The sequence below is a fragment of the Ornithodoros turicata genome, unplaced genomic scaffold (assembly GCF_037126465.1).
Source record: "Ornithodoros turicata isolate Travis unplaced genomic scaffold, ASM3712646v1 ctg00000857.1, whole genome shotgun sequence".
In the NCBI taxonomy this organism is placed as follows: Eukaryota; Metazoa; Arthropoda; class Arachnida; order Ixodida; family Argasidae; genus Ornithodoros; species Ornithodoros turicata.
The window spans coordinates 796,643-940,821 of NW_026999406.1; the positions used below are offsets into that span (position 1 = coordinate 796,643).

The 144,179-nt window shown below is 45.5% G+C and overlaps 2 protein-coding genes across 5 annotated transcripts; one reads left to right on the plus strand and one right to left on the minus strand.

Moving 5' to 3' along the window:
- The first annotated feature begins 435 nt into the window (after positions 1–435).
- LOC135375339 (uncharacterized) lies at positions 436–114,123 on the plus strand. 4 transcript variants are annotated; one of them, XM_064608067.1, is made up of 10 exons: positions 436–517; positions 59,284–59,405; positions 76,908–76,976; positions 79,440–79,576; positions 81,065–81,114; positions 81,234–81,345; positions 87,249–87,356; positions 111,042–111,213; positions 111,486–111,634; positions 113,941–114,123. In XM_064608067.1, the coding sequence occupies exons 3-10, from the start codon at positions 76,929–76,931 to the stop codon at positions 114,110–114,112; spliced, it is 948 nt and encodes a 315-aa protein (XP_064464137.1). In that variant the 5' UTR covers positions 436–517; positions 59,284–59,405; positions 76,908–76,928; the 3' UTR covers positions 114,113–114,123. The 4 variants fall into 4 exon arrangements, with proteins under 4 accessions (XP_064464137.1, XP_064464139.1, XP_064464140.1 ...); XM_064608069.1 differs by having other exon boundaries at positions 111,486–111,671; positions 113,941–114,099; XM_064608068.1 differs by lacking the exon at positions 436–517 and adding an exon at positions 3,905–3,973.
- On the minus strand, positions 46,482–47,654 carry LOC135375334 (uncharacterized). Its single transcript, XM_064608064.1, has one exon. The coding sequence runs from the start codon at positions 47,652–47,654 to the stop codon at positions 46,482–46,484; it is 1,173 nt and encodes a 390-aa protein (XP_064464134.1).
- Positions 114,124–144,179: the final 30,056 nt, after the last annotated feature.

Genomic DNA, 144,179 nt, shown 5'->3' on the forward strand with positions numbered 1-144,179 from the left:
CGATTTCGAGGTATACACAATGCGGGGCAGTGCATGGGCCCAACGACATCCTAAACGAAACGATCGCGAATGTAGCTTCGATTTTTCCCTAGACTTTTCGATTTTTCAACCACCATGAGCAGAATTTTCTGTCATTCATATTGTAAATTCCAGTGCATGCAGAGCTTGCCTGTTACCGGATTGACATATGAGGGCGGCAATAGTATAAGCAGTAAAGAATGCTTGGAAAAGTACCAGCCCTTCAAACAGGTGGCTGCTCGCTGAGAATCCAATCTCAGAGAATGTTGCTTGGAAGAGAGGTGCAATTATTTGTAGTGATAATGCCACGGGTAACACAAGTGATATGATACTGCAGTACATTGAAATGCATATGGCGATATTTAAAGGGAATTGGTCGGTATCGCATACGTGCCACTGACACAACAAGTCAGTGTGCAGAGGTTGAACGTGCATCGAGTTTTCAACACGAAGATGTCGACGTCATAGCTCTTGGCTGCGGTTTTGCTGGCCTTCGTCGGTAAAGTACTTTGATGAACTGCTCAGAATAAGCTAATCGAACACGTAACTGGTTTGTAAACTGACTAAAGTATCTCTACATATTTTTAGAACCCCCGGATCTCCTTGCTCTCCGACTCTTTGGAAACAAAACGTGCCCATTGCGATGTGCAGATTGCGCTGATAACAATGGCTGCATCATTGCACTACTAGAATGCGCATACATTTCGTAGTTTCACTTAGGCAAGACTTGAAGAATAGTATTTCATCTGCCGGAACTACAAAATGTGTCGTACTGGGATGAGAATAATATTGACATATTTTGAAAAGCTAGGCTGTTAATTATACCATTACTTAGCACACCGCGATCTTTCATAAGGTTTTCAGCAAATACCGCGGCGGTTATTCTCCAATTGTGTTGTTGCGCTTACTGTACAGTCGCCTTTCACTCGAACATACTAACTATGCGTATTTGTCAGTAATATATGTACGTAGTTGCGTGCATAATCCGGTTCTCTGAGACACGGTTGTCTGAAATTTCCAGCCAGTGTCGGAGCGCGTCCCTATTGGCGGTGTCGCGCACGGAAAAACTACAGGGTTCGCAAAGATAAACTTCGGGGTTTGTAACGAAGATACAACAAATAAGAACAGTGTCGGAAAGCTAAAGTAGATGTTAGAGGTCGAATTATGCCCCAAAATTTTATGTCGATAATACCGCTTGGTCTGTTTCTCTGCCGATAAATCGTGCAATAAATCGTGCAATCGTGTGTTTATCGGAGAGATCGAGAGACATTGGAGGCATAACCCCACGATACTCGGGGTCGTCTGCTAGTGAGGGCAGTTGAGCGCGGCCTCCCACAAGAGAAGATATAGGTATAGTTCCTTCGTGTACGACATCGCCGGTAGGGGATGCTCCGCTACAGGCTGGAGATTTTGGACAATCGAATCCCACGCAGTACATCATCCATTCTTCCCAAGGTTGCGGGATTGAACCCAACCGTGGACAACTTGGGTATGAGACATGCCATCTTCCGCGAGGAGCGTCAAATACGGCGTGCTGAGATTTTGGTGCACTTTAACAGACACCCCACGTGGACAAAATGAATAGCCAACCGATCACCAAGAACATTTCATATAGCTAAAGACCTAAGCGCGTTCCAATACATAGAGAGGCGACATAAGACACAGCACAGAGCTAATAATTACACAACTCTGGCTGACTATATTGCCTTGCAGTTAAGAGTTGTGCATTGTGTTGTCTTTTTATGTGTTGCCATTCACTAGCGTTCTAACGACTTTAATGCAGAATGAGGGCAATTTTAGCGCCCGAATTTTAACATAATTCAACAAGAATACGTGTGACTTACTCGGAAATATAAGCGCCCATGGGTTCGCGCTGCGTATGGAGTTTAAAATGTGGCACCTTCAGGACAGTCGCATTGAGACATAAAAGTTGGAAAACTACGTGGTTTGTAACGCGCTCGAGCTACAGTTCTTCGGGACTGCTTTGAGAGCTCCTTGCAGCACAAGCATTCGACCTCCTTGGGCATTATGGCGCGTGAGCCGCACCAGCACTTTAAAAATGTGCGCGATTAAATATGAGTACAAGAAATTTACAAATAACTTTTACATGTTCGATCACAATGTGCCCTGCTAAGGTGCGACTGATGGTGTTTTCTTCATCCGTCACCGATGTTCGTGGAGTTCGACTTCGGCTTGCATTCGCGGCATCGGCGACGTTTCGAAAGCAAAGTTCTCGAATTGTTCAGACGCAACAGAATTTCGTTCTCAATCACAGAAATGTCGGAGAAAAGGTCCGGCCTCGGAGGCTCCTCATGACTTGCTTCGACGTCCATTTTGAAGATCACTCTCATACGAACTCACTAACAACAAAACTTCCGATCCGGGCTTCGAATGAACATGAGCCTCATATCACGTCAAACAAGCGGAAATCCTTCATAAAAAGGCTAGATTTCGGCACCCATTGCGCGAATTCTTCCTCCCCTCTGCGTCACGAGCTAATGACGGATTATAACGTTTTTTTGCGACTTTCGGGCTCTCTCCCTGCACATGAGAATCGGTCGAGCGATAGCAAAATGAGGGGCCACCGATGGTGACTGCTGTGACTGTGAAATCTGTTATGTTTTCGTTTGAACGATGACGTTAGTTAGGTGAAGAATTCACGAGAGATGCTCATTGTGAGCTTTCTGCGAGGGGATCATTATTTAATTCCCCAGAATGGGGTAGAGTATCGCCCCTATATAAGTCTTTGTTGAGGGGGAAGATCCAACTCGGTTTTCAGTTCCCCGTTCGGCAAACTTCGTTGCCACGTACAGCGAAACTATTTCGAGGGTGGCCTGAGGACATATTATACTTTCGTAATAGATACAAAAGAAATATTTGTCCAACTTCTCGCCAGAGTCCATTTCAACCCAAAACCGGAGGAAAAGCTACTTGCATATGCTGCTGCGCTCAGAATACTACAAAAATCATTGGAAGTTAATTTGGCCTCTTATTCGAACACTAGATTACACTTCTTGTCCAACAAAATAATTTCATTCGTCTAGCTGGCAAAAACAACGATCCTAAGATTCGAGGCGCAGGTAAGCAACAAATTCTACTTCTGTTTAATGACGACGGTTGGGGAGTTTAATCGCAGGAGCCGATACTCTAGCTCAGTGACGCCACTGATGTGGTGAGATGGACTAATCAGTAGCCTCACAATGAGTATCTAAGTCATACAGTATACACAAACCTTAGCAGTGATTTTAGGGCAGAGCATTGGTTGGCTGAGTTTAGCCATGGATCAAGAAATTTTGACATAGTTAGAGGGCGAGTGTCGTGCTGATTTTGAGACACTGAAAGTGAAGATCTGAAGGGTTGGTAGTGCGGGCAATAAAGCAGGATGTGCTCTAGCTCTTCCAGATCACTAGACTGACAGCATATAGGAGAGCCAACTTGTCGCAAGCGGTAAAAATACTGATATGTGAACGCCACACTGAGTTGCACACGAAAAGTCAATAAAGGGTCTTGACGAGAGGTGCTTCGCGGCATTCGGAAAGCGAAAACGGTTGCGCAATGTCCCTTAGAGCAAACGTTGTTGAAATAGTCGTTAGGCTGGAAGAAAGCTGCACACATAAACTCGATAGCCTAATAATTTGAAATCCGCTATTATAAACGCTACACGTGTTTAAGGGCTGTCGTGGAAGCATCAAAACAGACATAGTCGTGTCAATTCTAAGCATTGTCCATTGTCTGAAACAAATTCAAACATGCTCACTCGTGGCGCATCCGGTATCTGCTGAAATCTGCTGTGTTCTATTATTACTGAAAGGCTATGTCACGCCTGGGTATGCCACGTCTGGGTATTTAATGGGAAGCTTTTGATCGCAGACTAACTAGTCCGTCCAGAAAATGAAGTTGTGCCTTGTTATACTTTGCGTGCTTTTGGGTGCTGCTGTGGGAAATTAGAGCTCGGGTATGTCTGTAGCTTTTGTTTTGGTAACTCCAGCAAGCGGAAGTGCTGAAGATGATTTTGTTTAGTTACACAGAACGGGATAATAACCTTCCGCGGTGGAGGCTGTTTTTGGCCTTCTATTCTATTCTATCAAGTGGTATGCCTCCGTGTGGGTCAGCAGGTACCTCCGGGGGATTGTGCGCCGTGTGCGGTCTTCATTGGCAACTATATCCTTGTTTTCGCTATAGAGTACGAGAAAGATCCACAGTAAACTCACACAGCCGATTCCAACACTGGCTTGCTTCCGGTGAAGGCACCAATCAATGCACTAGGCCATGGGAGTTAGAGGTGGATACATGGCCAGAGTCCTAAAGTGGTATAAGGTGAAACAGTGCCAACTAAAGTAGCCCTATAAGGTCTCGCTAAAGTTCCCCGAAGATGAATGACACTCATCAAATATTCTTTGGGCAAAAGTACATTTATATTTTTTTTCTTACAGGAAGTTGTAACACGTTAGGTGCAACACCTCCGTAATGAGTGATTGCAAAATTATTGCGAACGCGAAATAAATCAGTTGAAGTCATGGTCTGTGTCACGGGGCTCAGGGATCGTGCGTGATATCCCCCAGCTCCGAGATCGTTGAAGGTATTCGAATTCAGCGGGTAGGGTGGAGATTGGCCAGTCGATGAACAAGAGGACGAGGACACATTGCTTTCGTATCAAGCAACAACAATTTACTCTTCCACAAAAGACATATCAATCAAAGTAGCACACGACAGGAAACGCTCAAGTATCAATCACGACACATAAATGAGACATATATTGCACCACACTGATGCTATGCGGCCTAACGCGAAATACGCACCGATTGCCCAACTACTAACTGGTGTGAGGAACTCAGCGGGAAGGCGCAAGGGGCAGCCGTAGACGAGCTGAGCGGAGCTGCAGCTGAGGTCCGGTTTGTAGGCGGCACGGATGCCCAGAAGCACCAGTGGCAAAATGGCTGTCCAGTGAGAGCGGTGATCATGGGCCATCAAGGCGGCTTTCAGATGACGGTGGAGCCTTTCGACCAGGCCATTCGATGCAGGATGATATGATGTTGTTCTGATGCGAGATGCGCCAAGCAGGTTAGTGAAAGCCGTGAATAGCCTGCTTTCGAACTGCGGGCCCCTGTCAGTAGATATACGAGACGGCACTCCAAAACGGGAAATCCAGGTGGAAAGGAAAGTGGAGGCAATGGTCTCAGCTGTGGTGTCCCTGATAGGTGTTGCCTCAGGCCATCGGGTATACCGATCGACGATGGTTAGCAGGTACCGGAAACCGTCGGATGGAGGCAGGGGGCCGACAATGTCCATATGAAGAGAGTCGAAACGGGCGTCTGGCAGGGCAAACTTGCTGAGCGGGGTGATGGTATGCCGCTGTATTTTGCATCGCTGGCATGGAAGGCAGGCTCGGACCCATAAACGGATGTCTGCGTTCATTGAAGGCCAGACATAACGTTCCGCTATGAGCTTCTGAGACGCTCTGGCGCCAGGATGAGAGAGGTCGTGAAGGGCGGCAAAAACTGCGCGGCGGAGCTCTGATGGGACGAACGGTCTGGAACGGCCGGTAGAAGTGTCGCAGCAGAGGCTTAAACCCGTGCCTGGCAGGGGAAAATCTTCAAACTGGAGAGAGGTTGAATGGTTGGTGCGGAGCAGAGGAAGTTCTTTGTCTGCATTCTGCGCGACAGCTAGAGCTTCGGGAGAAATGGATGTTGACGGAGCAGAGAGGGGAGCGATGCGGCTGAGGGCATCTGCGGGGCAGTTCTTGCGACCGGGCACGTATTGTATATCTGTGCAGAACTCTGCCAGGAAAGACAGATGCCGAATCTCGCGGGGAGAATAACGGCTACTGGCCGACCGGAAAGCGTAGATGAGCGGTTGGTGATCCGTCAGGATAGTGAAGTTGCGGCCTTCCAGGAAGTGTCGAAAGTGCCGGACTGCAAGATAGGCGGCTAACAGCTCCCGTCCGAATGTACTGTATTTCTGCTCAGTGGGCTTGAGAGACTTGCTGAAGAAGGAGATTGGGTTCCAGACACCGCTGAGCTCCTGCTGCAGAGCTGCTCCAACCGCTTCGACAGACGCGTCTACCATAAGCGTAGTTGGAGCGCCATGTTTGGGATGGGAAAGGAGCGTCTGCGCAGAAAGGGCGGTCTTGATTTGGGAAAATGCATCCTGAGCCTCTGCGTTCCAAGGAAGAGGGTTGGCGCGGGTCTCCCGCTGGCTGAGGAGCGATTCCAGGGGACGGAGGATGGTGGCACAATGCGGAATGAATCGCCGGTAGAAATTCACCAGGCCGAGAAACCTGCGCAGCTGCCGGATGGATTGGGGCTGGGGATAACTGTTAATGGCGGCGACCTTGTTGGCTAGAGGGGCGATTCCGGTGCGAGAGACCAGGTGGCCGAGGAATTCAGTTGACTCAACGCCAAACTCGCACTTCTGAATGTTTACGACAATGCCATGGGCGTCCAGGCGAGTGAAGAGTTGACGGAGATGGTCTGCGTGCTCCTCGGGGGTCGGGCTTGCGACAAGAATGTCGTCAATATAAGCAAAGACGAGAGGAAGGCCTCTTGTGACGGAATCGATAAATCGCTGAAACGTCTGCGCCGCGTTGCGTAATCCGAAAGGCATCCTTTGGAATTCAAAAAGGCCGAATGGGGTGGTAATCGCTGTCTTTTTGACGTCTTCGGGTGCGACGGGAATTTGATGATAGGCCTTCATTAAGTCGATTTTGCTGAACAGGGTAGCGCCGTGTAGGTTGACCGTAAAATCCTGCAACCGTGGTAGAGGGTAGCGGTCGGGAACGGTGGCGATGTTAAGTGCCCGATAATCGCCGCATGGGCGCCAATCTCCGGTTTTCTTTGGCACCATGTGCAATGGAGATGACCAGTCACTCGAAGAGGGCCGTGCGACCCCGATGGCGAGCATGTGCTCAAACTCTGTGCGTGCGATTTTGAGTTTCTCGGGCGCTAGCCGTCGTGGTCGTGCGAATACGGGTGGTCCAGTAGTGCAGATATGATGGACCACATCATGAGCGACAGGCCTTGACCAATTCGGCGGCTGAGTGAGGGAAGGGAACTTCCTCAGGATGGAGGCATAAGGCGACGTCATGGCAGGAAAGGTAGAAGTGGAGGCCACGACGGGAGACGACGGGGCGCTCTTGACAAAGACTGAAAGGTTTGTTGTCGAGTCGAGAAGTCTCTTGTGTAGAACGTTGACCGTGAGACCGAAGTGTTGCAAGAAATCTGCACCCAGAATCGCTTGACCGACGCCGGCAACTAAGAACAGCCAAGAGAAGCTTCGGCGCAGTCCGAGATTGAGGCGGAGGATCTGCTGTCGGAAGACTGGAATGGTGGTGCTGTTGACTGCGGTGAGATGAAACAGGGCCGGGCGGCGCCTATCAGATGGGGAAGCAGGCAGCACACTGACCTCGGCACCGGTATCGACCAAGAAACGCATCTTGGTCACACGGTCAGTAACGTAGAACAGGCGACTGATGGGAGACGCCGGGAGACTGCTGGTCGCCGTCAGTGCTCCCCTGCCGGGTTTCCCGACCAGCCGCAAGGCCGAGTGCACTTCTCCGCACGAGCTCCGAAACGATGGTGGTACCAACACCAAGGAACTGAGGAATCTTCGGAGCGCGGAGAAGACGAGCGGCGGCGGGTGCGAGAGGTCCGTCCTCGGAAGCGGCGGCGGTGCGGGGAATATTGGCGGCGAGTTGTACGATCAGCAGAAAGAGCGTCGATGCACTCGCGGAGGTGGGAAATGTCGGCTGACAAGGAATCAAGGCGCGCGTGCACGGGGTCGTGGCGAGAACGGTCAGCATCGCAGCGGGGTGCCGAAGAGTCGAATGAGGGCTGCGAGAGTGACGCGACGCCTGGGCCGACCATGATGATGATGATTGGGAGTTTAATGGCGCATTGACAACAAAGATCATAATGCGCCATAAACTGAGGTATGATTGAGACAGTGGTGATGTTATGGTTATTTAAGAGTAAACACGATGACTAATAAAAGATGAGTGTATACGTGTAAGACTACAGAAGGCTAATAACGCCAACGTCTCTCAGGAAATCAAAGACGCTTCTAAAAGGGACGAGAGCCTCGTCACCAAGCAATAGGGCTGGGTGAAGAGGTAAGAAGTATTTATAAAATTCTTTGAAGTGATATTTGCGATGGATTTCATGATGTGTGCATGTGATGAGTATGTGTACAACAGACAGGAGCTGACCACAGTGCTCACATTTAGGTAGCTCCTCTCCCCGAAGTAAGAACCCGTGTGTAAGGTAAGTGTGACCTATACGCAACCTCGCTCGTAAAGTGCACAACAGGCGGTTTTCCAGCCGGTCTCCTGTATCCTGAATTTGAGGTTTAATTAAGTGGAGCTTGTTATTTGTTTGTGTGTCCCAAAATGCTTGCCACATTCTGTGCAGTGATTTCTTGAGTGTCAGTCTCATATCTTGCACGGACATATCAAAAGGTGTGATGTCATTTTGGAGAGCAGCTGCAGCTGCTTGATCTGCCAACTCATTTCCTTTGATGCCTACATGGCTGGGCACCCAGCATAGGATGAGAGAGTAGCCCTTTGTTCTTATCGAACTGGCTAAGGATCTTGCTCGCTGCACAAGAAAGTTTTTTGTTATGTGCTGATTACAGATTGCATTAATGGAGCTCAAGGAGTCTGTATATACAACCGAGGACTTTATGGAATCTTGAAGGATGTAGTTGAGCGCCAAGATGATGGCGTAAACCTCGGCAGTGAAAATCGATGCAGAGGTTTTTATACGATGAGACCTTGTGTGCGTGCCACAAATCATGGCACAACTCACACCTGCACTAGACTTGGACCCGTCTGTGTAAATCTCAGTATGGTTATCAAAACTGTCTTTCAGGTGTGCAAACTCTTCTTGAAGTACTGATGAAGCAGTGTCTTGTTTCTTGTATTTTGCCAAGGAAGTGTCATATCTTGGAGGTGGTTCCCAGGGTGGGATCTTCCTGCTACACTCTACAACTTGTAGGTCACAGGATGAGAAACCATGACAATCAAACTCTGATGCAATTCGTAAAGAGAATGGAGGGACAACAGAGGGCTTGTTAATAAACAGCTGTTTAAAACGTGTGTGCTTGACGCAAGTTGAGGCAGGATTTTGGGGTAGGCTACGTATTCTAAGTGCGTACGATGTACCGAGGTAAGAACGCCGTCTTTGCAAGGAGCATTCCTTTGATTCAACATACAGACTCTGTACTGGGGACGTTCGGAAGGCGCCAAGCACAAGCCTGAGCCCCTGGTGATGGACAGGGTGCAGGGCTTTCAACACCGACTCGCGAGCAGAGCCGTAGACAAATGACCCATAATCAAGTTTTGAGCGAATACATGCAGTATACACTTTGTGCAGTGTTTCCTGGTCTGCACCCCAAGATCTGTGAGAAATGATTTTTAGAATGTTTAGTGACTTGACACACTTTATCTTTAGGTTTTGGACATGAGCCTTGAAGGTCAGCTTTGAGTCAAAAGTGATGCCAAGAAATTTGGCTTCTGGTTGAACAAGGATATCTTGTTGGTTAAGCTGGAGTGTAGGTTGTGAAAACAGTCCTCTAATCCTAGAGAAATGGACACACACAGTTTTCTCAGCTGAAAATTTAAATCCATTTGATGAAGACCACTTGGCCATATTGTTGATGGCCACCTGCATCTGTCGTTCGCATATTGACAGGTTCGTGGAGCAACAAGATATTTGAATGTCATCCACGTACAAGGAGAAAGATATGGAGGGTGGGATGACATTGGTCACTGAGTTGATTTTCACAATAAATAAGACAACACTGAGAACGGATCCCTGCGGGACACCATTCTCTTGTACGAAGGGGCGGGATAGAGTGGTTCCCAGTCGCACTCTGAAGGATCTGTGCTGGAGGAAGTTTGAAATGCATTTAAGGAGTCTGCCCTTCACGTCAAAAGAGTAAAGATCCTGCAGAATACCGTGTCGCCACGCGGTGTCATACGCTTTCTCTAAATCAAAGAAAACGGATAAGCAATGTTGTCTTCTGACGAAGGCTTCACGGATAGTGGTTTCTAGCCGAACAAGGTGATCCATAGTGGAGCACCCCATTCGAAAACCACATTGAAATTCAGAAAGGCAATTATTTTCTTCCAGATGATGAACCAGCCGGTTATTGACCATTCGTTCAAACGTCTTCCCAATACAACTCGTAAGGGCGATAGGTCTGTAACTGGCTGGATTGGATGCTTCCTTTTTTGGCTTGAGAAGGGGAATGACAGTCGCAGTCTTCCATAATAATGGTAGTGTTCCCTCTGCCCAAAGGCGGTTAAAGAAAAGGAGCAACATTTTTTTAGAGTCATCAGACAGGTGGCACAGCATGGAGTAGGTTACTCTGTCTGGGCCCGGGGCAGTGGCTTTAGCAGCGAATAGAGATCGCTGAAGCTCCACCATCGTGAACGGCTGATTGTATACGTACTCATCGCCACCACTCATTGGAATTTTTCGTTTCTCAGCGTTTGTTTTTACTCTAAGAAATTCGGGACTGTAATGGGATGAATCAGAGATGCGTTCAAAATGTTGTCCGAGCGCATCCGCCTGTTCTTGTAGGCTTCCGCACACCTGCCCATTGACTTCTAAAAGAGGGATTGTATAACTGCGGTGTTCTCCTCTGATTTTGCCAAGTCTGTCCCACACCACTTTGGATGGGGTACTGTGAGATAGGGAAGACACGAAGTTGTGCCAAGATGACCGCTTTGCTTGTTTCCGCGTCCATCTGGCCTTGGCTCTCGCCTTTTTAAACAAAAGAAGATTTTGTGATGTGGGGTACCTCCGAAATGTACCCCACGCACGATTTTGAAGTTTACGAGTTTCCTTGCACTCGCTGTTCCACCATGGCTTCGGTCGTTTCGGTAGACAACCGGAAGTCTGGGGGATGGATTGTGTTGCTGCATCGAGGATGACGTTGGTAATTACATTGTTGGCCTCTTCAATCGTCATCCTCTCCACAGGGATTAACGACAGGTCACATTTTTTGGAGAAATCATTCCAGTCGGCATGTTGGAACTTCCATCTAGGGGGGCATGCTGTTAGACTATTGACTGCACACATATATTTCAGGACCACTGGAAAGTGATCACTACCAAGTGGGTTTTCTTCCACGCTCCATTCTAAATCTTGATATAGAGATGGACTGCAAAGAGATAAATCTAAGACCGAGAAAGACTGACTTGAACAGTGGACGTACGTCGGTGCTCCTGTATTTAAAAGACAGATGGAGGTTGATAACAAGACCCTTTCCAACATTTTCCCTCGGCTGTCGCTTCTTGCACTGCCCCAAAGCAGATTGTGGGCATTAAAGTCGCCTAAGAGTATAAATGGAGTTGGAAGTTGGCTGATTAAGTGTTCTATATCCCTCTGTGCAAAACTTCCTGATGGTGGCAAATAGACCGAGCAGATGGTGACAATTCTGTCCAGACACATCTGCACGGCTACGGCTTCCAAATCTGTGACCAAGTGGACCTCTTTGGACGGAACAGTTCCTCGTGTGACGATAGCCACACCGCCAGATGCGCGAGTGGCGTCTATTCGATCTCTTCGAAATAGATTGTGTCTACGAATTGGATTTGGTGTGTGTGTGTTTAAATATGTTTCTTGGAGGCAGAAACATGCTGCATTGTACTTGTCGAAGAGATCGTTAATGTCGTCTAAGTTAGAAAGTAAACCACGGCAGTTCCACTGGAGAAAGTGGTTCATAACGGTCACACTAAAAAGGAGGAAAAGAAAGCGCAGCACTTGGTGAAACCGACTAGGAAAGACTTGTACCATTTAGGGGGGTTGGACCCTTCGCGGGGGTTGTTTCTGTTGTTCATTCCCTTTGAAACCCCTTCCTCGTCCTTTTTCTCGTTTTTCCTTCCCTTGTGAAGGAATGCTGGGAAGGCTCGACGATGACTTCTGCGACATGCAGTCGTCATCGTCGACCTCCATACTTTGGGTGCCTTTTTGGGAAGGGGCTTTTACGACCCCGTCCCAAACTGACGGTGTGCCATCGACCTTAGAGGAGGCCGTGGACACCTCTTCCTGACCAGTTGGCACATTGGTCAGGGAGGAGGAACGCGACACTTGCGCATCCTCATGTTTTTTTGGGGGAGTGTGGGGTGGAGGCCCCAGAGTCTGGGTCCCCACGGATACACTGAGCGGTGCCACTCCCCTCTGCACCGACTCAGCGAAACTTTTTCCTTTTTTTCGGAAGTTCAACTGTGCTCTAGCTGCCTTGTAGCTCACATTTTGTTCTGTTTTTATTTTCAAGATTTCCTTTTCGTCCTGGAATTTTGGGCAACTTCTTGAGTAGGCCGGGTGATTGCCGTGGCAGTTAGAACAACAAAAACTGTTTTTGCAAGACTCTGGTGTGTGTTCCTTCCCGTCGCCAGCACACTTTGGGCAGACTAGGTGCCCACGACACACTTGCGAATGGTGCCCAAAACGCTGGCACTTAAAACATCTGCGTGGGTTGGGTATGTAGTGGCGCACAGGGCAGTTTACATAGCCTGCTTTCAACTCGGAGGGAAGACTGTGAAGTTCGAATGAAAGAACAAGATGTCTGGTGGGGATCTCTTTGTTGTCCCTACGAATAACAATCCGCTTTGCGCTCACGACACCCTGATCTCTCAAACCCTCTTCGATCTCCGATTCGGAGCACAAAAGTAGCTCATCACAGGAGATTACCCCCTTTACTGTATTCAAAGTGCGGTGTGCTGTCACTGAGATCGGGATCTCACCAACCAGCCTCATCGACAACAAACCCGAACTCTGCTGACTGGTCTCAACCTCGATCTGGATCTCTCCACTTCTCAACTTTTTGGCCTTGTATGTTTTTCCAATCACGTGTTCAAGAGATTTAGCAACGATGAAGGGAGATACCTTATCAAGTGACTTTGTTTCATCATCAGACTTCATTATCAGGATTTTCGGGTACCATGGTTCTTTGTTTTTCTCAAAGAGATGCATGGCTTGAACCTCGTTGCGGCCCCTCTTTCGAGGCCGATCATGTCTTAAGGGAGGGAATTGATTGGAATCCATGAAAGATGGTTGTACATTCGGTGCAGATGGTGTGCCAGCCACCATCGACCCCAACAAGGGAACATGCTACGCATGCTAGCACTTGCCACTGCACGATACCCAAGTGCAGTTTCTAGGAGATAGAAAGAACTGCCCAAGGTTGACCCTAGCCGCCAAAGAAGGTGAAGGGAAGAAATGGAGAGCGAGAAGGAGAGAAAAGGGAAGGTGATGAAAAGAGAGATGGCAACTAGCTGAATAATCCTGGCCGGGCCTTCCAGGACCACCCGACTATGGGAAGCAGGGGCCAAAGCGGTGTGTTGCTTTCCCGGAGGGGCCCCGAAGGGTCCTAAACAACCTCCGGGTCCACTCAACCGCCAGGATCCCCCTTTCCCCAGACACGGGAAAGCCACGCACAGCTATACGTGGGGGTCTCCCTCCTGCGGCGACCCAACCGTGAGTGCAGGAGGGGGCTACTGCGGCTGCTGCCGGGCGATGGGGGCGCCAAGTTCCCGACGCCGGGGCCTGGGCCGACCACTTCCATGATTTTGTCGGCTTGCTGAGCAAGATCGTGAATGGGGAGACTTGACGCTGCGGCCAGAATCATCTGGGCTTGCGGGGGAAGGCGTTGCAAAAACAGCTCCCGCAGCAAATGGGCGTCGAATGTCGGGGCACGATCGCCGAGCAAAGACTCCATGGACCGTAGCAGCTGGGACGGTCGGCGGTCACCGAGCTCCTCCGCGTTGAGCAATTGCTGGAGCCGCTTACGCTCAGTGAGAGAGGTACGATCTAGGATGGCAGTCTTCAGGTTGGTGAACGGATTCTCGTGCGGCGGGGCTTGGAGCACGTCGGCAACCTCAATAGCAATTTCTGGCGGTAGCGCTGCAACAATGTGCCGGTACTTGGTGAGCTCTGAGGAAATGCCGGAGAGCTGAAATTGCGTCTCAGCTTGGATGAACCATATGCTGGGGTTCTTGTGCCAGAAGGGAGGCAAACGGACAGCGACGTAGCTCATCGTGGTAGGGTGCTGGCCAGATGCGGTGCTGGCCCCTGCGTCACCAAGCATGTTGAGGCTGACGGCGGCAGTTCGTGGTTCGGGTTACCAGTGTGGGAAACCTAGGTGAAGTAATCCCAAAACGGTAGCGGAGAATGCTGTTTATGCTGTCAGAGCCAGACAGATTAGTCTCATGGCGGCCAAAACCGTCGAAGAATTTCAAAGCTCGCGCCTTGCGATGTGCTGCTGGTGGCGCATCAACTTCGTCTTCTGCTGCGTGTCGCTACACTTTCCTTCTTCCTGGTCACGCTCACACACCAACATTAATTCGCACAAAATCTCGCAGCTTCCTGCGATGTCTTCAAAGCTCCTTATTTCGCCACTTACGTCGCAGCTCCCTGCGTTGTCTTCCAAACTCTGGGTTGCACCACTTCTGTCGCAGCTCCCTGCGATGTCTTCAAAACTCTGCCGTCACTCAGATCTTCGCCGATCCGCTCCTTCTGCACCTCCAGTTATCTCCGACGGCATCACCGCCGCTACTTCGTTACGACTTTCACTATCCGGTGACCATGGGACGACAACCTACTTTCGGCCGGTCGCTCCTTTTTAATCTCTCGGAAGACGGGGCACCCTCAGGTGCTTCCACGAAACGAACCCATTCTTCCCCACGAAAAAGGGTCACCACGACTGCCACATTCTCGGAATCCATGCGGAAGTCCCTTTTGGTTATGTGAGAACCACGACATTCTCACGCCTGTACCGCTATTCTGGTCCTGCTGATGGACACGTGCTCTCTTTGTGGCTGACCACCAGTCTTGCATGTGATGGTCATGGAAAATTACTTGGTCGCATCTGCCTGTGCTTATGACTGAAAATTTGTCGCCCTGTGACAGTCTGATGCAAGAAACAACAACAACTTTATTTCGATATGATAGGTGGGGAGATCCATCGACAGGTGCGATACTCCACCCCATTGCTGACGGTGATGCGGAGAATGAAATAATGAGCCCCTTCACAATATGAATCGAAGTCCTACGGTATCCAGAAAGGTGAAGAGAGCTTTGAGGGCAGAGCGCGTTGGTGGGCTGGTAATGGCCAAGGACCAAGCAATTTTGTGAGTCAGGGGGGGGGGGGGGGGGCGAGAGTCCAGCACGTTAAGGGATCCGGAGAGCACACAGTATGATAGAATTTGTTTACCCCATACACTTTTCTAAAATGCGAAAGGAAAAGTTAAAACTTCGTCGTTGAAACTCCGAAAGCTGCGTGCGTATCGTCAGACCGGCAGAGTCGACGGCAGCGCTCCGATTGCAACGACGAGGCGGTGTCGAGGAAAGAAAATACTGAGACGCGGCGATATGGCGGCCCGCACCGCTGTTTCCGGATCTTGGTGTGGTACAATATTGGGCAGAGTGCCATCCGACACGTAAGCAAGTGGAGATGCTAGACACCTTCAGCGATCACGGCGCATGGCGGTGCTGGGTGTATAGCAGGAGTGCTTAACAGTTCCGGTCTATCTATGCGCGTGTGTACCAAGTTATATAGAGACACGTGGCGAAATTCTCATAGGTCCCTGCGTCTTCAGGCTGATGCCATTATAGAGACCTATACCGCCATCCATCGGTTGCGCGGAGAACTATGATTGGGAATAAATGACGTTAGGGATTACGTCAGCTTGAGGTTAGCCCGAAGTTACCTACAGATTCAGCGAGTTTGGGGCGCAGTTCTCCGTCCATATCTACACGCATTAGGACAAAGTAAACAGAATACATTCTGACCAAAGCACCGCGCTCGGCAGTACGTAGAATGCATGCTACGGATTAACCACAAAATTAATAGAAATAGAAAATCAAGGGAAAATAACAGCGAAAAAGTATCGAAATTAAATATATTTGATTACTGACTTCAGCACCCTCTCCCCCCATCTCCGGTGCCCCCCCCCCTTATGGTCGGTGGGACATCGTCGCATTTGCCTTTGTGCAAGTGTACTGCAGGGTTCGCCAAGCTCATGAGCATAATATCTTTTAAACAAACTTAGCGTGATGTTCCACTTTCACCATTAGATATTCCAACCTTACAGTTGCGCGGGCGGTGACTGCAAAAGTGAAAGTATTGTTGCTTATCCGTTGGCTTTTTGTAGAGGTCGCAGTTTTGTAATCATGTTGTAGTTTCGTGGAATCTGACTGAGCGTGCCGAGAGTTATGATGAGAACTTTATTGCGTCATATGCGGTGTTTCTACATCAACGTAATTTTGAAAATTCTTGTTTCCCGTGTTCCCAGATTAAATGTATGTCACCAATATATGGAAGGTATACGATGGGTTTTAATGTGAAGGCGCTAAGGGCGTTGTTTTCTAGGAATCCCTTGACGATATTTCAAGTAAATATAAGTGCGCAAACAAGCTGGTGAATATTCGAAATGGGAAGCATATCCTTGAGTCTGAGGAGGAAGCAGTAAACAGTGCAGGAAGTCATGGCCATGGTGGTTGTGCTTTTTATGTACCAGACTTTTGTGCTTCCTCCTCAGCCTCAAGGACATGCTTGCCATTTCGAAGATATTTTCATACGTGGGTGCAGCTGGTCTGCTCATTTGCGCACCATGTATTTAATGGTAATATTCCTTATTGAACTCGCAAAGCTTTACTATGAGGATTGTTTGTGCGACGAGGATTTGTGGGTCTTTCCTGATATTTGATTCGGAAAGGGTACAGCGGACAGCTCCGATTCAGCCGCTGTTGTGGGATGCTTGTGCGTAGGTACGTTATACAGCTAGTGTGACCAGGTGTCGTGCTACTACCAAATGTACGCGAGTAGTAAAGATAGGGTGAGAAACTACAGGAGGGCGAAACAACGCCAACCCTGCCCTGAGCACTGCGCGTATTTTTCCCCGTGCGGCGTGTGTGCGCAGGGTTGTCCGCGTGCTTATCGGCGGGGGGAGGGCTGCTTGCGCGCTTACCCTCTCACATTTTTGGACCTGGGCCGACTTCTTTCGACATTTTTTTAGCCTTGGCCGACTTCGTTCGCGTATTTTTTCCCGCGCCCGGCGGGCGGCGCTCGGGTAGAGAATATATTTATTAAACTAAATGGTGCAAGGAATTATGCTGTGACTCTGTGTGGAGTGTTGTCCGCGCGCTACCGGCGGGGGGAGGGCTGCTTGCGCGCTTATCGTAGCGTATTTTTCAGCCTGGGCCGACTTCTTTCACCATTTTCCCACTTGGGCTGACTTCCCTCAGAAATGTTTTCCGGTACAACAGTTGTGCAGTAGGCTGTTTAGATGCAAATGATAGCCATACACAAAAGTACAAGTGAAAATATATTTATTAAAGTCATTAGTGTCAGGAATTATATTATGACTCTGAGTGAATGGGAAAAACTTGGCCAAAAAATCTGAAGTAGAAGAAACACAATACACGTAACAATACTTATTACAGGTACGATACAATAGCATTGAATAGATGTCACAGATTAAACACAATATTTTTTTTATTAAAATCAATCATACACACAAGTTTTCAATGAATCAGAAGTGATAACACATTTGTGGCGGCCCGTGTGTGATGACGAAGACGTGCCTCTGCTGCCACGCGCTACGGCGCTGGCACGGCAGTTCTACCGGTACCGTCCTAGCGTGAGGCCACGACCATCTGCCCGCTGGGACATTCCATCATCGCCGGTCAGGACTCATGTAGAGGGACACCCCCTCCTCTACACATTTAATCAAAGAAGATGTTCTTAATCAATACGATTACAATCAAAATTACAAGTTTTATTATAAAAAGTCAGAGATGTGAGAACCTGATAGATATATAAGTAATTTCGAGCACAATATGGAAGCTAAGTTTAATATTCCAATAAGACACAAATTTAACTAATCAATTTCTATTGAAGTGAATAGCGCAGACATAAGGCAATAATTCGAATCAACACGATCAACACATAGCATTCATATAGAACAAATCATCCAACATGTAGGGAAATAATAGCTACACCATATCAAAACGATCAATACATTTAATCAAAGAAGATATTCTTAATCAATATGATTATAAACAAAATTATAAGCTGTGTTATAAAAAGTCTAATATTCCTATACGTGAGAACCATCAGTGCAATAGCGGGAAGTTCTGATAGTCGTATGTAATTATGATGATGATGATTAGTATTTTAATGGCGCAGCAGCAACGGAGGCTATAATGCGCCAAAACATTGTTAAAAATGTCACTAGTTAAAAATGGAATGATAAGGTTAAAACCAGTACATGATATAAATTAGCTCAAGTACTGTGTTTTCAAAAAAATATCGTTAAAATTGCAAGGCGTTTAAAAAACCAGTGTCTCTAATAAAATTATAGACTCTACTAAACGGTAAAAGAGCGTCATCACCCAGCAGTAGGGCTGGGTGGAGCGGTAGGTGATTCCTATAAAACTCCTGGAAGTGACGATGGCGAAGAGATTCATACGACGCACAAGAAATAAGGATGTGCAGAACAGAAAGGGGTTCCCCACAGTGCGTGCACTCGGGTGGCTCCTCTCTGTGAAGAAGGAAACTATGGGTGAGGTGAGTGTGGCCAAGTTTTAGCCGTGTCCGGGTTACTGCATGTGCTCTCTTTTCCAAGCTCTGTATAGGGTGTCCTATGTTATTTTTAACCAGGTGGAGTTTATTGCGTATCTGTGTGTCGCAATATTCCTGCCATCTTTTGTTTATCGTCCTCTTGAGATGGGGCTTCAAGTCCTGAAAAGGTACATCAAACGGCGTCACATCAGCAGAGAGCGCAGCAGCGGCAGCTTTGTCGGCAAGCTCGTTGCCTGCTATCCCTCTGTGGCTAGGCACCCAGCAGATGATAAGAGAAAGACCTCTGTTCACTACTCTGCTGGCTATATACTGTGCTCGCTGCACGAGGTGGTTCTTCTGTGGTTTAATGTTACATACCGATTGCAAAGCACTAAAAGAATCTGTGTATATGACAGATGATTCGATGTTATTTTCTAAAATGAAGTTCAGTGCTAAAATGATGGCATAAACCTCTGCAGTGAAGATGGACGTGATGCGCTTTAAGCAGTGCGACCTTGTACATGAACCTGATACCATGGCACAAGAAACACCTGTGCTTGTTTTGGACCCATCTGTATATATTTCAGTGTGGTTCCGAAACCACTCTTCAGGTGCTCAAATTCCTGTTGTAGCACTAACGAAGGTGTTACATGTTTCTTATACTTTGTAAGGTAGCAGTTATATTTCAGGGGTGGTTGCCATGGAGGTACCCTCGGATTGCATTCGGCGATCACATAACTGTAAGCAGTGAAGCCATACAGTTGAATATCATTTGGAATTCGCATGCTAAAGGGTGGGGTAATTGTTGGCTTGTTTAGGAAGAGTTGCTTAAAACGTGTGGTCTTAACGCAGGATAAAGAAAGGTGTTGAGGGTAGCCTCTTATCCTCAGTGCATACAAAATCCCAAGATAGAAGCGACGTTTCGCCAAGGACCACTGATTTGCTTCCACATACAGACTTTCAACAGGTGTCGTACGGAATGCCCCCAGTACAAGTCGCAGTCCCTGGTGGTGGATAGGATTCAAAGCCTTCAGCACAGATTGGCGTGCAGACCCGTATACAATGCATCCATAATCTAGTCGTGATCGGACAATACATGTGTACACGCGATATAGTGTTTCGCGATCTGCACCCCAAGATCTGTGTGACAGGACTTTAAGAATATTTGAAGATTTCAAGCATTTCCCTTTCAGGTTCTTTATGTGAGCTGCAAACGTGAGCTTTGCATCAAAAATGACACCAAGGAATGTGTGTTCCGATCGTACTGCCAATTCATGTCCATTTACGCTTAGCTTGGGATCTGGGAATACACCTCTTGCTCTAGAAAAAGGCACACAGACTGTCTCAGCTGAAAACTTAAACCCGTTCTGCGATGACCATTTGACAAGCTTATTAATTGTGAGCTGGATTTGTCTCTCACACATGGCCAAGTTCGTAGATGAATATGCTATCTGGAGATCATCTACGTACAAAGAGTACATAATTGAGGGTGGAATTACATTGGCGATAGAGTTCACTTTGATAATGAAAAGTGTAACACTGAGCACTGACCCTTGTGGGACACCATTTTCCTGTATGAACAGACGAGAGAGTGATGTACCCAGCTGTACCCTGAAAGTCCTTCCCTGGAGGAAATTAGAAATGCAGCGGAACAGACGCCCACGTATTCCAAAATCGTGCAGGTCCCGGAGGATGCCGTATCGCCATGCTGTGTCGTAAGCCTTTTCAAGGTCAAAAGAACACGGATAGGCAGTGCTGTCTCCTAAAAAAGGCTTCACGAATGGTGGTCTCTAGTCGAATGAGGTGAGGTGAGGTCCTACACGGAAGCCACACTGGTATGGAGTGAGGCGTTCATTCTCCTCCAGGTAGTGAATAAGACGGTTATTCACCATACGCTCAAAAGTTTTACCAATACAACTTGTGAGCGTGATAGGTCTGTAACTAGTGGGTATGGAGGTATCTTTCCCTGGTTTGAGGAAAGGGAGGAAAGGTGAGAAAAGGTAATGGGCCACCCTGCAAGAAACACCCTAAGAAAGCTGCACTGTATGCCACATGAAAATTGAAGAATCCCAGAGTTACTTGCGAGAAGTATTGAGACTAAGTCACATGCTGTCACTGTAAGGAATGTTGCAGAACATTTGTAGCCGAACCGATAAATTCAGAAAGGCATGAGCATTGCATTAAAATAATAACTTATTTATTTCTTCCTCAGAGCCACGGGCAAACTGTGCCAGGGGTAGGTGACACGGGCACTATTGTTTATTCAAGTCATTTAAAAAAGAACGCATCTGGAGATTAAAGCTTCCCAGTCTTCCTTGATCAGGTGTGCTGCTTGCACGTTCCTTTACAAAGTGGTTGTACGCATCTGAAATGATCACAAATATCGGGCATTGGCAACCTTGGCAGGAACAAACACTTAAAATGGCTGGCTGACCGGGCGATTCCACGCGAAATGATCCCGCGGACCTGCTCGGCCCCCACAAAACGATCCCGGATTTTAACGAAATTATTTTTAGCAGTCCCTAATACTGCAAAACGACACACCACGAAACATTTCTTCCCAAATCTCAATGTGGCGGGTGCTAGACACCAGCAAAGTTCGCAGCGCTGGCGAAAACCGTGCCTATGGCGTGAACGGCAGCTGCGGCTCATAGAAAGCACCTAGAACTGTGCTGTTTTCTTCTGCGTATAGAGGAAACCATGCTTTACACAGCGTCCAAATCCCGGTTGTCGTGCTGTAATCGGTGCAGGTATACAAAGGCCGGAAGGTTCGCAATTTTCCTCCTACTTCGCGAATTTTTTTGTGGAAGATCAAACCATTAAATTTTGATTAATACTTTTTCCTGCCAAGGCCCTAAGGAATACTTCAAGAAGAAAAATCGCCAGACACGTAACTTTTCCAGCCATTGCAGGAAAAAAAGAGGAAGTATGCGATTTTTTCAAAATTTGCTACAATCGAGCGTAAAGCACGCAATGAAGAGGTCGGAAGAGACGCCTGAGACCAATGCAGTTTTATAGAGCGAGCCTTCCTCTACAACATATTAAAAAATCTCGAGGGTGTTTTTTTCGTATACGGGAGAAAATACTTTTTTTGTAGTAGAGGGTATTACGACCACGGTGACCCACGTTGCATGTATCCAGTGGGGTGCTATATTTTTTTTCTTGGGCTCCTGTTTTAATTACTCGTATTTCTGATATTATCGCAGCCCAAACCTCTGAAAGGTTTGGGCTGCGTTTTTGAGTCCGAACGGCATCCTGAGGAACTCGTAGAGTCCAAATGGTGTAACGATTGCTGTCTTGGGGATATCATCCGGGGCCATAGGAATCTGATGGTAAGCTTTTACCAGGTCGATCTTGCTGAAACAGGTGGCCCCGGCCAGGTTGTTGGTGAAATCTTGGATATTTGGTAGGGGATACCTGTCGGGCTTCGTGATGCTGTTGAGGGCCCCATAGTCGCCACAGGGACGCCAATCCCCAGTCTTTTTGGGAACCATATGAAGCGGGGTGGCCCAATCGCTTTTGGATGGGCGGGCGATTCCGATGTCAAGCATGTGTTCGAATTCAGCCTGAGCGATCTTGAATTTCTCCGGGGCAAGCCGTCGAGGACGGAAGTGCACTGGAGGGCCTGTAGTTTGTATGTGGTGGACGACGTCATGACCGACGGGTTGGGTCCAGTCGGGAGGCTTCATGAGTGACGGAAATTCGTGCACGACGTCAGCGAAAGGCGTCTCGAGCGAGGAAATCATGTGATGGGGCGCAGCTGGTATAGGATGCTGAACACAGCGGAGCGTAGGGGTGTGTAAGCGAGTCGTAGGGTCACACAGCGTTCAGCGATGAAGATCGACGAGGAGGCCAAAATGGTGGAGGAAATCTGCTCCCAGGATGTTGTGGGTGATCCCTGCCATGCGAAAAATCCATCTGAAGGTACGACGAAGGCCTAGGGAAAGTGTGAGGGAGCGCTCGCCGTACACAGGGATTCCGGTACCGTTTGCGGCAGCAAGATGATAGAGTGGGTGGCCCTGTCTTTGTGCCCGTGTGGCAGGTAGTAGGCTGACCTCAGCACCGGTGTCGACTAGAAAACGGCGTTTGAAGCTGGGTCGGTTATGTACAGGAGGCGACTGGGCGTGGGGGAGGGAGGGGAACCGCACGTCGCCGCTAGCGATTTCCTGGGCGGTTTCCCGGCCAGGCACAGAGAGGTTGACAGTTGCGTGCGCTGGCGCCGAAAGACCAGTGGTAAAAGCAGAAATCTGAGGGGTTTTCCAGAGGTTCCCTAGTGCGTGAGCGTGGTCGCCGAACTGGACGGGGGGAACCGGGGCGCCGCCAGGACTGTGGCGCGTGTGGGGCGGAGGCGGCCGGGGAATCTTGATGCGGAAGGACGGCTGCGAGGAGCGATGACATCTGGTGAACCTCCGCCCGCAGGCTTTCGAGGCTGTCGGGAGCGTTTTGAGGCAAACCTTGGTTAGGGTTGACATGGGCCGTGTTAGTACATGGTATCGGTGGCATGGCGTTGGGCGAAGTGGCGTCGAAGGCCTTAACAGAGGCGATGGTGGGGACAGCCACTTCCATGATCTTATCGGCGTGCGCCGCCAAGTCGACTATTGGCAGATTTGTAGCAGTTGCAAGCAGCATCTGCACGGTGGGCGGGAGTCGCTGCAGGAACATTTCTTTGAGGAGGGGTTCGTCAATGGTTGAAGCCCTGGGTCCAAGGAGATTCTGCATGTGTCGAAGGAGTTGGAATGGTCTCCTGTCGCCAAGGTCTTCAGCGGACAGCAGTTGCTGCAGACGTTTACGTTCCGAAGCGGTTGTTCTTTCGATAAGCGCCTTCTTCAGAGTGTCGTAAGGGTCAGTGGACAACGGGGCACAGAGAATGTCAGAGACTTCGTTGGCCACTTCGGGAGGTAGTGCTGCGGCGACGTGAAAGTACTTGGTGGATTGGCTGGTAATACCTGCGGGTGGAACTGGCATTCCACCTGGGAAAACCAAACCGCCGGATTTGAACACCAAAATGGCGGGATCTTGACTGCTACGTGGGAGATGCTAGGTTGGACAACCTGAGGGGTGGAGATACCGGTCGCCGCGGTTGCTGGGGGCTGCGACATGGCCGCAAAACTCACTCCGTTCGGGTCACCAGTTTGTGGTCTGCAGGCCGGAAGAAAAGAGACAACCAGCGGGGTAGAAGGTTGGTCGAAGAATGATTTAATTCTCGTGCCAAGACTGGTGCGCGAGAGTAGCCGGCCATCATTGTCGTCATCTGCCGGGGGCGCCACAACGCCTTTTTTCCCTGCGGTTGTCTTGCCAATTCGATGCAGTCATTTTGCCATTGTGAGGATGTTACTAATGTAGGCCTGCCTCATTTTTGTGACGTTTTTCATCGCAGAGCTCATCAAAAAGGGCAATGTCGTGCATTACCGACTTATTGCTCCTATAGCATTAATGAAAGCGCGTATCAGGTTACATTATTACTGGGAAGTCTGTGGAGCAAACTGTGCTAATGGGATAGTTCACCTTTCCAGCCCCAATTCGGTGATTTTTGTTGCCGTGTCTTCAGATTGGCATAATAAATGATGTGACAGCTCTACTACTCTACAGCTCACTTATTTTACATTACAGCTGCAATATTTGCACTTTTAGCTCACTGATGTGAAACTTGCGCATCAGAAAAGTGCTCCCACGTGATTGTGGTGCATTCTGGGTGTGTCAGAGGTGGCTAGTGCATGTGCCCTTGCAAATACTCCAATTCTGAGCAAAAGGTGTAGAAGAGGGTTTGCCTTTGACTGAATGAGCTTTCCAAACATGTTTTTTTGGGTCATACTGTGGGACGCACTACCATTTTAAATATGTTTTGGCTGTCTTACTCCAGCTGCCTCATTCCTTTGTCCTGGATCTCCCCTATACCATATGCCAATCCACATGAAACATGACTCCATATCAGTTGTACACTTCCCCTCTTTTTATGGTCTCTGTAAGCATATCAAATGGTACTTTGTGCTTGCCTTGTTGTCAACTGTTTGTAGTATGGGCAAAGGACTCGTGTTCTGCACAGCCCACTTTCGGCTTTTAGGTGTTGATGGGTCCACCTTGCTCCGTTTACGTTTCCCAATACCCGTGCTCGTGTTTGATGTGCCAGCTGTTGGGCTAGGCATTGCTGTTTCCCGCTCTTGGTCAGACTTGCCCTGTGATAAGCAACCATAATTTTCTATACATCAAAGTTTTGGGGTTCTGTGTTTTCTCAAATTCTGGGGTTAAAACTCTGTCCAAACAGCAACGATATCACACAAATTCATGCAAAAATTCCTGCAAATTCAGAAGGAAAAATTATCATTAGGATGAATTTAGGTATGAAATCAGGCTTCACTGTATTATCTGCCTTTGTCGTACAAATCATCATGTGTTTAGGAGAAATCAACAGCGTACTGTGTGAAAGGTTAGTATACTGCTGCCAATGAAATGTCCTGGTTGGGTGCAGTTTTGAAGTAGTAATAGGGTGCAACCCAAAAAGAGACAAAACTCAATTCGGGGGCGCAAATTGGGGAGAAAATTGGGTAAGCCCCTAAAACTTCAGCACACAATTACGGCCACCAGTTTTCTGCAGCAGTAAATCATAGGTTCCACGGCAGGAATTCCTAAATTCTGCAATCTTCAAAAGGGAAAACGTGTGCTCCAAGTATTCCTTATGGTTTGGCAGTGATAGTGTCCAGCTTGCACATATCAGTTGGTCTGCACAGACAAAACATACGCCAGAAAACTAAAATATTCACTTTCTGTTATGGCAGGATGAGAGTAAATTATCGTATTTTCTCTAATGTAAGACTTTTTTTTTTCAAAATTGCACATTCCAAACTTGGGGTCGTCTTGCATTTGAATCCCGGCGGCACTGGCGGGGCACATTTGCGGCGATGGGGGGCGTTCGCCTGTACCTGGGAGAGCAGGGAGGGACCAAGCATGCGGCGCGCCTCAGAGTCATGTATGTGAGACGCACCAAATGCCGCATGTCCTCAGAAACGCTCCACGTTGCCGACTGCTTACAGAATAGCATTTGCAAAATTCTGAGAAGTAGGAACAACATTCTTCCTACTTCTCCAGACCAACCTTTTCACTGCATATTTGTCAGTTCGATATGGGCAACTTTACTAAAAGCCTTGACTTTGAATATTTTTTGTGTAATACCTGTTTGCCTTGAAGAGCTATTTTTTCTTCAAAGTACTGGCAAAGCCCTATATATAAAAAATATTCATCCAAAGTTGTCCTATGCACCACTAGCAATAAATTAATGAAACCATGAAAAAATTGTGTTTGTTGCGCCTTCGACTAGCGTTTTCCGGTTAGAGTAACGAACTCGGAATTACGTGCAGCAAATGAAATTAATATTACTCTACAAGAAAAAAAAAAGGAATTGTACCTCTCCAAGTGATTCGAAACCGCCGCGGCAGACCTTTGAGTGAAAGGCAGTTTATGTAAGACGCTCACTTCGAAGGCGCCCTGCCCTTGAATTATTTGCAATGGAGCAGAAATATTTCATGGTGCAGGATTACATGTGCCTAGGAACTGCCATGATGTTTTTCGAAATAATCTGTGATGGTCGGGCACACTTGCTGGACCTCTTCGAAAAAATGACTTACCAGAATTTAAAAAATAAATATATATATATACAGCTGGGAAATTGCCTGCAAGATACGATTCACTAGCTGCAAACACTTCTGTAAAGTGGGTTTCCCGCAACACTTTTGTGCACAGGGTGCAGCCTGCTTTAGAAATCGGACAGTTGTCAGCGCATTCGAAGAAACTGCTTGAAAAATCCGATCAGCTGTGGCAAACTCCACCCAATTCTCTTCTCAACATTTCAAAAGAATGACACAGAATTAACGTTTTTATGCGACTAGAAATGAAGCAGTGTGATGGAAATTGGTCCAGTTGTCATCAAAGTTTCCAAAAATTATGCAATTCTGCAGAATTGTGTGACAATTTCTAAATCAAGAACAACAGGCAAATTCCGGCAATTTCTGCAAAATTGTGGAAAACAAGTGGCCTTACACACAGTCATTTTCAACACTTGCTCATACCTGTCCAATCAACTCAGCTGTTTCTCGGCATGCGACAGCCTGGCCTGCATTGTAATCGCCTGCACTGTATAGCTCATCTTGCACACTTTCCACAGCTTGAGTGCTGCACTGGGTCCAGGTTGTTCCAAATGTACTATCATCAGATTCGTTCAAGGTGGCCCAAGCTGAACAGAACTTTTCTGCTGACTGAAGCAGTTCACCCTGCTGATGCTCCACCTCTGGTTGTGTAACTATAGGGATGATATCTGTAACAAAACATGCAGTTCATCTTCAGAGGGCAGGGCAATACTGCAGTAATCTGCAGTACTCACCAAACTTCTTTAACAGTGTCTCATGGGACCTCCGGCATAGTGCTCGTTCCGCAAGCAGTTCATTCTCTGCTACCTCTAACTTCTTCTGAAGATGCTCTGTTGTTGCTTGAAGTGTTTGAAGTTGATTTGCCAGTCCCTCTTTCTCTTTCGTTAACAACCGAACTTCTTCTTTTAGCTTTCGTAGTTCTTTCTCACTCCCAATCTGTGCGATCTGGTCCGACTGGGGCCTTCGCACCTCTTCCGATGGTCCTTCAGAGCTTTGATGCTTTTCCGATGACATATCCATCAGAATGCAGTTCATCTCTCTCTTGCGAGAAACCTTTTCATTGTGCCTCCGCTGCTTCTTCGAGGGACCAGGCGTCTTCGCCTAAAGAAGCATGTGCGTGAGAGCAGCTCTGACTGATTATCTCCATGTTCCTAGTTAATTCCGAATTAATCCCAGTTCATTCCTCACAAATGCCCCATGCAAAATCTAGGATATATTACTTCACTGCACCTTTGGAAGCATGTGTCCTAGCTAATAAACAAAGAAAAAACAGCACAGAGAAAATGTGGCATTACTTTATGACATGATCCCTGCGCACCTATCCATCTGCAAGCAGTAACCTGAAGTTATTTTTGGCTGCGGGCTTGTGTGAAAAAAAATTACACAGAGTTGTCTGTCAAAAACATACGTTCACGTTAAGGGAGATTTATTTCCAGGGCTTCCACTTTCTGGACTTTCACTGGCAACTGGAATTTCAATGTACAAATTCACAACATATGGTGCACAACCTGGTGCAGAAGCAGCCAGCATGATGAAAAGGATTCTAATTTTCATCAACCACCGTATAAACCAGAATATGCAGGGCACAGCACTCAAGTGTGCCGCATTTCCGTCGTGTCATATGAAAAGATGATGCAGTCCACCTTGCCTGAAATTTTGCACACCGATAGCTATTTTCCTTCAGTTTCTTTTGGCATTCTTTGTGGGGTTTGTCAGCCCACGCAAAGGGGAAATAAATATTGAATTTTGTGTCCCATGCATTTTCTGTGGCCTATTCCTGGTCATTTTGATGCAATCTCGTTCGTTCGAACAATGTTTCTGGCGTTGTTACGAGACTATTTTGAGTCAGACGTGTCTCAAAGCACACAAGGTGCATCAAAAAGCTTCACCTTGAGCTACTGTTTTGCATGTAGCGACAAGTAATCATGTTGAAAGGCAACGTCCCAGCGAGATGGCTTGTTTGTGAACGTTGTCAGCCCGCGCAAAGAGGAAATAAAAATTGTTGAAATTGTTGCCCCATGCATTTTCTATAGCCTGTACCCAGTCATTCTGACGCCATCTTGCTGGGGCGTCGCTTTTCAACATGATTACTTCGTCGCTACGTGCAAGGCAGTAGCCCAGGCTGAAGCTTCTTGATGCACCTTGTGTGCTTTGAGACACGTCTGACTCGAAATAGACTCGTAACAACACCAACAACATTGTTCAAACGAGCGAGATGGCGTCAAAATGTCCAGGAATACGCCACAGAAAATGGCGACAAACATGTCAACGTTATTTATTTCCCCTTTGCGTGGGCTGACGAAGCACACAAAGATCGCCAAAAAACTTCAGGAGAATAACTATTGGTGTGCAAAACCTCAGGCGAATAGAACCTTATCTTTTTTTTTAGAACGCAACGGAAATGTGGCACAATTGAGTGTCGCACCCTGTAAGTCGATGATTTTTTCCCGAAAATTGGGGCAGAGAAAACCAACCCCCGTCTTATATACTGATCAGTTCAGTGCAGACAGGCAATTTGTCTCACCTTTTTCGCGATCGTAGGCAACAAAAGTGATAATTATTGTCAATTTCTGATGAATTTCACAAAAAATATTTTGTGACATGAAAATAGAAGTGGGAAGATGCACTTGCATTGCGCATTAAAACACCTTTTATTTAGACCGTGTTAACTGCTGCTCTCGACTTTCTGAGCACACTACGAAGTATTTTTTTTTCTGTGACATCCCCTCAAAAACAGGAGCCGACTTATACACTGGGTCGAGCTATATTCCGGTTTATACGGTACATAGAGGGTGCACAAAGCAGTCGTACGAGACCCACGATAGTTTGTTCAATAATAGCAGGGTGTTGAATCAAACTTCAAAGACACACCTGAACCCAAACCGGAAGTGAACTGGAAAAGTAAGAAATAAACGTAACTGGTGCTATCGATAGGTGAAGGTATAGAACCAGCTCATATTACAGAGTTTTGCACTATCAATGGTGAACCTGGGTTTGCTAAACTGCATGATGCACCTTGTGGGAACGCAGATATTAGCCCATTTCTTTTCCCTTCTTCTGTTCGTCTCAGGTTATTGACTGCAGAAATCCATGGAAGTTGGGGGTGCATCACACAAGTTAGGAGAGCCAGCGAGACGGTGGGAGAGCGTGAAAATGCCCGCAGATCACGAGTTGTTGGACACGCTCATGTTAAGCACTTTTTTTTTTCCAGAACCTTCTTACTGACCCAGAGGTGTTCGCTCAGTGCTCAAGTTTGTGGGCAACAAATTTCAAAGGAGTGCACAACAGCTTTGTAATTTACACCACCCACCAATCCTCGTTAATTAGCGAAACTAATTATAAAAGTTAACTGTTAAGTTAAGGGTTTCTGCTACCTGATCATTTGAACATATTTTCCGGTTAGCCACGTGACACATGAGTAAATGGGTCAGATGGCAAATTTATAAAAAATTATCATCAGCATCTCGTGACGCACCACGCTTCCGTTACGCTGATACAAATTATTCTAGGACGGCTCTCCCTCTAAGTGAGTGATGAGAGTAGTAAGCAACAAGAACGCAAGAAGAACAGCAAAGTTATCGGGATTATTTGATTGAAATCGCTATGACCTTTTTCCTATGTGCTGTCCTGGGCTTACATGGGAAAGTTGTTTTCTTGGTGGGGGGAACGACACCCGGGCTATGTCACTGGCACAGCGCAGCTTACATCCCGTTCTTACCTCCATATCAGTGTCGGCGTCTCTGGTCAGAGCACGAGGGATCGCAGAGTTTTCCTCGAGCAACTGACTTATCAGATCGTCCTCTGAATCTGAAACATCACGAATTAAAGAGATTGATCTACTTCATTCACAACGCCAATGGCACAATTCGCGAGCAATATCCGGCATTTGTCTAAATTTATGCGAGAGCAGCATTGTACGTAGTTTCGGATTACAGACGTGTGGACATACCTCCTATCTTTTGTATTTGTGCCGGGTAGTACCCCACCAGACTGCCGTCCTCATCACACCATAACACCTGCCGGGCTCTCTTGAAGTCCTTATCCGCTGACGGATCGAAATCTTTTATCAGACTGACAGGCAGGATAGCTTCCATGCCGTCTTCAACGTAACGAACGTGCGCATGCATAGCCTCCTACAAATGCATACATCTTACTACGCTTAAAAGTAGCTTGTACTCAACGACGATATGTACTAATGTACGGTAGCATAGTACTAACACAGTAGAGTTCTTACCTGCTGAAAGTGACAACCGGCAACTGGTGCACACACTCAAAACTTTCCATTGCACAGGACGCGGAGCACCACAGAACAAGTGGTTGGAAAGTGGGTGACGCGGCCTCGCGGCTTCTTCGCAAAATGTAATCCGGGAACTGGAACTGTGAAAGATGCACAAGCACGTCTGCGATAATTAAACACAGCAAGAATAAAACAAAATAATAAAGAAAAAGAAAACGTAAATGCTTTGCGCGAAGACAATAGCTCGCGGTAAACTGAACAGCCCGTCGCAAATGCTATTCTCGTTTACCGGTGCGCGTACTCAAGGCGACTTTTCGCGCAACAGTCCGTGCATCTTGAGTGATTTGTGTCACTAACAGAAGGGCGCCGAATCTGGAAACAGTAAGCACGTTTTGCTTTCTCTGCTTACTCTTGAGGCACGCCTTATAGAAGCCTGGCGCGGATCCAGGGGCCCGGACCCCTTTACGCTTTATGTTGAACCACGCCTTACTGATCAAAGCCGGTTGCGATATCCACTGGTTCGGACCCCCCCCCCCCCAATTCGCGACCTTTAACTTGGGGTTCAACCGCCGCACGCATTTGGCATTTGCCTAGAAGGAGCCCCCCCTCAGAAAAAATCCTGGATCCGCCTCTGGCCAAAGCTGTGTTATAAATCATGCCTTCAGGCTTGCCTGCATCTATATATTCCTTCGCTACGTTGCGGCGAGCCTCTTTACCCTTTCTCCCTCATTTATTATGACATATACATTGTTCTTATCAGGGATGCCACGAGGACGAAAACGAAGAAAGCTATATCTGTACAAGGACGCTCCATTTGAGGTTCCGCGGGCAACATTCTTCAGGAGGAAGCTCACTGAGGCAAGCGGAGAAAGCCACTCTGGAGCGGCAGATTCAAGCTCGAGTGCGCCAGCGCACAGTGACGCAGGAAGCGTGCCAAGCGAGGCGTCAAGCAGTGCGGACAAACATCGGTATACTCCACAGGAACATCAACCCGGAAACCACCAGAGCGTCGTCAGAACAACAGGGCCAAGTGAAGGCACGCACGGATGTGTTGAAGAGGCTCAGGGATATGAACCACCAGTCACTTACCCTAGCACATCAGCTGGTTTTCTTCCATTACGCTCAGAAGAACTGTATGGTACTCGTCAACATGAACATGACGACAGGACAGAGGATGGCACTCCAGTTAAATGTGACAACGCCACAGGATGTGACTTTGTGGCACACACAGCAGCAGACGTATTGCATGCCCTGCCTTCAAGTGACAGTAGTGAAGACAGTACTGATGAGAGCATGGTTGATTCACCACCTGAGCACAGCCCACATGGTAACATTCACTGTGTAGAAGACAGTGATGATAGTGAATCTGGAAGTGGCGCTCTTCTAACAGGAAGTGACAACACTCCGGCATGTCACTTGGCATCAAGTACAGCAGCACAACGGCATACCTTCCTAAGCACGGACGAGGCCTCAGTTGATGCACCACAGGAGTACAGCACTCATGGAACAAACAGCCCTCACCACGACTCTTTCAGTAGTTCGACCCAAGCTCAGGAACCTGACCAACTCAGTGATATATTTCAACAGTATGGTGAAGGCACATTGCCTAATTCGAGAACCAAGAAACTGGTAGCAATTGCTATGATCATGTCCTTCACCATCGCGCACGGGTTAACATCGTCAGCCGTAGATGACCTCCTAAAGCTCATAAATGCACTGTTCGATTCCGCTGACGTCCTGCCACCGAGCAAATATATGCTCCGCAAAATATGGATGGCAAGAGCAAACAGCTTTGTGAAGCACCACTTTTATTGTAAATTCTGTAAAACTTTATTAAGCGAAGAAAGTGATAGGGAAAGCATGATTTGTTCCGTCTGCAAGGTACGGCGCAGTCAAACGGAGTTGCGGAAGCAGGGTCACTTTTTCAGCATTCTAAATATGGAACACCAGGTGAAGAATGTCGTCTTGAGGAACAGCGATGCACTCTACAGTAACCTCAAGAAGCTTCAACAGGATAGAGGAAATGAGGACATGTCTGACATCACGAGTGGGTCAGTTCAACGAGCGTTGCACACAAATGGAGACCTCAACTTCTCAGACCTGACAGTTACTTTTAATACATATGGCCTATTCAGTTCATAATCAATCAACTGCCACCTGCTGTCGTTTCCAGGAATGCATAACAGCCGGACTGTGGTTTGGGAAAACTCACCCCAATATGCTTGTGTTCATGAAGAAGTTTGTGGAGGAATTAAACTCAACAAAGGAAGTGGAATGGCATTGCAACAGTGAAGCTTTATCGTCCAGGGTGTGTGCTCTATGCTGCTGCGTAGATGCACCAGCTCGTGCTGCTGTTCAAAACCAGAACTTATACAGTGGTTACTTCTCCTGTCCACGGTGTTTTGTCAGAGGCGAGCGCATTGAAGGCAAGTTGTACTCAAGTACATTCACTTTGTTTCACTGAGGGCACTTAGAACATGTCCTCTTAATGTTGGACTATACACAGGGCCTGGCTATTTCGGGCTAAACCCAATTGTACCCAGTTATTTTATCATGAATTAGCTTTCCATTCATTCACAAGAAACTTCATTTATCCCAGAATTTCAGTATTGTGTTGGTTAGCAACATGCTCTTTCCACTTATGCTCAGAACCCAAAGAGTTTATAGGTTGTGGGATCAGTGTTGTCGGAAAAGAAATGTTCCCTTTGTTGGAATTTCTCAGGATATCATGGTACGCCTATTATTTATTGAAACTTATTTTTTTTTCGAACAGATTTTCCCTTCCTGAGGCTTTCTTTTATTTTGTGTTACCGAATTGCTGTATAGTTTCTTGACCTCTTACTGGTTTGCTTTACATGTGTATTACCAAAAGATTAACAAGAGAAGAGTGGCAGACGACCATTCGCTGAAGACCTCTGCTTTATGGGCACTAAAAGTGAACTCACAGCATGCATTCTGTATTGCATGCAGCCTGTAGGAAGTAATTTCTACCCCCTCCTTCCCACAAATGAGAAAAAGATGCTTCAGTGGATATTCGCCTCGACTAGCAACTGTTGCCGCAGCTGTAATATTCCGATGCATCAGAACTGAAATTCATCACGAAACAACGTGTTTGTAATTAACTAGATGTAACACAAAAAACATTTAGATAGCCCACATGGCTCTGGACTGGACAGAGATGGTTTATATAGTGCTCTGCACGTTTTTTGAGTGCCGTTGACTGCGTCAGTTAGCTTTTTGTCAGCTAGTGTTCTTACATCTAATCAGTGTTCACTACTTGCCTTACAGGTACAATGAGGTTCCCTGACACCACACCTGTAGGTGAAAGGACGATGCATGGCACAGCTAGGGACATGCAACTTGCATTGAAGTATGACCGTCCAGTCAACGGAATTAAAGGGCTGTCAGCGCTTGTTAACTTGGCGTGCTTTGACGTTGTCTGGGGCCAAAGTGTCGATTACATGCACTGCGTTCTCCTTGGTGTGACCAAGTATCTTACGGATATCGTCCTATGTAAGTCAGATGCTGTGAGACAAAGCAGTATCATGTCTAGCACTACTCTACACTTGCTAAACATGTTCAGATTAACGGAAGCATCATGTGGTTGTTAAAACTCTCATGATGTACAGAGTGTTTCATTTAAGATGAACCCCACTTTTAAAAACTAACTGTGCATCGCATCAGTATAAGACCTCTCACATAATGTCATGAGTAGCCTAGATTTCTTCACTGTGCTCTTTTTCACAATTAATAAATTAATTTTGTATTTTTTTACTTATAATGACTGGAGTGAACGTGTCAGTGGCGAAGTTATAGGTGGTGAAACAGGACAGCGAATGCTCTTGGTCGCAACTCTCTACCATTTATGAGTCTTCCTTCCACGCTCCAAAAAATGTGTAGTGACTTCCACAGGTAACATGCGTCTCAGTCAGTCAGTTAATTGAGAAAAAAAATAAACTGAGAGAGTCCAGGCTAATGGGGGGGGGGGGTGATATTATGCAAGTGGTCCTATTCTAATTCAATGTGCCATTATTTTTTGAACGTGAGGTTCATCTTAAATGAAACACCTTGTGTAAGTTTGGACACTCGCCTTAAAAAACTCAAGTACCAAAACAAGTGTATTTCTCCTTCACCCTTTCTTATGCCTTCCCGTGTTCTCGTGCCCTATTTTCAGTTCTTATCTCTAAGACCCATGTATCATAATGAGTTCCTTTGTGGCCTTGTGGTTTGTGAATTTACCAGTCCGATTTTGTGGCAGTGTCATCACCACCTGCATGTATGTACATCACCTTTCTTTCTTACAGCATCAGTGAGCAGCTCCCTTGAAGCAATTAATGAGAGGCTGCTTTGCATCAAGCCTCCTGACTGCTTTACAAGACTGCCAAGGCCTCTTGAAGAGCGCACATTTTGGAAAGCCAATGAATGGAGGCACTGGTTATTGTTTTATTCCCTTCCTTGTACCTTCGGCATCATCCCCCCCCCCGCTCACTGGTCACAGCTGAAGAGGCTTGCGGAAGCTGTGCACATCCTCCTGCAGACTGAAATCTCAAACGCAGAACTGCGAAGGGCTGGTAAGCATTTGTGGTTCTACATATTGCCGTATTCAAACTTTGGTCAGATGTATTTCCCAAACGTCATTGATGACTGCCATCCATTCACATATTCCGCACTCAAAAGTCAGCATGCACTGCTGCATCCAAGCTGCCCATGTTTCACAACAAACAGTGTTGAATGGTCTGGCAGTGCAACGGCAACAGTGGGCATATAAATCATGCAGAGGCTCCAGTTAGGTCATTCGATGTCAAACGTACCAGACATTGCGCTCGACCATCTCAGATTTGTTTCGTAAAAATTGCTGCTGATTATTACCTGGGAACAAATGCCTTGCTAGCTTCTTTTTCATGAGAATTTTTTTTTCGTCCTGTTGCTGCCTCCCGAAAGTTCCGACCAGCCGAGTTACCTGCCTCTTTTTAAAAAAATCAAGAAAAATAACTTTTTGTCAATTCCAACCGCACTTCTGCGTGATCACACTGGATGGGGCTTTCGTACCACGGATTGTCTGAACTTGGTCGGCTGATTTCTTCATCGGTTTATACCCACTGAAAACTGTTCAAATTAGAAAATTTCAAAAATTTTTATTTGACATTTACAATCTGTTCACAGTCGTTTGTATTGCTCAACCCTCAGATGATACTTTAATGATAGCATCCTTAGCAGCATCGCATATGGACTGTGAAGGTATCGTAAGTATCAAATAAAGAATCTTGGAAGTTTCCTTATTTGAACAGTTTTCAGTGGGTATAAACCGACAAAGAAATCAGCTGACCGAGTTCAGACGATATGTCGTAGGAAAGCCCCATTCAGTGTGATCACGCAGAAGTCCGCTTGAAATTGGCAGAACAGTTATTTTTCTGGAATTTTTTTAAATGGGGCAGGTAACTCAGCTGGTCGGAACTTTCAGGAGGCAGCAACAGGACGAAAAAAATTGTTTTGTGAAAAATAAGCAGGCAGGGTAATAATCAACCGCTATTCTTACGAAAAATATTAGAGATGGTCGAGCGCAATGTATGGGACATTTGACATGAAATGACTCAGTTGTACTTGATAAATTTGGCACTATTCGACCAATCTTTCAATAAAGCCACAAGACTTATGTTCAAGCAATTCTCATTAACTCAGTTGTACACCTTTCGTTGATGAGACCATGTTAGGCTGGCCGATGTTGGTAAGGCCGAATGGTCTGTGGCGGATAAGTACTTAGAAGAAAAACTGATTATTTAAAGTAAAATAAAAAGTAAAAATAGAAAGTACATAATCATAATTTGTATAAACTGAGAGGGCAAAATTATTTTCAAACTCTTATGCTCAAATCGGAAAATAAAACTCAGAAGCCTCAAGCTCACAGGCACATGTGTTGGTGCCCTGTAGCTGATGTGTACCTTGCGAAATGCTTGGATGCATAGCCAGTGCCTGCCGTATCACCTTAGTAATGTGTATGCAACTGCTGTACTTTTCCGGTGAAATTTTTCAGCTGGTGCCTATCTCTTGCAAGATTTGTCATGTATGTCATTGGTACAGAAGAGTTTCACTTCAAGTTTCTTTCTTGTGTCATGCAGATAGCCTCCTTCATGATTTTGTTGCAAGGCACGCTGCTACAAATGGCAATGAGAAGATGACCTTTAATATCCACCAACTCCTGCACCTCACGAAATGTGCTGAAATGCTAGGTCCTTTGTGGGCACATTCAGCATTTGTTTTCGAGGGGCCGGCGTCGGGAACTTGGCGCCCCCATCGCCCGGCAGCAGCCGCAGTAGCCCCCTCCTGCACCAACGGTTGGGTCGCCGCAGGAGGGAGACCCCCACGTATAGCTGTGCGTGGCTTCCCCGTGTCTGGGGAAAAGGGGATCCTGGCGGTTGAGTGGACCCGGAGGTTGTTTCGGACCCTTCGGGGCCCCTCCGGGAAAGCAATACACCGCTTTGGCCCCTGCTTCCCATAGTCGGGTGGTCCTGGAAGGCCCGGCCAGGATTATTCAGCTAGTCGCCATCTCCCTTTTCATTACTTTCTCTTCCTTGGTCTCCTTCCCTCTCACTCCTTTTCCTCTTTTCACCTTCTTTGGCGGCAAGGGTCAACCTTGGGCAGTCTTTCACTCTCCAGAAGCTGCACTAGGGTATAGTGCAGGGGAAGTGTTAACGTGCAGACCGTACGTTCCCCTGGTTGGGCTCGGTGGTGGGCGGCACCCCACTGCACTGAATTACATGCATATCTTTATGGATTCAGCTAGCAAAAAAAATCATGATCGACCCTTGAAAAGGGGTCGCACCGATAGAGTTAGACTAGATGTCGTAGGTTTAAACCCGGAACCCTGGTTCCCCAAAGTACTTGTGATAAAATCTGACAATGAATCCAAACCCCTTGCTAAAGTATCACCATTTCTAGTAGCAAAGGAACTAGAGAAACTTCTAGGCAAGTCTTACAATGCTAAAAAGCTAAACACTGGGGATCTTCAGGTTGAAGTCCACACACAACAACAGAGTACCGCACTCCAAGCAGTGAAACAGGTTGGTGACATCAAAGTTACGGTCACAACACACCGCACCTTAAACATAGTGAAAGGCGTGATCTCCGAGGATGAACTCCTTTCTTGTTCGGAAGCAGAGATCGAGGAAGGATTGAAGGATCAAGGGGTCGTATGTGCAAAGCGCATTGTGATGAGAAGGGATGGTAAGGAAGTCCAAACAAAGCATGTAATACTCTCCTGTCAGTTACACACACTCCCGTCAGAGATCAAGGCTGGCTACATTAACTGTCACGTACGACCATTCATTCCAAACCCCAGGCGATGCTTTAAATGCCAACGTTTCGGCCATAGCTCCCAGATGTGTCGTGGACAACAAGTTTGCCCAAAGTGTGCCGGTAACGACCACCCACCGGAGTCATGTAGCAAAGAATTTCACTGCGTAAATTGTCAAGGAGGCCATCCAACATATTCGAGGTCATGCCCACGCTGGAAAGACGAAAAAGACATACTCAGAATCAGGACCGAACAAAAACTGACATATAAGGCAGCGAAAGCACAGCTGGACTTTCAAAAGAAAGGAATGTTTTCTGAGGTGGTGCGTAGGGGCGTGGCACCACTCAGAGTATCCGTGGAGACCCAGACTCCTGGGCCTCCACTCCACACTCCCCAACCAGAACAGAGAGAGACACAAGTGTCCTCTCTGATTGCTTCGGTTGGCCTAAAAGCCAGCCCTCATGATGCAGCCACAACCTCTTCAGAGGCTGGTGGCTCCCTTTCAGTTTGGGATGGGGTTACCAAGGATTCCTCCCAGACAAGCACACTAAACATGGAGGTCGATGATGACGACCGCGCATCGCAGAAGTCGTCATCGAGTCTTCCAAGCACCTTCTCCCAAGCGAAAGAGAAACGCGAGAGGACAACCGGTAGAGGCAGGGGCGCAAAAGCAAACGAACAGCAGAAACAACAACTGCGGAGAGTTCAAGCCCCCTAAATGCAATTCTTGGTTCCCAAGCTGCACAGTAGAGGTTTTAATGACTTTATCTTTCTTTGTACTGCGCTCGCCATCTTTATTTCATTTATTATGATGGGAAATTTCATTCAATGGAACTGCCGTGGAATGCTGTCAAATCTGGATGACGTCAATGATCTTTTCGACCGATACAATGCGGCATGTTTCTGTCTGCAGGAGACTTATCTAAACACGAACACTTTGAATCCACTTCGCAGACATAACGTCTTCAGAAAAGATCGAACAGACGCAGCACGTGCATCTGGCGGCGTAGCGATTGTCACACGAGGATCCTTTCCAACTAAGCAAGTACAATTAGTGACACAGTTGGAGGCTGTGGCTGTGCAGATCTGTCTCGATAAAGTTGTGACAGTCTGCTCAGTTTACTTGCCACCAGCAGCAACTGTCACACAAACAGACATAGAAAGTTTATATAGTCAGTTGCCACAGCCTTTTCTACTTTTAGGTGATTTTAATGCCCATAATCCTCTTTGGGGTAGCATAAGGGTTGACTGCAGGGGACAGATGCTGGAAGCAGTCCTCTCATCATCTATGATCTGCCTCTTAAACACAGGATCACCAACTTATTTGCATACTCCAACTCAGACTTTCTCTGTTTTAGACCTGTCCTTCTGCAGCCCATCACTTTTCCAGGATGTAGAATGGGCAGTTGAGGAAAACCCCTTTGGAAGCGACCACTTCCCAGTGATCTTGAAATATCTTCCAGTAGCTAATACACTCACAACACGTCCTCCGAGATGGAGACTCCAGGACGCTGACTGGAGTTGTTTTAGTGAGAAGTGCGACCTCAGTCTGATCCCATTGAATCATGTAGCAATTGATAATGCTAACGACCTCATCACAAATGTTATCATACAAGCAGCAACTGAAAGTATTCCACAATCTTCTGGCCGCCTGCCCAAGCGCCCAAAGCCTTGGTGGACGGCCGAATGTGAGGAGACGCGCAAACTTCAAAACCGTGCTTGGGGGGTATTCCGAAGATATCCAACCGCAAATAACCTCTTGCTTTTTAAAAAAGCGAGGGCCAAAGCAAGATGGACACGCAAACAAGCAAAACGGTCATCTTGGCGCGGTTTCGTGTCATCTTTAGCCGGTCATACCCCATCCAAAATTGTTTGGGATAGGATCCGAAAGATCAAGGGACAGCATATCGGTTACAGCATCCCTCTTTTACGTATTAATGGCCAATCAAACAACAGCCTAGAAGAACAGGCCAATGCTCTCGGAGAACACTTTGAAAATGTCTCAAGCTCATCACATTATTCCAGGGAATTCAGAACAATAAAATCCAACGCAGAAAAACGAGTAATTCCAATGAATGGTGGTGAAGAGCTTTTGTATAACCAGCCCTTTACAATGGTGGAGCTTCTAAGATCTTTATCATTTCGAAACGTCACATCCCCAGGACCAGACAGGGTCACCTACTCAATGCTACAACACTTATCAGAACAGTCTAAAATTTCTCTACTCGAGTTCTTTAACAAAGTTTGGTCCAAGAGCACAATGCCATCTGCTTGGAAGACTGCTACCATCATCCCAATCCTGAAACCTGGAAAGGATTCCTCAACGCCAAGTAGTTACAGGCCGATCGCCCTCACGAGCTGCATTGGAAAGACATTTGAACGAATTGTTAACAACCGTCTTGTGCACTATCTGGAGGAGAATAACTGCTTGTCGCAATTTCAGTGTGGGTTTCGAATGGGATGCTCAACAACCGATCATCTCATTCGTTTGGAAACAACCATTCGGGAAGCTTTTGTCAGAAGGCGCCACTGCGCATCAGTTTTCTTTGATCTTGAAAAAGCTTATGATACCACGTGGCGGTATGGTATCCTGCAAGATCTCTATTCCCTTGGAATACGTGGGCGCCTTCTGAGATGTATCGCTAACTTTCTGCAGGATAGATCGTTTAGAGTCCGTCTTGGCGAACTTCTCTCTCGTCCATTTATGCAAGAAAATGGAGTCCCACAGGGCTCCGTTCTGAGTGTCACCCTGTTCCTTGTAAAAATCAATTCTGTCGCACAAGTTATCCCACCTTCCATAACATACTCTTTATACGTAGACGACATTCAAATGTGTTGCTCCTCGACGAATTTAACAGTGTGTGAGAGGCAGCTGCAGGTCGCTATAAACAAGCTGAGTAGATGGGCAACTCAAAATGGGTTCAGCTTCTCAACCGAGAAAACTATCTCCGTTCTTTTTTCAAGGGTTCGAGGATTATTTCCCTCACTCTCACTTAAGTTAAATGGGTGTGACCTCCAGGTAAAAGACCAGCACAAGTTCCTGGGAGTCATCTTTGACACGAAGCTTACATTTCTTGCCCACATCAAACACTTAAAAGTCAAATGCACAAAATCTATGAACCTCTTAAAAATTTTGTCCCATAGATCATGGGGTGCGGACCGTCAGACCCTTTACAGAGTTTATACCTCAACAATACGGTCCAAACTTGATTACGGGTGTGTGGTTTATGGTTCAGCCCGGCAATCCGTGCTTAAGGTCCTAGATCCAGTGAATCATTTAGGCTTGCGTCTGACACTTGGAGCTTTCCGCACATCACCAGTGGAAAGCCTTTATGTTGAGAGCAACGAATGGTCGCTAGAAAGGAGGCGGTTTTACCTGTCCGTTCAATACTTTTTTAGGGTAAAAGGATATGCCTATAACCCAGCCATTCCCTGTGTCGAAGACACATGCTATAAACAGCTGTTCCTTAATAAGCACACCGTTGTCCCTCCATTCAGCATGAGGGTCCTTCAAGGATGTGAGGGTTATAACTTCCCCCATTGTGATTCCGCGGTAGTACGGGCTACCTCGCGTATTCCACCATGGCAGTCTCCTCCGTGTTTCAATTATACCTTGACGAAGTGGAAGAAGCAGGACACCCCACCCGTCGTACTCCAGCAGGAGTTCGAGTCCCTAAAGGAAAGTCTTGGCAAACACCGTGCTTTTTATACAGATGGCTCAAAAACAGACACCGCCGTATCATGCGCAATGATAACCGACGGATGTACACTTTCAAATCGGCTACCTCACGTACTCTCCATTTTTAGTGCTGAGGTATATGGTATCATAACTGCATTGAACTACATCGTACAATATCATATCAAGTCATCAGTCATCTACACGGATTCTCTAAGTTGTCTGAAAGCAATAGGCAACATGGGGATGTCAAAAAATCTGCTTGTGCGCAGGGCACAGTGCCTTGCCAGTAGAGTAACGAAAAAGGGCCTTTCTTTAACCTTCTGCTGGGTACCCAGTCATGTTGGTATACCCGGGAACGAACTCGCTGACACTGCTGCCACAGCTGCCCTTTCGTTAGAAATCAGCCATTTTGATGTACCCTCCCAAGACCTCCGCCCAGCACTTCTCAGAAGCATAAACAGCAAGTGGCAGCAGCATTGGGATACACAACATGACAACAAACTCCATCTAGTTAAACCAGCCGTAGGGAAACCAACCCCTGTTTTGAGGAATCGCCTCCATGAAGTTGTTTCCACCAGGCTCCGGATTGGCCACACCCATTTGACGCACGGTCACCTCCTCCGTAGGGAGGATCCCCCGTTCTGCACACGGTGTGGCGTATACAGTTCCGTCCTTCACTTTCTCATCACATGTCCATTGTATGAAACCCACCGACATCGTCATTTCCACGACTTTTACATATACAATTTACCTCTCCATCCTTCCCTTTTACTAGGGGATGAAGCTTTCGTGCCATTTGAACAGGTTCTTAAATTCTTCCAAAATATTGGTCTTTTAAATGCTCTCTAGTTTTACAGCTTTCTCTTATACCATTTGATTGGTAATCCGTTAGTTTTAACCAAATCCTTATACCTTTTAGTTAATCAGTAGAACATTATCTCTTAAACTGTTAATGCTTTTTATCATGGTCTTGGCGCATTATGGTCGTAGTTACCGCTGCGCCATTAAAACACGAATCATCATCATCATCATCATCATCATGTTTTCGAGGGAGGTAATGGAAGGCTCGTGAAATATGTAACAGCTGCAAAAGGTGCACCACTGCAAGTGCTTGAAAGAGTCGCAATGATTCAGGGAATGGACCTGGTGATTTCCAGTGATCAGCTGTCTCCGGATGTGAACTGCATGTGCCAGAACAAGTTGGGCTACAGAAAACTTCTAAATGCGACATATGTGCAAGAAGCATGCTTGCTTGGGCGCCCAAAGCGTATCGCTAATTTCTCTGACGTAGAGAGGTGTGCACTTCAGAGCGTGTGCCCAAGTGCACCAGAAACAGGGCTAGAATACAAACGCTGTGTTGTGACTGGTATGGTGTTCCACAGTCATGGCTACTCGAAACCATTAAAGAGCAACAGCAGTATCATACTTACGAAGCAGATGGAATTCCTTCAGATTAGACGAATATTGACAGTTTCCACAGATGGTCAGACAACGTGCATCCTTCTTTGTAAGGGACTAGTGCTGCATGATACCGCTGAAGCAGCAGAGCTGCCAGGTTACATGAAGCAATGCTCACTGCCACCGCAAGCGACTCTACGGGCGATCCCAATCAGTGATCTCTCTTGCGCGTGCCTTTTGGTGAGCTTTCCACGTGAGGACAAGTCGTACATATGTAGACTTCCCAATGTCATTGAAAAAGACTAACAGAGGAGATGAAGCAGCTTTCAAGCTCTGTACGCACTCGAAGTTTGCGCTATACACTGAAGTCTCAGTAGGGCGAATGCTCAGCATCTGCAGTTGGTTTTGTTACCTGCCAAAAATGAGGTGAAAGTTGTTCTGTGTAGCCACTGTGCCATACTTCCCCTGCACAGCCCCTGTTCTCAGTTGATTGCAGTGCTTAATTAGTAGAGCCTGAAGTTTTAGGGTTTTACCCGATTCTTCCCCGAATTTGCACCCCGAATTGAAAGTTCACTCTTTAGGGTGAAACCCGATTTTTACCCGGCAAATTCCCCTCACTGGGTAGTCTGTAGGAATGCACTAACTTACTTGTTTGGCAGCAAATGCAGTTACATCACAGTTTGTACCAAACCACTACAGTTGGCTTGAGTAACTGCGCCCGATTTCTCCCCGAATTTAGCATACTGGAAGTTTTTTCACCTGAATCCACATGAATTTAGTGCACATGTTTATTTACCTGATTTTTACCCCCCGAATTTAGAAAAAAATATTTCCCGAAAACTTCAGGCTCTATCAGCTGTTAAAAAATGTTTTGGATGACCGTTTCCAGGCACTGCGCTCCATCATCACTACATCTCATGCGCTCATAAAAAGTTTCTTAAGTGAGTTCCGCTACGTTTTCAATGAAGATATTTTACAAATATGTTTGCTGTGCACAGTGGCATAGTCATGGTGGTTCAGCCTCCACCCCCCACCGAAACCGTACCTATAGTAGTGCATTTGGGAAACGGAAAAGAGAAATAAATCCTTCTCTCCCATGTAAACCTCCAATAGAGCCCCACCCAATTTTTTTTTCTGGCTATGTCTCAGCCTGTGCCTTGAACATCGCTGCTACATCAACATCTAGGTGCATTTTTAGTTGTGATTCCGACTCTCAGCAGAGCGCTTAACAATTTAGGTGTGAATTTCTGCTTGGTTTGACACTGAGACTTCAGTGTAGCAGCAGGCTCCACTCGGAATCTTTCCTATTGCTGTGCTGCATGTGTGTTTGTTTCAGCATTCATATACCTGTGTAACTGCTTTTGTTTCTCATTTACATATTATTATAGCGTGATAAATTCCAACTGCACAAGGTGGTCTCATTTGCAGCATTTGCTACACCTTGTTCTTCATATATTTCTGAAGTGTTCTGATGTTCATGTGCAGTTGTGATTATGCATATCCCCTTTAATTTGCAGAGTGCTAATAACAAGTTGATTTCTATGTCTGTGTATAAATATTTGGGATCATCACTGTGTGTAGAGAGGGATGCGTATTGTGTCAGTAATTTCTGCATGTTATGTCCAAGCTCAGAATATTCCATGGTGTACCTTCTTCCTGTTCTTGTGCTACTTTGCTGTATACTGCCACATATCATATGCTGTGATAAAGATGAGTGCCAACAACAGAAAAGCTTCTCCAGTGTTTTCATGGTGCCCCCATCTAGGCCAACTTTGGTACCATGCAGGCAGACCGGAACGAACCCATCACCTAAGTTAGTGTAACATGTGAACACATTGTGATATTAGCCCTAATTGTCTTTTTACTTCACTAAAAGTGCACATGCTATGTAATATATGAGTCCCGATTTCTATTCTGTCTGCATGAGACTGATTGTTTTTATTGGGAAGTCACTTGTGGATCTGTAACACTATTCACTAGTCCTTCGTTCCTGTCATCTGAAAGAAATTCACGTAGAAATATATTACCTGTAAGAATTGCATTCTCAGAAGAAAATGTGAAAAAAAAGACATATTCTAACAGACCCTGAAGGAAATCTAGGTCTCTGACAGATCTTCCAAGGTACCTCAAGATCATCCTATAAGAACGCTTTTTTCTTACAAGTTGTCACCAGAAAAAATAACAAGAAATCGATGCATCTGTGAGCTGTACCATTTCTTTCACAATTGCCTGTAAGAGTACGTATAAGAACTGCATCCATTGGAAGAAAATGTGAAGGAAAAGATTTTCTTATATCTTATCCTCAAAGAAAAGAGGGTTTCTGTGGGATTTTCTGAAGTATTTTTCAATAGGGTAGAAATGTTTTGGAAGTGTTCGCCCAGTACATTTGCTTGTTCTTCAAGGGTCTCGCATGGTGCTCCATTAACCTGCAATAGTGGAATACATAGGCTGGAATATTCACCCCTAATATTTCGGAGCCTTTCCCAGATTTTCTTCGAGGGGGTATTATAGTTGAGTGATGAAACAAAGTTTCTCCAAGATTCCTGTTTAGCTTTTCTCCGTGTCCACCTAGCCTTGGCACGGGCTCTCTTAAAAGCAAGGAGGTTTTGTGAAGTTGGGTATCTGCGGAAGATTCCCCAAAAGCGGTTTTGTTCCTTCCTTTTCCTTTCACAATCGTCTGTCCACCAAGGCTTGGGGCGCTTAGGAACACGTGTAGACGTTTGCGGAATAGCCTGGCTGGCAGCCTCTATAATTGTGGTAGTAAGTGTTTCGTTGGCTTCTTCAATACGTAACCCACGAAAGGAAGACTCAGACAGTACTGCTTTCTTTTCAAAGGAGTTCCAGTCCGCCAAACGCAGTTTCCAGCGGGGTGAGCGCTCAGTTAATGTATCTGTCTGACCACTTAGTTGCAAGATAATGGGGAAGTGGTCACTTCCCCTTGGGTTCTGCTGGACTGCCCAGTCAAAACAATCAAAGAGGGAGGGACTGCATAGTGAAATGTCCAGACAAGAGAAGCTTTGTGTTGCAGAGTTGATGTATGTAGGCTGTCCTGAATTGAGCAGGCAAACAGGCCTTGACATCAAAACCCTCTCTAGCATTTTCCCTCGACCATTCAGTCTTGTGCTACCCCACAAATGATTGTGAGCGTTTAGGTCACCAAGTATCATGAATAGCGGAGGAAGCTGGTCACAAAGATAATCAAAGTCCTTTTGTTCGATTGAAATTGAAGGTGGAAGGTACAGTGAGCATAATGTAATGACTCTGTCGAGGCATATTTGTACAGCCACGGCTTCCAGGTCTGTGACAAGAGGAAAGCGGGTTGCAGGTATGGACTGTGGGACAATGACAGCGACACCTCCAGATGCGCGGGTGCTGTCTGTGCGGTCTTTTCTAAACAAATTGTGTCGGCGGAAGGGATTTGTACTGTTCTCATGTAGATATGTCTCCTGTAAGCAACAGCCAACTGCCTTTTGTTCCTCTAAGAGGTCATTAATGTCATCAAGGTTGGAAAAGAGACCTCGACAATTCCATTGTACAATATTACCTAGACCCATGAGAAGGAAGACAGAGAGGAGAACGAGCAATATCTTCATCGTGCCTTGGATGTGTATCCCTATGGACTGTGTGTACATGAATGTCTTATTCAAGGAGGGGTTATTCTTCGTGGAGGTAATTTCTGCATGTCTTTTGTTCTGCTGCCCCTACCTCGACCAGATGTTTTCTCTCTCTTTTCTTTGCCCTGAGAGAGAACACCTGGCAGACTGGATGACGATTTCTGGGATAAGCAGTCATCGTCATCCAATTCCATGCTTTGTGACATGGTCTGGGATGGTCCCGGCATGGTCCGTCCCAGACTGAGACTGTGCCATCAACATCACTGGAAGCTGTGGCTATCTCCTTGGTGTGTGCCTGGCAAGCCAGGGTGCTCCCAGGAGACATAGGAGCAGGCGGAGACACTCTCGTGTCTCCACCTTTCTGTTGGGGAGTTTGAGGTAGACACCCAGAAGTCTGGGTCTCTACAGATTTCCTCGGTGGTGCTACTCCCCTGCGCGCCACCTCGGAGAAAGTGCCTTTTCTAGCAAACTCTGTTTGTGCTTTTGCTGCTTGACATGATATGTTTTGTTCTGCTTTGATTCGAAGTATTTCTTTTTCTTCTTTCCACCGGGGGCAAGATCTTGAGTATACTGGGTGGTCGCCCTTGCAGTTTGCACAACGTACTGTGTTCTCACATGATTCTGGTGTGTGACCGTTGCCTGAACATTTTGGACACGTTTCCTGTCCGCTGCAGACCTGTGATCCGTGCCCGAAACGTTGACGTCGCGGGTTAGGAACGTAAGGTCGCACGTGGAAGTTCAGGTAACCTACTTTGATGGTTTCAGGGAGTCTGTGTAGCTGGAATGACAGTACGATGTGCTTGGTTTGCATTTCTTTGCCATCGCGACGCATGATTATCCGCCTCGCTGCCACCACGCCATGCTCCCGCAAACCTTCTTCGATCTCGCTGTCAGAACAGTCAAGAAGCTCACTCTCAGAGATCACACCCTTGACAATGTTCAGGATACGGTGTTTTCTGATTGACACTGGAATGTCACCGAGTTTCTTTATACACACGAGAGCTGAACTTTGAGATCTGCTTTCTACCTCAATTTGAATGTCTCCAGATGAGAGCTTCTTTGCTTTGTACGATTTCCCTATGATCTTTTCGATTACTTTAGCAATGAGGAATGGTGACACTTTCGATAATGGCTTTGTCTCGTCCTCAGCATGGGCCACAAGGAATTTCGGGAACCATGGCTCTGGAGACAGGTCTAAGCTGAGCGAGTTCATTGGTGCTTCGGTGCAGCGCCTCTTTTGACGCTGATCATGTTTTTTGGAGCGTACAGAATCCATACAAGGAAAAGAGTGGTTCGGTGCGCAGGTGTGTCGCCCACCATCGAGCCCAACCAAGGGAGCGTGCCTGGCACGCTAACACTTTCCTCTGTATTATACCCTAGTGCAGTTTCAGAAGGGTGAAAGAACTGCCCAGGGTTGACCCTTGTCGCCAAAGAAGGTGACTAAGGAAAGAGAGGGAGGAGGAGGGATGAAAAGAGAAAATAAGGAAAAGTGAGATGGCGGCTAGCTGAATAGTCCTGGCTGGGCCTTCCAGGACCACCCGTCTATGGGAAGCAGGGGCCAAAGCGGTGTGTTGCTTTCCCGGAGGGGCCCCGAAGGGTCCAAAACAACCTCCGGGTCTACTCAACTGCCAGGATCCCCCTTTCCCCAGACACTGGAAAGCCACGCACAGCTATACGTGGGGGTCTCCCTCCTGCGGCGACCCAACCGTGAGTGCAGGAGGGGGCTACTGCGGCTGCTGCCGGGCGATGGGGGCGCCAAGTTCCCGACGCCGGGTGTATGTAATTAACTGTCAACAGCAGAGACCCTGGAAGACTATGGGACACGAACACAAGAGGAAATAAAATCTATACCACTAGAAAGAACCTATTCCTAATCAAAACAACATAGTAATCTATCATTCAGAAAATTAGAAGAAAAAATCAAACTCATCAGAAAATAGACATGTTAAAAATGAACTTCACCACTTAGCACACACTGTAAACTGAAAAACTCCCTTTTGGATGTATTTGGGGTGTAAATAGGGTATAAACTTGTATATGTTCCTTTTTTACTCCCTTATTACACCTTCTAAGAAAAGGAACACCCTTTGAAGGGTGTTAAATGGGTGTTAGAGCTTTCACCTTCTGCACAGCCCGTTTACACCCTTTTGGTGTGAAAAAGATGTACGAGGTGACAATGATACACATCCGCACTATTGTTTGGGATAATTTTTTGTGCATAACTTTGAAGCCTTTCTCAAGCCATCACAAACACTTCACTCTTTGTCAATCAAAGTAAGGGAATTAATACACTGAATAAAAACGTATTATAGTAAATGTTATTAGCAGGCTAACGATTGATATCACTGCAAATGTCCAAAATGCACAAGCGAAAATTCGGCAAAATACTTGGCAAAACATGCACAAAGATATAGCTGCAATGCAGAAATGGACTCCGGTACGGCACCTTGCGTGACCACCAGCGCATCAGTAATATGAATAAATGAATAAGAAACATCCAGTAACAATCACACAATTGTTGTAAATCAGTGACCCAGCATTGAAACATCCACTACTTTTCTTTTCTCTTCAACCAACAAGCCCCTTCTGTTATGCTCAGGGGTGGGATTTCTAGTTTGTCGAGTATGTGGTGCATCCCATATTGAGTCCAGCATCCCTGCTGGGTAGCGTGCAGATCACAGGTAATATGCTTAAGGCCCCTGCCTGTCAGCAAACTTCGAAAATTCGCGAAATTCAATGTTTGACACAGAATTTAGCAGAATCGCTCAATTTTAGGGAATTCCCGCAAGAAAGGGACCGACTTTCATCGACTTTGAGTCATTTCCAGCCATACACAACACAACACAAAACTTTCTGTCGTTCAGAGACGGGCAGAGACGCTTTTGTAACTCTGTTTTGTCAAATTTTGGGGCCCTCTTTCGGAAGGATATACTCTCTATATAGCTCTGGTCCCGTCTTAGCGCGACTTTCTGCTTTCTTGATATAGCACGGGGAGAGCCGTTACAGACAGCGTCCTTGGAGTGCGCAGCGCGTCTGGCGTCCCCTGCTCATTCCAATTTCGTGTTAGACGCGTTCGGACGTATGTTTGGAGGGCTCTCGCTTGGTAATCGTCTTTCGTCGTAGTTTTGGTGCCCTGGTGCGGCGACTGTTTATTGTGCCCTCCTAGTGATATGATGATAGTGAGTGTTTCTGTGTGTACCTTGGAAGATATCCCCGGAAGCCGTTGGACTTCGTGAATTCAAGGTTAGTTGTGTGCCTGTAGTGCTACGTTTCGTTCACCTTTTGCTTGGTAATGTTCCTAGCATGTGGGTTCCTATAACTTTATCTGCGCAGTGTGGTTATTACTATATTGATTCATATTATCTGATCCTCTATCTGTTATCTCAGTGTGCTCGTTACCCTGCTGGTTAACTTGTATCGTCACTTAGCGTCAGGGAGAAGATACCACATGTGATGCTCCAGTCACACTGTTACTAATGTGGAAACTATTAATTGCAGACGAGTTTGCCGGATTAATTTCGGTGAACAACACAGATGTGCCAACACGCACGAGACGTGGGGAAATCAACGGATACGTCGTGGAGATGTTGAAAGAGATCAAGTAAGTTAAGCTGAAGTGCGTTGTGATGTGATAAAAAAGATGTGATAAAAAACTGCTTCGAAAAGGAGAAGCCGCAAAACGATTTCATTATCCCTGCATTTCAATACGTCCTAGACATGGTCGTATTCGGAGAAATGGTACAAACTACAGAACTGAAGGTGCAAGAATTTATGTGGCGAATCTACAATACTTATAAAAATATCTGCACATCAACGACGGAAGGGCCACTGGGATTGATGGCGGAGTTTTTGAGGTTTGCCAACGAAGAATTGAAATACACTAGACCAGATGTAATTGTAATCATTGCAATGGGCATTGCGTTCATCAAGAAAGCAGTCGGATCAAATTATCATATACAAGCGGTCTATATTGCACGATTCATTAGGGATTTGTTGAAATTACACATGTCTGAGATGGAAAGTACATAAAATCTTATCACGTGATATGTTCCACTACCACGGCAACGCCATTATTTTCTTCCACCAGTCTCTGCACCGATGTCGAATCAACAGAAGTTCAATATTGTCGTGCAAGGTCTGATGTATTATCACCTGTTGAAACCCAACAAACATATCAATTGCGGTGGACCACCGGACAATTTTCATCTAATACTCTCTTGTACGCCATTCAAGAATCTTCATACAAAGACAGGAAACATCAATAAGAGATTGTGCAAGTTCATCGCGACAAAGTGCAAGTTGTTGAAGCAAAAACACGAAGTTAGAATAGTAACATGGCGACAACATGGCGCGAGCGTTAATCAACGCTGGATTCAAGCACCCAATAATCAGAATAAACTATTTAATGTCTTCAGAATTCACCAATGAAGACAACAAACGAGAACTTCAGAGTTTGAAATAGAACTGTAATTTATCGAAATAAACAAGTGTATAACTGAAACAATAAATGTAATCTTTGTCATCATTATAATGAATTCTTCGCATCACAATGAAAAACACATTACATTTAGCATGGCTAGACTGAGAACAGTGATCGCTAAGGAAACGAATATTCCACAGTTTGTGTACGAATTCTCATATGGAATAAGACCTGACCACCAAATAGGTTTTACTCGACTACACTGTGTACAAGTTCAACACCCGATGGATAGAATTGCCGGAGAAGGATCGGTCATTGAAATTTAGAGGCATGATACATCAGTCTATGATTACAAAAAATGATCACCAATCTCATGTGAAAACTTATCATATTTCATGAATTAAATTCCAGAGTGCATGTATATTTCTCAATCAGTTGCACTAGCCCAGACGTAGTAAAAGAAGAAGAAAAGGCGTCTTTGACAAGCAACCCGATTGAAGTGCGGAACAAATAAATAAATATTTTTGTCAACACAGTTGTCCGTTTGTATGACTGGATAGGAAAAATGAGCCGTCCAAGATAGGGCAAAACGGGAAATAAGGCAAGATAACTCATTGCGGCTGGATAAGTCAAAGCGTTCGAGACACAGTGGCATCGACTTTTACAATCGCACTCGAGTTCAGTGCCTGGGAGATAATACGAAGCCTTCGCGAAAAGCGAATCTATTATCAGATGCCACAATGCAAACGAAAGATTTTACGAGCATGACGTGCAGCTCAAATCTACATTTCTGATCACATAGTCTTCGTAACACACGGCACACAAGCGTATATGAAATAATTTCCAAGTGGCAATCAGATTTTGGGAGAAGCGGATCACACAACTGCCATCAGAAGTGCTTAACCAATATACAATGAAGATGAGCGTTATGCATAAACACAATGGAAGATATGTTATATATTAATTATAATAACCAGATCAGCGCAGGTCACACATAAACGTAGATCCAATTCACAAAATACACACGAGATTTCCCGTAACCATACAGAAAAACTATCACATTATTTTAGTGTCATAGCATCCGGGCTCTACAAATGGAAAGGCCATACTTTAATTTTATAAGTCTTTAGCTCATAACATTGTAAAACGCAAACTCCACACTAAAGATCATTTTCTTCTTTAAATTTTCAAAGTCAAAACTGCACGCTATTTCTTGCATTTTTCTAAAGATATAGATTAAAATGTTGTGCATATACTCACACATACTATACAAGATATTTGATTGTGGATTAATTGCTAAAATTTATCGATTCACACTCAGGAGAAGTGGTGACTACCACACATCAGTAAGAGTTTAATTACAATTTGAACAGGTGTTGCGATTTATGATCAGTGTTGTAGAATGTGTAATTTCACAATACGCAAGCTTTAGCTCGCTCACTTTGACGAGCACTCTTTCACGATGTCAGAGAAGTTAATTGAATGGATTGATATTTTCTGTATACACTATAACATAATGCGAATTCTTTATGTCGTGGATATTAACAGTTATGAATATTTGCCGAACGAAATTTACTTAAAACTCGAAGAAAGGCTCACCCGCGTCGACGAACCCGTTTCCGGAAAAAGCAACACGCTCGCGTGCGGTACCGCCTTAAGGCGTCGGGTGCAGAATCGGGTTCGGTTTCGGGTACGGCATTTGGGAAACGCGGTCCGGTGTGTTGCCGAAACGTCTTCGAGGACGCGGGTGACCCTTTCTTTGAGTTTTAAGTAAATTTCGTTCGGAAAATATTCATAACTGTTAATATCCACGACATAAACAATTCGCATTATGTTATAGTATACAGAAAATATCAATCCATTCGATTAACTTCTCTGACATCGTGAAAGAGTGCTGGTCAAAGTGAGCGAGCTAAAGCTTGCGTATTGTGAAATTACACATTCTACAACACTGATCATAAATCGCAATACCTGTTCAAATTGTAATTAAACTCTTACTGATGTGTGGTAGTCATCACTTCTCCTGAATGTGAATTGATAAATTTTAGCAATTAATCCACAATCAAATATCTTGTATAGTATGTGTGAGTATATGCACAACTTTTTAAGAAGAAAATGAAAAAAAAATGAAAGAAGAAAATGATCTTTAGTGTGGAATTTGCGTTTTACAATGTTATGAGCTAAAGACTTATAAAATTAAAGTATGGCCTTTCCATTTGTAGAGCCCGGATGCTATGACACTAAAATAATGTTATAGTTTTTCTGTATAGTTACGGGAAATCTCGAGTATATTTTGTGAATTGGATCTACGTTTACGTGTGACCCGCGCTGATCTGGTTATTATAATTAATATATAACATATCTTCCATTGTGTTTATGCACAACGCTCATCTTCATTGTATACTGGTTAAGCACTTCTGATGGCGGTTGTATGATCGGCTTCTCCCAAAATCTCATTGCCACTTGGAAATTATTTCATATACGTTTGTGTGCCGTGTGTTACGAATACTGTGATTAGAAATGTAGACTTGACCTGCACGTCATGATCGTAAAATCTTTCGTTTGCATTGTGGCATCTGATAATAGATTCGCTTTTCGCGATGGCTTCGTATTTTATCTCCCAGGCACTGAACCCGAATGCGATTGTAAAAGTCGATGACACTGTGTCGCGAACGCTTTGACTTATCCCGCCGCAATCAGTTATCTTGCCTTATTTCCCGTTTTGCCCTACCTTGGACGGCCCATTTTTCCTATCCAGTCATACAAACGGACAACTGTGTTGACAAAAATATTTATTTATTTGTTCCGTACTCCAATCGGGTTGCTTGTCAAAGACGCATTTTCTTCTTTTTTTACTATGTCTGGGCTAGTGCAACTGATTGAGAAACATACATGCACTGTGGAATTCATGAAATATGATAAGTTTTCACATGAGATTAGTGATCCTTTTTGTAATCATAGACTAATGTATCATGTCTCTAAATTTCAATGACCGATCCTTCTCCGGCAATTCTATCCTTCGGGTGTTAAACTTGTACAGAGTGTAGTCGAGTAAAACCTATTTGGTGGTCAGGTCTCATTCCATATGAGAATTCTTACACAAATTGTGGAATATTCGTTTCCTTAGCGATCACTGTTCTCAGTCTAGCCATGCTATATGCAAGGTGTTTTTTCATTGTGATGCAAATAATTCATTATAATGATGACAAATGTTACATTTATTGTTCAGTTTATTATTCACTTATTCATTTATTAGTTCACTTGTTTATTTCGATAAATTACAGTTCTATTTCAAACTCTGAAGTTTTCGTTTGTTGTCTTCATTGATGAATTCCGAAGACATTAAATAGTTTATTCTGATTATTGGGCGCTTGAATCCAGCGTTGATTAACGCAGGCGCTATGTTGTCGCCGTGTTTGTATTGCTTCAACAACTTGCACTTTGTCGTGATGAACTTGCACAGTCTCTTATTGATGTTTCCTTTCTTTGTGTGAAGATTCTTGAATGGCGTACAAGAGAGTATTGATGAAAATCGTAATAAATCGCACGTAATGCATTGCGAAAGCAAACTACCTGAGCTCAGCTCTAGCACGTATTCGTGTATACAACGCTGCAGCATAATTCCCAACGTGTGGTCGTGTGAACTTACAAAAGCCCCTTATACGCTAGCCACACTTAATGAAACGGAATGGCGGTCAGTTCACCTGCTCACCAACTATAATCTTGTGTGGCGTCGTTCTCTCCTGGCTTGTTGAAAGCAGGGGTGTGTTGAAAAAATGGAGTCATTCGGGACGATGGTTGCTCAGGAGGTGAAGTTACTGTCATTCCGTTTAAATCATTAAGTTTGCCGTGTGCCTAGGGTTGTAGAAAGTAAAGCACCGGCCACACTCATGCTGGTCAGAATGAAAAGAACATGCCAAGTTGGCTTTCTTTGTGGGTTTAAAATAAAATAAGCAAAAACGACCATACTGACACAGTATCTAAAACTCGCCAGTGGGTCTAAAATGAGTCGAACTCTCTGTTTGCACTTGCTTTGTCTTTGTTCTACAGACACTTCAGGCTAACGCCGAGCACGGCGGCGGTCAGTGCTGACACAATAACGTGCCCTTTACACATAAAGTCCCCGAGCTCACGATCGCACCATCCCAATCCAACTACATACCATGAAGAGTCGTTATTTGATTAACGTGTATTCGCGATCCTGACTGGTAACGAATAATTTCAATTGCGGGGAAAGTCAACCCAAAACAGTAATTCATGGGTATGCTCTTCTTGTAACCGCTACTAATCTTGTCTTTCATATCGCACGAACTCTTTCAAAATCCTGAACGGCCACTGACGCCTTCCTGCCCACTTCAAACACTAACACACACACACGGAAGCTTCTTTTAACCTGCCTGTTGTGCTTCATTCGCACCCATCGTTCCTGAACCGCTTCGGGAACCGAACCGTTTGGAAAGAACCGGTTTGAACCATTATAATTGCCTTCTGGACATGAACGGGATCCGAACCCTTATCGCCGAACCTAAACCCGAACCGGACAGGTAAACATTTCGGTTCGACTCTCTGCCTTCAGTTCTGTAATTTGTACCATTTCTCCGAATACGACCATGTCTAGGACGCATTGAAATGCAGCGATAATGAAATCGTTTCGGGGCTCCTCCTTTTCGAAGCAGTTTTTTATCACATATTCCCATGACTTATAGTATCGAGTACAAAATCTGTCCATGTCTTCAATGTAGAGCAATTGTCTCTTCTGTTTTCAAGTGCACATCTACACCTAGTTAAAAGCATATCTATGTTTATTTTATTGATTAAAATTTTATCATCTGGTTTAGAATGCTATAATCTCCACCTGTCGTGAGAATTATTGTTTTGACTTTGTTTCAAGTATTCACTCGACTGATATTCTATGAGTTGTGAACTTACTGCCTGAAATAATTATTGTGTTGTATTTGTTTCAATTGTTCACTCGATTGACATAAGTAAGTACCTCTAAGATGGGAATGCCTCATAACTCTGAGTTGCACTTCACATTTGATTATCTGTGTGGTTCATTAGAAATTTCTGTTGCAAGATATTACAAAAATTGATGTAATTAAATTTGTTTCTCGTTTTTGATTGCGTATCGTTGCTACCAATTAATAATTTGGACTTTCTCTACATGTTCAATAACAATATCGCATCTCTACAAACTTAGTCGGCTTGTCAACCACTTTGACGAAAGGTTTCCGTTTCAAGGAAAGGATGCGAAAAGATAATGATCCCCGCGAGTGATATCGACATCTATTTGCGCTGCACCATAAAATATATCGCCTTTGAACTCTCTTATCTGACCTCTAGAGCGCCCGGTTTGCTGGACGAAGTAATATAGCCCCTAACCCTTTGAGTGATAAAGCATGCGCGGTGCTATGGTCACATAGATAGAGACATAAAGTCTCCCGACTTTGAGGAAAAGAGCGAAACCCGAGATGAAAACAGTGCATATTTTCTACGTCTTGGATACCTACATCAAGGTTCGTAGTGTTTGTTAGAATGAAAATTGTATATTGGTCGATTTTATGATGGTTCAATGATAGATTATTTTCCTCTGTTGTTGTTTACGTGTCGCAGCGTGTTCCTCTGTTCTTCAGTGTTAAGTGCGTGCATGTTTCTCGTTTTGATAGATTAATTAGCTATTAGTTCTCGATGTGTTGGATGGCGCGCAGGTTTGGCTCCCTATTAGCTGTTGATCGTTTTGTTTCTCGTTATTTCCTTACGTCTATGCTGTTCACTTCATAAGAAATTGGTTAATTGTGTAATGTTTGAATAATCGACTTAGATTCCCTATAGCGCTCGAAATGTTCATAACTGTCACAAAAGAGGTGTACGCCTTCCGTCGTCAACAAATCAGGGCAGATAATATTAGAGCTGGTTGTTGGCTAGAGGCATGCTATGCGGTGAAGTTCGTTTTTTTAATATATTTTGTGTGTTGATAAAACAAAGTAATGTTTGTAGTGTCTCTTAGAATGAAAATTGTATTGGGTTCGACTAGATTAAGTCACGAGGATGATTTTATGATATTTAAAATGGTAGATTATTCTGTTTTGATTAATAATATCTTCTTTGTAGTGTCATAGATTTTATTTCCTCTTGTGTTCGTGTCCCATGGTCTTCCAGGGTCTCTGCTGTTCACAGTTAATTACACACAGCTATCAGAACTTCCCGCTATTGCACTGATGGTTCTCACGTATAGGAATATTATACTTTTTATAACACAGCTTATAATTTTGTTTATAATCATATTGATTAATAATATCTTCTTTGATTAAATGTGGTGATCGTTTCTCGTTTTGATATGATGTAGCTATTACTTCCCTACATGTTGGATGATTGGTTCTATATTAATGCTATGTGTTGATTCGAATTATTTCCTAATGTCTGCGCTATTCACTTCATAAGAAACTGATTAATTTTGTCATGTTGGAATATTAAACTTAGCTATTGTGCTCGAACTCACTTACATCTATCAGGTTCTCACATCTCAGACTTTTTATAAGAAAACTTGTAATTTTCATTGTAACCTTATTGATTAAGAATATCTTCTTTGATTAAAGGGACTATGAAATTTCCCGAACCCCCATACTTTTTTTGATGGAAACTATTCTTCCCGCAGAGAAACTAATATGCCACAAATTTTTCCGGACGAAATCGCTCCACTCTGCGAGAAGCGCGCGCTGGAAATGTCTCTTCTGTGTTCCTCCTCTCCCGCGCATATTTCCCTGCCGATGGTGTAACTGTACGGACCGCTCTTCGGTTCCCCGTTACGTCACCGGTGTTGCACAATGGCAAGTAATGCCGCGAGCTCGCGCTGTGGCTGCCGCCACTGCCGAAATCTGCCGATCGCGCGAAAGCTGCTGTCATGGAGATTTCCACTCCCGATGAACGCATACGCGGGATCCTACGGCACATGCTCCTGGCGGGATTCCTCGGCTCGGCAACACGTCACGATGGCGTATTGCTGAGCCGGCCGTGGTCGCATCAAGTTACCCGTTGTGTCTCCGCTCGGCAGCTTGTCACGGCGCGGCGCCAGCTGTCCTTCCTTCGCCGCTCCGTTTAAATTCGCTCCCGAGAAATCCGCTCGCGCGACGAAAGAAAAATTTCGGTTCTAGACTCAGAAGAATGTCTTCTTTCGAACGAAACGAAGAAAAAAATCGTTTCATAGTCCCTTTAAATGTGCTACCCCTTCAATGCTATTGCATCAGATTTTTTTTCAAGTTTTTCCCATTCACGCAGAGTCATAACATAATTCCTGACACTAATGACCTTAATAAATATATTTTCACTTGCACTTTTGTGTATGGCTATCCTTTGCATTTAAACCGCCCACCACACACCTGTTGTGCCGGAAAACAATTTCTAAGGGAAGTCGGCCCAGATGGAAAACTGGCGAACGAAGACAGCCTAGGCTGAAAAATATTCTGCTTCAGATTTTGGGCTAAGTTTTTCCCATTCACGCAGAGCCATAACATAATTTCTGACACTAATGACTTTAATAAATATATTTTCACTTGTACTTTTGTGTATGGCTATCCTTTGCATGCAAACAGCCTACTACACACCTGTTGTAGCTGGAAAAAAATTATGATTGAAGTCTGCACAGATTGAAAAATGATGAAAGAAGTCGACCCTGGCTGAAAAATGTGAGCTGGCAAGCGCGCACGCAGCCCTCCGGCCACGCGCCATCCACCGGTAAGCGCCTCCACCCGAGCGCCGCCCACCGGGTGCGAGAAAAAATACGCGACCCAGGTCGGCCAAGGCTCAAAAATGTCGAAAGAAGTCAGCCCAGGTTGAAAAATGTGAGAGAGTAAGCGCGCACGCAGCCCTCCCCCCGCCGATAAGCACGCGGAGAACCCTCTGCACACGCGCCGCGCGGGGAAAAATACGCGCAGGGCTCAGGGCAGGGGTGCCGTAGTTTCGCCCCCCTGTAGTTTCTCACCCATCTATTACTACTTATGCGTGTTGATTAAGTCCTTGATTCCTCCGAGCAGTTATAGCGTGTTTTTGTACATGGAATGGCAATATTGTTGGAATTTGATTGATACAGTAGTCGATAAATTTTGGGTCGTTCTGTTTCTATATTGTTATTAGGATGTCATGGGTGCCTTTACAATGATTTTGGGTTCGCAAGCACTGATCTCGAAGCATAGGAGATAGTCACCTGTTGTATTTGTTTGCATTGAGAAAAGTGATGATCGATACGAAGGTACGAAAACACCAGAACAGTTGGCATCTCGACATCCACAGGAAAGGCCTTGGAGTTAGGAACAGCAACAGGGTGCCAATTGCAAGCAAACAGCTGACCTACTTGCATAGCTTAATACTGCCACTCATACGGCTGTGAAATCACAAGGCCTTCAATTGCATTCCCATTCTTGCACAGGTGGAACAACACTGCCAGAAGAAATCACATTTCAGCTGTACGTCGCCTTCGACAATGTCCTGCATACAAATATCAGCAACGAAAATTTAGCCAAGAAGTACGTCAGCGCGTTCTTTCGTGCGGTAAGTCACATTTATTTGGATTGTGCAGGTTGAATCATGTTAGACGGTGGGGAGGAAAGCCTACCGATGTCTTACTACCCAAAGTTGTCCCCACATTATATATGCACTATGCAAGTCTATGCAAGTTTCGGTTTCCGTTTTGTGGCTGTCAGACCATAAGCTGCACCAAGGTAACTTTAATTAGCGAGTCAAGGCGCTGTTTGATAAAACCGTTATAAAAGGCTCCGCAAACGTCTGCGTTGCTTTACGGTTTCCGGTAGCAATAAAGTGGACATGTCATGCAAATGTGTCGTAGAGGTCTCTAGTCAAAGTGTGGACACAGGATAAGGAGTGCCTTCCTACAAGTAAGTACCGCAGGTTCATGTAAGTTCAGTTGTTGTAGTTTGTTTTTTTCTGAATTGGATTGATATATATCAAACCAATTTAGAAGAAAAAAACTATTGGATTGGAGGATTTGCATTGGAGCATGGTGGTGATTCTACACCATATCATCATCTTAGTTATCCAGAAAACATGTATAATATTGCAAATTTCCGTACTATAGAAAAAACATATTTTCTACTCCCCTTTCAAATAGATATATTGTCGATGCGCGGTTATTGTATGAAATATCTGCAGTATGGTCAGGTCCTGATAAAATAATCTGGCATTCGTTTTACGTGCTGTCCAAACTATACAGCCCGAAAACGCTTGGATGTGGAGCTAGGCGCAAACATTAAACTGATACTACGGCTTTGATAGCTCCTCAATTCTGAAATTCTGCTACAACTCTATGTGTATAGCTTTCGACCTATATCAGCTATATCAATTATACAGCTGATTCATTTATGTACTTCTCCGTGACCTCTTTGCCTTATTTATGTACTGCATATCTCAGATGGCCAAGCCAGCAGCCCGTCAGAAGCTTGTGCTGACCTGTTTCCAGCTTGAGTACAAATGTTCCGTGTTTGCGGTACTTAAGAACCAAACAGTGAATTGCTACTTTAATTACATTTCTGTGTAATTCTACTTTACTTTAAATGCTTTTTGAAGGGTATACTTGTTATAGTGCTCCAAGTACTTTTATCAGCCGCTTTCCCATCAAATACTCAACTCGTAATGCAAAAACAACACGAAATAATATCGTACATAGCAACGGTAAATCTTTTGTGAGATAGTTCATTTTGGAGAAGAGAGTGCAGCATCGACAGGCTTTGCATGTTGAGATGACATAACTATTGTGCTACTTTTATGTCCTTCATTAGTCTAAAGTCAGGAACGTCAAAATTTACAGAAATGTTGTGCTATAGAAAAAGCAGTAGCTTATTCTTGAATAATTGCTATGTTCACCATCCCTGATTTGATTGCTTACACTGTTCCTTTCGGTTATCAGTACAACATACTGTTTGGCTTGGTATTTGGAAAATAAAATAGTGTGGAATGTGGTACTCATGAAGAGAGCCGGTTACTCCGGTTAATTAAATACCCATTGAAGTAATCAAAATGATAGATAACGGGAAGAAACTGAAAAGCAAACGGAGGTGAAAAGAAACTCACATATGCTTTCGAAATGGGTGATTGTTTTTTACCCTTTACTTGATGAGTGAAAAAGGGGAGACCAGAAGGCACACATATTTTCGTTTCATATTTTTACATTTCAATCTTTTCATGCGTAGCACAAGGACCATGTTCTAAAAAGCAGACAAATCAGACAGAACGTTCCATGCCTCTTTTGTTGTTGCTTTAGAAAGCATGTTCTTTATATGAAACGTATAATTATAATATATTGGCTTGTCTCCTCCTTGTCCAAAATGATGTCTTCGAAGTCCATTAAATACCAATAGATCAGTACCAGGATCCTGTGCACTAGGCATATGGGAACTTCGGGAAATAATACAATTTTGCAGTCGTACAGGCGACTGTTGTGAGAGTGGAAATGCCCGTTGAACCTGTGTGTGCAAAAATGGGTTAAGTCGAAAAATCCCAAGTCGAGAAAGCTTCAAGTGTATATTTGGCAAGGTAATTACAGTGTGTATTTTTCAATAACCTAAATCTAAAATATGTACCATGCACGTATATATCTACTCTACATGCATGTCTTGTTAGCACCGTCTTAGGGTGTGTCTCATTGAACAAAATAAGGGATATGAATTCCCACATTTTTCAAAGTCTGAGCACAGGGATTTGGTAAAAAATTCCGCGAGTCCGACGATGATGGCTGAAGAATGGTGGTATCAGGTAGGATGAATTGGGTAGAATAAGCAGGTAGAGCAGGAGCAGCCATTACCCGACTTGTTCTGCTGGTAACTTCTCACCCTAGAAATGGTATCCAAGGTGACCAGCATATACTGCGACTTATTAGCATAGTGTACATGTTTCTCCGACAACGATTCGTGAGTAACACTGCTGACACGGTCACGTCAGGTAGGGTGAACTTGTTTCTCAAATGGAAGTCTAAATCATGTCCACATTGTAACAAAATTGAAGGTACCGGATTTGAATGAGTGGGTAGAAAAGGGGTCTAATATCACTATTCATCTCATCGACACAGATGTTACCCCTCTGTAGCAGGCCAATAAAATGCAATACCATTCTAAACTTTCTTTGACTGGTACACTCTATAGTCGTTAGATGTCATCACACGAATAATATTAAAAAATGTATAGGTCGGCTTACCCCCTTATTGCATACAGAAGTTCAATTATTCCACCGGATCCACTTCGTATTCATCCGCGAGAAATGAACTGGTCAACTGGAGCAATGAAAAAGCGCAAGCCAAGTACACCATTCAAAATGTAGTTGCTCTCTAGCTCTTTGTGTTCACCAAACAGCGAGATAGCAACTACAATATACAGTACGTTATGAGCACTCTAATGTATCGTGTACCTCGCTTAACTACAAATTTTGCACACAATGTGCACAATTTGGGATGTTTCGCCCATTGCTGATCAATATAATGCAGTTTAATGTTTATTTTGCTTCTGTATGTACGTTTCATGTAAATTTCGAAACCAACGACGCAAAAAGAGATATTGTGATCTTTTTGTGGCATTGCTAAAAGGGTAATAAGTAGGTACACTGTCCTAAGCAAACTAACTGTGTGAAGTAAACATAATTTACGACTCAATTTATCACTCCGTGCGCAGGAAACAAACTCACTGTATCAAACTGGTCCATAGGGACACACATTGCACAAACGTCCATTCCTTTCGTACTTCGCTTCACTACCCGGAACACTCACAATAGCAAACACAGATTGCGAAGACAGCAATCACAGATGAAGCACTGAATCCATGTGGACGGGAATGAACTTCGAAACTTCTCAACACGCTTGAAAATAGTTCCGAGGCTGGAACACACAAGCAGACAAATACAAGCATCGCAAACAAACGGCGTGTTCTTCCATGTTGCTTTTTGTGCGGGAAAGGCTTTGGGGCTTTCGTGCCAGCTGCTCTGACTCAGATTATACTTGGATTGGATTTGTACTCTACGGTCTACAGTGTTTTACGCTGCGACTAGGCTGCAATACATGGCAAGATGGCAACTTTGCCCCAGCTGCCTAAATTCATCACTTGGTATCGAAATTCGGCATACTATGTACGTATTTCACATAATGGGTGTTTCAAAAAACGTGTCATTCGGGCTTCATAAAAACGGGGCGACGGAAAAATACCGGGTAAACGGCATTTATGTGGCAATTGAATTTGCCACCTTGCAAAAATATTTTCATTTGATTTTAATTAAAAGAAAGTGAATTTCTTTAATTGAACTCCAAAATTTCCCAAGTCATCCTAGCTTTTTTTTTTTTTACAGTATTAGAGAGCCCGTAGCGAACTTAGTCAGATCCACCATGAAATCCGCTCGATATTGCAAATGGAACTGCCTAAGAGAAGTCCCGAAATTGAGGCTTCAGAGTTTCAGGTATTTAACGGCGCACCAAATCAGTCGAAAGATGCACGGAGAGGGGGACATGTTCCTGCCCCCATGGAGCTAGGACAGTTTATCGCCGGACCGGCATGCAGCACAAGACGCGTGATAACAAGGCGGGTGACATTCCACCATACGTTGATAAGCGGCAAACAAAAATGATTCCGCCTCTTTTTACCGCCCTGTTTTTTTTTTCGACCTTCTATCTTTTATGGGGGCAGGCGCATATCCTGCTGTCCGCGCATCTTTGCGACTGATTTGGTGCGCCGTTGAATACACGAAACTCTGAAGCCTCAATTTCGGGACTTTTTTGGGCAGTTTCATTTGCAACATCAAGCGGATTTCTTGGTGGCTCTGACTAAGTTCGCTACGGGCTCTCTAATTCTGTAAAATGTTAGGTTGACTTGGGAAATTTTGGACTTCAATTAAAGACATTCAATTTCTTTTAATTAAAATCAAACGAAAATAGTTTTGCAAGGTGACAAATTCAGTTGCCACACAAATGCCGTTTACCCCGTATTTTCCCGTTGCCCCGTTTTTTATAAAGTCCGTATGACACGTTTTTTGAAACACCCTGTATATTTGTTAAACGGACTGTAACGTGAAAAATAACCCCCATATATTTGCCCACTCTTCTGCCCGATATCGTTGTTTGATAACACAGCGAGCATTATTTCTCAGTTAGGCGCATATTTAACGTATAAATATTTTTGAGATTGCCGGAACCTCGACGGTGCGACCAACGAACGGCAAAAAAGAGGAGCTTGGATTGCGGGACCAGGGATTGGCCAGCTAGTAGCGCGTGAGAGTTAATTTTGTAGAGAACGAAGTTGATGCACAATATTATTACGGCTAGACGTTATTTTAAAAATCTTTGCTTCCAGTCATTTCGAACAGCATGGTTCTTCATTAATAAAGCATGCAGCTGCTCCATCACGATCCGCCGCGCCGTCTGTGGTCTGTGTTATCGCTTATCGCGTGTATCGCCATACGCCGTGGGCGATCACTGTGGTGACATTGGTGGTGCGCAGCAGAAAGTGAAAGTCGGTGAAAGTAATCAAATCACTTGTCTGTCGCTGCTGTGCCGCGTATTCGAAAGATTTACAGATGCCTGGTGTACGTTGTGGTGTTCGTTGATGCAGAAATTGTTCATCTTCGACGACGGGCGTTTCCTACCAAACGACTCCTTTGGACTGTGCGCGAAAACGAAAGTGTTTCGAAGCAGTCGGCAATGAGATGCAGCGGTGTCGTGCGTGCTCAGATCATTGTGCTGCATCGCAGCAGGCCAAGTGCGAAAACCTCTGGACGAAACTGCTGTTCCGCCACCAGTCATCCTGCTTCACCGAGGTGACGAGCTGAACACAACGTTGCAGGTAAGTACACGCGTCACACATGTATAAATTATGATATTATACTGCTTCGTAGTATGCATCATTTAAACATATTGTGAAAAATGTATCTATTGCAATGGTTTGAAAATTGTTTCACGTCGACTGCAATGATTTCATGGGCTTGTGCAGGGAAGTCACCGTATCGGATGACACTGATGCCTGCTTGTTGCCCATTTCAACGGACACTGTTTGTGAAGTACGCAGTAAAAATGACTGTATTCTGAATCTGCACTAAAAAAGTTGAGAACCAAATATATTCTGTGATGCGACATAAATTAGAATAAGTCTTGCTGCCGCTACCGTGACCTGCCAAAGCAGAGTCATGGAAATATCTGAGGAATAACTTACGTAGCTTTCGTGGTACTACGATCCTGAAAGGGTTGCCGCCTTCCTCCTCCTCGTCCGCCTGGGGGATGTACCTCACCAGAAGACCATCCTCGCTCAGCTGATAGGAGTCTAACCTCTCTTCAGCGTCTCCGGCGTCCGCTGGGCCCGTTGTGTCCAGCCACCTTACTACACGCTGACAGAGTCCGTCCGTCCTCTGGGCTTCCACGATGTCCTCCCGGCTCACGATGTGTCCCCACGCCAGCTCTCTGTCCGTTCCGGCTTGTCGAACCGCGGCTACGAGCTCCTGCGTGGTAACGACGTCCTCTAGGGGCAGAGGTGCTCGAGACAGCGCATCTGCCACTTTGTTAGAGGTCCCCCTCCGATATTCGATCGAGTAGTCGTACCGTTGCAACGTCAGACTCCAATGTGCAAGTCTTCCGGTGGGATTTTTCAATCTACTCAGCTAGGTGAGTGCCTGGTGGCCAGTCTGGATTGCAAATTTCGCACCATCCAGATACATGTCAAACTTATTCAGTGCGAACATGATAGCTAGGCATTCTTTCTCCGTCACGGTGTAATTTCGTTCTGGTGATGTCAGCATGCGGCTTGCAAATTCCACAGGCCGAAGTTCAGCATCGTGCTGTTGTAACAACACTGCGCCCAGTCCAAAATTGCTCGCATCTGTCTGCATTACAATTGGGCGATTAAGATCTGGGAGATACAGACAGGTGATCTGCGCTATCGCTTCCGTCATGGCGGAGAATGCATTATCCTGTGCTGCTCCCCATGACCAGCGCGCACCTTTCCGCAATAGCCAGGTTAGTGGCTGCGTCATATCCACACCGTACGCGTCATATCCGTCTTATCAACACCGCGGTATGAATTGTCTATAAAATCCAATCATACCAAGGAAGCGCTGCAAGCTCTTCCCATCCTGCGGGCGGGGGTAGTCTAGGATAGCCTTCAGCTTGTCCTCGTTCGGCCTGACCGTGTCGGACTCCACTGTAAACCGGAGCAGGTCGATGCGGTTAATCGCCAACTGCATCTTTCGAGGATTGACCGTCAACCCAGCAGCTCGCATACGTCCCAACACCACTTTCAGGTGTGAAAGGTGTTCCTGGAATAAACGTGAAAAAATTACTACGTCATCCATATAAGCCATGGCGAAGTTGTACTTCGCATCGCCGAGCACCTCATCCATCATACGCTGAAAACTAGCCGGGGAATTGGACAGTCCGAAGGGAAGCCGGACGAACACAAACAGTCTCCTATGACAGGTAAAGGCTGCCTTTTCGACATCATTAGGTGCTATCGGTATCTGCAGGAATCCTCGACTGCAGTCCAAGATTGTAAACACACGAACTGATCCCAACGTGTACGTGACCGAGTCTATAGAGGGAAATGGATACGAATCTCTCACCGTCACATCGTTCAACCGGCGGTAGTCCACGCACAACCTTGCGGTTCCATGTTTCTTCGGAGCGAGTACCACCGGAAAGGCCCACGGGCTGCGCGAGGGTCTTACAGCACCCGTCTCGATCATTTCGTTCAGCGCAGCATCGAGCAACTTGCGCTTGTGGACGCTAAGCGGCCGCGGGTTGCATCTCCAAGGCCTTGCGTCGCCGGTGTCTATGCCGTGTTCCAATACTTCGGTCAAACCTGGTTTTTCCGTAAACATCCGGGAAAAGGGTAGCAATGCTTGCTCCAGCATTTCTCGTTGCTCTGAGGCTCCTGGAAACCCTTGCAGACCCTCATGCAAGACAGCAGTTGCAACTACAGGCGTTTGGTATCCGGTTCCGTGATGCTCTCCAACGGGCAGTGATGGTCCAGCGCCGCGAAGTACTCCAGCGGCTTGCTGCTTAGGTTCATTGCTGTTGCCAGTCGGTTTCCGGTTTCGCTTTGAGCAGTCGTCCTGGGTTCCCTCACCAGTCCGGCGTTGGTCCGCTCCAGGGGTTGACCACTCCAGGAATGGGTAGAAGGTACTGCTGCATGCATGCTGGTAGCCTCCGCGACGAAAGTCCAGGACAAGTCACATCCGGATAATGGAGTCGCGCCCCAGGATCATTGCTCCTGCCAGTCCAGGAAGGTAAACAAAGCGTTGTCTGGCCCGATGCCCATCGACAGTCAAGGTAAGGCGCACCGCGCCACCGGCAGGTACAACTGCATCAGAGGCGAGCCTTAGGCGAGTCCTGGTCGTCCGTACCGAGATGTTCCGCTCCCGGCACCAGTCGTGGATGGTGTCGCCGATCAAGGAAACAGCTGCTCCGGTGTCCACCAAACCTGCAACGTCTTTGCCCAGAGCGCGCACCACGATGTTGCAGATGTCCAATGTTGCAGATGTCATCTTGCAATCGGCACGCAAGCGGCACGCAAGCGGGACCGAGGCCACTGTATTATCAGAAAAGATAGCACGGTTAGAAGTAACTTGCCTCTTATCAATGTTCGCTCTGGCCGACGACGGGAATACGTAATCTGAGGTTACCGCCGTCGGCGTTCCGAGTTTCCCTGGGGGTTCTTTCTGGGGTGGCCGAAGTACGATGTGGGCAGTCCCGATGGATGTGTCCGTGTTGCCCGCAACCGTAACAACGCGGTCTCCCAACGTTTAGTCCATTAGAGCGCGGTGGGGTTGATCCCTCAGTCCTGTCGTTGCGCCGGTATCCTGGCGTTCGGCGACGTTCGCTACGTCTGTCCTGCGCTCCTCGAAGTCTCCTCAACAAGCCTCGCTCGGTTCCTCTGCTCGTGCGCAAAAGGATCGAGTGAGCGGTGGGAAGAACCTGCCGACGCTCCGCTATTCGGTCCTGCAGGCCAACGAGGATGCAGCTCCGTTGCCTGTACCGGTCTGCACAACTGGGCTAGAGAGTCTCCTCCGGTCTAGGGGGTGGGCGGTAACGCAGTTCAGCTAGCAAGTCGGCCTGAATGCTGCGCGCTTCTGCAGCTAACTCCGACAGGGAGGTAGAACTTCGACCCCGTAAATATGGCTTGAACCGAGGGTGGCACTGTCGGATAACGCGTGCCACCTTCTCTTTTTCGTCTACGAGAGGGTCCGCTCTCCGATACAGTTCCTGAATCGCCCGAATGTACTCCAAAAGGCTCTCATCACTATGCTGCGTTCGGGCTGCAAGCTCTTCGCGCATACGCATTTCGTAATCCGGGGGCAAAAATTCCTCCCGAAACAGCCGCTGAAATTCAGTCACGGACGGAAATGCGGGTTGAAACCGGCGCCACACAGCAGCTGAGCTTACCAATGCAGCGGGTAGTATCCGGCGCAGGACGGCTTCGTCGGTTGCTCCAACGGCTGTCTGGTAAGCTTCCAGGTCCGCAAGGAAATCTTCGACGGACTTGACGTCGCTGTAGCCCGAAAATGTCGGTACCGTCAGGTTCAGGCGTAGGGGCGTGTCCGGGGACGGCTGGGCGTACTGCTGCCAAGCTGCTGCGTCAGTAACGTACAGAGGGATGCCATCTGTCGAAGCATGTCCTCAGCCACTGGCGCAGGCTCGTCCCCGTCACTGTCTGGGTCGTTCTTCTTCCTGGGAGGCATCTCCGGTCGAAGAACCTGCGCTGCAACGCAGACGGCGGCAGAACCAAAAAACAAACAAAACAAAAATGCACACTACCTGCAACTATGCTGTGCCCTCCGGGGAAAACGGTACTACGAGTCTAAAATACCACCGTTGGGCGCCAATTCTGTGGGAACCGCGTACCACAAACCCGGGGGGGTTCCGTATTCGACCCGCTGCAACCCCGAAGAACACGAACACAGCAATTGTACAAGAGAAACAGGGTTTATTGTCTTACATGTTCTAGTGCAGAGCAGCGTCGTGTCGCCTCAAGACCCAGTCGAGGCAAAAACTAGCTCCCGCTGCCTACCACCGTCGCTTAAGTAACATCTCGGAGACAGGGGCGTCTCCCTCTATCGCACAAACCTTATCTCTAGGTGTACACGTGTCTGAACCTGAAGCTGCAGCTGCAGCACAGTGTATACACGATTCATACTCAACATGCTCTGCATTTCTTATTTCTTTTGTGCTTCAGGCACTGAAGTTAACATGACTGGAAGAGCTGAAAGCAGTTACGCAAAAAAGGATGATCCAGTGTTGCCAGGAGCAACAGCTTTCCTGTGTGTGGCTTCGCCCCCTCCCCCCTCTTGCTTCTACCAGCTGCAGCTGCATGATTGCTCAACAGGTAGAATAGGGGTGGGTCCATCTCCAGATGTTTTTTTTTCTTTTTGAATTCATTAGAAAGTTGACACAAAGACATCACGTGGGCCAGTGATTACATCAACCACCACTCCGTATATTCTGCCAAGTCCACACGTGGAAGCAGCAGCTTTGTGACGTGCTGCTGACTTTGTAACATTTTTGAAGTCTTTTGGACAGGTGCACAGCATTAGTATGATATCAACAGTGGGAGAAGAAACTGATGAGGACAGCTTTGAAGGGTACCAGAACACTTCCTGGTGATATACAGCTAATTGATTTCCTAAACATGTTACAGCTTTTTGTTGCCACAGATCATACAGACATTGCCTGCTTCAAATAGTTTTTCTCTGCACTCTGCCGCGATTGAAGAGTGCGGAGTAGTCTATTTTTGGACAGAAACTACACGAAGTGGTAGTATCCACATTTCTCCAATTTTAGTCGACAGAGATTTGTTGTTTTTGTGTAATAGTGCTTACTTTGTATATTTCTTTTGTCACAATTAGCACACATGCAGAAATGCTATGAGCTTCATGTAGATGACAGATGGTTGTTGGACACATCATAACATCAACAGAACACAAAGCAGACAAACCCAGGCAGAAATCAGGACTGGTTCCCGAATGGTCCCCAAGTGGTTCCATTTGCAGTTGAATGGTCCCAGATGGGTCCCCAAGTGGTATTAATGGTCCCACTCTGGCTTTAAGCGGGTTCCATTCTTGTCCCAGATGGGTCCCCAAGTGGCGTTAGTGGTCCCATTCTGGCTTTAAGCGGGTTCCATTCTGGACCCAGATGGGTCCCAAAGTGGTGCAGTGTTCCAACTCTGGCTTTAAGCGCGTTCCATTCTGGGCCCAGATGGGTGCCAAAGTGGTGTGTGGTTCCCACTCTTGCTTTAAGTGGGTTCCATTCTGGGCTCAGATGGTTCCAGAAGTTTCAGCTGGAGCCTCAGAGGTACCATTTTGTTCCCAGAATGGTCACTTGAGACTCCAAGTTGGGCAGCTCCTTTGAGATTTCATCTTGTCCACACTTGCCATATATCCTTCTGGTTTTGTTTGATCTATTACTCTGACCTATTTTAGCACATGCATGATTTCTTTTTATTGCTGTTTATCCAGGTGCGCGCGTCTGCGATCAAATATATGCTGTATCCCTGTAACTCCAATTCGAGCACATATTCTCATCTGAAGGTGAATATCATAACATATTAAGTACCAGAGAAACGTAACAAATACATCTCAACAACAAAAATTAAGCTAAATAACTAGAAGAAAGACAACGAAAAAAAAAAAAAGAAAAGGTAACTGCAGAGGCTGATGCAATGTGAAGACGTTACGGCGGCTACAAATTCAAACTTCAAACGGCGAGAGCCGAGAGGGAGAGGAGAGAGAGCGAGAGGCGAGAGTGGCAGGTGGCATGGTATGGCAGTTGGAACTTGGACGCGTCGCCGCAAGTTGGTTTTGTCTTGGGTTGCCGTCGCAAGGATGGTGCAAGGATCCTCTGCAGTATTTACGTGTGTTTAGTGGGCTTTGTAAGACAATGCGATGACAATGGTTCCTGTGCAACACATTGTCGATTTCCCGGAAGAGTTTTGACGCCAAGAAGACCTAAACGGCGTAGGGGTAAAACGCATTGTGAAACGCCAATCGGACTGCACGTCGCGAATGTTTGCAGGTAGAAGTGATGACCGTGATGTTTTGATTACTATTAAATAGATGTTTCATTTTAGAAACTTAGGAGGAACTTGAAGAGAAACAGGATAAGAAGATTCCGAACGTACGGTGAAGAGGAAGGGGGTGTCGCGACCTGCATGGAAAACAGGAGTGTCATGTGTCATCTTCTCTGAGAAAACACAAGATGTGAGGTGACCAACGAACGAAAGCTCCCTGTGGTCCGTGAGTGCATCGCACAGTCAGGCATATGCTTTGTCAAGACACAGTGAGTGATCAGACTTATACTACGTATAGTATGAACATGTAGAGATGTGTTGATTATTTCTTTCTGCTCAGTGTATGCTTTTAGCAGAATAAACGGTATTTACTTGAGTAATATGTGCATTTCTACGCATTATTTTCGGTCATGCATTCAGTGGTCCCAGCTGCTAAGTGGCCGGATCCCGGACCCCTTAGCGGAGGGGACCACTAGATCAATTCCACAGGTTCCACTTCAAGTGGGGCCATCGTGAAGCTGGTTCCACTTTCAACTGGACCCAGTCACTAAGTGGGACACACTCAAAGTGGGACCAGTCCAATAAACCACTTTGAAGTGGTCCGACTCCAGAGTGGTCCCATTCTGAAGTGGTTTAACGAACTGGTCCCCCATGGGACCACTTGGCAAGTGGGACAAGAGTGGGCCTATTAACAGGGTGGGAATATTACCAGAGTGGGGCAGAGTAGGACCAGTTCGTTAAACCATTTTGAAATGGTCCCATTCCAGATTTCTGCTTGGGAATAAATATAACTTGCTTGTAAAGCTCAAAAGGGAAAAACAGGACCGTTTATACTTCTCCCGTTTATTTGGTTTCAGCTCTGTCAAGGATTTCAAAACATCAAAGGCAGAAAATCATACTATGTCTCCTAAATCCCCTGACAATACAAAAGAACGTTGCTGCAGCTGTTTTATATTTATGTCAATTAAATGTTTTGAGAAGTCTGTTGTGTACACTGAAGCACCTTATTTTGTAGAGTTTCTACTTGCGGGGCTGTGAAAATTACGTCGGAAAAAAATCTCAGCCTCAGTAACAGAGAACATCCGGGAAAAGAATATATGGGTACAGTCATTCCCATTCGCAAATATTCGTCGGGCTATGTTGGTTATTGAATGGCTTTACTGTGTGGAAGAGTGTCAATTTATTTAACGTTAAAAATATGATTACAAGGATAGAGAGTGCCTGTTGCTGTATAACAAATTATTTAGACACTTTGGAGCATTATTCAGTTTTCCTGGGCTTCACCTGATATTGTTCTGGTAACACTAACGCTGCTTAGCCTTGAACCGAAATCAAGGGTTGCCAAAACTTCTGCATTGTATATATATACAACACGTAAGTACATACAATGTACAAATATGCAGATGCTCCTATGCCCGCAGTCATTTAACCGCCCAGGCACAACCTAATAATAATTTATAATATTGTGTGACTATCTGAAAAGAAAAAGCAGTGAGAAAGTAAACTTGCAGCAAGCAAGAAATGAAAATCTGCTGGCATCAACATCTACTTAGATTTCTACGAGTTTGGAGGTACAAAGCCCTTGACGACATCTGGTGGGAAAGCATCCCTAAAGGCATGCACGACACAGGAGGTAGAATCTTTCTATGGCTCTTTCCCAGAGCACGCCATATCCATCTTGTGAATTGTCGTTCGGGGTTTGCATGACTCCGGTGTCAAAGGACAACATTTCGAAATACTCGTTGTTTGTGATGCAATTGTCTGCCTGCTTTTTACAGGCAATCTCTACCTCCCGGCAGCACAAACACCGCCGTATCCATTGGCTTGCATTTCCCGCATGAACACCTGCACGACGGAAAGACATACAAATTGTTTCGTCTTACACAAGTGCTTCTCCTCGACACATGTCAATTTCACTAACCAGTCCGTGTTCCCGGCACGGTCAGCTCCTGGTGAGAACGGCGGTGACCCCATTAATTGTGTGGAGGAATCGTTTTCCCGCCACGCATACACTTTCCGGCGTAGTAGGAACCGAGGGTCTGTGCGCGCGATAGTTCAAAAATGCGGAATTCTAGCGCGCTCAGGTTCTGGAGGTTCGACATTTTCGACGTAGAAAGTGGTCGCAGATGGCCACTACCATTTTCAGTTTCGCCACAGTAGCCAGCGGAAGCGCGCGTATTACATGAGTCCTCGACGGATGGCGAGGTGTGACCAGTCAGGAAAAAGCCGCAATATTCAATCCTATGCAATCCATGCAATCGTCGCCAGCAGGGTTGTTAAAGTTACATAATGGCAACAACCAATAAAGGATCGTCCTGAAAGCGACCATCTCCAGGGCACCTAAAAAGCGAATCAGAAACTCTGTGAATCGACTCCTCGCTATGCCCTGACTCGCCCTTTCAACGTGCGTCCATGATGATGCTTTTCCGCTGGAGCTTTCCCAGGTGATAACACAGTGCCAGTTTATAAAAGTCGCTTACTTAAAGAAACTATAAAGTGAATGGCAAACTTATAGAAACTCAGTGCTTTTCTAGAAGCTCGTGACTTACACGCTTCAGATACGTAATAGCTCTGCTGTATATTGAGGATTTTTCAGCAATCTAATTTCAAAGGCTACTGCGCCAAGCAAAGCTTGCGCACTCCGCGGACTCTTAATGCGCCAACACTGAGACGACTAGTGCGCCATCTATTCAAAATGTAAGCAACTAGGCGAGCATCAAGGCAAGGTAGTGGCGGTTCTCGCGAGTGCAGTGCACGTTTCATCATCGAAGGTGCGCGGTTTTTGTATTCCTGAACACAAGAACGTATTCCAGACATTTGTATAAATCGCAGGGAAGCGAGGTTTTACAGACAGTAGCGAAACAGCGTGCAGACGACCCAGAGACGTTGAGAGAGAGAAATGTCAACAGAATGTGCATATCGCACAGCTATTTCTCACAGGCATGGTACAGGTGTAACGTTAATTAGTAACCCCTCTCGAATGCATTACGTATCTTCGCTAAGCTGTAGCCGGCTCCAACTTTGTCCTCGGCGAACGTTGAAAGTCGCCACCATTCAGTTTCTAGACATGTTCAAAATTAATGAATGAGAAAAGTATGAAGAACTGAGGAGTGATGGCTTGTGTCCGTGGGGTCGCACAGCCAAGTTCTACATTCTATCTTGTAACACTGTGGTTATATTTGACTTTACACTTCCTTTAATATCATTTCTGCACACATTTCTTGAGGCGAATGAGCCCTTAACGAGCGATGGAAATCTCCTGCACACTGAGCTGGAAGCAACGTGTCCTTCCCCCATTTTCTGCCGTCCTTTGCTGGGACCGAATGCAATTTTCAGTCTGACCAGGCGAGCAACTCTACCAACTGAGTTATCGTGGCCGCAGAAGTCCAAGGAAGGCTGCAGTTGCACATGTCACGGCTAAGACAGAAAAAGTTGTCTGGACAATGCAGTGTCTTCTTTGCCATTTTGCATTGTGGATCGGAACCGGAGCTGAACCCGAAACGAAAATCGCGAAAAACAGTTACATTTCACTGAACCAGAACTGATCCGACCAGAAATCATATTCTTCCGCTGAACCATACTGGAACTGAACCGAAATAAATCTTAAGCGATACACGGTTCTCGAAACGGTTTAGATGGGATGCTTCTTTTAGCAAGGCAATCCCAGAGTGTTTCTCTTACACCTAGGACAACTAAGACAACAAACAATTGGGGTAATTGAAGCATGAATCCAGTGGATGAAACAGCCCCAGACACCACAAAATGTAAACACAGCGGTTGCGTTGAGTGCATCTCTCTTTTGTCATGTGTTTTAATGCTGTATCAGCCACTGGTTTCACTTTCAAACCATGTAGCAGAGGTTTAACGGTTCCACAACGATTTCAAAATCGTATTTCGAGAAAAATCAAACGTATTCATTCGGCAAATTCACGCGCAGGAACCAACGGGATTTCAACGTGCCAATGCTTTCTTTTGAGTACACCAAGTTTCCTGGAGCTGCTAGAGATGGAAGTTTATCATGCTTTGGCTCGTTTTGATGTCCTTGTATGAGCCTCTTGTCCTTTCATCAAATGAGATATGAATCCTGTACATTCTGAATTCCGATCATGCATAACGGCGAGAACCACTCAGTAAAATTTCGTGTCTTTAATCGGACCTTCTCTCACATCCGCATTTATTTGTCAGCGCATATTGCCACGTTGTTGTCGCATATCTAATGTTTCGGCCAATCGTGAAATTCGCTTCTGAACTCTCTTCCAACGAGAACGCCATTCCGCCACGTATCACAAATAAGCAACCAAGCCAAGGCGGCTATTACTTGTCGAGGAAATTACAGCAGAGGTGCGTATTACAACATCGAACTTTGAAACTTTAATCATATGCTCAGGGGTTAAAAGTTCGGTGTTCCGCGTCTGTTTCTGTGTTGCTTTCGTCGACTTTGCTGATGAATATTACTAGTACATTCCTACCAAATTGCTGAGCAAACCCTACACGGCCGATTTGTAATATTGGTGAATTTAATGCCACCATAAACGGACCGGTTCAGTCGCAGGCTTGATCTCCAGAGTGAATTCAAGCAAAGATTCTTGGAGGGCAGGACATTTGAAACGGATATTTCTGGCTCGCCCTTTTCCGCAGTTCTTGGCAGTGTTCCTTATGACTATAACATATGGAACTGATTGACTTGCTCTGCGATGCACCGATAAGAACAAGCTCGCTGAAGTTGGTGCGGTTTCATTTTATTCTTACGCTGGAAGAAAGTATCTGAAGACACGTGTGTTGCCGCGGACAAGTCTGTTCACGTTCGGTACAACATACGTCTAACAAAAATAATTCGTGGCTACATACGTGGCTCAACATACGGATGCGAACAGGCTTTTTCTCTGATGAGCCTGAATAAGTGAAATGTTACGCTCATAACTAACAAACGAACAGGCAATCACTCTCACGCGATGTTGAGGCAATAGTTAAAAACAAGAGGTGCCGAGTTTCCTCATGACAGAGCAAATAAAAATGATTGCTGACCCTGTGATTGAGCAGCAGTAAGTAACCCAAATACATGCATTATATGCTGTCTCAATCTGTGTGCTGCGTCATCTATATCAGAAACAGAGTACCCTGTAGCCGTGGTATGCGGCCCGCGTAGTTCCTCCATGGCTCAATGCGGCCCTCGTACACGAATGAGTTCGGTACCCCTGTATTACACTGTGCACTTTCACTATGGCCCTGTACATTTTAGCTTTGACGCTATGCTACGCTTGTCAGCCAGATTTCTTGTTGCAGATTTTTGAAGTGACCGGACTACGTGGGTAGTACCTGTTTATTGCACGGAGGCCAGCACCCGAATGCCAGCTGCCTAGCAGCTGCTCACGAGACTCGACCGTCTTCATTCTCAACATCGCTGCCGGTGGAACTGCAGCGCCACTACAATTTTTTTTTAAATTCTGTGTTAGTGCCGCGAAGCAAGGGACATGTATAGATGGAGAGAGGACAGAAGAAAGGAGCGGCAGATAGTGATTAGTATGCGTCCTGTTCTGACCTCAGGGCGAACTGACTGACATTCGTCTGGAAAATTTGCCGCGAAGCCCAGGGACCCCGGTGACAGGACAGCCGGTGCCGGGATTCAAACCCGCATGACTTCGCAGTCTCGGCGTGAAAAGCGACCATTCTAACGACTATGTCTAGGGATGCTACTATGCAATCACACTCCAGTGAGGGAGAGTTATATTTTGTGCACTTAATATGGCCATGTTTGAATTGTAAGATCAGCATATTAAAATTTTTCGCATCGCTGAACCGGTTCGAATCTCTAATCTTTCTCCAGAACATGTACCGAACCGGTTCGCTACAACCCTAAAAACTAACGTTTTTGTAACTGTTTTCCATAGCCGCCATGGCATGGTCGATTATGAACGTAGGCTAATGCTGATTCCGAGACTCTACAGTCCTTACTGACTTGTTATGTATCTATTCTAGAGGAAGTACATTTGAATGTAAAATTCCTTTAAACTTTCAGATCAACCTCCAATATCAAAATATGCAGAATCCTAGAATCAAGTTCGAATTCGTCATGTTTCACGGTCAGGTAAGAATCCGTGCACCAATGAGGCAGGTACGCTTGCGGCTTTATCAAATGTTTCAACATTTTTAGATTCCTGCTTATACTTGAGTTTCGGGGTTCTCTTGTATTGTTATCTGGCATGTTCGGAGTTCGGTTTTGTAATTCATTATTCTCCGATAATTCTGAGTTTTTCACCGTTTATCCTTGACAATTGAGTCAACATCTGAAAGCTGCGAGAAAAATCGGCGATGGTGAAACGACACGATAAATAAGAGAGAGGGAGAGAGAGAGACACGTTGCCTTCAGCCATGGCTATGACTCTATAGAGAACAGACGGTCAATGACGAATTCTACTGAAGAGACCAGGAGCGACTCCGCACGCTTTGCACACACAGAAGTCGCAGAACTGCAACTGTGCCATTCCACGCCAAATGATGCAGAGGTGCCGCTCCCCCCCCCCTCCCAGGAATGTTATGTTAATTATTTTGTGACCTTATGACTCGGAAAGCAACAACACAATGGTATTTTCTAAGATGCAGTGCTTTGCGAAAACCTATGTCGCTTTGAGCAGACATGATGGCCACATAAGGCACGGAGCGTCTTATTTGATAGGGGAAGTTTATTTTACGGTATTTGATCTTTCACCATCGCACTCGAAGGGCTCGACGCTTCCGGCATACATGAAATTCGCAAGGTGTGTGCAAGTTTGCGATTTTTTTTTGCAATACGAAATTCTTGAATTTCTTCCTCGATTTTTTTTTTTGCAAATAGCTCCAGTATTGTACCCTAACCACAAGAAATCCAGTCACGCGGGGGAAATGTATGCCGCACTAAAAAAGTCAAGTTGTGAAAATTCGACAAAATGCACATTTTGACCGAAAAATTATGTATGACGAGGTCAGGATAGAAGAGTGATCAATGTGTCATTCGATGCACCGTCTTCCTAGCAAGACGTAGCAAAAAAATCTCAGACGTACTTTTTGTCAAACTCAAATAATATATATATATATAATAAAGAGGGGGGAAAGCCATTAAAAAATAAGTAAATGATGCTAGACGTGTTTGAAATTCAAACTTACAGATTAAAATGACTTCTATGGCTGCTCGTAGAGAAACAGATACTCATTGAACGATACGACAGCACCAGAGGACACGTGTTTCGCCGTGTTTGCGGCTCGTCGGCCCTGGGTAGCTGCGCATCGTTCGGGATTGGCAAACCAGGGGTCAGTCAGCGAGCGATATACACCTGGGAGGGTGACTGAGCACTCCTCAATGCCACAGTGCAAGCCAGTGAATTATAAAGAGGGGGGAAAAGCCATTATATATATATATATATATATATATATATTGAATTTCAGTCAACTTCGCAAACGTATATGCGCACTGCAGCGCACCGTAGCGAAGGAACAACTGAGCGGGTCGCTCTCAAAACACTAGACAGAAAGAAAGCACTACGCAGTCGCATTATTGGAGAACAAATAACAATTGCGAACACGTGTTTCCCTCCTTCAACGGTTGTGCAGTAAGCGCTGATCAATCTGGCCATCTTGTGCACTGACGAAACTTTTGGCCAGCTCGCGGTGCTAGTGGGAGATAAATAAACACATGGAGAGTAGCGTTTATTCCAGCTTTATGGTAGAATATGGTTGCTTTTGCCCCTGGTGGTATGCGCCAGTCGAGTCGTTGACATGAGGAGGGCAATCACGACATGAACACTCATCAAGTACTACCTGCACAGAGTACAAGCGGTGAATGATTTCACTCAGTAAGTTTCTGGGGTGTGCCATTCTTTCTTTCATCTTTTGTGTTTGTGTGTGTTTGCGTGTCAAGTCATTCCTGCATTGGTTATTATTGCAGTATTCCTACACAGATTAGCACCTTTTCGCTGTGCACTCCTCTTGCACGTATATAAATGTTACTTAGTAGCTGTGATATACGATTTTTTTTCGCATTGTGCGCCAAGAGTGGAAATGTACGCATAAGAGAAAAAAAAATTGACTGTCATGGGTGCTGCCACTTTCAATATCAGAGAAGCTATTTTCGGCCATTTCTCATGTGCGCACAACTATGATACTGTGTTATTCAGGTCGGGTCTACATTTACTTCATTATAGTCTTGTGTACAGGCAATAGTTATTTTGTACTTTTATGGAATAGCAAGCCGGCGTGCTGCATGGCTTACCTTTCCCCTTTTATCTTTCCTTTTCATTTTTTTTTCTGCCAATAAATCCCCCCCGTCAACTGTAGACGTTTTTAACGTAGTAGCACACATATTTTACTTTAGCGAGTTACTTTCAATGTAGTTAAAAACGTGTCCCTAAAAACTTCATCAAGAGATGCGCGTGGCGCTCAATCACAGTTTGCCGTAAAAGATATTGCACGGGGCACGCGAGATTCCTGAAGGATGATTTTGAAAGCATTATTCTGTACTTAGCAGTAAAAAACTTCAAGCCTGTGAACACCCATTTTGGATTCTCTGCTTTTACAGAACGTCCCGTTTACAAAGGATGCTCTCGTAGTGGAGGAAGGTGAAGTGAACGCTGGCAAAAGCCTTCATTCCCTCTACAACTTCACACGTACAAAACTGCAGTTCATTCCATCAGACATCGTGTTCGTCTTTTCGGGGTGAGAGCATATCTTCCATTATCTCTTATCTTATTACCTTCCCAAAGTACTATACATGGAAGGCATTTTTAAAGCAGCAGTACATTATGCCTCCCCATGACCACGCCTCTTGTACTTCAACCATCCACAGGGACTGTAACGTCAGTCGGAGAACGACCCAGTGGACACCACATATCCCAGAGAGAGACATCCCAGAAAAATCGCAAACGTCGCAGACGTATCTCTTACGTCACAGGAATGTTGCAGGGATGTACACAATGGGACGTTATGTACACTCATAGCTTGTACATCCCTGCGACATCCCCTGGACATGGAGCACACGATATGTCTCAATAAGAAGAATGACTCAATTTTAAGAAAATAAGTTCAATAAATCTGGTTCCGTTGATTTTTTGAAAGATTCTGTATAGGTATACGTGGCATATGTAATGAGAGTGGTATATGTAAGTAATGTAAATATGTAATGGTTTACAAGTGCAACAGTAGTTTGGTCTCGAATATTCGTCCTAAGTATTCGTGAAATAATCGCAAACCAAAAATTTAACTTGTAGGAGCATGAAACATGAGAAATAAGTAAGGACCTTAGATATCTCTATCATTCGCGTGCTTGTGTATGTACAAAATACTCACGTAAGAGCTTCAAGCAATCGGGGAAAGCTATGGCCATTACAGCTGCATCCAGCCGATTATCACATTATACACGATAGCTTGAATTGAAACACGGTATATGATAGGCAGAGACGTCAGAAATGTTAAGGAATTAATTAGGCGTCGTTGCAGACTTAAGTAATTGCAACGAAGCATTCTCGTCACTGTTACAGATGTTTCACGCCCTACTACACTTAATCAGCGATCCTCAAAGAATGTATTTCAGTATATGGTTCAATCGGTGTGCCATAGTAACTGGTATGCACGGCTAACTATGCGTGCCAATGACTGCATGACACACTGGTTTAGATCTTCTGCTGGGAGGGGACCGTCGTCGTTTTTAGGGCCAGGGCAGTATTATTTTTGTCACGGGATGTGGTCAAGCAAGCCTCTGAAGAAAGAAGCTAGTAGGTAGTGGAGCCCGAAACAAGCTTTCAGTTTTCATTCCTGTGTTGTCTGTTCTTCCGAACCGATCGCTACAATTTCAATTTCAATGACGATGCATCCGATCGATTGATGCACTAGTCTACCGCAGCGCTTTTGGTACTTTGATGAAAATATAATAGTCATCCTCGCAGTGGTGGGACAAAGTTCTAACCAATGCCAACTTCATCTGCCAATCTAGCGTTTTCCTCAGTCGGCCATGCGCTATACTAACGTTAATAAATCGCGAGTCGGTCTTCGAAATGCAGAGCTTGTGCAAAATACGCCTTTTATAACTAGATAACCCTTCCTTCTGACCTCGATACGCCACCGCTTGACGGCACTTGAAGAGTGTGAATTTCATGGTTAAAACTTCCTTGTCAGCTTTAAAAACATGTCACTCTCTTCATATCGCAGGCGGAAAGTATTCACAACTGAAGGGAAACAGAAGAGCTATAGTCCACAAGGTACGAAATATGAAAGTATTACGTATTCTGCTGCTATTGATATAACGACATGAGATGTTACGAATCAGCACATGGTGCTTATACACATTAAAAGTATGCACTTTCTTTTCTCATTCAAGGTCTCACATGGGAGAAAGGAATATGCAACGCCAGCAAAAAGTTTATTATTGTTAGCGATATAGGCAAGCGTTTCAGTGCCTTGCCAAATGCAGCGTTCCAGCTTGCTCGCCTGTGAGTAAACCACATACGCTCTAGTTGAAATGCTTCAGAAAACCAGAAGCACATAACAAGCTCTTAGCTAACCCTCATTCGAAACACGACCGTTCCGTCTCCTCATCTGTTGAGTGTCAGGGACGTGCACTTTTTGTGACACCTTGCATTGTTAACAATGCCAACAAAAAGCTTATAGTTCGCTCTCGTCTCACATCGGAAATCACCGCCGATCAGAGTGTAACAATAAGAGAGTGCCAACATGTGCAAACTGTAGATCCGGCCACCCTGCATCGTCTTCTTTATGTTCAGTGAAGACTGCCACAAAAAGACGCCAAGATCGGATATGCAGCTTCCATCTCACGCTCCCAGGGTGGTAGTGCCACCGTCACGTATGGTACAAATGAACACGACTTTCCCGCACTCCCACCTCGGCCTGCACAAGCCGAACGAAGGTTGCAGAACACCATCGCGGCGAAGTCCATCAGAAGCAGCCATCAAACACCCCCTGGTCCATCTAGGCGGATTAAACGCATTTACGCCGGTGTGACAGTACCAGCAGGCATGACAAGACAGTTACCACCATCAACCATCGAAGCTGTGCCTCCTGTGACACTTTTCTCTGCGGTGCTCGCGACAGTCAAGGCAATTGTCTCTGCATTTCCTGGAGCGTCGCAGCTGCCCGAGGTTCAAGCGCTTCTGGCATTGGAAGCATTATATTTACCTCAGCATGATGGAATTGTATAGAAAGGCTATAGCGATGCAGTTGAATCCTCGCAATCTACGTAACAAGCTCCTTGGTTTTAAATCTCATCGACAACAACAGAACTTCCATTTCATAGCTGTATGCAAACTTGGCATGGGTGCGGCACACCGCCGTTAATGGATATACAATCTATCGATCTCATCAACCCTTTGAGATCAGAACAGCGTTATACGTTTGTAATGACCTCGTTACTGCACCGAAAGGGTCACTTTCTCATCGCTCTTATGATTATGTCAACTGTAAGATCCGCCTTGGGCACATGCTGTTAACAGTCGTCAATATCCATCTACGTCCCGCGGTACAGGCTCCGTGGACTGAACTCGAACGCTTATTCAATTCACTGGAATCCCCAGCTCTCGAGCTGGGTGACTTCAATGCTCACCATACGGCTTGGGGAAGGAGGCCTCGTAGGACGGACGGTCGGGGAAGGAGGTTTTTGGAAGGAATGGTGAATGCTTACATGTGCCTACTTAACAACTGACAGCCAACTTATATGCGATCACCAACGTCACTGGATGTACTGGATCTTTCGTGGTGCTCAGTACGCAGAATTGGCCACTTGTCGTGCGCTACCGATGTCGACACCCGAGGGGGTAACCACTTTGACTTATATATTTCACACGACAGACTGCCCCTCTCACCCACTACCGGACTGATAACTTTCACGAACTGAAGACTCTTTCGTGCCGGCCTCCGAACATCTGGGCACACCGGTATGTCCCCAGAGGCCCTCTCGCAAACTACTCGTTGCGTCATTCAGGACGCGGGGATCCTGTCTAAAAGAGTAACAGGTCACGTTGGTCATTCTCCAGCAATTAACCACCTTAAGGCATAACACTGCAAAGCAGAACAAACGGCTCGTCGAACAGGGCAACTTCCTGACATTCTAGCATACCGCCGGATGAAAGGTAATGCAACACGAGAACTTTAAGAAAGAAGACCGAAAGCGTTGGCGTAAGTTTTGTCAACACTTTTCACCGTTTGACCCGGCCACAAAGATCTGGAGGACAATTCCAGCTCGGAAGGACGCGACCCCACAAAAGAATCCTCTCGCGGCATTGGCTATCGTTATGGGTGTAGACGAAAACAAGCTAGCGACAGATTTATCCGTCGTATTAACGACACCGGCGGCTGCCTCGACGACTGCGCTACGTAGCAGCTTTGTCCAGAGCTTTATGGCTGAAATTCATCAAGACTAGCCCCGTCCACCGGATGTGATGGACAGCGACTTTATTCTAATCGAGCTAAAGACAGCGTTTAAACTTATGAGTGTAGGCTTATCCCCGGTACCAGATAATACGACTTATGCCGCACTCCGTAACCTTGACGGCAGGTCAATCCCAGCGCTCCTTCATGTTTATAATACGTCTGGGCAACTGGGATCCCTACCAACTACCTGGAAGGAGCCGTTTGTTGTTCGCGTCCAAAAACCAGGCAAACCCCTAAATCTCTTGTCCGTTTTCGCCGTGTGAGCCTCACAAGCTGTGCAGGAAAACTGATGGAGAGAATGGTTTTACATCGTCTCAACTGGTGGCTGGAAAAGCAGGGTGCGCTACCCCACAAAATGGCAGGCTTTCATCGCCACCGAAGCTCCATGGATTCAGTTCTCGACTTACAACATGCTCGTGCACATCGCCGGATCATTGTATCCGTTTTCCTCTACACCAAGCGCGCCTATGGTACGGTCTCGCACATTTGTGTGCTGCGCGCCTTGCGCTTTTATGGAGTATGTGGTCGACTCTTCAACTGGCTCTACGATTTTCTTACGAACCGGCCTATCGCTCTCCGCACATCCCATGGCCAAAGCACCAAGCATCCTGTTCGTCGAGGTGTACTCCAAGGAAGCATTCTGCAAGCAAGGAAGCATTCTGAGTCTTATACTCTTTAGTGTGGTATTGGCACGCCAAAAATCGATAACTCCTCGCAAAGTAGCATTCTCTGAATGTGCCGATGACGTTGCCATTTGGATAGTAGGCAAGTCACGACCAGCCATTCAGCGCATTTTGCAGCTAGCATTAAATAATGTTCATCAGTACTTGACGTGACTTGGGAAGGACCTTTCGCCAGAAAAATGCGTCGAGCTCTCCTTCACCCGCAAGGCTATGAGAATTTCGCTCTTTGGGTTGGTGTAAAAAAACTCGAGCCTGTACGGTCCCATCGCTTCCATGGTGTCGCCATGGACTCGGACCTGCGCTGCGCTTGCACATTAAGCACCTTCTAAACCAAAGTGCCAGCGATGGCTTCCTGCAATTCAACATATCTTTGCCTTTTGGATAGGGCTATGATCAGTGCTCCATTCTAGCCGTTCACACAGCTTTGGTGAGGGCGAGTGTGCTTAACAGCCACAGAATCATGCACAGAATTTCTACAACGCCATTAAAGGCCCTTTGCCCTCGGACCCTGTTTGCCCGAAGCCTTCGTCGCTGCCTTGGAGTTCCAAGAGTGGCTGAAACACGGCAAGTGATTGCTGAAGCTGGTGAACTCGCAGTGGTGCTTCTCCGTGAGCGTGAAACGACTCGACATTTCCTATGTTTGCGTGCGCACATTCCCCGTCAACCGCTCCTTAGGAAAATTCGATACCATCCTGAAAGTAATTTCCATCGCGTAGAGCAGATGACACGCAAGGTTCTCACTGGCTGCATAGCTAAGGACATCACACCACCGGACGCGCCCTGGTCTCTGCCTGTGCCACCTACCTTCGTACATTTTTCGGAACTCCAGGAGCGAAGAGATCAGGTTCCCCCTCAAGTCCTTCGAGCCCATTTTTATGCTCTGGTAGACGGGAAGTTTTCTCCCTCTGCCGCAGGATACACCGATGACGCATCTCGAAATCGCAAGTCCGCCTCGGCATTCGTCATCCCGTCTGAAGGTGTAGTGGAAGGACGTCACCTTACGCATCAAACCTCATCCGCAGCTGAGGAACTCTATGCCATATTTTTCTGTCTGCAGCACATCGTTGATTTTACTCCGCGGGAATGGGTCGTGTTCGCTGACTCTACATCTGCGACGCAACCGACTGCAATTTCTGGCATCCGAGGCCTATTCGCCTGGTTAGTGATGGATGTGTTAATGGCTTACAACCTTGTCTACGAAGCAGGGCACAGGCTGGTGCTGCAATGGGTTCCAGCCCATTGCGGTGTCAAAGGGAATGAACAGGCCGACAGCGCCGCAGAAACAGCTCACTCGTCTCGAAGATAGACTCGTATCGCGCTGCTGAGAGAAGATCGTCGTTCCAGTCCTCGGCTCCTCGTGACACCTCTGGACCGCTTGACATCCCCCCCCCCCCCCGCCCAGCCATGCCCAGCCAACAGAGTTGATCCAGGCTTATGAAGGGGGTGAATGCAGATTATTTGTGTGTCCACAAAGAAAGGTATAGCTTGTTCCCTGACTTTTTTTCCTCTGAAGCATGAAACCAGGGTTGGCTACCGGAAACGAGAAACAGTAATTACCGAAATTCAACAGGGAACGAAAATGAAAACGGAAACAAAATTGTTTTAGTTTCCACTACCAGAAACCGAAACGGAAACGAAATTCAAAAGTGGTAACGTTAACGGACACCAAATTCGCAGGACGTTTCAGTGTTTTCGCGGTAATATGAAAATTATATATATATATATCCGCACTATTCTTCCAGTCATCTTTCATTCATTCATTCGTTTATTTTCGAGAATTTCTTTCGTGTTGACCCCACTACACAGCAACATAGCCGCGAAAGTCCTGGATGACGTGTTATTTTTGCGCACGAGCGGAGACTTTTGAAACTTAAAGGCATGTATATCCGCAAGACAGAGAGGCATCTACTTGCGGTGTATAAGATTCGTGACGAACTTTGCATTAAGGTTTTAGTGTTTTTGTTTGGTGTAGCTTTCCTCTTGCATCCATTATGTAACTAGAACATCTCACATGAAAAAGCCAAAACCAGACAGTACGAGTTCCGGATCAGAAACAGAAACCAGTACCGGAATTACCACGGAAACGGAATTAGAAACCACTACCGAAAATCCTCCAGAAACGGAAACAGAAACTCAAACGAAAAGCCGAGTTTTTCAGTTACCGGAAACGGAACCAGAAACAATAATATTTTCGGCAACCAACCCTGCATTGAACATATAATGAGAGAAAGGAAGAAAGTTATGACGGCTCATGCGAATGACATAATTGCGAATGACATCAAATGCACCAGTAATATTCGATACATGCAGTCTTAATTATGGTAATGATGGGAATAACTCAACCAATCGAATATGTACGAAATGAGTAATCACACAAAATCTAACAATAAATTCCATTCTGTCTTCGAAAAAAGAAAATCACCTTTACTCTGTAAACACAAATTGTCCCAGATGGTCCTGGAGTTACGCATGCTCGGTCCTGCGGCAGACTGCGTGAGTTATCCCTCCCTTGTTAGTAGCGATGCTGTACTTGCCAGGCTTAAACTAAAGAGAACGTGATAGCCTCCGTCATCTTATCTGCTCCTGGTTAACATTGTTATCTTCACCCTCAAGCGTACAGCCTGTTGGCCCAAACAAGGTACCGCTGTTGGTGTGAGACAGTCCTATCGACTTCTTCGGCCTTCACCTTTCTACTTTGTCGTCATTCTATCACTGTTTAGAGTGAATGAGATGCCGCCTTCGTCGCATTTACGCCCGCAAGCTTGTGTCCTTCTTCCATGTCAACTCCACCGTTGTGAGCGTTAGCTGCACTTGGCATCATGAATCGTAGGGGAATTTTAGCGGTGATGTATTTGAGAAGCTTGCAGGACAATGTTTTGTTTTCTGGTTTCAACTGATTCCGTGTTAGCACCGCGAAGCAATTGTCGCTATCAGCGGCGTACAGACGAGGACCGAGGGAAAGAGCATAGCAGCAAGGAGTTGGAAATATGGGGTTAGTACGTCTCCTGGGCCGACTTCAGTGACAACTGCGTAGACATTCGTCTGCCGTAAAGCAAAGGGAGCAAATTAGACAACACAGCACTGGTTAAGACAGAACATACCACATCTCGGTCTTTAGCACAACGTCGGCTACCACCTACGGGCGGACGCTTTCACCCACAGGGTCACGCCACTGGTGCAGGACAATCCATGAAAGGCCTAGGGCAATGACTCTTTTTAAATGTATTTTGAAAATAATGTCTCGTATACAATTTTCTGTTTTCCAGACTCGGTGCACCGACGGCCTGCACACCGGACCACTATTTGCTGGAGGGAAACTCTAGGCTTTTTGATCTGTTGCCTTGTGTTATGAGCAATATTACAAATCATCTCACGTGAGTACCTGATTACTTACCGCCACTAATCAAGAGTGCGCAGTCTCGTATTCAATTCGAGATTGCTCCCGTAATAATTTCGCAGTTGACATTAATGAGATCTAACGCGTAATTTCTGAAAATTAACAGCGATAGGAGGATACAGGTCAACAACTGACTCACAGACCTCCAGGGGTGGGCAGCAAAAGTAATATTTTGTATTATAATACAAACGCATAATACTTCCCACAAATCAGTATTATATACCAATTACAGTACTGAGATGGTACACTACGTAATACCAGGGTCCTTCAATGCTCCTGGTCATCTAACTCCGTCGTAACCCTATGAAAGAGGTCGTTCTAGGCCGAGGAGCGACCGCCATGGCGGCGCTCTCGATACTACGGGTGCTACTCCAACCGGCTCGTAGCTGTTGCGGGTGGTATTTCTCGCACGGCGTTCGTGAAAGAATAATTTATGCCCAAATGCTGCTGTGTCGTTCTGCAATTCCGGGAAGCAGTCACGCAGAGAACGTATGCCGCTATTCGCATTTCTTACCGACGAAACTCTGAAGAATGCGTGGAATCGTGCCACTCCGCCCCCCCCCCCCCCCGACTGGAGACTTCAGTTTCCACTCTCCCAACACACGTCTGCATGCCAATCATTTCCACGCGGACGATATCTCACTACAGCGTGACAATCAACGTAAGATTGCATAGGGGTACAAGTGTTTGCTCCCCTCATTTTCTACCCATAGTAGTTGAACAACAACAACGTTATTACGATATGATGACTGGAGAGTTTCACCGTCAAGGGCGATACTCTACCCCATTACACTACTCTCCCCATAGTTGCTTTGCGGCGCTAACAAGGAATTTACATATATACGCCCCCCCCCCACACACACACATATATATATATAAAGAGGGGGAAAAGCCATTAAAAAATAAGTAAATAATGCTAGACGTGTTTGAAATTCAAACTTACAGATTAAAATGGCTTCTATGGCTGCACGTAGAGAAACAGATACTCATTGAACGATGCGACAGCACCAGAGGACACGTGTTTCGCCGTGTTTGCGGCTCGTCGGCCCTGGGTAGCTGCGCATCGTTCGAGATTGGCAAACCAGGGGTCACTCAGCGAGCGATATACACCTGGGAGGGTGACTAAGCACTCCTCAATGCCACAGTGCAAGCAGGTGAAATATAAAGAGGGGGGAAAAGCCATTAAAAAAAAATCTGTTTAATCTGTAAGTTTGAATTTCAAACACGTCTAGCATTATTTACTTATTTTTTTTAATGGCTTTTCCCCCCTCTTTATATTTCACTGGCTTGCACTGTGGCATTGAGGAGTGCTTAGTCACCCTCCCAGGTGTATATCGCTCGCTGAGTGACCCCTGGTTTGCCAATCTCGAACGATGCGCAGCTACCCAGGGCCGACGAGCCGCAAACACGGCGAAACACGTGTCCTCTGGTGCTGTCGCATCGTTCAATGAGTATATATATATATATATATATATAAGTTGAAATAAACGAATGCGGTTGACCACGAAAAATAAAATTCATTCATTCATTCTCTCATTCTTTGTAATTGTCTTGCGTCACCATAAGATCCCATTCCTGTTGAAGACAGCGCTGCTGTCGAAACGTCGAATACTCCCTCTTAGTTTTTAATAAAGTTCCCCTTTTATTCCTTGTCCTGTAGAAGCACCGTCTCCACTTCTGATCTTTATTGAATACCTATATATATATATATATATATATGAATGTATAACTGAGTACAGATGGACGCGAAAACAAATAGACTACAAGTAATGAAGAGACTTGGGAGGCCGTATAAAGGTTAAAACACTTGCTACTTTTATTACATTAATAATTAAGGGGGCGCTAGGAATAGATTTACAGTTAGGGGTCGACGTTGCGGCAGTCAGCGCTGCCTTCAACAGAACTAAACTTGGAAATAGGTGACAAGGGCTTATATACAAGGGAAAGGGGGGAAATGAGAGGGGAACAGTGCACGTGGAGCGGAGTTGGTGATGTTGCAGGAGCGTTGTTGCTAATGGTCCATTGAGCACTTGCAGGAGCGTTGACTGTCTTCCAGGAGAGTTCTCCTTGGTCGTCTGATAAACCTGAAAAGATAAGAGAGATACGGCAGAAAGAACGAAAGAGGGTCGGGGGACTTGGTCTAGGAGCTAAGGCTGCGAACTGTAGACAATACGCCGGGGTCTTCGTTTATCGTGGACTGGAATTTGTGGATTAGGAATGATTCACGCTGTTGCCTGCTACGGTCTGAGGGGAAACCAGATTGTAAGATGTACACGTGGATGTCCTTGAATGAGTGGCCGGTTTGATTGAAATGACGCGACACAGGGAGATTTGGTTTCTTTGTAATATCGGACCTGTGATTATTAAAACGAATTCGGAATGATGTTGTAGTTTGGCCGATATATTGTGCTTTGCATGCGTTGCATTGCAATAGATATACTACGTTGGATGAGTTGCAGTCAGAAGTAGTTTTGATTTTTACTTGGAAGTTGCTGTTTGTGCTTTGTACCCTGTCTGCAGTCTGCATTACAATACAAATTTGGCATCTTCGTCCGTTGCATGGGTGGCAGCCTTCGGTTGTAGGAGGTGGCTTATTGACTTTTGCGTTGACTAAGTGGTCTTGAAGATTTCTTGCACGACGATATGCTATGCGTTGCGGTTCAGGGAATATTTCTCCAAGGCGCTCCGACTGTGTTAAAATTGGGTGATGACGTTTCAGTATGTTTTTAAGGTTAGGGATCGCGCCATTGAAGGTGACTGTAAGATAAACCCGCTTGGGGCGTTCGGGGCGTGTTGAGTTTTTTAGAAGTTCACTGCGATTAGTACGGCGGGCTCTACATATCGCGTCCTTCACGAGATCCTGGGGGAAGTTTCGGCTGACCAGCGTGTTTTGAAGATCGTTAAGGTTTGCGTCCAGCTCGTCCTCTTGGGAACAAATGCGCCGGTAGCGGAGGGCCTGACTGTACGGGATGGCCAATTTTGTATGTCGGGGATGGCAGCTGTGAAATGATAGGTACTGTTGGGAGTCAGTCGGTTTTCGGTACAGATTTGTTACGAGGGTGCCATTGGATATGCCTATATGGACATCTAGAAAATCTATGCTCTCTCTAGAATAAGCGTGAGTGAATTGTATTGTGGGGTGCATGTTACCGAAGTTTTCAATGAAAGACAGAAGCGAGTCTTCAGAATGTGGCCACAGCATGAATATGTCGTCCAAAAAGCGCTTAAAAATTAGGGGTTTAAGTTGACAGGTGCTAAGGAACCGTCCTTCTACATCACCCATAAAGATATTCGCGTAATTTGGGGCCATTTTCGTGCCCATGGCTGTGCCGTTAATTTGAATGTAATGCCTGTTGTCAAATTCAAAATTATTACATGTGAGTATTAGAGAAATTAGTGTTTCTACGACAGCAGAGTCGTACGGTTTTTCGGAAAATTTTTCATATGTTACGACAGTGGCATGGATGCCGTCATCGTGAGGAATATTGGTGTACAATGAGGTAACATCGAGTGTTACAAGCAGGGAACCGGTCGGGACTTCGATATCCGAAATTTTTAACCCTTATACGGCCTCCCAAGTCTCTTCATTACTTGTAGTCTATATATATATATATATATATATATATATAAGTTGAAATTGTAGCGACCGGTGGACAGCGACGAAGATGGCCACGCGCCTGGAGCACCTGCCTCAGTTCCACCGGCGCGGCCATGGAGACAGGCCACAGTCATCGCCTCTCCGTGGCATAGCATCATCGCCGGTCGGGGCTCATGTAGAGGAAGACCATCGTCCTCTACATTTGGTGACCCGAATAACGAACACCATGTTCGGCATAATTCGGCCCAGTACCATCCCAAATTTCACAACGACGGCTATTATGGGGCAGCAACATCCGCTCACCTGCTCAAGACAGCAGACGATGGCGCTAGGGCCCACCTATCGTGAGTCACCGAGCACGTCTCTCCGCCGGGGCTCGTAATCGGAGGCTACGCTCACTTCTTCTGACCCGGCACTCTTCGGCTTCAACGCCCCGTACCGGTCGCGGTACGCCGTGGTCCCGCACTCTTCTTCAGGCCTCCACGTACTTCGCGATGGCACACCCCGGCATCACCAGCGACTGTTCAATGAGCAACACGCTCCACTACCGGTATCGGTACGTCGCTGTTCTTACGCCCTGACGCCGCACATACGTCAGCTCGGCAACGCTTTCCGGAGGTCGCTCGCGGAAATGTCTCACGCTGCCCCCATCGCCCTGCTTCCACTTGACACGACGCAAGCTGATCACTGGCGCAGCAGCACGACGGCACAGCGCACTAAATCGACCGTCCGCAACAACGCTCTACAACGAACGTCCACGCCCGCTATCCTGCCGCGCCTGCTGCCGCGAACTCAAGCCGTACTTTCTCACTTCTCAAGCCTCACTTTCCCACGTCCACGTGCCGTCGCCATTCCTCCCGTCTTAGTATCGACGCGCAAGCGCCGCTCCGCGTCTGAGGGGGGGAGTGATGTAGCGGCCGGTGGACAGCGACGAAGATGGCCACGCGCCTGGAGCACCTGCCTCAGTTCCACCGGCGCGGCCATGGAGACAGGCCACAGTCATCGCCTCTCCGTGGCATACCATCATCGCCGGTCGGGGCTCATGTAGAGGAAGACCATCGTCCTCTACATGCGGTTGACCACGAAAAATAAAGGTATTCAGTAAAGATCAGAAGTGGAGACAGTGCTTCTACAGGACAAGGTATAAAAGGGGAACTTTATTAAAAAATAAGAGGGAGTATTCGACGTTTCGACAGCAGCGCTGTCTTCAACAGGAATGGGATATTATGGTGACGCAAGGCAATTGCAAAGAATGAGAGGGGAATATGTACAAGGACAGAGGGCAGCACACGTGCTTTGTCAAACAAAGGTAAAGGGGTACAATGAATCATAGGCAGTCATGTTCTTCGCCGGAGGGCAATGATTTCCTGGGGTGACCAACCGGGGAGTCTGAAAAAGATACAAAAGAGTGTATGTATTCTGAGGGAATTAGGAATTTAGGTTGCGAACTGTTGAGAGGACGCCGGGGTCCTCGCTAATCTGGCTTTTAAATTTGTAGATGGAAAACCCGATTGCAGAACGAAAATGGCTATGTCGTTAATTGAGTGGCCGGGTTTACTAAAATGTCGAGACACTGGCAGATTTGGTTTCTTTGATACGTCGGTCCTGTGGTTGTTGAATCGGATTCGGAAGGATGTAGCTGTTTGACCGATATATTGGGCCTTGCACTCATTACATTGAAGGAGATAAAGGACGTTAGAAGAGTTACCATTACCAAGAGTTACCAAGAGACCATTAATTTTTGTGCGATAGTTAGAATCTGTGCTTTCTACTCTGGTAGCCGTTTGCATTAATTTACAGATCTGGCATCTGCGTCCGTTGCATGGTTGACAACCGTTGTGTTCCGAGGACTTGTTTAACTTGGCGTTCACAAGTCTGTCTTGGATGTTCCTTGCTCGACGATAAGTAACGCGGGGTGGTTCCGGAAACACCTGACTCATACGATCAGATTGGGTGAGGATTGCATAGTGCCGTTTAAGTATGCGGTTTACGTCCGGGGCATAACCGTTGAAGCTAATAGTGAGGTTTACCGAAGAATTCTTATCGGCTCGGGGCTGAGTTTGGAATAGGTTCTCTCGATCGGTTGATCTAGCTCTGGCTATGGCATCTTTTACGACCTGATTAGGATATTTTCTATCTGCGAAAGTTTCTTCAAGGCTCTCAAGATGATTGTCTAGTTCATCATCGTTAGAACATATTCTCCGGTAACGCAGCGCCTGACTATAAGTGATAGCTAGCTTAGTGTGCCTGGGGTGGCAACTCTGGAACGATAGATATTGTTGGGAGTCGGTAGGCTTGCGATACAGACCGGTGGTTATGATTCCATTATGTAGTTTAACTTCCACATGCAGAAAATTAACAGCTGAGGAGGAGTAATTGAATGTAAATTCAATACTGGGGATGTACTTGGTTAAAGCCGTTAACAAACAACTGAAGGTCGTATTCGGAGTGGGGCCAAATAATGAATATATCATCTAGGAATCGCTTATATAGGAGTGGCTTCAGTGCACAATTTCTGAGGAACGGTTCTTCCAAGGATGCCATGAAGATATTTGCATAGTTAGGGGCCATTTTTGTTCCCATTGCTGTACCATTGACCTATATGTAGCGTTTGTCGTCGAATTCAAAGTTATTGCATGTTAGGATCAGGTTCAGGAGTTCCGTGAGGACAGACGTATCATAACCCTGATCGGGTTGATTCTTAAATGCACACTCTGCTGCTGCTATTCCATCTGAGTGAGGAATGTTAGTATACAGCGAAGTGACATCTAGGGTTGCTAACAGACAGTTAGGGGGAACGTTTATTTTACGTATATCTTGAAGGAAATGGTTGGTAGCCTTAACGTACGAGTCGAATTTAGACGGGATGGGCTTGAGGAGATGATCCACGAATGATGAAAGATTCTCAGTGGCTGTACCATTACAGGAAACAGTCGGTCTTCTGGGGTTACCCGGCTTATGTATCTTGGGGAGCATGTAAAATCTACCAGGCCTAGGGTCCTTTGGGAGTAAATACTGGTACAAGCTCTCGTCAATCTTTTTAGCGTTTTTTAATCCTGTTAGGACCTTGGTTACATTGGCACTAATTTCGGGGAATGGGTCAGTTTCGAGAGGTCTGTAAAATTCCGCGCACTGAAGTTGGCGGAGGCCTTCTGTAACGTATGATTGTTTATCCATTACAACTATCGCGCCTCCTTTATCTGCCCTCTTAATTACGATATCCTTGTCGTTCTCTAATGCCGACAAGCCTTCTTGCTCCTGCTTAGTGAGGTTATACCTGAGTTTGCGTTTGGCGCTGTCCTGATACGCACGGAAGATATCCTTCTGAACTTAATGCTAAATGCTTTAATGTACAAATCAAGGGTTTTATCTCGGTTAGGTTCTGGAGTGAACTCTGATTTTATACGAAACAAATTACCGTTCGACTATGTCTTTTCATGAAAATATTCTGCAAGGCGTAGCCTCCGGGCAAAGTTATCAAGATCTAAATGTAACTGGTATTCATCCATTCTTGCATCATTAGGGCAGAACGATAATCCTTTACCAAGTAGGGAACGATCGGAGTTCGTAAGTTCACGTGAAGAAAGGTTGATACGTTACAATCTTTTGGTAGTCGGTCGGCATCACGCATTGGAGGGGAATTATTATTTAGATGCGTTTCAGGGGCCTGCTGCAGATTAGGGTTTGAGGCTACAGCAGAAGTGGAGAAGAAATTGGGCGCTTTTGAGGCTGTGTTATCGGCGGTATGATGTTGTATGTTATCCCGAGTGAGCTTTTTTTTTCTTTCTGTAGTTTTAGGCTCACTCGTTTCTTTTGAAAGAACTCGTCTAGTTCTGCTCTATGAGACTCAGATAAGGTGGTTGCGTTTGAGACGGTGTTTGCCTCCTCTGACAGGGAATTGGTTGTATCTTGACACTGCAAAATTAGTATTTTAGTTAGGGCTAGGGACGTATTGTGCAGGGTTGATAGCCACTTTTTTTCAAGATTTTGGTTAAGAGGAAACGTAGATATCTTATGAATCTGCAGTCCTCGCGGGAATTTTCCACTCCTTTCATAAGTTACCAGAGTATTAAGGTGAGAGGAGTAGCGCGCAATTTTGTCCGCGATTTTTCTGAGTTGGAAAAACGCCTGAGTGTCACTGCTAGTAGTTTCGCCGGGTTGGGATTGACTAACCGGTGAGTCTGAACCAATTTATCCCCATTTTCAATTATATCAATTGTTGGCTGCACGTATAGCAGATGTTTGTAACTCAAACGTCGCCATGCCAGTACTGGGCAGCTCATTCGGCCTTCTTGGGCCTCATCAGCAGTACGCATGCAGGCAACGTTTGAGCGGATGGCGCCAGAAGGTCACATGGCCACGTGATGCCTCCCGTCAGGGTGTCATACGACACCTCTGAAAGCCCACTGCAAAGCCAGTCAAGTGTATAAGGGGAAAAATAGCAGGAGCTCTTTGGCTTCACGTATAGCATATGTTTGTACGTCAAGCGTCGCCATGCCAGTACTGGACAGCTGTTTCGGGCTTCTTGGGCCTCATCAGCAGTACGCATGCAGGCAACGTTTGAGCGGATGGCGTCAGAAGGTCACGTGGCACGTGATGCCTCCCGTCAGGGTCATAGACACCTCTGAAAGCCCAGTGTAAGGCCACTCAAGTGTATAAGGGAAAAAAATAGCAAGAGCTCTTTGGCTGCACGTATAGCAGATGTTTGTAAGTCAAACGTAGCCATACCACTACTGGGCAGCTGATTCGGCCTTCTTGGGCCTCATCAGCAGTACGCATGCAGGCAACGTTTGAGCGGATGGCGCCAGAAGGTCACGTGGCACGTGACGCCTCCCGTCAGGGTGTCATATGACACCTCTGAAAGCCCAGTGCAAAGCCGGTCAAGTGTATAAAGGAAAAAAAATAGCAGGAGCTCTTTGGCTGCACGTACAGCATATGTCTGTAAGTCAAACGTCGCCATGCCACTACTGGGCAGCTGTTTCGGGCTTCTTGGGCCTCATCAGCAGTACGCAGGCAGGCAACGTTTGAGCGGATGGCGTCAGAAGGTCACGTGGCACGTGATGCCTCCCGTCAGGGTGTCCTACGACACCTCTGAAAGCCCAGTGCAACGCCAGTCAAGTGTATAAGGGAAAAAATAGCAGGAGCTCTTCGGCTGCACGTATAGCAGATGTTTTTAAGTCAACCGTCGCCATGCCACTACTGGGCAGCTTATTCTGCCTTCTTGTGCCTCATCAGCAGTACGCATGCAGGCGACGTTTGAGCGGATGGCGTCAGAAGGTCACGTGGCACGCGATGCCTCCCGTCAGGGTGTCATACGTCACCTCTGAAAGCCCAGTGCAAGGCCAGTAAAGTGTATAAGGGAAAAAATAGCAGGAGCTCTTTGGCTGCACGTATAGCAGATCTTTGTAAGTCAAACGTCTCCATGCCAGTACTGGGCAGCTGATTCGGCCTTTTTGGGCCTCATCAGCAGTACGCAGGCAGGCAACGTTTGAGCGGATGGCGTCAGAAGGTCACGTGGCACGTGATGCCTCCCGTCAGGGTGTCATAAGACACCTCTGAAAGCCCAGTGCAAGGCCAGTCAATTGTATAAGGAAAAAAATAGCAGGAGCTCTTTGGGTGCACGTATATCACATGTTTGTAAGTCAAACGTCGCCATGCCAGTACTGAACAGCTGTTTCAGGCTTCTTCGGCCTCATCAGCAGTACGCAGGCAGGCAACGTTTGAGCGGATGGCGTCAGAACGTCACGTGGCACGTGATGCCTCCCGTCAGGGTGTCATAAGACACCTCTGAAAGCCCAGTGCAAAGCCAGTCAAGTGCATAAGGGGAAAAAATAGCAGGAGCTCTTTGGCTGCACGTACACCATATGTTTGTAAGTCAAACGTCACCATGCCAGTACTGGACAGCTGTTTCGGCCTTCTTGGGCCTCATCAGCAGTACGCTGCAGGTAACGTTTGAGCGGATGGCGTCAGAAGGTCACGTGGCACGTGATGCCTCCCGTCAGGGTGTCGTAGGACACCTCTGAAAGCCCAGTGCAAGGCCAGTCAATTGTATAAGGGAAAAAATAGCAGGAGCTCTGGGTGCACGTATATCACATGTTTGTAAGTCAAACGCCGCCATGCCAGTACTGAACAGCTGTTTCAGGCTTCTTCGGCCTCATCAGCAGTACGCAGGCAGGCAACGTTTGAGCGGATGGCGTCAGAACGTCACGTGGCACGTGATGCCTCCCGTCAGGGTGTCATAAGACACCTCTGAAAGCCCAGTGCAAAGCCAGTCAAGTGTATAAGAGAAAAAAAATAGCAGGAGCTCTTTGGCTGCACGTACACCACATGTTTGTAAGTCAAACGTCACCATGCCAGCACTGAACAGCTGTTTCGGCCTTCTTGGGCCTCATCAGCAGTACGCAGGCAGGTAACGTTTGAGCGGATGGCGTAAGAAGGTCACGTGGCACGTGATGCCTCCCGTCAGAGTGTCGTAGGACACCTCTGAAAGCCCAGTGTGAAGCCAGTCAAGTGTCTAAGGAAAACAAATAGCAGGAGCTCTTTGGCTGCACGTATAGCATATGTTTGTAATTCAAACGTCGCCATGCCAGTACTGGACAGCTGTTTCGGCCTTCTTGGGCCTCATCAGCAGTACGCAGGCAGGCAACGTTTGAGCGGATGGCGTCAGAAGGTCACGTGGCACGTGATGCCTCCCGTCTGGGTGTCATACGACACCTCTGAAAGCCCAGTGCAACGCCAGTCAAGTGTATAAGGGGAAAAAAATAGCAGGAGCTCTTTGGCTGCACGTAGAGCATATGTTTGTAAGTCAAACGTTGCCATGCCAGTACTGAACAGCTGTTTCGGGCTTCTTGGGGATCATCAGCAGTACGCAGGCAGGCAACGTTTGAGCGGATGGCGTCAGAAGGTCATGTGGCACTCGATGCCTCCCGTCAGGGTGTCATATGTCACCACTGAAAGCCCAGTGCAAGGCAGGTAAAGTGTATAAGGGAAAAAAATAGCGGGAGCTCTTTGGCTGCACGTATAGTAGATGTTTGTAAGTCAAACGTCTCCATGCCAGTACTGGGCAGCTGATTTGGCCTTCTTGGGCCTCATCAGAAGTACGCATGCAGGCAACGTTTGAGCGGATGGCGTCAGAAGGTCACGTGGCAGGGTGTCATACGACACCTCTGAAAGCCCAGTGCAAAGCCAGTCAAGTGCATAAGGGGAAAAAATAGCAGGAGCTCTTTGGCTGCACGTATGGCAGATGTTTGTAAGTCAAACGTCGCCATGCCAGTACTGGACAGCTGTTTCGACCTTCTTGGGCCTCGTCAGCAGTACGCAGGCAGGTAACGTTTGAGCGGATGGCGTCAGAAGGTCACGTGGCACGTGATGCCTCCCGTCAGGGTGTCGTAAGACATCTCTGAAAGCCCAGTGCGAAGCCAGTCAAGTGTCTAAGGAAAAAAAAATAGCAGGAGCTCTTTGGCTGCACGTATAGCATATGTTTGTAAGTCAAACGACGCCATGCCAGTACTGGACAGCTGTTTCGGTCTTCTTGGGCCTCATCAGCAGTACGCAGGCAGCCAACGTTTGAGCGGATGGCGTCAGAAGGTCACGTGGCACGTGAAGCCTCCCGTCTGGGTGTCATAAGACACCTCTGAATGTGGATGCACGTTGCACCTATGTTTATAATTTGATCGTGCATTCCCAGCCGAGGACATCTGTTTCGCTATACTTGGAGCTCGTCAGCCTTGCGCGGGGAAGTGGCACGATCTTCGGTCGGCGCTGACAGTGTGTCTCGGCGAGACATCAGCGTTCCACGGTGATGGCGCCACCTGTGAAGGCGACAGTGCAAGTCAGCAAGTGCATGTACAAAGGAAAAATAGCCGGAGCGCAGTGGCTGCACGTTGCGCATATTTTTGTAATTTGATTGTGCACTCCGTGCCGCGGACAGCTGTTACGCAATACTTGCAGCTCGTCAGCCCTACGCAGGGAAGTGACACGATGTTGAGTCGGTGCTGACAGTGTGTCTCGATGAGACATCGGCGTTCCACTGGGGACGCGCCAACTGTGCAGGCTGCAGTGCAAGCCAGCAAGAACATGCACACCAACAAGCACAAAGGAAAAATACCCGAAGCGATGTGGGTGCACGTTGTGCCTATGTTTATAATTTGTTCGTGCACTCCCAGCTGAGGACAGCTGTTTCGGTCTACTTGGAGCTGCTCAACCCTGCGCGGGGAAGTGACACGATATGGGGTCGGCGCTACCAGTGTGTCTCGGCGAGACGTCAATATTCCACGGTGACGGCACCACCTGTGGAGGCCGCAGTGAAAGCCAGCAAGTACATATACAAAGGAAAAGCGCTGAAGCTCCGTACCTGCACGTTGAACATATGTTTACAAGTCGATCGTGCACTCCCAGCCGAGGATAGGTGTTTCGCTCTACCTGGTACACGTCAGCCCGGCGCATGGAAGTGACGCCATCTTGAGTCGGCGCTGACAGTGTGTCTCGGCGAGATATCAGCGTTCCACGGTGAAGTCGCCACCTGTGGCGGTCGCAGTGCATACGAGCAAATACATATACAAAGCAAAACTAGCCGAAGCTCCGTGGGTGAACGTTGCAGATATATTTATAATTTGATCGTGCGCTCCTAGCCGAGGACAGGCGTTTCGCTCTACCTGGAAGTCGTCAGCCTTGCACAGGAAAGTTATACGATCTTGGGTCGGCGCTAACCGTGTGTCTCGGCGAGACGTCAACGTTCCACGGTGACGGCACCACCTGTGGAGGCCGCAGTGCAAGTCAGCAAGTAGATATACAAAGGAAAATAGCCGAAGCTCTGTAGCTGCACGTTGAGCATATGTTTGCAATTTGATCGTGCATTCCCAGCCGAGGACAGGTGTTTCGCTGTACGTAGAAGTCGTCAGCCTGGTGCAGGAAAATAACACGATCTTGGGTCGGCGCTAACAGTGTGAATCGGCGAGACGTCAGTGTTCCACGGTGACGGCGCCACCTGTGGAGGCCGCAGTGCAAGTCAGCAAGTACATATACAAAGAAAAATAGACGAAGCTCCGTATCTGCACGTTGAGCACATGTTTGCAATTTGATCGTGCACTCCCAGCCGAGGACAGGTGTTTCACCCTACCTGGAAGCCGTCAGCCTGGCGCAGGAAAATGACACGATCTTGAGTCGGCGCTAACACTGTGTCTCGGCGAGACATCAGTGTTTCACGGTGACAGCGCCACTTGTGGAGGTCGCAGTGCAAGTCAGCGAATACATATACAAAGCAAAAATAGCAGAAGCTCTGTGGCTGCACGTTACGCATATGTTTATAATTGGATCGTGTACTCCAAGCCAAGGACAGGTGTTTCGCTCTATACCTGGTACTCGACAGCCTGGCGCAGGGAAGTGACACGATCTTGAGTCGGCGCTGACAGTGTGTCTCGGCGAGATATCAGCGTTCCACGGTGAAGTCGCCACCTGTGGCGGTCGCAGTGCATACAAGCAAATACATATACAAAGCAAAACTAGCCGAAGCTCCGTGGGTGAACGTTGCAGATATATTTATAATTTGATCGTGCGCTCCTAGCCGAGGACAGGCGTTTCGCTCTACCTGGAAGTCGTCAGCCTGGCGCAGGAAAGTAATACGATCTTGGGTCGGCGCTAACAGTGTGTCTCGGCGAGACGTCAATGTTCCACGGTGACGGCACCACCTGTGGAGGCCGCAGTGCAAGTCAGCAAGTAGATATACAAAGGAAAATAGCCGAAGCTCTGTAGCTGCACGTTGAGTATATGTTTGCAATTTGATCGTGCACTCCCAGCCGAGGACAGGTGTTTCGCTGTACGTAGAAGTCGTCAGCCTGGTGCAGGAAAATGACACGATCTTGGGTCGGCGCTAACAGTGTGAATCGGCGAGACGTCAGTGTTCCACGGTGACGGCGCCACCTGTGGAGGCCGCAGTGCAAGTCAGCAAGTACATATACAAAGAAAAATAGACGAAGCTCCGTATCTGCACGTTGAGCACATGTTTGCAATTTGATCGTGCACTCCCAGCCGAGGACAGGTGTTTCACCCTACCTGGAAGCCGTCAGCCTGGCGCAGGAAAATGACACGATCTTGAGTCGGCGCTAACACTGTGTCTCGGCGAGACATCAGTGTTTCACGGTGACAGCGCCACTTGTGGAGGTCGCAGTGCAAGTCAGCAAATACATATACAAAGCAAAAATAGCAGAAGCTCTGTGGCTGCACGTTACGCATATGTTTATAATTGGATCGTGTACTCCAAGCCAAGGACAGGTGTTTCGCTCTATACCTGGTACTCGACAGCCTGGCGCAGGGAAGTGACACGATCTTGAGTCGGCGCTGACTGTGTGTCTCGGCGAGATATCAGCGTTCCACGGTGAAGTCGCCACCTGTGGCGGTCGCAGTGCATACAAGCAAATACATATACAAAGCAAAACTAGCCGAAGCTCCGTGGGTGAACGTTGCAGATATATTTATAATTTGATCGTGCGCTCCTAGCCGAGGACAGGCGTTTCGCTCTACCTGGAAGTCGTCAGCCTGGCGCAGGAAAGTAATACGATCTTGGGTCGGCGCTAACAGTGTGTCTCGGCGAGACGTCAACGTTCCACGGTGACGGCACCACCTGTGGAGGCCGCAGTGCAAGTCAGCAAGTAGATATACAAAGGAAAATAGCCGAAGCTCTGTAGCTGCACGTTGAGCATATGTTTGCAATTTGATCGTGCACTCCCAGCCGAGGACAGGTGTTTCGCTGTACGTAGAAGTCGTCAGCCTGGTGCAGGAAAATGACACGATCTTGGGTCGGCGCTAACAGTGTGAATCGGCGAGACGTCAGTGTTCCACGATGACGGCGCCACCTGTGGAGGCCGAAGTGCAAGTCAGCAAGTACATATACAAAGAAAAATAGACGAAGCTCCATATCTGCACGTTGAGCACATGTTTGCACTTTGATCGTGCACTCCCAGCCGAGGGCAGGTGTTTCACTCTACCTGGAAGCCGTCAGCCTGGCGCAGGTTAATGACACGATCTTGAGTCGGCGCTAACACTGTGTCTCGGCGAGACATCAGTGTTTCACGGTGACAGTGCCACTTGTGGAGGTCGCAGTGCAAGTCAGCAAATACATATACAAAGCAAAAATAGCAGAAGCTCTGTGGCTGCACGTTACGCATATGTTTATAATTTGATCGTGTACTCCCAGCCAAGGACAGGTGTTTCGCTCTATACCTGGTACTCGACAGCCTGGCGCAGGGAAGTGACACGATCTTGAGTCGGCGCTGACAGTGTGTCTCGGCGAGACGTCAGCGTTCCACGGTGAAGGCGCCACTTGTGGAGGCCGCAGTACAAGCTAGTAAGTACATGTGGAGAGGAAAAATAGCCGAGGCTCTGTGGCTGCACGTTGCGCATATGTTTATAATTTGATCGTGCACTCCCAATCGAGCACAGGTGCTCACTCTACTTGGAGCTCGTCAGCCTGGCACAGGGAAGTCACACGATCTTGGATCGGCGCTAACAGTGTGTCTCGGCGAGATATCAGCGTTCCACAGTGAAGTCGCCACCTGTGGCGGTCGCAGTGCATACGAGCAAATACATATACAAAGCAAAACTAGCCGAAGCTCCGTGGGTGAACGTTGCAGATATATTTATAATTTGATCGTGCGCTCCTAGCCGAGGACAGGCGTTTCGCTCTACCTGGAAGTCGTCAGCCTGGCGCAGGAAAGTAATACGATCTTGGGTCGGCGCTAACAGTGTGTCTCGGCGAGACGTCAACGTTCCACGGTGACGGCACCACCTGTGGAGGCCGCAGTGCAAGTCAGCAAGTAGGTATACAAAGGAAAATAGCCGAAGCTCTGTAGCTGCACGTTGAGCATATGTTTGCAATTTGGTCGTGCACTCCCAATCGAGCACAGGTGCTCACTCTACTTGGAGCTCGTCAGCCTGGCACAGGGAAGTCACACGATCTTGGGTCGGCGCTAAAAGTGTGTCTCGGCGAGACATCAGTGTTCCACGGTGACAGCGCCACCTGTGGAGGTCGCAGTGCAAGTCAGCAAATACATATACAAAGCAAAAATAGCAGAAACTCTGTGGCTGCACGTTACGCATATGTTTATAATTTGATCGTGTACTCCCAGCCGAGGACAGGTGTTTCGCTCTACCTGGTACTCGTCAGCCCGGCGCGGGGAAGTGACACGATCTTCAGTCGGCACTGAAAGGGTATCTCAGCTAGACATCAGCGTTCCACGCTGAAGGCGCCACCTGTGGAGGCCGCAGTGCAAGGCAGCATATACATATACTAAGGAAATGTAGCCGAAGCTCTGTGGCTACACGTTGCGCATATGTTTATAATTTGATCATGCACTCCCAGCCGAGGACAGCTGTTTCGCTCTACTTGGAGCTCGTCAGCCTGGCTCAGGGAAGTGACACGATCTTGGGGCGGCGCTGACAGTGTGCCTCGGTGAGACATCAGTGTTCCACGGTGACGGCGCCACCAGTGAAGGCCGCAGTGCGCGCCAGCAAGTACATGTAGAAAGGAAAAATGGCTGAAGCGCTATGGATGCACGTTTTGCATATGTTTATAATTTGATCGTGCGGTCCAAGCTGAGGCAAGCTGTTCCGTTCCGCTTGGAGCTCGTCAGCCCTGGGCGGGGAAGTGCCACGATATTTGGTGGGCGCTAACAGTGTGTCTCGGCGAGACATCAGTGTTCCACCTGTGAAGGCCGCAGTGCAAGCCTGCTAGTCCAAAGGCAAAATAGACGAAGCGCTGTGGCTGTACGTTGCGCGTATGTTTATAATTTGATCGTGAGCTTCCAGTCGAGGACAGCTGTTTCGCTCTACTTGGAGCTCGTCATCCCCGCGCGGGGAACTGACACAATCTTGGGTCGGCGCTAACAGTGCGTCTCGGCGAGACGTCAGTGTTCCATGGTGGAGGTATATATATATATATATATATATATATATATATATATATATGTCGAGGGGGGAAAAGCCATTAAAAAAATAAGTAAATGATGCTAGACGTGTTTGAAATTCAAACTTACAGATAAAAATGGCTTCTATGGCTGCACGTAGAGAAACAGATACTCATTGAACGATGCGACAGCACCAGAGGACACGTGTTTCGCCGTGTTTGCGGCTCGTCGGCCCTGGGTAGCTGCGCATCGTTCGGGATTGGCAAACCAGGGGTCACTCAGCGAGCGATATACACCTGGGAGGGTGACTGAGCACTCCTCAATGCCACAGTGCAAGCCAGTGAATTATAAAGAGGGGGGGAAAGCCATTAAAAAAATAAGTAAATGATGCTAGACGTGTTTGAAATTCAAACTTACAGATAAAAATGGCTTCTATGGCTGCACGTAGAGAAACAGATACTCATTGAACGATGCGACAGCACCAGAGGCACGTGTTTCGCCGTGTTTGCGGCTCGTCGGCCCTGGGTAGCTCCGCATCGTTCGGGATTGGCAAACCAGGGGTCACTCAGCGAGCGATATACACCTGGGAGGGTGACTGAGCACTCCTCAATGCCACAGTGCAAGCCAGTGAATTATAAAGAGGGGGGAAAAGCCATTAAAAAATAAGTAAATGATGCTAGACGTGTTTGAAATTCAAACTTACAGATAAAAATGGCTTCTATGGCTGCACGTAGAGAAACAGATACTCATTGAACGATGCGACAGCACCAGAGGACACGTGTTTCGCCGTGTTTGCGGCTCGTCGGCCCTGGGTAGCTGCGCATCGTTCGGGATTGGCAAACCAGGGGTCACTCAGCGAGCGATATACATCTGGGAGGGTGACTGAGCACTCCTCAATGCCACAGTGCAAGCCAGTGAATTATAAAGAGGGGGGAAAAGCCATTAAAAAAATAAGTAAATGATGCTAGACGTGTTTGAAATTCAAACTTACAGATAAAAATGGCTTCTATGGCTGCACGTAGAGAAACAGATACTCATTGAACGATGCGACAGCACCAGAGGACACGTGTTTCGCCGTGTTTGCGGCGAAATAATTCACTGGCTTGCACTGTGGCATTGAGGAGTGCTCAGTCACCCTCCCAGGTGTATATCGCTCGCTGAGTGACCCCTGGTTTGCCAATCCCGAACGATGCGCAGCTACCCAGGGCCGACGAGCCGCAAACACGGCGAAACACGTGTCCTCTGGTGCTGTCGCATCGTTCAATGAGTATCTGTTTCTCTACGTGCAGCCATAGAAGCCATTTTTATCTGTAAGTTTGAATTTCAAACACGTCTAGCATCATTTACTTATTTTTTTAATGGCTTTTCCCCCCTCTTTATAATTCACTGGCTTGCACTGTGGCATTGAGGAGTGCTCAGTCACCCTCCCAGGTGTATATCGCTCGCTGAGTGACCCCTGGTTTGCCAATCCCGAACGATGCGCAGCTACCCAGGGCCGACGAGCCGCAAACACGGCGAAACACGTGTCCTCTGGTGCTGTCGCATCGTTCAATGAGTATCTGTTTCTCTACGTGCAGCCATAGAAGCCATTTTTATCTGTAAGTTTGAATTTCAAACACGTCTAGCATCATTTACTTATTTTTTTAATGGCTTTTCCCCCCTCTTTATAATTCACTGGCTTGCACTGTGGCATTGAGGAGTGCTCAGTCACCCTCCTAGGTGTATATCGCTTGCTGAGTGACCCCTGGTTTGCCAATCCCGAACGATGCGCAGCTACCCAGGGCCGACGAGCCGCAAACACGGCGAAACACGTGTCCTCTGGTGCTGTCGCATCGTTCAATGAGTATCTGTTTCTCTACGTGCAGCCATAGAAGCCATTTTTATCTGTAAGTTTGAATTTCAAACACGTCTAGCATCATTTACTTATTTTTTTAATGGCTTTTCCCCCCTCTTTATAATTCACTGGCTTGCACTGTGGCATTGAGGAGTGCTCAGTCACCCTCCCAGGTGTATATCGCTCGCTGAGTGACCCCTGGTTTGCCAATCCCGAACGATGCGCAGCTACCCAGGGCCGACGAGCCGCAAACACGGCGAAACACGTGTCCTCTGGTGCTGTCGCATCGTTCAATGAGTATCTGTTTCTCTACGTGCAGCCATAGAAGCCATTTTTATCTGTAAGTTTGAATTTCAAACACGTCTAGCATCATTTACTTATTTTTTTAATGGCTTTTCCCCCCTCTTTATAATTCACTGGCTTGCACTGTGGCATTGAGGAGTGCTCAGTCACCCTCCCAGGTGTATATCGCTCGCTGAGTGACCCCTGGTTTGCCAATCCCGAACGATGCGCAGCTACCCAGGGCCGACGAGCCGCAAACACGGCGAAACACGTGTCCTCTGGTGCTGTCGCATCGTTCAATGAGTATCTGTTTCTCTACGTGCAGCCATAGAAGCCATTTTTATCTGTAAGTTTGAATTTCAAACACGTCTAGCATCATTTACTTATTTTTTTAATGGCTTTTCCCCCCTCTTTATAATTCACTGGCTTGCACTGTGGCATTGAGGAGTGCTCAGTCACCCTCCCAGGTGTATATCGCTCGCTGAGTGACCCCTGGTTTGCCAATCCCGAACGATGCGCAGCTACCCAGGGCCGACGAGCCGCAAACACGGCGAAACACGTGTCCTCTGGTGCTGTCGCATCGTTCAATGAGTATCTGTTTCTCTACGTGCAGCCATAGAAACCATTTTTATCTGTAAGTTTGAATTTCAAACACGTCTAGCATCATTTACTTATTTTTTTAATGGCTTTTCCCCCCTCTTTATAATTCACTGGCTTGCACTGTGGCATTGAGGAGTGCTCAGTCACCCTCCCAGGTGTATATCGCTCGCTGAGTGACCCCTGGTTTGCCAATCCCGAACGATGCGCAGCTACCCAGGGCCGACGAGCCGCAAACACGGCGAAACACGTGTCCTCTGGTGCTGTCGCATCGTTCAATGAGTATCTGTTTCTCTACGTGCAGCCATAGAAGCCATTTTTATCTGTAAGTTTGAATTTCAAACACGTCTAGCATCATTTACTTATTTTTTTAATGGCTTTTCCCCCCTCTTTATAATTCACTGGCTTGCACTGTGGCATTGAGGAGTGCTCAGTCACCCTCCCAGGTGTATATCGCTCGCTGAGTGACCCCTGGTTTGCCAATCCCGAACGATGCGCAGCTACCCAGGGCCGACGAGCCGCAAACACGGCGAAACACGTGTCCTCTGGTGCTGTCGCATCGTTCAATGAGTATCTGTTTCTCTACGTGCAGCCATAGAAGCCATTTTTATCTGTAAGTTTGAATTTCAAACACGTCTAGCATCATTTACTTATTTTTTTAATGGCTTTTCCCCCCTCTTTATAATTCACTGGCTTGCACTGTGGCATTGAGGAGTGCTCAGTCACCCTCCCAGGTGTATATCGCTCGCTGAGTGACCCCTGGTTTGCCAATCCCGAACGATGCGCAGCTACCCAGGGCCGACGAGCCGCAAACACGGCGAAACACGTGTCCTCTGGTGCTGTCGCATCGTTCAATGAGTATCTGTTTCTCTACGTGCAGCCATAGAAGCCATTTTTATCTGTAAGTTTGAATTTCAAACACGTCTAGCATCATTTACTTATTTTTTTAATGGCTTTTCCCCCCTCTTTATAATTCACTGGCTTGCACTGTGGCATTGAGGAGTGCTCAGTCACCCTCCCAGGTGTATATCGCTCGCTGAGTGACCCCTGGTTTGCCAATCCCGAACGATGCGCAGCTACCCAGGGCCGACGAGCCGCAAACACGGCGAAACACGTGTCCTCTGGTGCTGTCGCATCGTTCAATGAGTATCTGTTTCTCTACGTGCAGCCATAGAAGCCATTTTTATCTGTAAGTTTGAATTTCAAACACGTCTAGCATCATTTACTTATTTTTTTAATGGCTTTTCCCCCCTCTTTATAATTCACTGGCTTGCACTGTGGCATTGAGGAGTGCTCAGTCACCCTCCCAGGTGTATATCGCTCGCTGAGTGACCCCTGGTTTGCCAATCCCGAACGATGCGCAGCTACCCAGGGCCGACGAGCCGCAAACACGGCGAAACACGTGTCCTCTGGTGCTGTCGCATCGTTCAATGAGTATCTGTTTCTCTACGTGCAGCCATAGAAGCCATTTTTATCTGTAAGTTTGAATTTCAAACACGTCTAGCATCATTTACTTATTTTTTTAATGGCTTTTCCCCCCTCTTTATAATTCACTGGCTTGCACTGTGGCATTGAGGAGTGCTCAGTCACCCTCCCAGGTGTATATCGCTCGCTGAGTGACCCCTGGTTTGCCAATCCCGAACGATGCGCAGCTACCCAGGGCCGACGAGCCGCAAACACGGCGAAACACGTGTCCTCTGGTGCTGTCGCATCGTTCAATGAGTATCTGTTTCTCTACGTGCAGCCATAGAAGCCATTTTTATCTGTAAGTTTGAATTTCAAACACGTCTAGCATCATTTACTTATTTTTTTAATGGCTTTTCCCCCCTCTTTATAATTCACTGGCTTGCACTGTGGCATTGAGGAGTGCTCAGTCACCCTCCCAGGTGTATATCGCTCGCTGAGTGACCCCTGGTTTGCCAATCCCGAACGATGCGCAGCTACCCAGGGCCGACGAGCCGCAAACACGGCGAAACACGTGTCCTCTGGTGCTGTCGCATCGTTCAATGAGTATCTATATATATATGTCTATATATGTAAAAGTGAAATAATAAGACTTGGACTACAGATTACAGGAACGTTAACAAAGACTAATTTATTTAATGGGCAATTTAACACATAGATTAAAAAAAGAATGGTCGACGTTTCGACAGTGGCACTGTCTTCGTCAGGAAAAAAGAGGTACAAGGGTTGCATATTGCTTAAATAGGTTTCCTGGGTGACGTCACAATCGGTGCAAGTATGCCACGTGGCAGTTGTCTGAGTCATATTCTGGAACATTATGTGGAATGTTAATCTGGAATGTTCCAGAATATGACTCAGACAACTGCCACGTGGCATACTTGCACCGATTGTGACGTCACCCAGGAAACCTATTTAAGCAATATGCAACCCTTGTACCTCTTTTGTCCTGACGAAGACAGTGCCACTGTCGAAACGTCGACCATTCTTTTTTTAATCTATGTGTTAAATTGCCCATTAAATAAATTAGCCTTTGTTAACGTTCCTGTAATCTGGAGTCCAAGTCTTATTATTTCACTTTTATTCAACTTTGTAGCCGTCTGATATATTAACCTTTTTGTTCTGTCTGTATATGTATATATATATATATGAGAGAGAGAGGAAAAATCAGAAGACGACAAAGAGCTTAAATTAAAACACGAAGGGGCGTTTATTAACACTTATGATTGAAAGTCGACGTTTCGGCAGTCAACGCTGCCTTCGACGGGAGTGGTCGGCCTTTTCTTTCTACAACACATCGCTGATTTTCCACCCCGGGAATGGGCAGTCTTTACAGACTCCAAATGTGCACTTCAAGCAATTGAAACTTCCGGCATACGAGGCCCATCCGCACCCCTAGTCACCGACGTGTTAATGGCTTACCACACTATCTACGCCGCAGGCCACAGGCTCGTTCTCCAGTGGGTTCCAGCCCATTGTGGTGGCGTGGGGAACGAGCAGGCCGACAGCGCCGCAGAAGCAGCACTCTCGTCTCGGAACCGGACCCGTATTGTTCTGCTCAGAGGAGACCGCCGTTCAATTCTGCGACGTCTAGTGACACCCCTGGCTTCCCGCCAACGGACAACCGACATTCTTCCCCCCTCTATGTTGAACAGAGTTGATCCCATGCTCGCTTTCCGCATGCCACGAAACACATCTCGTCAGGATGCTGCATTAATCCACCGCATGCGCCTCGATGTGGCCTTTACAGCTCAGTGGCGTTACCGCTTGAGACAAATTGATTCTCCCACCTGTTGCCACTGTGGTGCTCTTGAGGATCTGGAGCACATTCTTCTTCATTGCCCTCACTACGAACCTTCCCGAATCACACTCTCCGAGTCTCTTCGTCAGCTGGACTCTCGCCCTTTCTCCCTACCGAAATTGCTTGGTCCCTGGCCCAATCCAGCCCAGCAACGCTCTGCGCTCAGAGCTCTTCTGACATTTCTGGACACCATCGGACTTCGATCGTTATTGTAAAGGGGCTCGTTATTTTATTCCCCCCATTCCACCAAGCACTGGGGTAGAGTATCGCCTGTTGCTATGAAACTCCCCACTCTCCAAGGCCGAAAATAAAGTTGTTGTTTGACGGGAGTGGGGTTTGGTGACAAGACAAACCTTGTGTTATTGACCTTGGGGTTGATGTACAAGGGAAAGAGCGCAGCGCATACGCTTTTATCATGACTAACATAGGTTGGTAACTGTGAAAGTGGCTGGACTGTGCAGCAATACCTTGAGGGAGAACCTAAGCCTGAAAAGAGACAAAACAGCGTGTGTATTGTAGCAGCATTAGGAATAGAAGTTTGGGACTTGGTACATATGGACGCGAAAAAGAAATACACTACGAGTAGCCCCATACAAATTGAAACAATTGCAGTGAAATTATTTTCATGTTATGTGTAATTTAAATGTTCATTACAATGAAAAAGACAATGAAATGGGAAGTACTACAACTGCACGTAGATTTATCGTTACATTTTGGGATCGACGGTTCGGCAGTAACTGCTGCCTTCAACAGGCTGCCTGTTGAAGGCAGCGCTGACCGCCGAGACGTCGGCACGGGGTTTCCTGAATTTCCTGAATTTCGGGGTTCCATGAATATTTCTCCTAACTCCCGTACCCGTTCCGTTGATATGTCAGTACCGTTTGCCGTTGAATTGAAAGTTTTCTTTGATAACCAACTTTAATAGACTGGATAGGACATATGGATCATACACGCTTCCGAATACTTTGCAAAGGCCGTCCCTGCTTCAGAAATACTGGGTTCGCGTGGGGTATTAGTATAGAGGGATGCGACCTCTTTAAGGGTTTAAGGTTCTAAGGCTGACCGAATGTGACCACAGGGAAGTTTTAACGTATTAAGGGTGTGCAAGTTTCAGACAGAGGGAACCAAAGCGAATAGTTATAGTTACTTAGTTATATATAGTTACTTATCTCAAGTATCGACAATTACAGAAAACGACTGAATAACAACTACGCGTTGGCAACAGACTGCTTCGCAAGAAAGTACCAGTTGAATACTAGTCAGTATTACGGTGGCCTACCAGACTCCATGTCTGATGTACAGGCGTTTTGCCTTGACGAAAAACGGATGAAAGAACATGGCAATATCAGAGGCTTATGCAACGTGAGTCGACAACTAATAACACTACCTTAGAGTGTCAAAGAAGAAGTTTTGCAGTTGTTTCGTTGCTTCTTGTAATGTATAACTTCTTCAAGATGTCTACCCTGGCACAACATCTTGTTTTCTGCTTCCATAGTCCACTTTTCTTGCTTTCTGCTATCTTTTCTGCTTTGCACGTTATCGCATATCTCTGTCAATTATGATGGTTTTGATTGAATTCCTCACGAAAATAGCGGAATGGAATGACCAACTGTGCAACGTATGAATCCTTATAGAGCTCCAACATCAAATCTCGTTTGGGACGGTCATACGAAGAAACAATCAAAAAGGAGGGCTGGGATGTGTTCGACCCTGTTAACAGCTGCTTCTTCGACTGCTGCAGTCTGAACTACATTTCACTCACCATTCACTACAGGGTTGTGAGGTACGCTGCGTTTGATGGCAAACCTTGTGGCCTTAAGGTGAGTGATGATGAATTAGATGCACCAAAATCTCATTGGCCGAAAAGGCTTCCTTAAAGAAAACACAGATTCGCGAAAAATTCCGTAGTTTCCTAAATCTTACATTTTTTTTAATGCACAAACTAATTTGTAATAAACAAGCCCACTGAATACTTTAGCGAGACTGTATGGTGTATCAGAAAGTGTTGTGAAATATCATAGAGGAAAAAATTACACTCTGGATGTTATAGGAAAATATTTGACTTTGGGCTCGGACGAACGAACTGAGCGCCGCTTATTGCAGTTGTTGGTGCTCTCAATCTTATGTCAGGAATGCTGCGGGTTGAAACCCGGTCAAGGATGCCAGCAACTTGGTGGGTACAAGTTGGTTTGACACGCCCCGTTCCACGAGGGACGTTAAGTACGATGTGCCGCATGTTGAGATTTCAGTACACGGTAAAGATTTAGAGGGTTTCTACGCGGCTTTGAACCGCGTCATCGATGCTCGTCTTCTAGCGGTTCCCATGCGTTTGTATGCCCTCTTTCACACCCTCTCCCGTGCTATGTATCACCTTTCCCCCACTTCACCCATCGACCGCGGAAGATTGCTCCGCCGGCTGATAAAAATTTGCACAATCTACAAATCAAATCCACTTTATTTTAATGTTTCACGTTATCTGTGCATGGAATTCCAGCATATACAGCCACATACAAAGGGGACGTTGACCTATTTACTGCGGTTATCCAACACTCCTGCTTTGGAATGGTTGGAGCGGGAACACGAGCGGACGAGCAGGCAAAATGACCACATGCGCAACAAGACGAGCACTCTTTCCTCTTGGGTTGTGTATATCACAGCGTGAAGTTCGGTGTCGATAGATTCTTGCACGGAACGCAAACTCTGTTGACACACATAAGAGTTCGGAAGAGTGCGGTGCACTGTGACTCTTCACTGTGGATTAGTAGCTGCTTCATCGACACGAAAGGCCAGGCACACACTCGGACTGCCCGGAACAGCCCGGACAGCCCAGATCAAGCAGTTCAGATTTGAAACCGACGTGCTGTGTTTCACTGCGTTTCTATGTGGCCCTGTCACGCGATGTAATGGACCTGCAATGTTTCATGAAAGCATGGCAAACCATAGTGATAGGGGACGCACGACATGTATAACGCAGCTCAGGAAATATGCGAACGATAAGACATCAGGCTTGATTCCCCTGTCGGCCTCGGACCCCTTCTCTTTGGTTGTGACTAGTGTCAGATGGTTATTGAAACGCTTTAACTACTTTCCTTTTGTTCCGCCTGTTAATTAATTATGCAATACATATATGTATATATATGTAGGAAAAATAGCCACAGCTGTGTGGCTGCACATTGAGCATATGTTTATAATGTGATCGTGCACTCCCAGCCGAGGACATTTGTTTCGTTCTACTTGGAACTCGTCAGCCCGGGGCAGGGAAGTGACACGATCTTGAATCGGCAATAACAGTGTATCTCAGCGAGACATCAATTTTCCACGGCGTACGGCTCCACCTGTGGAGGCCGCAGTGCAAACCAGCAAGTGCACGAGCCCTGTGGCTGCATTTACAGTTACAGTTAGGGGTCGACGATTCGGCAGTCAGCGCTGCCTTCAACAGGCTGTTGAAGGCAGCGCTGACTGCCGAAACGTCGACCCCTAACTGTAACTGTAACTCTATTTCTAGTACCTCCCGCTTAATTTTTAATGTAATACAAGTAGAAATTGTTTTTAATTTTGATACGGCTTCCCAAGTCTCTTCATTACTTGTAGACTCCCTCTATATATATATTATGTGTACACATCGCGTTGTTCAAGCAATGTGTAGTGTAATTCATTAATTTACGAAGTAGTACTTTATTTTCAGTGTGTCTTGTGATGCATTATGAATTGATGACATGGTATGAATATTATGTAATAAGCCCCGCTGCTGAAGGACGGGACCTGGGTCACGTCAAGTTGCAAGTGCAGCTTAGCTCTGGGTTGAGCTCTTGAGCCAAATTAGAGATTATTATTATTATTATTATTAGAACTCTCAGCCCTCAGTGTAAGTCACCATTTGAGGAGTAGCATATCCGTCGTATGTATATGTGTATGGGATTAGTATGTGCAGATGTTCAGTTGCTCCTTCGATAACTATGAAATACGAAGCAATGCACAAGCAAGGTTTGCCTCGCAGTTGTATGAAATACAACAACAGGCACATTGACTACAAATTTCAACAGTTGCATAAATTTACAGCGGCTAAAAATAACTAAAAATATGTTTCAGGGCAAAATATGTGTTCAAGCTCAATGCGTCCAGAATGCAACGATACCGTAAGAAAGCAGGATATGACCTATGCAATCCCGGACAGCTTCGAAGACTTCCAAGTTCGTTTTCCGAGGCAGTAGAAACACCGCGTATTATTACTTGTATGCCAATGCAATGTAAAAGTAATTAAAGTGAAATGAACGTAAAGGTGGGTATATGTAAGCGTGACTTAGATTACATTTTATGGTGTGCTCGAAACTACCTGGATATGGAAACATTGCCTACAGAAAGGCGGCAACTTTGCCCACGGCAAACGCGGGTGGGCAACTTTGCGTCCTTGTGTCTTCAAGGTAACTCACTGTGTTTGACCTAACCATATTGTTTTGTTTAGCAAACAAAAGATGACATGATAAACAGGGTGCGTATCACAAAGAATTTCCATTATTATAATTTAATATCAGGAGGAATATTAAAACATCTGCAGTTATTATTGTTTTTTTTCTTTTGTTTTTTAGGCATTAGTCTCGTCACGAACTGCCATGACATGTTGTGCTGATGAGGTGATAACAGACAGGCCATGAGAGCACTGTTGCCACGACAACCTTGGAAGCCGCGTCCTGTGGGTTTCTTTAGGATGTTGAATTTGCTGTACGTCCGTGATTTGCCTCGTGACAACTTTAGACTTCTCGTGATCCTCGATGACTGCAATGAGTCTTAATGGCGTTTGTCATTAGCTCATTGGTTGAGGCGTTTGGCAAATTCATTATTATTCGTTCAGAAATGTTGTAGTTTGAAAATGAAAAACAAAATTGGAAAATGTGAGATTTCTCGAACTTCAAAGTTCATATTCCTTCCATTCTACTCAGCGGCTTTCGAACTTCATGTAATCTGAGTATTTTATTAGAACTGACGTGGAAGGGAGTGATACTAATATGATTGTTTTGTTGTAAAGCACATCAATTGAGAACAGCCCTCACCGGGACAGCCCAGTGTATCACAACCGCGGTTTCCTTGTATACTTTTACGCTGCAATGATCCCTTAGATTATCGTACATTTGTTGTGCGACTGACAAAAATATTGTGCGGAGTTTAGGTAATAGATCCTCCAATGAACAGTACTGTTAGACAGTCTAGTTTTCTTAGAATCATTTCTATTTTATTTAGATTTAGTTTTCAGGGGTCGGTTAAACGAAGGAGGGTTATTATAGGTAATGATTTCGAGAATCATAACTAAACGAGCCGTCATAAAAAATTGTCCCGATGACAAGCTAATTTATCTTTGTTGGTCAGGAGAACAGAGGGGAAAATGTCATGTAGAATATCTCATGTTCACAAACGTAGCTTCAAAGTTTGGTCTGTTAAAGAAAAAGTTTATCTCCTTGCGTTGCTAATTCCGCATTATTTTCTCTAAATACTGAATGAGACGGAGCTTGGTGTCGAATAAACTGTCATACTGGTAGTCTTCAATGATAATTGAAACCAATGACCATTGAACGCACGCGTAGAACCACCAAGTGTGCTTCGTGTCAACCTGTGAGGAAGCATTTATGGCCCTGGTTTCAATGACATTAAAGACTGCCCGTGTAGAAACCTAGACCCACCCAAAACTACATTTCATGTAATTTCATTTTATTCAATATAGAGTTCGACCACATGCATAACAAGTGGAGCTGCAGGACACATGTAGCCAAAGATTACACACCACTTCAGATCTCTCTTTTGAGGTACATTCGCAACTTAAAAGGAAAAAAAAAAAAAACTAAGAGCAAGAAACAGAAATTGGAACACATTCACAAGTTCAAATTACACAACGAATTGTTTTACTTCTCGTTTGAATCGCTGAACAGATGAAGCTTTGTCTAAAGGTAAGGAATACAAGGATTTAGCACGAGAAAATGCCATTGTAATTTTTTTTAAAAAGTTAGTCCTCTGAGCACGTTTAAGAGTAAGTTTATGTGTTCTACGTGATGATGATGATGATGATCATGATGATGATTGGTGTCTTCTGGCGCAAAAGCAACGAAGTCTATTGAGCGCCAAGAGTGTGGTTGTGAACGTAAAATGGTTAACGCAAAAGGATTAAGTTCAAAATAAAACATGTAAAGTGTAACATGAAATATGATTGTATATGACTTAAGAAGCAGGAAATCAAAGTGCACTTAAAAACGCAATGTCCCTAAAAAAGTTCCTAAAGTTCCTAAAAGAATTCCTAAAGGAGGTATAAGACTTCCATCACCCAGGAAAACGGCCGGATGTAGAAGTATGTGGATTCGGCACAATTAACGAAAAAGGCAACGACGATTAGATTCGTGCGATGGGCAGTTAATCAGGATATGTAGTACAGGGAGTTGCACCCCGCAGTATTCTAAGTAAATATGTACATTGAGGTATGTAGCTGTAAAGTGAATATGGATGAGTCATGGATCTCATGGGTGAATTGATAAACTGCTATTGGAAGATTCAGCTTTAGAACGTCGAAACTATTGAGACCCGATAAAAAGGGAAACGCAAATCTCGAAAGCTGTGCCAGGAGAGGGATTTTTTTTAGTGCTATTGTTGATAGTCAGGCTGCTATGTATATGCATACAATGTGTCTTTTTTATACAATTTTTTAAATAAAAAATCTATAAGGGCTATGGACATCCTGTTTTCACTTCTATCATCTCTGGGCCGGCGGTCATTCTTGGTCATCTGTTGCTGAACCGTCAAATGACTATTTACCTAAAAATTGTTACCTAATTTTTAATTATAAAAGTTACAAGGTACTCACAATCAGAACGTCCTGGTCTCTTCGGTCATCTGATACCGTTGCCGTTTGCAGCACAAAAATCCGTTCGATAGAACGCCCGCAAAAATTCGTGAACGAACACCGCTTTCTTTTTATTCATTACGCATGATCAAGATTCAGGGACAAACCAGATTAGTTAAGCCGGAAGCCACCACGTGGCGTATCGAGGATGAACTCTCCCCCATCTCTCTCCTCTCTGCACATTCTTCCAGGTCGTCGTGCACACCCTTTCAGATATTACGGTCTGATAAAGCCGTGCTGACGGCAGTATTTTTTATCCTTCGCCAGAGATAACCTCTATCGGATCCAGCTGCTTGATTTTCATGCAGCTATTTGAAGGGATGCGGTCTCATGAGCTCAGCGCAATAATAGTGAGTTTTCCCAAGCAGCACAATGTACTGAAAGTCGAGTGCAATAGGGGTGGCCGGTATGTGTCAATGTTCTCTAGTTTCACACGTCTGTTCAAGGCCTTCCACCTACCCGTCCACCCCTATTGCACTCGACTTTCAGTACATTGTGCTGCTTGGGTTAGTATACCGTTGATAAAGTTATTGTGCCTATCGGAACCAATCGCAGTGGTGCGTGACTCAGAATCTTATCCACTGGTTCCGGTGATACGGTTCGACGCAAGTCACGCTACGAATTGTCTGCTAAAACTCTCTAATATTTGTATTATGATACTATATGTACGCTTAGTGAAATATTACACGCATTTTTTGTAGGCACTTGTATTTGAAACTGAATTACCTAGTAACTTTGAGATTATTTTTCAGAGACAAAGACTGGAAAAGCTATGATGAAATGATACTTTATATTTCATCGTCCGATCTTTGCTAACACGTCTATGTCTATGCATTTTGCTCTTGGAGCAAATAGAGTTTTGTATCTGGACGTAATGAACGAACGCAGACACGGACGATACACACATGCAGACATGTGATCATGCGTGGCATCTCTTTCGGTGTCGTTCCTTACGCCGTTACAACCCGACATCCTCAAGTAGTGTTAGCGTTATATTTTTCGTAGTGCGAATCGTGTATATGCATGGAATTCATTAAAAATTTAGAGAGCTGTAAAGGAAAAATAGTTTATATTAACATTATGAATCATGAATCAAATAGCAGTTACTCTCATGATAAAAAGTAACTAAAAGGACTTAATATACATGATAGAAGAAACTAAAAGTAATTTTTCCGAAAACACAATTTAATAATTAAGTTATTTTTAAGTCATTATTTAATTAATAAATATTAAACTAAGAAGAAGAAAAAATCGAGCAAATATGTATGCGTGTTGAATTTTGGTTTCGTCTACCGCCAAAACCACACACTGCTTCACTTCACCTACTTTGTTTTCTTTGCATTCACTCACAGTTGACAGAGCGTTTCCTCTCTTTCGAGGGTCCGTTATTATTATTTTTTGTTCATGCGATTAAGTGCGCACTGGAACTGGAAAGGCATGATCCCTGCCCAAGTAGCACCCCGATATCGGGCCGACATCGGCCCGATGTGCTCCTACCGACACCCCCGATATCGGCCCAACGTACACTTTGCAACACCGCCCAGAGTTGGGCCGATGTCGGGTCAGGATATTGGCCCGATATCATTTGGACATGCTGCCGATGTCATTTCGACATGCTACCGACATGCTACCGATTTGTGACCGATGTTGCGCGAACATAATTTTGTATTTATATTCATGTGTGGGCAATCGTAACTACAAAAACAAAGTTAGACCGTTATCTGCTAGGAAACAACATTTTATTTCTGCCATTATTTCTTACTCGTTTCATTTTCTGATGGTTTCTTTTATACCTCGTATTTCCCATGACGGGCAATGAGCACGGCGTTACAAAAAGCAAGACGAAAAAAAGTTTCAAAGCTCCGAGGACCACGAAGTGTAAGAAGCTTTCAAAAGGTACCGGCATTCCTTTCGAAGCGAAAACAGATACTATATATTTCATGTCTTACGAGCTTCCGCAAATTCGAGAGCCCTGTTAGTCTCGGAATCAAAATGGTGGAGGTGACGTGTCTCAGTTTAATTCGCTCAAGCATACAAACAAGGCTCAAGTGAGGAATTGCTTCGAATATTAACTCGACATCAACGTAACGAATGTGTTTGCTACTTGCTTTTGGCGCGGGACACAAGTCAGTCTATGGAAAGCCAGTGTCAGCGTCATGTCGTTGGCTTCGGTCAACATCGAGCCGACATTGCCAACTTCAGTGGGATGTTGGTCGCACTGGTCGCAAGCCAATGATCGTTATGCGTGTACCAATGTCCTAAAGATCAGGGTAGATATGTTTGCAAAGCAATTCAGCCAATATTCGAATTTTAAAAGCGGTAAAACCCTACTGCAGAGAACACTGAGGGATGACGCCGAAATAAATCTTGTAAAAATAAAACGTTTAAAAATAAATCTCTTAAATATCAAATTTGCAAAATAAACTTTTCAATATAAATCGTGAGAAAATCCATGCTGTCGAAATAAACTCCGAAAAATAAACTTTGAAGAATAAACGCCTTCGAAATAAAACTTTTAAAATCCATCGTCCCTGATTGGTGGACAGCTGACGGCTCTACGTCCGCCGCGGAAAATAGTACCCTCCTCGCGCTTGGGGCCAGCCAGGGCTATAACTGTGAACGAGGATTTCGGTACACCGGAAGGAGGTTGTCTGTCTGTATGTGATCCGTGACAAGTTTTGCCAAGTTAATAGGGGGGCGAGGGGCTGATATCATTCGGAATGACGGATGCCCGGGAGCGTATTATTCAGTGAAGTTCTGTTTTAGCAGTGCAAGTAACGCGCGACAACGGTGTACTATAGTCTATAATACAGCCGACTATCAGGAGAGTTTGGCCATTCTTTGGTATGTTTTCTGATTTTGCATTTCTCTTTTCCGTGTGCGTGCGCGCTTTCTTGGCCTTTCTTTTACCAGTGCGAATGACCGTCGCCGCGCAATCCGTCCACAGCGCTCAGCTAGCTCAAGGATCAAGAGCATACCTGGGTAAATTACTTCTAAAATGTAATTAAATTACATTACTCCAGTTAGACTTTAATTAAATTACATTACTCATTACTGCAATTGAAACATAATAAAATTACATTACAATTACTACGAAAAAGTAATGGCATTACAAAGTCATTACTTTACCATTATTGGCATACATGTTCTCGACTTTGTGGAAGGCACAACGGACACACAAGTTGACGAAACTTGCCTTCCCCGAAATTCGAGGAAAAAATGTGTGCATACAAGGTATCAACAGTTAGCTTGTACTCTTCTATTTGTCTCTTCTACATGTCATGCTAGTGTGCCGCGTATGACGTATCGTTCCACAATGTAGAGACGAAGGAGACACAATGTATCACGACAACAGGAAGATTATCAGGAGGATGGGGTCCGCAAAGAATGATTCTTCAGGGCTAGAAACCGTTGACCTAACAACGTTTGTTTGTGAGTGCCCTGCCTAAGGCAACTGGTTCGTAGAAGGGAATTGACGTTCCACGTGCCGATTGAGTGCGTCACCGTTCATAGTGCCGTTGGAATTCTTTTCACTTGCCAGTCCCCCAACTCTCTTTCTGCCAAGTGCCAGCACAGAACACACACTCGATTCTTTTGTAAAAAGTAATGAGTAATGGCATTAAAATTACAGCCCAAATGTAATTAAATTACATTACAAATTACCTAATGTCAAAAGTAATGGGTTACATTACAAATTCCTAGAAAAAGTAATTCATTACTGTAATTTCATTACAGTAATGCTATTACTACCCAGGTATGATCAAGTGTGCGTGTCCTGTATTCATACGCGCGTCGTCGTCATCACTTTTAAGCTGGATATTTCGAAATCCTAAGTTATGTAATTGATAGCAATACAAACATGAGTAAGAAACATCATAATAGCATGTTTCGCCGAAAAGAACATCGTGTCGCCCATACGGCTATCACTACTATGATACGGAGCATTACCATCCTAAGCCTAACCATGATTTATTTTAACAGCGTTTATTTTGAGGACGTGTATTTTTAAACTGTTTATTTCAGAAAATGGATTTCGAAGGGTGGAATTTTAAGCGTGGATTTTTAATGTTTTATTTTAAAATATTTATTTATTTATAATTATTATTTCCTTGTTACATTATGTGCGGACTACTACATTTGCATTGCCTCTCCCTCATAAGATGTATTTGAATAATATGTTTTCTTGCGGGACCGTTTAACAGGGTTTCCCCCTCACGGTCCCTTATCTCAAGTGTGTTCCTGATTTTGTGTAGCTCTAATAAGAAAATAAACAAACAAAAACATTTATTTCGGCGTACAGCCAACACTGACAGTGCTTCATTTTGTCTAGTCCTTTCGTATCCCCTGCTCTGGGGTTTTACCGTTTTTAAAATGTACCGTGAAACAGCCCGGTTTTTATCGATTTTTAACATTATAATAATGGCTAGCTCTAACCTAGGAGCCCAAAATACCACAATTCTTTCCACCTTCTGCCGTTATGTGCAAACTATGTTCTATGCGTGCACATCCGCAGTTCAAAGTAACCTCTACTCTTTCTTTGTCATCCGTGGGCTAATGGAGCAAAACGTATGAAGGTCAGTAGTAGGGATATGTTGGGCGTAAGCGGCCATGAGAGTTACAGGCGCGTTTATTGACACTTGGGCCGACTTCACTCGCATATTTTCTCCAGCGCCCGGCTGGTGGCGCGTGTGCGGAGGGTTGTCCGCGCGCTTGCCTGTGGGGGGAGGGCTGCGCGTACGCTTACCCTCGCACATTTTCCAGCCCGGGCCGAATTCTTTCGATATTTTTCCACCTCTCTCACAATTCTTTCCCACTACAATAGGTGTGCAGAGGGCGGTTTACATGCAAGTATAGACATGCAAAGGATAGCGATACACAAAATACAAGTGAAAATATATTTATTAAAGTCAATAGTGCCAGGAATTATGCTGTGACTCTGTGTGGAGGAGAAAAACCCAGCCAAGAAACCTTACGCAGAAGAAACACAATGCAATACACGTGACAAAGAATATACTTATTACAGGTACGATACAATAGCATTGAATAGGTATCACAGATCAAACACAATATTTTTTTATTAACTGTAATCATACACACAAGTTTTCAATGAATCAGGATTAAAATAGAGTAGCACATTTAATCAAAGAATATGTTCTTAATCAATACGATTACAATCAAAATGACAAATTGTATTATAAAAAGTCTGAGACGGGAGAACCATCATTGCACAGGAGTTTTAATTAGAGTTTTAATTAAAGAGATGTAAGTAATTTCCAGCACAATATGGAAGCTAAGTTTAATATTCCAACATGACACAAATTTAATTAATCAGTTTCTTATGAATTGAATAGCGCAGACATAAGGAAATAATTCGAATCAACCAACAGATAGCATTATTATAGAACCAAACCGACATATCCTGCAACATGTACGGAAATAATAGCTACACAATACCATATCAAAACGAGAAACGGACACCACATTTATTCAAAGATATTCTTAACCAATATGATTACAATCAAAATTTACAAATTGTATTATAAAAAGTCTAACATTCCTAGACTTGAGAACCATCATTGCAATAGCGTGAAGTTCAGATAGATCTATGTAAGTAATTGTGGACAGCAGAGACCCTGAAAGACCACGGAACACGAACGAGAAGAACGACACGAACACAAGAGGAAATAAAATGTATACCACTACAAAGAAGATATTCTTAATCAATATGATTACAATCAAAATTACAAGATGTATTATAAAAAGGCTAATATTCCTATACGTGAGAACCATCATTGCAACAGCGGGAAGTTCTGATAGTTGTATGTAATTAACTGTGAACAGCAGAGACCCTGGAAGACCACGAAACACGAACGACAAGAACGACACGAACACAAGAGGAAATAAAATCTATACCACTACAAAGAAGATATTCTTAATCAAAACAACAGAGGAGAATAACCTATCATTTTAACTATGATCAAATCATCCTGGTGACATAATCTCTGTACAATTTTAATTCTAAGAAACACTACAAACCTTACTTTGTTTTATGAATCCGACACCCAGGCACCATAAGAGGATATCGGTTTTTCTTCAAAGCCCGGAGACATACCGCCGTATTCTTGAACGAGCCTCGACTCGAAACTCGACTCGAGCTGCTCCTCGAGGCCGGTTTTGCCCTTCATAAATCGACCTTGACTCGAAACGCTCCTCGAGTGGAGGAATTCCTCCGTGCATTCCTCGAAAATCTCGAGGTAGCATCGGTGCTACCTCGAGAGCGCTCCTCAACTCGAGTTTGGCTGGTGTCATGGCGGAAGACAGATCGTTCGCTGCGTCCGTCGACTGCGTTTTGTGTCACGATGGCCTTGAACTGGGTGCTGACAACATTACCACTGAGCGACAACGTTCAATAAGGGGCCATCAAACTCCTTTTGACCATTTTGATGATCACGAGTTCCTCATATGGTATACGGTACCGCTTCATCAAGAAAACCGTACGAAGCCTTTTGGATACATTGCCAGTGGAGGAAAATGTGTGCAATCGTGGGCTGCCTCTACCTCCTGTGCTACAGCTGCCCGTCGACATGTGATTTTATGGCGTTAGGACTTTTCGAACTGCCACGGGAGACATTGTGAATGTGTCAGAAATGGTGTGCCGCGTTGTGGAAAAAATCCCACACCTTCTCGCAAGCACACTTTTCAAGACAAGGTGTAATAAATTTTCCTTCTGTCGCGCTATTTAGCACAAAGAAGGTGTGTTTGAAGGATGTTTTCACGCAAAAAGTGGTGCAAAAAAAAGAAACAGTGCATTGACTGGACATCTAAAAAAAATAAACATCTGATCTGCCTCCTCAATGTTTTTCCGTAATCTTTATACTGTATCAAGCTGGCCCAACTCCTGCTCCAGCTATCACCGAAACGGCTCAACAAATCTTCCATTCATGTTTTTTTTTCTCTCGTTTTTTTTATTTTATTAATTATTTTTTTGCAGTTGTTGTTTCAATAGTACGAATTCTGTTTGTTGGGTGAGATAACAGGCTCCACCGTTTAGGCAGAGCGCGATTGAGGGCCATAAAAGTTCGCACGACATGCTCGCGGTGACTCCCCAAGAATGGTCTCCCCGATTCTTTGCTCGGGATGTTGTTGTAAAATCTGTTTTGTTTGTTTGATTGTTTATAGCTACCCTCAAGGCGTTGGGTAAACGTACCCATCCGCTAACAAACAGTCATTCACGCCACATATTGTAACATAATAGAAGAGTGACAAGCAGTGACATCATCTTTCATATTATTTGATACGAGGTGACCATGCCATTAAGCTAGCTGCTGCCGTTGTGGTTGTAATTGCCAGACCCGAAAACTAGGAAACCTATCAGTCTGTTTGCCTGTTCGAAACACCTGCACCCTTCTTCAAACACTTCCAGACCTTTGTGTTTGTATTTGTAATGCACGTTGGTCGAAATAAAGTAAAGAATTACATTTATTTTTCATGCCATAAGTGTGTTTTAAGCAGGATAATTAACATTTTCGAGTGGTCCCGAAAGACGGCTGGGGACGAGACTACAGCTTTATTCGAGGACGGTTTCTCGAGGAGCGCCTTGGCGGAGGAATCTCCGAAGCGGGTTCATGAAACGCATGGGCTCTTCGAGTGGAGCAGCGCCACTTTCCTCCACTCGTTGGAGTCGAGGCGGAGCGTCGAGTCGAGGCTTGTTCAAGAATACGGCGGATATTATCTCTCTGTCTATACGGCCAAAGCACTGCGCATGCGTTATCACTGAAAGGGTTGGGGGCTATATTCCTTTTCCTTCCTCAAGCAAATCGGGCGCTCTCGAGGACAGATAAGATAGTAAAAAGGCGGTATATTTTATTGGGCAGCGCAAATAGATGCCGGTATTATTCGTGGGGATCGCTATCTTTTCGCATCCTTTCCTTCAAACGGAAGTCTGTCGTCAAATAGGATGACATAGTCGGCTAAGTTTGTACAGAGGCAATATTTTTTTATTGAACATGTAGAGAAAGTCCAAATTATTAAATGATACCATCAATACTCAATCAACAACGAAAAACAAATTTAATTACATCAATTTTTGTAATATCTTGAAAGTTCTATAGAGATGAACCTGGGGCTATATTCCTTTTCCTTCGTCAAGCAAACAGGGCGCTCTCAAGGTCAGATAACATAGTACAAAGGCGATATATTTTATTGTGCAGCGCAAATAGATGTCGATATTATTCGTGGGGATCACTATCTTTCGTATCTTTTCCTTCAAACGGAAGTCTTTCGTCAAAGTGTATGACATAGTCGGCTAAATTTGTACAGGGGCAATATTTTTTATTGAACATGTAGAGAAAGTCCAAATTATTAAATGATAGCAACAATACTCAATCAATCAAAAACGAGAAACAAATTTAATTACATCAATTTTAGTAATATCTTGCAACAGAAAGTTTCTATATAGATGAACCACACAGAAAAATCAAATGTGAAACACAACTCAGAAATATGAGGCATTCCCAACTCAGGGATTATTTTTATCAGATCAATCGAGTGATGAATTGAAACAAAGACAATAATTAATTCAGGCAGTAACTTTCTAAGCAAGCGAGAAATATTTAAAAGTTTTCCTATAGAGTAAATCAACAGACACAATTAATACATCATGCATACATAATGCCCGATTCATAGAATATCAATCAATCAACCTGAAAGAAAGTCAAAACAATAATTAATTCAGACAAATCATTTCAAAGCAAGCAGAGTGAATACACCACAGAATCTGTACAGACACTTGTCATTTCAATGAATAAACAAGATCAACTAGTGGGTTCAAGCATAAAATGAGTGATGGATGAAAGCCGACGACCCCAACACCAACATCAAGTTATGGAAGGTAGGGTTCTAGCATGCTCTTGTATATAGAATCATTGAAAGCACATATTTTTTCTTACTCGTCACATCTTTTTGTAAATCAATATCCATAATTCTCATGGCAGGTGGATAGTAATAACATTCTAAACAAAAAAGCATAGATAGAGCAAAGCATAGATTAACAAAGAGCATAGATATGCTTTTAATTAAGTGTAGTGCGCACTTGAAAACAAAAGGGACAATCGCTCTACATTGAAGAGATGGACAGATTTTGACTCGCTACCATAAGTCATGGGAAGATGTGATAAAAACTGCTTCGAAAAGAAAGAGCAGCGAAACGATTCCATTTTCGCTGCATTTCAATACGTCCCAGACAGGGTCGTATTCGGTGATATGGTACAAACTACAGAACTGAAGATGCAAGAATTTATATGCCGAATCTACAATACATATAAAAATATCTGCACATCAACGTCGGAAGGACCACTGGGTTTGATGGCGGAGTTTTTGAGGTTTGCTAACGAAGAATTGAAATACACTAGACCAGATGTAATTGTAATCACTGCAATGGCATTGCGTTCATCAAGAAGCAGTCAGACAAAATTATCATATACAAGCAGTCTATACCGCACGATTCATTACGGATTTGTTGAAGTTACACCTATCTATTGAGATGGAAAGTACATAGAAATCGTATCACATGATATGTTCCACTACCACGGCAACGCAATTATTTTCTTCTACCAGTTCTTGCAACGATGTCGAATGAGCAGAAGTTCAATATTGTTGTACAAGGTCTGATGTATCATCACTTATTGAAACTCAACGAATATATCAACTGCGGTGGTCCACTGGACGATTTTCATCGCATACTGTCTTGTACGCCATCCAAGAATCTTCATACAAAGAAAGGAAACATCAATAAGAGATTGTGCAAGTTCATCGCAACAAAGTGCAAGTTGCTCAAGCGATACAAATGTGGCGACAACGTATCGATTGTATTAATCAACGCTGGATTCAAGCGACTGATAATAAGACATCATAATACATTCCGTGTTCATCAGTCAAGATATATAACTGAAATAATAAATGTAATATCTGTCATCATTATAATGAATTCTACGCGTCACAATGAAAAACAATTTGCATGTAGCATGGCTAGATTGAGAACAATGATCCCTAAGGAAACGAATATTCCACACGGTGTGTAAGAATTCTCATATGAAATCAGAGCTGACCATAAAATAGTAGATGGGTAGAAATCCAGCGAACCAGTAGAGAGGTAGGAAGGGAGTTGCCTCAGGACAGAAGCCACCGATATTTCGAACAGAGACTGTTCTCTGTTCGAAATATCTGCGGCTTCTATCCTGAGGCAACTCCCTTCCTGACCACAAAATAGGTTTTACCCGACTACACTCTGTTCAACTTCAACGCCCGAAGGATAGAATTGCCGGAGAAGGATCAGTCATTGAAATTTAGAGCCATGGTACAAGGTATATCTAAACAGGTAGCGCAACTCCCATAAGCCCCTGTGTCTTCAGAATGACGCCATGATAGAGACGGTCAGCGCCATGTATTCGTTGCGCGGGCTACTACGATTGTAAATAAATGACGTCAGAGGTGACGTCAGCAGTATGAATAATAAGTAGTGCATAATTGGCCATGGCACGTTTACGTTCGCGCACTTCGTTTGCGTTGTCTTCCCTTTTCCTCACCCGTGCAACAGTACCAGACGAGAACACGGAAAAAATAAATCGTATCAGGTTTAATGAAACATATCAATACGAAATACATATAGTTATCACATATATTGACAACTCCAAACAGAAGGGCACCGTGATGATCACACAGAAACTAGGAAGGTTCACTTAAGCTCCATTTCTCACCTAGAGCAATACGTACAAGCAGTGGTTAGACGTTTGCATTTATTCAATGAGTGGCCATTGCAACAAAACATGCCATCATTGGTGCACATCTGATTCCTGCTAACACTCACGCTATCATGGCCGCTCGTCCCACGAATGTTTTTTTCGTGGGGCCAGCAACAGGGGATGCATTGTATTCATCAGTTCACGTGTTAATCTTGGCCTACAGCTCCGAAATGTGAACGTCGCTTCCTGTCTAACCCAAAAAGTGTACGAATTCTGCATTACAATGGACGGACACACGGCACGGATACACAGATGCACGGATAAACACGCTCACTGTGATACATGCGCAAATGAGCAGGATACGGAAATGTACTCGGGTGGTAGATGATTTCGTATATGTGTACGAGTGAGGCGACAGCAAGTTTTTTCTACATTGAAATTATGAATAACCTATTACTACGCGCACAACCCATGCCCGCGTTCTAAAGTTTTCGTGTTTACGATTGTACTTCTACTGTCAACACCCAGGATCGCTCGCGCCTCATGATGCTAGCCTTGCCGATGGGTCTGATTTAGTATTTCCACTTGTTTTCGCTACCACTTTAGATATACCTTGCATGATACATCAGTCTTTGATTACAAAAAAAGGAACACTAATCTTTTATGAAAACTTATCATATTTCATGAATAAAATTCCACAATGCATGTATATTTCTCAAACAGCTGGACTAGACCTCTTATGCATGAGCAAACGAGAAATGTATAATTCAAAGTATGTCTATAACATCTTTTGACAATATATGTTGAAAGGATTCTACTATCAAATGACGCGGTGCAAATGGAGGATTTTACAATCATGATGTGCATGCGAAGTCTACATTTCTAATCACGTAATCTTCGTAACACACGACACACAAACGTATATGAAATAAATTCCAAGTGGCAATCAGATTTTGGGAGAAGCTGACCACACACCGTTGCGACGGCGTGCCACTCGAAAGTGGAGTCGGAATGCAAGGCCACAACGGCGAGACATGGGCGCAGAAAAAAATTCGCTGTGCACACCCTACTAAAATAGTGCAACATATTTTTGCAGCTGGATTTAGGGGATTCGTTGGCCTTTCAGTAACCGTAAAATTATTCTAATAAGTATTGCAGCGGCTGGCGTACGCCATACCAAACATCGGGAATTTTCTGCTCTCGCCTAACTTTACTGACATCTCTTTCGGCGACGAAACAGGTTAGAATGGTTTTCTATATATTGAACGATAGAAGAAAGATTACACATTAAAATTACACTTCATTTACGAATATCTCACCTGCCGTCGAGGAACTATGAGCGCTAAAACATGTGGAATTTTTGTCGAATCTTCTGAATTTTGCATTTTTTTCTTCACCGTCCCTTTAAAGTGACACCGTTTTCACTCCGTACAGGTATACTAGAGTGCCCAGACTTTACCTGTGCTCGCGATGAGGGCTCTGACGCGAATGAAATAGCATCAGTAAGGCTGCAAAGTCGCGAGAAAAAATCACGTCGCGAAGACGGCGCCACCTTACCCCCTCTCCATCTGTGGACTGGTTGATCGTACGAAGCTCCGGGAACCTACTTTCGTCTTCGCTTGAGGTCATTTCCAACATATATTTTTTTCAAAAAAATGTCATCGGCGGACCTTGCTCAACTTAAAATGGAATTACCTTGTTATGAAACCATAACGGGCAGTCGACACACCTAGAAGCGGCATCAGGGCCTAAATATTTTTCATTTGCAGGTATTTTCGAATTGTATGTTCTGATTTGAATGCAGCAGAAGGAACTCATAACATGCTTCTACACAGCACTTTTCACATTCGTGTCAGGGTCGAGGACAGACTCTGTATCGAGTCCGATAATATATGGAAATGCAAACATGTGACCAAACTTGTCAAATTTTAGAACATTCTTACCGGGCTCGGGGAATTCCAACAATAGCTCCTCAAAATTCCTGCACACTCACCTGTGTGACACTAGGTTTTCTTGTGTTCTAAAACCCCTCGTACACTTTTCACAAAAAAAAAATCTATTTTTGTAACCAAACAAGGTAGCGAAATTCTTTATGCCAAAAAAGTGATTATCAAATTCCAATAATTGCACTTTTTCATCATACGTGACACGTGGAACACGAGAAGTGTGGATACCTCCATCCTGATATGAGTACACATACACTTCAACTTGGTTCCGTTCTTCAAATTCTGCAATCGCCGAATACGATGTCGGACCGTCGGGCCACCATCTGACTCTAGCCGTGGAATTTGATTCGAGATCAACCAGATACTTGCAATAAGTTTTCCAAAAAATTCCATATTTTGTTTGAACATGCAGTAGTGTCAAAGCATTGTATTTGAAACACTCGTTGTCGGGGCATTTTAAGTTTGTGAGCGTTCTCTTTCTTTTTTTCAATTAAGCAGGAATTACAGTGTCACAACCAATTTTCTTTTTTTCAATCCTGCTTATGTTCAATTCGATTTCGGACACGTCCCGGGAGACGTATCCGCTACCTTCACCTTGATAATTTTCAGGTTGCGCGCTAACTCGCTAATCATTTCATTTAATAATTTCACGCTACACGGCACTTAGAAAAGCAAAGTGACTTGTCATCGAATCGTCAACTTGCTTCATCATCAATACTTTCACGCGCATATAAAATTTAACTGGTATGGGGTATTGTTGTAACCTGGAAACGATATCGTGCTGATAATGTATCAGGTATTCGAAGGGATCATCGACGAAGTCTTCATATGGTGACGCCAACAGGACGTAACGCCCAAGGTACCCTTCAAATGCCGCAGCGGTTTCAAAAAACGAAAAATATGGTACGCTAACACCAGGATGAGCCACCGAAACATGATCCGCAAGATCGTTCACAACAGGCTCTGGGCTATCTTGATTTTGCACGGCATCTGTCGGCGTATTATCATCAAAACTTGGCATCAAACTTGGCAGCAGCAGCTTGTCGAGTCTGCACCGAACACGTCTCTGTATTGATATACAGGTTGATCGTCCGTCCTCAGTTATCTGGCACACGAGAATCTGGCAAAGCAGAGCTGTTCTGGGCACCCCGACCGGGATCAGTTTACTACGTCGGCACGTGTGAACAACTACAACAAGAAGTTCTTACTTCGTACCTCAGGCAAAAATCTGGAGTGGGACCACTTCGAAGTGGATTATTTGACAGGAACCACTTTGAATGTGGAACCATTCACTGGCTGGGACCAGTTAAAAGTGGAACCAGTTTCACGGTGGTGCCACTTGAAGTGGAACCAATGGCATTTATCCAGTGTTCCCCTCCGCTAAGAGGTTTCGGATCCGACCACTTAGCAGATGGGACCACTGAATGCATGACCGAAAGTAATGCGTAGAAAAGCACATACTGTTCAATATTGTTTATTCTGCTATGAGCATACACTAAGAATAAAGAAATAATCGATACATCTCTCACGTACTAAGTCGCACACACGTAATCACTCAGTGCGTCTAGACGAGGCATGTGTTTGTGTTGAATTTGCGATACACTCACGGACAACAGGGAGCATGGCGTTTTGTTGACCACCTCACACGTGTATTTTCTCAGAGAACATGACAACCTCCGTCCATGTAGGTCTCGACATGTACCGCTTTCCCCTTCAACAAACTACCCTAATCATTATACTCGTCTTAACCATGTTTCTCAGGTTCCTCTAGATCCCTGAAATAAAACACATGATCAGTAGTAATCGAAGCACCACGGTAAGCACTTATACCTCTTAACAAGCACTCTGTGCAGTCCGTTCGGCGTTTCATTGTCCGGTTCTGCTGCGGACGCCGTGTCTTCCAAGCGTCGAAACTTCTCCGAGATATCGCCAATATGTTTCACATGACTCATTGTCATCACGTTGTCTTACGCACTAAAACACACTAAAAACGCGTAAATAGTGCACAGGAAATGCCCGATCTCTGCCACGGCAACCGATGAGAAAAAACGACCTTGCAACGACGCGTCCAAGTTCCAACTGGCGCTGTCTCTGCTCCCTCTCGCCTCTCGCCCTCCCACGGCCTGCCGTTCGAATTTGAATTGAAAGCCTCCCGCCACGCCGGGGCGCACTCATAATTATTGCATCTGCTTTGGGTCAGCCAGTACAATTACCTCTTTGTTTTTAGTTCTTCTAATTATTTGGAGGAGTGTGTCGTCTTTTGATTGTGTCCTTTGGCATTTTGCTGGTACCTTTTATGACATTTGCCTTTAGATGACAATATGCGCACGAATCGAAGTTACAGCATATATTTTATCGAAGACGTAGACGGATAAAAAACAATAAATATAGATCATACGTGTGCTAAAGTACATCAAAATAATGGCTAAAAACCAGAAGGGTATATGGCAAGAGTGGACTCTTCTTGCCCTAACGGATCTCAAAGGGGGAAGCTGCCCAGCTTGGAATCTCAACTGGTTCAATTGACCATTGTGGGAACAAAATGGTACCTGTGAGGCTCCAACTGTAAGTTCTGGAACCATTTGAGGCCTGGGTGGTAACACTGATTTCACCAATGTGGAACCAGCCACCCCACTTGCGAATCCAGCTGGGACCATCAAGATTCAACTGGAACCATTCTGGGACCATACAGTCCCGGAATACCGTCCCTACAGCAAGAGCCCTTTAAAACAACGCAGCAACGAGATATCGTCACTTGGCAGCTGCTTGTCAAGACTGCATCTTACACGTCTCTGTATTGATATACATGTTGATCGTCCGTCCTCAGTTATCTGGCACACGAGAATTACCATCGGCAAAGCAGACCTGTTCTGGGCACCCCGAGCGGGATCAGTTTACTACGTCGGCACGTGTGAACAACTACAACAAGAAGTTCTTACTGCGTCCGACTGGGGCGTCGCTACAGCAAGAATCCTTTAAAACAACGCAGCTACGAGATATCGTCACTTGGCAGCAGCAGCTTGTCGAGACGGCATTTTACACGTATCTGTATTGATATACAGGTTGGTCACTCATTCCGCTCGCTATTCTAGTTGTTTGCTCCTTCTGCTGAGTTCATTCTGTGTTCCCTGAGTTTATTCTGTGGCCGTCAACATGTCAAAGGGGGACATTGGGAAACTAGCCGCAGATATACGCGCGGAAATTCGAGCAGAATTCAAGCAACTTCGCGAAGCAATGGGCCGGGAAATGCGCAAAGAGATGCGTGACATGAAGAGTGCTGTCGGAAAGCAGTTCGAGGAAGTAAACTCTAAAATTAACATTCTGCTGGAAGAAAATAGTGAACTTAAAGAAACCAACAAGTCATTAACTGATGAGTGCGCCGTGCTAAAGCAACAGTTGCGCGAGAATGAGCTGAGAATAATCGCACTAGAACAGTACAGTCGGAGGTCAAACATCGAAATTAAGGGCATCCCTCACTCAGAAACAGAAGATGTTACTAAGATCTTGCAAACAATAGGCCAACAAATAAACGAGCCTCTCACTCGCGATGACATTGTAGTGTGTCACCGGGTTAGAACTTTCCGAGATTCAGGCAGCTGTAATATAGTTGTTCAGTTTACCAGACGGGATAAGAGAGATGTTCTCCTTGAAAAAGCATGAAAAACGAGAATATGTACAAGTGACGTTGGCTTTTCTATGAAGGCACCCGTGTTTGTTAACGAGCATCTTTGCCCCTACTACTAGGGTTACTAGGGGTTAATTACTAGGGTTAATTTACTAGGGTTAGTTACTAGGGTTAACCGTTACTAGGGTTTTACTAGGGTTTACTACTACTATTACTAGGGTTAACCGTTGCTAAGAAGAAGACCCAGCAGTGGAAATATGTCTGGACTCGGGAAGGGAAAATATTCGCAAGAAAGGATGATGCCTCGCCTGTCATTAGTATCAGACAAAAAACTCATCTCAACAGACTCCGCTGACAGCCCCTTTCGAACATGTTGACACACTTATTCCCCCAGACGAGCTATCTGACCTACTTCAAAAACATGGAGAGGTGTTTTAAAGGTCAGCTCCGGAGGAAACTCACTGCCACAGATTACAACAAAAACTCGCAGGCACAAAGGTTGATGCCTACTGAATGTACTTCCAAAATAGTTTCGGCGAATACCCTGTATTTACTGCGAAATCTGTTTTTTGGTTTGCCGTCCGATCGTCCGCTTGAACAGCTGACGTCACGCTCAGCTTTCGCTTTGGCTCCTCTTGGCTTGTTTGCTGGCTCGCAGTTTCGCAATCGCCAGCAATCACCACTCGCCAGGCTGAAAGCGAAATCGAGAGTCGTGTACGTACGGGCACCTTTCTCCACGCCTTAATTTGATCATCTTTTTACTCCGATTAGTCAGTACACGCAACCTCATCTAAGTTGTCACTTTGTGAGAGATGCCGCGTGAGTGAATTGTGACAATGCCGTGCTTCTCGCAGTACGAGCAGGTACGCTACTAAGAAAGATGTATCGTGCCAGGTTCCCAGTTGATATTGTGCGTGATTGAGTGGTACGAAACCAGTGGTTGTGTGCTCTGAACTTATCAAGGCAACTGCCGTGTGTGCTCGAAGCATTTTGCATCAGAACGTTACGAGGTCGTTCACCTGACGGCCGATTTGGACTGTAAAAGTCGCTGGAAAGGGATGCGGCACCTGCCTCGTTCGACGACAACAAAGAGGAAAGGATAGCACCAAAGGACCAAAGTTGCGGGTAAGTGTCCGCACGAACTTGCGCTCTGGCTTGTACACAATGTAAACATGTGAACGACAAATATGGGACTGCTAAGCCCTATAATCCGCGGTTGTATGTAAAACTACGCAGTTTCTCAGAGAAGCTGGTTGAGAAATTACATGAGTTTAGAGAAGTCTGAGCTTGGGCACAGGGAAGACAAAACAGTCACAGCAGCTGAAATCAGCAACAACTTAGGAGTTCCTGTTTTGAGACGCTCTGTGTCTGTCTGGACTTCTGTATGATCACACTCAGCCTTTTCCCAACCATGGAACTACCCCATATCCTGCATACATTTTAGCATATTGTTGTTCCTCATTAAAAGCCGGGCTGTGTCTGTGAGCGCATTGTATTCAAGTTGTAATGTAAAGTTATTACGTGCCAAAAATTCCATTCTGTCCTTCTATACTAATGAAGTTGACTCCAACAATTGAGTACCTTGACCAGCAAGGGATGACGGTCAGCATGCTCGTCACAGATTAGCAGAAATAGGTGAAGTCATGAGAAAGACTCTTCTATCTGTGAATCATCGTTTTGACACATGGCACATTGCAAGAGGACCACATTTGCTTTGTAGCACACCGTCATAACACATATGTATGCTGTCCATTGGTTGACAACATACTTCCTATTAGCAGGTGTATAGCTGGGGGCAAGCTATGCGGTCAACATTGTTGATCCCATTTTGTAGCTCTTAAATATGTAGATGCTTTTTTGCTTTTCCTAACAATATTAGCCTCAACAGGTATAATTATAATTTCTGCTTCCCCTTGCTCAGGCCCCATGAAACAGGTACATACAGCAGCACTGGCGAAGCAACGTCTGGTGCTACAATAATGGTGCCACAGTATCGTGAACATGCACATGGACAAGCAATGATAATGGAAACCTGGTTCCGGTAAAATGGCTCATGATACTCTGGCATGTCATGAATATTTGGATCATAACGTTGCTTCACATATTCATGAGCATCAAAGTCACCATGCAAGATGTGCACATCAAGACATTGGGAAGCTGCTTTGGCCCCACGAAGGTGATTTACAGTATTTCAAGCTAGCAGCGATTGCTAAGCAATTGTCCTGCATTCCTCACTTACAGGAACTGGAACATTCGAAGTGTTGTAGGGGGTAGTGGGTGTACTTCCCATTCTGAAAGACATCCCGCCATTGTGTGCACTAAAAGTTGCCTAGTCTCAGTGCTGTTACTCGGTCATGTATCTAAGTATGTCATGGTAAGTCGGTCATGTATCACACCACCGCTTCCACCTTATCTGTGTGCCACATATTGTATCTACACATAACGAATGTGTGTGAGAAAACAACTGAAACAGAGAATTGCATTGCTTCTATACTGCACAAGCCTGTCCTGTCTGTTTTAAGAATTCTAATAATGCTAATTTTCATGTCAGAGTATGTCCAGGGGCTTTCTGGGGCTCTGCTCGATCTCTGTGGACGATGGCTGTTCATGAGCCCCCGAACAGAACGAAGAGACTACACAAGGGGGGCTCATCGCAAGCATTACAGTGAATGAGTCAGTACAACGCTAACAGCTCTGCAAGGCATTAAATGCAAGTGGACAGCAGAAGGGCTTCAGTGAACATGTACAAACAGTCTCGTATATAGTCTCTAAGAACAGTCTCTGTTCGAAATATCGGTGGCTTCTGTCCTGAGGCAGCTCCCCTCAACTGCACCTGTATTCTGTCCATCTTGCAGTGTACTTGTTTACCTGTTGCAAGGGATTATGGCGGGGAGTCAGATAGTTTTATGATCTCTGTGTATTCAATAAAATTATGGTCTATTCAATGTTACGTGTAAAATTACAGTATTTGTGGGATGTGTGGAAATGTGCATTGATTCAAGAAGTAACTCGCCTCCTGAAACCAGCATGCAGATCCAGATGTAATACTGGTGTAGATGACACATGGAAGCAACTCATCTTCATTTCTTTTCTTTCTTTTTTTGTGTGGTTGATTCATGTGATGGCTCATGGCTGCACTGCACTAGTAGACCAGCCGAAATAAGGTGCAAGATATTCCTGATAATTACACTTGCACGGTGTCCTTGTACTGTGCAGTGTATTTTTGTTTTCGTTTATTTTTTCCTTCCTTTCTTTTTCTGTTCAGCTCTCATAAGCCACGTATGCCCTCATGTAAGTATCTTGTTCTTGTATCTGGTGCTTGCTCTCTCGACAGCGTAAAATTTCGGCAAATACGTTCATCGCGAATCTACACTAAGGTTGTCATTCAAGCCCAGTTCTCACGTACGTACCTGCAGTGTGTATACGATAACATGGCGTTGCCAAACTCAACTCGTTCACCCGGTATAATGCCAAGAAATGTGATTACTGCACCTGTAACACCAAACGCCAGGTATTCGAGAGTGAGAAAGATATGCGCAAGTAATGCAGCAGTGATGAGCCGTAACTATAAGAGAGTGAAGTCTTCAATTAAGCAATGAATTGACTTACTTTATCAAAGGCACCTACAATGCGAATAAAAATATATTTCGCATTAGGCGTAGCACAGTTCCGTTGACGATATACGTGACGTTCATTGCGTTCTTAGCCAGTTTGCCGCTGGCCGGAACGCGACAGCATAATTGCACGAATTCTAACTGCACAAATGGTATCAACAGCGTGTTTTGGCATTGGCAGATCATCCCAAATATAAAAAATCGATGCGATGAAGAAGTCTACGTCGATCGAGCAGACGCTCCCTGCCACCATCGCTTGTTTACATTCCCGTATGCTCCGTAGAGAAGGAGGGAAGTCTTGAAGAACACTGATATCACTTACGTCGGCGATATAGACCGCTGAACAGCTGCCGTCATAAAAATGGCGGCCCCCATTTCTGTTTCGAAATGGTTAATTTACGATTATTTAAAATATGGGGCTGTTTTGCGGAAATGAAGGGTGGTTTCAGATACAGTTCGATATGGGCTTCCAGAATATTGTTACAGTTTCAAGAAGTCAAGGTATATCCGGAGCTGACCTTTAAGCTTCCTTCACTTGAACGCAAGATCCGTGAGAAATAAGCAGGACAGCATAGATAATCTTTTCAGACAATTAGAAGTATGCCCTGATGTTGTAATGTTTACCGAGACGTGGTGCAAAGATGTTTCGGAACACTACACTCTACCTGGTTATTCCCTGTTTCCGCTGGATAGGCGTGAAAAACATGGCGGTGGAGCCTGTATGCTAGTTAGAAGTGGTATTAGTTGTGAAATACTATCAGAGTACAGTGTTATAACCGATGATTTTGAAATCCTGTCATTATGTTGCAGTGGTTTTGTAATGTCCGTAGTTTATCCGCCTCCTGTGGGTAACCTGTCTTGTCTGATCACTATGCTTCAGGAGCTTGTCAGTGTTGTTTCTGGTGATAAATGTGACCTTGTCATTGGCGGTGACTTCAATGTAGATCTACTTTCAAGCTCACCGGCACAACATTCGATAGTATCATTTTTAGAATCTAACTGCATTACTAATGTCATCACGCATCCTACTCGAATCACAACTTCCACATCAACTCTTATTGACGTTTTCATTACTAACGCTAATGATCCAATCTCCCATGTTATCTCATCTGATATCAGTGACCACCTTCCCATTTTTCTGGGAATTCCAACACAGCCCAGAAAGGCACTTAAGGAGCAACGAACTACTACCTGGCAATTAAATACGGAGAGCAGTCTCCAGGCGTTTCGTCACGATGTGCTACAAACAAGTCGGGATGCAGTATATCAGGAAACTACTGCAAATACTGGCTATAACCCTTTCATGAATCTATTCGTTAGGTTGTACCATGATCACTTTCCTGCTACATCAATTAAAACAAGCAAGAAACTGCGTAAGCCGTGGCTAAACAAAGAACTCCTGAATATTATTCGCACCAAGAATCGTTTGTACCATAAATTCATTAAAAGCAGGAATTTAGAAGACCTTTCAGCGTACAAACTGTTTCGTAACAAAGTAACTGCTCAACTGCGACGTACTAAACAGGAATATTTCACTAACATATTTGAACCTCTGCAAGGTCAAGGACCAGAAAAAGTGTGGAACCACCCTGAAAAATATCTTACCAAACGCCTCAGGCACGGGTCTTAACGACTCCCTTCTAGTAAATGGCCGAGAATTAGGAGGCACGGAACTATCTAATGAATTCAATAAACATTTCATCACTAAGGCTCATTCACCAAAATCACCTGACACAGTATTTTCCTTACCTTGTCCAACCACGTTTCAGTCACTTTTCCTTGAGCCAACGGATAGCCAAGAAGTATGCATGTCATTCACAAGTCTGAAGAATAGTACTAGCACAGATAAAGATGGCATTGAAATAAAGCCAGTCAAATATGTCATTGATATAATCAGTCCTGTGTGAACACAAATCTTTAATCTATTTCTGACAACAGGCATGTTTCCAACTGAAATGCAAACCGCTAAAGTGGTCGTCATTCATAAAGGCGGTGACGTTCATTCATATAACAACTACCGACCCATCTCCATTCTTCCAATATTTTCTAACGGTATGGAAAAAATATTACACCGCAGAATAGCGTCATTTCTTGAAAAACACTCACTCTTAGATAACTCACAGTTTGGATTTCGAAAATATAGATCAACGGAACAAGCATTGCTTAAACAAAAAGAATTGATATTGAAAGCCTTTGAGGCTAAATTATTAACACTCGGTGTGTACGTAGACTATAGCAAAGCATTTGCCCTAACCTCTCACGAAATATTGCTTTCCAAACTTCCAAATTATGGTATTCGCGGCACACCTTTAAGTCTCATCCAATCTTACCTTTCTACTCGTCAGCAGTATGTCGCACACCAAATCATCCTTCGTCGATACTGCCTCAGGAGTACCACAAGGTAGTATTTTGGGCTCATTATTATTCATTATTTACATCAATGACATCTTTTCACTTTCATCAATAGCAGAATTTGTCACGTACGCTGATGACAGCAGCATCTTTATGCAAGGCACATCTGCGTCATATCTCATCACAAACATGAATAGTGTCTTAGGCGACGTTCTGAGCTGGTCCACAGCCAATGCCTTAAATATAAACCCGTCCAAAACGAAAGCTGTCCTTTATCGTCCAAAAAATATGCTCGTCATGTGCAACGACAAGTTAGTCATGTCCGGCAAAGAAATTGATATTCTTGATAATGTTAAAACACTGGGGTATGGTTCAATAGTGCAATGATATGGGATAAACATATCAGTCACGTTGCTCTTAGAATGTCCCAAGCGATTGGAGTCCTGGGACGCTTTAAAAGTCTTCTGCCGTCAAGAGCAAAAAATCTGTATTTATAATTCACTTCTTCACTCGCACCTTTTATACGCACAACTAGTCTGGGGCACTACTACCCAAACTAGCTTAAACAAGCTTCTACGGGCACAAAAGAAGGCTGTAAGGTTTGTAGCAGATGTTCCCTACCACCACAGCACCGTGGAACTGTTTCCTAGATTTAACGTAATACGCGCAACTAATCTGTACAATTATCCTTTGTCTGTAGCCTACGCAGACGCAGTAAAATCCAACATAACAGCATTCTTAGCTCTGGTCCACCCGTTATCCTCAGTATTCGCTAAGGCACCATTCCGCATATCACGTCGCACGTCCAAGGACTAACTATGGCACTCCATTACTCTCATTCACCATGCCATCACTTTTGAATCATTTGTTGCAGTTAAACGTCAGCCTTCATACCATCAGTTCAGGCACTATTAAGCAGTATTTTCAGTAGCATACGTTCTCCGTTTCCGTTTCATCCTCATCACACTTTGGTAATGGGCATCGCTGCCAGTATTGTTCGTTCAAATTAAGAAAGAAAGGGTGTCTCTAACAATGCCCGCATAACTTATGTCCGTCATGTTAGTTGTGCATATATTTGTAAATAGCTGTTATTGTTATTATTTGATATTGAAACGTACGTACATTGCTGATCGGGGGTCAGGCCACCGTCAAGCTGTGAGCACACAGCTTTTTGCCTGTACCCCGGCACCACTACGGTGAAATAAATAAATAAATAAATAAATAAATAAATAGAAGGATATTTCTTGGTCGTTTGGGGCAATTGTTGTGTTAATGCAGTGTGTGGTCCTGTTGGCGTTTGCGGTCTGAAGGGTTTCAGGCAATGTCACTCTCTCTGTATCGCATGCTGCCTGATCCACAACATTCATTAGGACGACAGGTTGTTTCTACTTCTGTCACACTTTGTGCTCTTAATATGTCCATCCAGAGGCTTTCTATCCCAGCAAAGTGTTCCAGGACGTATGCTGCGGCATGTACTGTACGTGATGTGCCTGCACACAAGAGTCATCTGTGATTTCACAGCGTGTTGCAGAATTGAGGAAAATGGGAAAGCGACGGAACCCCCAACCGTTAATGTGTACCACAAAAATTTGCGAAAGCACCCTTGCCAGGATACAATCACTCAAGCAACGCTTTTTTGTCATTCGTCAAGCTCAGTGCTTTTCTCCACTGTTGAGGCACTGATGTGCAGGAACTAAACGTGTAAAAGTTCACGAACATGAGGATCGCCGCTGTGTGCTTACAGTTGCCGGCTATTACGCTGACATTTCGCGTCGGTGATAGCCCGTGTATAGGCATTTACCTGAAAAAAAAAGTAAGAAACATGATACACCAGAGAAAGGGAGATGCTGTTAACACGGCAGGTTTGCATGGACCGCACATGTGGCAGGATACACACGAAACGAGCGGAGCTCGGTGGTTCACCACAGCATGCTAATACAGTGTTGTTTTCTGGTTAAGATGCAGCCGTATGACCCAAAAAAGGACTTACGCTTATTGTGATGTTGTGCATTGTCTTGCGTGTCAGCGCAAGGCACTTTCCGATGACTGTTCTTTCGTCGTCGGATACACATTCTTCTACGTTAGAGACATGGCCACTCTCATAAAGGAGCTTGCCATTCTTTAGGTGTTTTTTTTTTTTTTTTGAAAAAGTCTTCTTCCCCGGAGAGAGCTTGCAATCCGCGCAGTATTCGCATCTGACGATCCTGACATTACATAAACCAAAGCAGTTAGCCGACACGCTGTTATCACGGTTTCACGTTTCACTTCCTGTTACTCCAGTTGTTTGTTCGGCTCCAGCTAGATGGCGCCACGCACATCACAAGTGCACAGAGCCTATTCCTAATATTGTATCAGGTGAAGCCTGCTTTACGTTTTCTCACGAATTGCTGGGCATGTGCAATTCATTCGCAGAGTGCGTCATATAATAATGAAACAAATGCAGGTTGTGAGGTAGGAGGACGAGAACACACACCTATGAGAACGATATTATACATGTCTCAAAGAGTGTACAAACCATTTCGAGATCAATAATACCCCTGTCACACGGGCATTTTCGATCCTGCTCGACCGAACCTGCTTGAACTCAATGCAGATCGGATGGTGCTACACGGCCGCTTCCAAGCAGGATCGAACTTTGATCCTGCTTGACTCAAGACAGTTCCCATAACAGGATTGAGAATTTCAAGACGGCTCGACGGCCGCCATTTGCATCCTCGACCCCGGTAAACTGTCATAACTTAAGACGGACATGCGCGCGAAGCTACAAATGATGCTTACATCGGTATACGATAAATTACGACTAATATCGCTGTTATATAGGAAACGCGAAATTAATGAGTTCCGTTTATTCATTTGCACAGGTCAACCATTCAATGCGCATTGAAAGTGGCCGTGTAGCAGCGTTAAAACTCGAGCGTGCTCGGGAAGTTCGATGCAGATCGGATTCGAGAAGGATCGAAATGCCCGTGTGACAGGGGTATTACAGACGAAGTTCACGCTAATGGGTCTCAAAGAGCTTTGAACAGCCAGGAGCACACCGCCACCAGTACGTTGCTCCCTGTCTCGTTGTTTCCCATGTTCATCGCTCACTGCCCCTCACACATGGTGGACGCTACAAACGTTATCAATTCGGTGCCGGTTTTCATTTAAACATTTTCTCGCGCTCATTGTGGTGGAGTGGCGTAGTGTTCCTGAGACGCACCTTATAGAACGTACGCGATATTGACGTCTCTCAATCTTAAAAATTAGAACAGATTAAGCTTCAGTTCCTTCAGTTCGTCTTTAGAGCCCCAACATACACTGAGTTCACCGTTGTTTTTATGTTCAAAAGTTGTTTTTACGTCTGAACCAATTTCGTTGTAGACCTGTGTGATCTGTTGCTTTCATAACGGTTTAAAACGTGCAAGCAAACGACATCTAGAGTTAAGGAAAAAAGAGCCGGAGCTCTTTGTCTGCACGTATAGCATGTGTTTGTAACAATACAATACAAAGTAAAAAGCAACGCCAAAGTCCAATTAACTGTGATTACACTGAGTGAAGGAAAAACGGGTAGGAGCACTTTATTACAATTAAGATGAACAAGGCTTTCGTGCAGAGTCTGCACTTCTTCAGGTTAAAGAGTAGCCGTACAACCGGACGTATATATACCAGTAGAAAGGGAGAGAGAAAGGGAAATAGACAAGCAAAAACACAATCGAAGACACTTATCTAGCTGAGGGAGTTGAAAAAACAATAAGTAAAATAAGTAAAAAGCGAAGCAGACCGGACAAGACCAAAAATCACAGCCCAGCGTCCTGTGTCACAGACACATAACAGGGGAAAGTTCACAGCGCGGACAGCCGAAAAACGCAAGGCGACCCTTCCGATGCTCCCTGTAACAAGGAATATCTGGGAAGGCTCAAGGTCGCTCCGCGGTCCCCAGCCGGCCGCGCTTCCACCCCCCCCCCCCCCCGGCCGGCGAACACATCCACCCCCAACATCCACAGTTCTTGGATAACGGAAGGACGACCCACTTGAAGCATAATTAAAAGTTGAACAACTGTAACGGGCCAGCGTATATGTTTAACCCATGTGGCTGAAGGGAGCAAAATTTAGAGATCAAGTAGGATTCGCGATTTTTTCGTTTTGTGTCATTTGTATATCCGGATTCAAGGAGAACAATTGATAGATGAGTATTAAAGTGGTGTCCCGATGCATTAAAGTGTACAGAGACGGGGTGGGGCGATTATTAATTATGTCAGATTTGTGGCCATAAAATCTTTCGCGCATGGAATTTGATGTTTCACCAATATATTGGACGTTGCATTTTTTGCGCATAATCAAATAGCATAAATTAAATGAATTGCAATGTAAAGAGTGTCGTATCTTGAATGTAAAGGAATTAGCGTTACTAGAGATAGATGTACATGGATTTATGAAATGACATGTTTGACAGCGTGTTTTATTGCAAGGGGAGCAACCGGGTTGCTGTCGCACTAAGCGGGAGGAGGTGAGGATGTTGCGAATACTGCGAGATCCGCGGAAAGTTACAACTGGAGCAGTTGGGAAAATAACTTCGTGTACGAGTTAATTTTGACTAGGAAATCATTGGTGTCATTGACGTATGGGACGTCAAGGTCACCAATGATTTCCTAGTCAAAATTAACTCGTTAAACGACCAAGTTATGGATTTTAGTAACATGACTCTCGTTACCATGGACGTTGCATCACTATATACCAATATACCACATGACGTAGGTCTTAGCGCCGTGGAATCTTACCTCTCTTCCTTCCCTTCTGAGATCCTCCAAACTTCCGCCATTATTTACCTTCTTCAACTCGTTCTCCAATATAATAACTTTACTTTTAATGACAACCATTTTGTCCAAGTGCAAGGTGCAGCTATGGGATCACGTGTATCCCCGAACTATGCAAATATTTTTATCGGGCAATTCGAACAGAAAGCACTGGACGCTTTCCCGACGAAACCTCTAGTTTTTCTTGATACATCGATGACATTTTTGTTATTTAGTCTAGCGATGAAGATTCACTGCGCTCGTTTTTTCAACATTTTAACTCTGTTCACGATACAATCAAATTCTCTTGTAACCATTCTAACACCTCGGTAAATTTCCTCGATGTTAATATATCTATACAATCTGGCAAACTTATTACCGACCTCTACAAGGAGCC

Excerpts from the sequence above, each read along its gene's own strand:
- LOC135375334 (XM_064608064.1), bottom strand. The coding sequence starts at position 47,654 with ATGAACTCGCTCAGCTTAGACCTGTCTCCAGAGCCATGGTTCCCGAAA.
- LOC135375339 (XM_064608067.1), top strand. The coding sequence starts at position 76,929 with ATGCAGAATCCTAGAATCAAGTTCGAATTCGTCATGTTTCACGGTCAG. Across the intron at positions 79,577-81,064 it reads ATCGTGTTCGTCTTTTCGGG|GCGGAAAGTATTCACAACTG; the intron begins GTGAGAGCATAT and ends TTCATATCGCAG. Across the intron at positions 81,346-87,248 it reads GCGTTCCAGCTTGCTCGCCT|ACTCGGTGCACCGACGGCCT; the intron begins GTGAGTAAACCA and ends TCTGTTTTCCAG.